General features: G+C 43.9%; 1 long non-coding RNA gene across 6 annotated transcripts; it reads left to right on the top strand.

Moving 5' to 3' along the window:
* Positions 1 to 29,095: 29,095 nt before the first annotated feature.
* LOC147452139 (uncharacterized) lies at positions 29,096 to 98,526 on the top strand. Of its 6 annotated transcripts, XR_015188870.1 has the most exons (5): positions 38,003 to 38,133; positions 47,298 to 47,381; positions 47,458 to 47,530; positions 57,068 to 57,183; positions 98,332 to 98,526. It is a non-coding gene; the product is annotated as an uncharacterized LOC147452139 (long non-coding RNA). The 6 variants fall into 6 exon arrangements; XR_015188871.1 differs by lacking the exon at positions 47,298 to 47,381 and having other exon boundaries at positions 37,980 to 38,133; positions 57,068 to 57,227; XR_015188869.1 differs by lacking the exon at positions 47,298 to 47,381 and having other exon boundaries at positions 37,982 to 38,133.
* The last annotated feature ends 45,653 nt before the right edge of the window (positions 98,527 to 144,179 follow it).

Here is a 144,179-nt window from a genome sequence, read left to right as displayed (position 1 = left end):
TATCAGAGTATTTGATTCTGTGTGCTCTCGTTTGTGACGTGACCACCAAGGTTATGGTGGTTGGTCCATTCTATGAAACGACAACCATAGAGATAAAAACAAGACTTATTCGTAGCATGGATGAAGGTCAACAATTACTTCCCCTATGTGAAATATCAAATTGTGCACATCCGTGAGTTTAAGACTCTGAGATGCTACATGTCCACCATCTCAATGAAGAATATTACTTATGGCAGTCTGTGGCATTAATTTCCACCACAAAAAGCATATTCAAATCTACTATTTGCGCCAATGTGACAAATTATTTCAATGTTTGAAAACATTGATCGAGTTGATTGGTCCTATCAATAGATGGACTAACAATTAATTAGATTCACGCTACGCTTTTTGCTTTGACACCCTTAAGCAAACACATGAAGCACTCAACAATCTTAGCATAATCCTTTATGAACTTTCAAAAGGATTCATTGAAACGTAGAGAAGATTTCACTTGTTGTATGGTTCTTAAAATGGGCCATTGTAGGACGACTTGTATTTTTTCCAAGATCAATCAAGATGCCATCGACGGAGATGGCATGGTTGAGATATAGCTCCGTGCAAAAGAATTCACACTTGGATTGCTTTGCATGTAACTTCTCTCGTCTTAAGGTACGTAATACTAGATGAAGGTGTTGCAAGCATTCCTCGAGTGTCCGAGTATAAATATGTATGTCATAAAAAAACACCACAAATATTTTTCCTAGATATGGATTAAATCATTAGGAAGTGAATGGGGTATAGGAGGGCCTCTTTATTTGGTAGTTTAAGGGAATGCTTAAAGTGTAATCCAAGTTTGACCAAGCCTAAAAGAGGCAAAAAGGCCTATGCTAAGATTTTTAAAAAAGCCATTTCCATATTTTGTATTTGAAAATAGTCTATTTAGTAACCCAAAAGAGAGGTAGGTAAATGAATTTTAAAGTGTCTTTTTTCCACCCCTCTTCTCTCTCTAACATATAAAACACTCTCTCACATAGATCTCATTAAAGAAGGCACTTTTCAGTTTCCTCCTACCAGAAAACAATTTTTTTACAGTCTCTCACTGTATTCTCTCTCTAAAATGTGAACCAACTCTCTCTCTCTCTCTCTCTCTCTCTCTCTTTCCCCTCTCAACCATTAAGGGGGCATTCTTTGTTGCCTACTTCTAACAGAAAGTGCAGATCCTCCAAGGTTGCAAAACTACTCTCTCTCTTTCTTTATTGTCTTTCTCTCTCCCACTCCCCCCCCCCCTTCTCTCTCTCTCTCTCTCTCTCTCTCTCTCTCTCTCTCTCTCTCTCTCTCTCTCCCCTCATGCTTCTTCCACTCCAGCTCCAAGTGAGAGCAAAGGAAAACTCCATTACCTCTGTGTGCAACAGTATTTCTCTCTTTACACTCATGATCAACAATTTGAATTCAAAATAGATTGAGATGCACTCCCTCTCTTTCTTCCCTCCACAACATAATTCTTTTCTCCTATCTTTAAGTACTCTCCACTGTTTCCCTCCATAGCCAGCTTCACCTGCTTGTAGCAGTCACCATTACACATTCTCTCTCTAGCTAACACAAATTTCATTCAATCCCCTACTATTGCAAGACCTTACTAACAAGACAAAACGATATCGATTAAACACTAATTTGAGGCATGAATACGATACTAAGCAACTTTGCACATCTAATCCCAATGTTGTAGATCAACTACAAAACATTGGGTGCAAGGCAATCAACTTATGGGTTGATGGCCATATTTATCATGGTAATCTAATGACCAATGCATCACCACCCTTTCGTAACGTCACTAAGCTACTGCGTTTTATTAGAGATGGGAGAGACAAATTATTTGCTACTGCTAGAGATTGTATTTAACTTTCGTCAATGAAAGGAAAGCAAGAAAACATCTCTTTGCTGCCTATTTGTCATTGCAAGAGAAGTACGTGAAAGACATTCATCAAGTCAGAGAGGAAGCCAAGAAAAAGACGAAGCAACTGAATGATGAGATGGCAAAGCTTAATAAAAACGTAGAGCATCAAAAAATTGGAGCAAGAGCGCCGGTTAGACAATTACATTCAGCTACAACACACTGTATATAATATAGGCCGACGAATCGATCATCTCACACACATTCCATTGGGCTACCACATTTACAAGTGCAAGGCATGCAATGTCTGTACTATCTTTAAGCGGTGAATTCGAAAGAAACGTATCCATCAAACTCGGTAGGGATACAAATGCAAGCTTTTAATTTCTTACACTTCATTATGCAGGAACTTGGCTTGGATGATGATGGGAATCAAATTCGATGCTCAAACGACTGGATATACTCTACTGCAACATATCGTCAAGCCAAAGGAGTTGGTGGAGCTATTGGATGATCCATCCAATGCTGGCATTGCTAATGTTTTGCACCAAAAGTATTTCAGTGAGCTAAAGAGCATTGTGTCGCCTCAAGAGATGATGGAGGTATGTGACAGCGCAGGAATAAGTTTCAAGGACTATGAAGCTTTGTATAGAATTGTCACACTAGGTCACAAGGCAAAAGGTTTGTTTATGTTGCTGCCAACACCTTACAGTGTCAACGTTGCGAAAAGGTGCACCAATAATGATGTTGCAAGCTTATCGAGCGGATTTCAATATGTGGAGGATTCCATGCCATTAGAAGAAAACAAATCCTTCTGTTACAATGAGTTTAATAATGTCTATGTTGACTTGTTGAAGCTCCAAGAGTCAATGATTCAGATTTTATGGATTGACACAAGAAGAGTGTGATGGCAAAGTTATATTTGTAATGAATCTTGATGAGTGCCAAATCTTCAAAGACACATGAGTCCCTGAAAATTTATTTCAATTACACCCCAATCGTTGATGTCATTTGGCAACAACAAGAAGGACAATGATTGCACGTTTCAGGTCTGGGTACGTTCCAAGTGGATTGGCATTTGGCAGGAGACTTGAAAACTCTCAAGAATATGTTAGGGTGCAAGCAAGGTGCAATGACCCTCTTTACATGCATTTATTGCTGCCACAGTAAAGTCTCATTGGGACCTGAGGGCAAGGGTGCATAGGCGAGCAAGTCAAAGAGTGGTGGCAAAGCTGCAATCAACTCTGCAAAAGGTGTGCCCACTACACAAACAGTGGGTAAAGCACTACAACAATGGTTTCAAGGTATCCTCAGTTGTAATTAAAGTGTACCCCCTAATCGAGACATGGAAGATCCAAATTGGGATCCTATTCTACCGATTTCACTGATAAATGTGCATGTGTGCACCCTTCATGTTCGTCTACAACTTTTTAACAAGTTGCTTATGCTCCATATTAAGTATGCTTGTAATATGGAGCCTGCAGAACAAGAGAAGAGTGTATAAGAGAACTCAAATCTATTCTATTGAGTGTTAGTCTACATGGGGGTGCAATTGAGTTATCAAAGGACAAGAAGGCATCTGTAAGTACACACGGGGGATTCACCATGGAAAACTTATCGGACCACATAAGTGCAAGGGAGGGGGTTCTTTTTACAAGTTACATAACCGTATAAGTTAGGGGAAGACCCCGAATAATTTATCTTCCAAGCTTAAAAACAAGGGAGGGGGGTATCATATTTAGAAGAGGGGGGGGGGGAGACTTGACCCGTGCTAATTACTTATAACGATTGGTCACCGATGTGCACTAGAATTTTGATGAATTTGGGGGAATTTTTTTATCAGGTCACACATTAAACTTTTGATCAAGCCGGTCATAGATAAGGGCTGATTTGGAGCAGATCAAGGGTTGATTTACACAGCTTTGGATGTAGCAGAATTGGACGAGTAGCCAGAGTGCAGGCTGATTGGACACATGTTTGAAATTCAAACTAAGAGACATTGATGATACATCTAGGTATCAATAGAAGTGGTTCCGTAGTGCACTTCCAGTCACTATGCTACACACTCTTTGACTAGTTTTACTTAGTTAGATCATGTGAGACCTAAATTTTATGTGTAAGATAGGGGTATGATAGTTTTCTTCGTTGATTGTCGTATAAGCATAGAAAGGGGGGGTCATATTTCCTAATATGGGTCATATATAAGGGTTTTATCAAAGTTGTCCGCTCGCAGGTGGCATCCCACTTTGTATATAGAGTGAATCCCCCGGGTAAGTACACAAGATCGTCCTAATAAAATATGTATGGGTGGTAGTAAAGCTAGGCATTTGCTTTCAGACTATTCTGACTCCCAAAGTCCCAATGAGTTTAAATTGTGGAAAAAGGTGTGTAACATTACCACCTACGAAACAGCCCTAGGAATTAAGTGTGCTCGTGTGTGGCGGTTTGTATATGATATTTTTCGTCTGCTTGAAAAGACAAAGCTAGTATGTGATGAGATATCCACCTTAAAGTTGTAAATAGTTTCACAACGCAAATGGTGGATGCCTGGGGGGAGACACACATAACACATTACATGGTGGGTTGAACACTTTGTATTTGCAATAAAAGAACATCAGTGATTGAACTAAAGTTTAATTGTTTTTTCAGCACATTCTTTTTGCACATAGCTCATTTTTTCTCGATACATACGGTTCATTGGGCATATGGAGTAGCCAAGGAATGGAGAGCTCACACTATCAAAAGCAGTGTATTTTAAAAATACACGGCATGGAGGTGGAAGGAAAAAGAGCAATGCCCTACACAAGATGTTTAATTGGTTCTACAGAGTTTTAGCGGGGAGAGAGAGGAAGAAGACTAGAGTGCAAAGAAGTTTAAAACGTAGAATAGAGAAAGTGGATAGCGTGAGGCGATCACAATCATATCATGCTTCAAGTGCAAAAGATCGATTTCGATGATGGTTGGAGATAATGTGACGTAATGGCAGGCGTTGGGTAGAAACCAATAAATTTCTGACACTAACCACTTCTATTGTAAATATGCATTGTAATGCCAAGTGATTTGTTGACACCCCAATTAGTGGTTGTGTGAGTCAAATTTTTTCTATTTCGGAGTTTTTTAAATTTTTATCAGTATAATTGAGTTTTTAAGTTTTTTTTAAAAAAATTAAGTGCTACATAAGTCAAAACTCACAACTTGAATTCATTTCTTGTTTGCATGTTCTAAAAGATACTCTCGAGCACAAACGAGCACACACTCATATCTTGCACCACATGGACAATTCACATGAGCAAACCACTACGCACATCGATACCACCAGAGCCACTCACACCACTGAAAATCCACAGTCAACACCGCATATAGAATCTACGCCTTCAAATCCACATCCTCAACCACTCATAAGTGGATAACCCAATGCCGCAACCCTGGGGAGGTCACCTAATAAAAATGTAACCTATGACGTGAGTTCAACAGAAGGGTATTTAAAGTTCCTGAAACTTACAGAAATATATATACAGAAGGGCATTATTTTTTTTAATTTGAAAAAAACTTACAGATTTTAAAAGAAAAGGGTACATTATATTCTTAACAAAATTCACAGATAAAGGGTATTACAAACATGTCTTGAACGCACGTGATATGGTAGCTTTACATATAGTGAACCCCCCGAGGCCACAACCCGCTCCAGATACCCAAGAGCCTCCCCAACCATCGAATCCAGGTGATCAAACCACCATATTTTTGGTGATCTCGCACCACTAAATCACGCCAACCGCACACCTCTGCTAGATCCCCCACCAATTTCATCTCTACACAGAGCCACGTAAGAAACAAGAGCAACCAAAGAGGAATATTGGGGTCCGCTACAAAATCCGGAGCCCTCGCCTGCTGTCACAACATTTGGTGCTCAGGCAACCACAAAAACCATGCCGCAAAGATTTGGACCGATATAAACAAAGGGTAATCAAAGTAATACCAAGCAACCCGGTTTCTGAAGCACAAGAGGCTAAGAGAAGGAATAAAATGAAAGAGATGGAAAAGAAACAGGCAGCTAAGAAGGAAGCACAAACAATGCAAGAAGAACAGAGAAGACATAGGGAGCAAGAGGAATGACAGAGAGCCGAGACCGAGAGATCTCACTTGGCAAAATTACAAGCAAGAACAGAGGCAGAGAGGAAGGCAGTAGAGGATAGAGCTCAAGCCACCCAACAAGCAAAGGCTGGGAGCTCTAGGCCTTCAAAAATTCCTCAAAGATCCAAGCAATGTGCAAAGAGGAAGAAGGACAAGGTGACGTCTGAAGAATAGCAAGTCTAAGAGGAGAGGAGGAAAAACAATAAAAATGATCCTCCATAATGGGAGGTGGCTCCTCCACCACCGCCAATAGCACATAAAAACCGGAGATGGAAGCTAGGCATAGTTGCTTTGCGGGAGATGAAAGTATCGAAAGAGCATTGAGCCAATCATATCCAACGTGGCCTTCTCTCGAGTGGTAAAAGAGATAACGGATGAATACAATGATTCCATTACACGCATACAATGCGCAGCTTTACTGGCCGTACAGGATGCCGCTGAAGACATTTTGGTGCAGTTGTTTTAGGATGGCATTTCTTGTATGGTGCATGCTAAGCACGTCACCTTGAAAAATACAGATTTAGCTCTAGCAATCAATTTGCAAAATGAAGGATGCCTTCATAAGAATTAGTTTATCCCATGTACTCTCTCTTGATAAGATTTGTAATCTTTTCATATAAAATCAAAGAGTCGAATTTCTACCATTCTGTGCAATTGTATAACGTGATTTTGTACATTGTGTTTTTTAAGTATTTAAATTGTTTAAATTTTTAAATTTAAACTGACCTCGACCACGCAAGCACCGATCGGCTGGGGGACAACTACCGAGTGACCGGGGGGGGGGGGGTATGGAGGCAACATGACCACCACGGCGCAAAAGACGGCGCAAAAAAAGGCATGTGCGCCACGGGCCTAGGGGGCAGATCTGACAATGTCCCCTGCACGCCGTGGTGCACGTGGCTTTTTTTGCACTGTCCAATCCCATTGGGCGCCTCCATGCATTGTGGTGGTTCTGTTGCCTCCGTAGCCCCCCCCCCCCCCCCCCTCCCCGCCCCCCCAGTCATCCGTTTTCGTTAAAAAAAATCCCCGAGAGGTGCCCTTGGCCGACGGGTGCTTGCATGGTAGAGGTTTTGTGCACGTGTTGCGGAAATAAAATTTATTAGACAATATGAATCAGAAAAAGAACAAGTACAAAATGTTGATAGAAATTGATAAATATGATTACGTATTGATTTGGATATTACATCATGGTTGATTAGTTTTTCTACAAATTACATATGTGGGTATGGGGCGAATGGCTGACTTGACACCAAGGGATTTTACAATTTACTCTGGGTTTGTCACCCCTTGACCTAAGCATAAGGTGCAGTGGGAGAGGACTGATCCAGGGTGCTTGCCTGTAAAGGCATACAATGCCACCTCTCTGTCCACTAATATAAATTTGTGAGTATTTAGGGTGAGGGAATCTTAAGCGAGTATGGCACTTAATGATTTGCACTTGAGCAGCTCCGCAGAACCATTCTTGGAGAACTTTGTGTGAGCAAATCGAAGAATTGATGGCCCCAAGTGGCTCAGGTAGTGCCAAAGCAAGCTATCCCTACCCAAGGACACGTTGCATGAACCTCCAGTACGCATTGCAAACTCATCAACATGGTATGCCGTTTGCAAAGCATTTAAACGGCCTTAACACTTGTTGTAAGGAACAATAGACAATTGACCAGGTTAAGAAATGTTTACCTCAGCTTCTTTATCCATCTCTTCAACATTTTTCTTTGTAAGATCAATGCTAGAGCGATCATCTCCACCCATAGCGTTCAGTTGTTTGTATGGATGGAAAGCGCTTTCCGGGATGCTTTCGTAAAATGATAGACATGATTTGATTTTCACAAGTGTACTTGCCACCATTTGCACCAACTTCTATTCGTTTTCATTGGGGAGGAAAGAGAGGCTTATTGGGAGACCTTGGTCTTTAAAGTCAATTTGAAATTTGACTTTCTCTTTCTTTCCACTAGGATCCTTCATGCTCGCATAGATAGCAAACACTACGAGAGACTCATCTTTTCTGAGTCCTAGTGTTTTGGCAATGTCATCAACGAGGAACAAAAATGAACGATCATCCACCACCCATCCCCACCACTGCATGCAAAGTGAGAATTTGGAGGTCTGGGACTTCCTCCAGCATCTCATCTCCCTATATCATTCGATCTTCCTCCTCAGTGGAGCTGGGCTCTTGCAAGAGGAAGAGTGCCATAGATGCTTTAGTCTGCTCATCAACCTCTTTGATAACTTCACTTGATTCCTCCACAATGGTCACAAGCGGTCTTTGACTCGCCTTCTCCTTTGATTTTCCTTTATCCATGCCCTCAAGCACAAGTAAGGCCAGAACGTCCATGTTCCAAGAAACAAATTGGGTGCCTATGCACCCCATGCCCAAGTCTATGAGATCCTCCTCATCCTCTGTCATGTAGTTCCGTTCCGTGAGGCCTTTAATAAACCTCAACAAGCAAAAGTGAAAGTTTTTATCAGCCGCATAAAGATGTTTGAGAAAATCCACTGGCAGCCACGCCATGTCGGATCCCTGAAAGACTATGGCATATTCTTCCATGTGTTGCACCATGTAGTCAAGAAAGCTTTCTAATGCCTCTGCATGAAGGTTGGCAGTGACCTGCATGTCAATTGTCCCCTCGAGCACACTGAGTAGTTCATGTGCTCGATCTGCAAGTCCTACCTTTTCTAGTTGTGTGAGAAGTGCATCAGAAGATGTTGCCATGGGTTCGTTCGCAAAGAAGATGCGAGAGCTTAGAGATAGAGTTTTGTGAATGTGAGAAATGAAGTTTAAAACCTAGAAAATCACTTATATACCCAAGGTCACTTTTTAAAAAGCACTTAAAATTAATGTCAAAATAAATTAAAACTATATTTTTAAACAAAATCATGTGACAAAGCATTGAAAGACACCAACATTGAAAACATTTGTGCTCCACATCAAAGAAATTGCACATTTTAATTGAAAACTTGAACAAGTTGAGAATAAACAAGTATGCGTAGAAATGAGATTCAAAACACTGTATGTATTAGTGGGAGCAAAATCCGTCTCAATTACAAGCTTTTACAGAAGTACATCGCAAAAACGAAATGTTCTCACACATAAAGATCTTCTCTTTTCTGGAGCGAACAACCTTTTCATTGATTACAAAGAGATATTGCTTGGGCAAGGTATACTGGAGATTAAGATACTCGCAAAGGTGACTGAGGTGTCAATCGTTATTCAATGCAATGTTGTGCACTGCATTATCGTGGAGGCATATTTGCAGGTAAATTTCTCTAGCAGTAACATCAGAGTCTAGTGCCTCCCATTCTCCCATCGTCAGCTTTCGTCTTCTATAGGGAGAGACCATTGACAAGCTTTGCTTCGCAATATGGTATATGAACACCACATTCTCAGCAACTACATAGCACTTGATTCTATCTCCCTAGTGGTTGACCACCTTATTCTCCCATCCAGCTGCAAGGAATCCGTTGATAGCACCTCCCCCCTTTGCAAGTCCACATTGTTGGTGTCCTATGAACACTCTGAAGTCAAAAGATAAACACAAACACATGAAGAGACATAAACCATGTTACCGTGGCTTTGTGGGAACCATAGGTGCACTTTATTTTTGCTTGCACATCCACCTCGATTCTCCTTTTGGTTGTTGCGATCAAGGCACTATCTGGCTTAGGCCATTCTAGACTCTCCAAGGTTGGCAAGTGAATCGGAGAAAGATTACCATACTCATTTCGCATAGGCTTGACATAAGTATAATTATAAACAAAAATGTCACGTGAAACCAGCATAGAGCAACTTGCCAAGGTCAGCGTGGATGGCCTCAAAAGTTCATATGAAGGACTCTATTGGCTCCTACTGTACAAAATCGAATGGAAAAACATCTGCAAACATGAACAAGCAATGGAAATCTTACAGTCATCAAACGCAACGTACACGGAAAAAATATGAAATAGACAATCTAAAACCTTGACAGAGAAGTAAAATTACAATTTGTAGAAAACCTCGATGGAGCCACTGCTGTCTCTAGCTTCAGTTGTGAAGCAACATACACATGCTGCACCTTCACAAGCCTCTTGCCATCTTCTGTTTGCTTGAACTCCATGATTCTTCCCTTCCAATGGTGTGCTCGAGAAGCCATGTATCTCCTTGAGACCTTGTGTGCACCTCTTGAGCTGAGCTACATTGTCACCCACATCATTCGTTTTGAACTCCATCATCACCCAACATCCACTATCGTCTTGTATATTGCTGCATGAAATGGAGTCAATGAAACTCCTAGGTCGTTGAGTACCTGATGATGCCATGGGAAATAGTGGCACAACCTGCAGACAAACACTTATGATTAGACATTGTACATCCATGTTCTCAGTTGTATAAAGAGCAAGATTCTTGATGGTACACAAAGATGATTGATGCCACTTACAGCTATACTGCTCCACCTGCTTGTTGGCTTAATGGGGAAGATAATGTTGCAAAGCTTGAGAGGGAAGTAGATCCTCTCTAGAGAGCTTAATGGAGAAGGAGCAGTAAACCTGTTTAGGAAAGAAAGTGTATGAGGGATGATCTAGCAGAAGGATATGGTGCAGATCTTAAGCTTTAGGTAGAGGTGTTTAGTGAGGCTCATGGAGAAATGGAGAACTTTAGCTTGAGGAGAATGCAGCAAGCTTGAGGAGAATACAGTAAGCTTGAGGAGGAAAATGAGGTTCAAACTTTTGCTACAGAGCTTTTGGGAGGGAGAGAAGCAACTTGCAAGGTGAAGTGAAGAGAAGTGAGAGATGGTACAATAGAGAGAGAGGGAGGGAATGATCAACACATTTTTGGAGGGACCCCCTTTTAGGAGAGAGAGGGGGGGAGAGAAACTGGCAGACACTAGAGAGAGAAAGAATTAGTTTTTACCCAACTATTTAGAGAAAAGTTCAATTTTTTGAATTTATAAGAGATTTTCTCTTTATATTTTATAAAAGAGTACAAGTTTGAGCACTTACTTTTAGGCCCTGCTATACCCACCATTTTATGTTGTGCGTGTAACGCGTGTACGGAGTGTGTGCAAGAGAGGGGAAGAAGAGAATGGGGAAGGGGATGATACACAGACAGCCTGTGTTTGGGTTAGTGGAGAAGAAAGAGAGAAGTCAACCCTCTCTCTTTTTCTCCCTATATTGATTAGGTGAAATCAAGTATACAAGGGTGGTTTCCCACGGCCACCTGGCCTACACCCCAACAGCCTCCCACTTGAAGGTCATGGTGGCCAATAGTGGCATTAGTATAGTTAGTCTATACAAAGTTGATGAATCATTGCCGAGGCTTCATCCTACACCCATAAGTTCTATACAATGTGTAAATCGCTCCGAAGCTAGGCTCTTTGTGAGAGCATTTGCGGGGTTGTCGTTAGTGTGAACCTTGACAAGCTCAATGCGCTGGCCAGCCAATGCATCTCGTATGACATGGTATCTGACCTCTATGTGTTTCGACTTTGAGTGAAACACCAGATTCTTTGCCAAAGCAATGGCACTTTGACTATCACAATGCAGTACTGGAACCTCGTGAATGCCCAAATCTCCCACTAGACGAGCCAACCATATGGCTTCCTTGCTGGCGTTGTGAGCGGGATGAAAACACAGACAGCGCCTCTATAACAACCCAACACACACTCTTGGGAAGATACACACACACACTATGGGGCACCACTCGGCTTACACAACACACCTGGCCGAGACAGGGAACACACCTCTGGAGTGAGAGGAGAGAGACTATCCACTTGCCCACTCCACACACACACACACACACACACAAAAACTCAGCTCAAAAGAGGAGAACTTTTGATGTTTAGATACAAATGAGCTTGGGCCAACACCAATGGGGCAAACAGCTCACACAATATGGGTAAAAGATACCAGATACAATCACAAATTGGAGAAGAAGCTTCACTCACCGGAGAAGATTACACAGAAAAACAGCAGAAAAAGAGTGAGGAATTTGGCAAAATGGACAGCGCCATCGCGTCCGGAACGGCCCAAAACCCCAGTCTACAATGTCAAAGTGCTCAAATCCGACCTCGGATGAGCAGTTTACGGCCAAAACAGGCTCCAAAAAACCCAAAAACACACCTGCGGCTGTTCCTCCTCTCTTCTCCACGTTTTTTCTGGTCTTCTCTCTGTTTTTTCAGTTCCCACACTTAGCTTTATTACTTGGGCACCCTTGGCCTTTTAGATGACCTCAAACGGACCCCGAACAGGCAAAAAACTGACCTCGCAGTGCATAGTTGTCACCTTTTTGCATCATCCGCACACCTGGCACTCAGCTTTTTTCCAATAATGCATCTCGCCACCACCTGAAGTGGCCCCAAAAAGTGGTCCTAATGATGACCTTTCTGCGTAACTCTCACAAGAAAACACCCACGTTGTGTCCGTCCTCATCTGCGTGCAAATATTGACCTCGTTCTCCCTCCTGACGCCACTAGATGCCATCTGACGCACCTGCTGACCTCATGTCGTCGGCCCGCGGATAGCTTCCTCGAAAAGTTTTACACGCTATAAACTCCTCATTATTGTAGAAAAACACAGTAGTACTGGTAATAACGAAAATCGATGCACTATGTACACCTTGTCATACCTGTACACATGTGGGCCCCACATAACCACCTGGCTAAGGAAAATGGGCAATTCTTTATTTGATGCACCATGCATGGGTATGTATAGATGCGCAATCCCTTGCTCCAAAAAACTCCTGACATAATTTGCCCACCCCCTAGCCTGCTAGAGCATTCATGCTCAGCAGCAGCACTAGTAGATGCTCATTCCACCTGGATCAAAAGGCCAAAGGCATATCGCCTGATTCACAAGAAGCATCATAACACCACACCTACATTTGTCAACAATCAACCAAAATGCACCATAGGCATATTCAACTAACACATACGCCCTGTCTGGAGTTCCAAAAGCATAAATATTGCATGCCACATTCAACCCAACCGATAGAGACAACTCAAGTGACTCATCACCTGGCATCTTGGCTTCACCAGCCATAGAAACAACCTGCAAATCATGCACCCAAGTAGCTAAAAGCATTGTGTGAAGGTAAAGTTGTTGATATCCAAAGCACAAAAGTATCCCCGTAGCACACATATCCCTAGCATAGGCATCCACATAGCTGAGATTGGACTCATATATGCCAAACCCCTTCTCATCATCATAAGCATACTCATCATCACACATAACTTTATCCACATCATAATCATGGCTAGCACCACTATCCATAGCTTCTAGCATGGGTTCATCAGTCTCCAAGAATACAGATCCCTGCTCTAAACCACAATCATGCTCACAAATTGGTTCAATCACTGCACATACATCAAAATATGGCTTCAAAACAGGCTCCACATCCAACAAATCCACAAAATGGCTCTCAACCTTGCCCTCTTCCCTAATTTCCAAGGAACTAGTATCTAAAGATACGTGCTCATCATCAATAACCTCAACCTCACACTCACACCCAGAATCACAAGGTACACAAGTAGCCAATGCATCCTCTTCAAGACTTTTCAATCCTATATCCAAAGCATTACTCACCTCTTTAGGCTCTTCCATAAACCTATCAACCTGCAAGACCTCTTTACGCTTCACAATAGACCTTGGGAAGAAACGAGAAACATCATAGGATAGGCTACTTTTCACCTGCTTAGGCTTAACTTCATCTTCCATGCCAAATCCATCTTGCACATGCATACCTGTACTGATACCATGTTCCTCAAGACGCTTAAACTTCCATTCCTTGTGCTTTGCAATGCATACTGCATCTTCAAAAGACTCGGGCCTCTTCAACTCAACCTTGAACCGCAACCAAGGTGACAAACCATCAACAAAAAAACTTTTCTTCAATGAACAAGGGGGGTTCTCATCCTTAAGAGCAACACACCAACGAGTCCATAAATCTGTAAAACCTTGTACATAGGCATCAACACCTTGACAAGAACCTTGCTTAAGAGCATTGAGCTCATTCCATACTTCATTTGCATCTTCAAAAACTTGGAAACGCTCTAAAAAAGCTTCTATAAACTTGTCAAGACTCAAACCATAAGGAGAAGCCACTGCTTCTTTAGCTTCCAAATCCATGAACCAAACACGGGCCTCATCTTTCAAAAGCAATCCAAATAGCCTCAAAATCTTGTCCTCATCACACATATTGTTGCTTATGCATGCCACCTCGACTTGCTCCAGAAAGTCTTCCGCATCTTCACCACTTCTTCCATGAAATTCCGGATAAGAGAAAGCCATGGTTACCCAAGTTACAATGCTTTGAGAATCCCTTTGAACACACGTGCAAGAACCCAAAACTTTTCACTTCCCAATACCCAGAAACTTCAATGGAGCTCAGCTTTAGATAAGGACAAACACATGCACATAAAATGAGTTTTCATAGTTAATCATCGGAATGACAACAGGCAAAGGACATTCCAGTATCTCCCTTAATCTTCTTGGCCCGAACATAAAGACTATGCGCTGCTGGAAAAAGATCTTCCTGGACACATGAACATTTATCTGGATTCTCTGTGTTAAATGAAAAGGAGTGAACTGAGGTCCATTTCGATCATCCATTAAAGCCAACCAAGTAGCTCCCAAGAAGGCACACCTGACTCAACCTCTGATTTTGACAAAATTTCAGCAGCATAACAGCATAAATGGCTCAAAATACCAAAAAACCAGCCATCATAACTTGGGAAAATTTCGACAGAGTTTCCCCAGAAGTAGAGCAGTAGGAACCCAAAATATAGACTGTCTATGTATGCATAAACTGTCAACAATAGAACCCGAGCATCAAGTAGGACTCACTAGTACATAGCCTATGGCGAGGTCACAAAAAGGGTGCTCCAGCTACCTGTATCACCGAAAGGATCTCCACATTTGAGAATCCCCCAGCTCAATAAAAACCTCACGCTATCGACCCTCACACGAAGGTTAATGCAAATCGCATATAGTCAAGTCTCAGAAATGACTATCTTCCAGACCAAGTCTCAGAAATGGCTGGGACTGCCAAATACAACCAAGTATGGCTCCACAAATGCGTACAATGGCAGTTTCCACAAGTAACGTACAATCTAGCAGACAATGCGCTCAAATAGGCGCCAAGTGATGCATACCCACAACAACTGCAAGTGACATCACTGCTAGTATATCACTGTACTCCAGCTACCTGTACTTGTGTTAATCACCTGTACCTGTACCTGTACCTGTACCTGTACCTGTACCTGTAACCTGTAGTCTGCAACCTGCAACCTGTAATCCCGAATCTCGAAGCTTGAAGCTCGAAGCTCGAAGCTCGAAGCTGAAGGTACTCGAAGAAGATCCTCAGTGGGGGCACCAAAAGAATGTGAGCGGGATGAAAACACACACAGCGCCTCTATAACAACCCAACACACACTCTTGGGAAGATACACACACACACACACTATGGGGCACCACTCGGCTTACACAACACACCTGGCCGAGACAGGGAACACACCTCTGGAGTGAGAGGAGAGAGACTATCCACTTGCCCACTCCACACACACACACACACAAACTCAGCTCAAAAGAGGAGAACTTTTGATGTTTAGATACAAATGAGCTTGGGCCAACACCAATGGGGCAAACAGCTCACACAATATGGGTAAAAGATACCAGATACAATCACAAATTGGAGAAGAAACTTCACTCACCGGAGAAGATTACACAGAAAAACAGCAGAAAAAGAGTGAGGAATTTGGCAAAATGGACAGCGCCATCGCGTCCGGAATGGCCCAAAACCCCAGTCTACAATGTCAAAGTGCTCAAATCCGACCTCGGATGAGCAGTTTACGGCCAAAACAGGCTCCAAAAAACCCAAAAACACACCTGCGGCTGTTCCTCCTCTCTTCTCCACGTTTTTTCTGGTCTTCTCTCTGTTTTTTCAGTTCCCACACTTAGCTTTATTACTTGGGCACCCTTGGCCTTTTAGATGACCTCAAACGGACCCCGAACAGGCAAAAAACTGACCTCACAGTGCATAGTTGTCACCTTTTTGCATCATCCGCACACCTGGCACTCAGCTTTTTTCCAATAATGCATCTCGCCACCACCTGAAGTGGCCCCAAAAAGTGGTCCTAATGATGAACTTTCTGCGTAACTCTCACAAGAAAACACCCACGTTGTGTCCGTCCTCATCTGCGTGCAAATATTGACCTCGTTCGCCCTCCTGACGCCACTAGATGCCATCTGACGCACCTGCTGACCTCATGTCGTCGGCCCGCGGATAGCTTCCTCGAAAATTTTTACACGCTATAAACTCCTCATTATTGTAGAAAAACACAGTAGTACTGGTAATAGCGAAAATCGATGCACTATGTACACCCTGTCCTACCTGTACACATGTGGGCCCCACATAACCACCTGGCTAAGGAAAATGGGCAATTCTTTATTTGATGCACCATGCATGGGTATGTACATATGCGCAATCCCTTGCTCCAAAAAACTCCTGACAGCGTCAAACGCAACAACATATTCTGCCTCAGTGGTAGAAGAAGACGTGCAATCCTGGAGACACGATCTCCAAGAGATAGGTGCTCCAGCAAACATGAACACATAGCCAGATGTGGATCTTCTACGATCCACGCAACCCGCATAATCCACATCTGTGTAACCTACAATAGATGCATCACTGTTTTCGAAGTGTAAACACTTGCTAGCTGTACCTTTCAAATATCTGAGGATTTTCTTCACTGCTTCCCAATGCTTCTTGCCAAGGTTTTCCATGTACCTACTAACCACTCCCACTGCATGTGCAATGTCTGGTCTTGTGGCTACCATAGCGTACATCAAACTGCCAGCTGCTTAAGAATATGGTACTTTCGCCATTTCCTCTTTCTCAGCCACTGTCTTGGGAGAGTCTTCCTTGCTAAGTTTGGAGTATGCTTGCATTGGGGTACTCAACGACTTCCCCCCCTGCATACTAAAACATTGCAAGACTTTGTGAATGTACTTTTCTTGAGATAATTCAAGAATTTCACGTTGTCTGTCTCTCTTGATGTGCATACCAAGAAAGTGATTGGAATCTCCCAAATCCTTCATGGAAAACTGAGTGCCTAGCATCTTTTTCAACTGATTGATCTCATCAATTGATTTGCCTGCGATAAGCATATCATCTACATACAAGATCAAGATGATTAAAGGACCATCATTCAATCTTTTTGTGTATAAGCAGTGATCCTCTTGACTTCTTATGCAACCCTGAGACTGCATGAATTTGTCGAATTTTTGATACCATTGCCTTGAACCTTGCTTGAGGCCATAGAGTGCCTTTTTAAATCTACAAACCAATTCTGTCCTCATTGGTTTTTGGGTTTCACATACGAATCCCTCTGGTTGTTTCATGTAGACATCTTCATCTAGATCCCCATGAAGAAATGCTGTGTTCACATCCATTTGGACAAGTTCCATGTCCTAGATAGCAACCAAGCCAAGCACGGTGCGAAGTGTAGTCATCTTGACTACTGGAGAGAAAATCTCATCAAAATCCACACCTTTTTGCTGCTTGAAACCCTTGGCAACTAGACGAGCCTTGTATCTAGGCTCGTGATCTTCCTCTGTATACTTCTTCTTGTATACCCACTTGCAAGGTAAAGCATTTTTGCCTTTTAGTAATTCAACCAAATCCCATGTCTCATTAGCCACAATCGAAGTATTCTGATTGCATAGCCTGCTCCCACTTAACGCTATCCTCTATTTGTATAGCTTCTTTGTAGCAGGTTGGCTCTCCACTGTCAGTGACCAAAATGTGGTGTATACCCGACTCAAACCTCTCGGGCGCACATGATACTCTCTCAGAGCGTCTCAATGCCTGACTGCTGGACTCTGCTCTCTCCGGAGCAATAGTAGTATCTTGCACTTGAGGAGTAGGTGCAACACTACTGAACTAAGTTGGTTCGGAGGCTACATCCTCAAAACGAACACATTTGTACTCAACATCTTTGATGGGCTTCTTGTGCATTTTTGATTCATTGAAAATCACGTGTGAGGTACGAATGAATTTGTTTGATTCTGGGTGCCAAAGACGATATCCCATCTCTCCGTTTGCACCATAGCCAATAAAAATGCATTTGACTGATCTGGGATCTAACTTTCGACGAAGTTCTTTGGGCACATGTGCATATGCCTCACATCCAAATACAGGTAAATGCTCATAGATTGGGCTTTTGCTAGTCCATAATTCCTCTGGAATTTTGAAATTCAAAGGAGAACTAGGTGACCTGTTGATGATGTGTAGTGCTGTCAGAACAGCTTCCCCCCAAAACTCTGGAGTAAGCTTTGCCATAGACATCATAGAGACAACTCGTTCTTGAATCATACGATTCATTCTTTCAGCTATCCCATTTTGTGCAGGTGTGTATGGAGCAGTAAACTGCCGCCGAATGCCTCTTCTATCGCAAAAATCCTTGAACTTTGTGGAGACGCATTCTCCACCATTGTCCGTGCGAAAAGCTTTGAGCTTTTTTCCTGATTGGTTCTCAACCATGGCGAGGAATTTTTGGAATGTCGAAAAGACTTCTTCCTTACGCTTAAGGAGATACACCCACACCTTTCTGGTAGAATCATCTATGAACGTCAGAAAGTAGTTCGCCCCCCCTAGAGTTTTATGTGGCATTGGACCACACAAATCACTGTGCACCAAGTCTAGAGGTTCACCTAGTTTCTTATTCAATGGCGAAGATGTTAATCTAGTCTGTTTGCCATATAGACAATGCTCACACAATGGAAAGTCCGTGTACTCTAACACATGTAAGTAGCCAAAACGCTGAAGTGTTTTCATTCCCTTTTGGCTAATATGCCATAGCCGGCTATGCCACAATTGAAGAGACTGCAGCTCGACAACATAGATAGAGTGTTCGTCGATACTCGAAACAAACAAAGAGTACAGGGATCCATTTTTATTACCTTTATCATGATAAGGTTGTTCTTGCGGATCATCCAAGAACGATTACCAAAAAGTGTAGTGTAGCCAAGATCATCCAATTGCCCTATAGAAAGCAAGCTTTTCGTAAGCTTGGGCACATGTCTGACATTCTGCAACACAAAAGTAGTGCCATTATGCATATGAAGTTTCACATCACCAATGCCAATAATGTCGAGCTCATAGGAATCACCAAGCTTGACTATTCCATGCATGGATGCATAAGAGGAAAACCACTCTCTATGCGGTGTGACATGAAAACTTGCACCAGAATCAAGAATCCAATTATGTGCATAACCCTCATCCTGTGCAACCAAAGCATCTGGAGTGAGATCTGAAGTGAAAATGAGAACATCTGAGGCATCTATTGTCACCTCGGCATGAATCTCTATGGGCATAATGAGCATCACTGGAGGAGGAGCATCCTCTACTGCAGTGGTAGGTATGGGAGACTCAACAATATTGAGCTCCTCAACCTTTACTGCACTTTTGTCTTTGCCAGAATTATCCTTTTGTATGTTTTTCTAATCTCTTAGGAAACTGCGATAATCCTTTTTGTAATGACCCTTCTTGTAGCAATAGTAACACTCGACATTTCTGGCATTGCGGTCTCTACTTTGGTTCCTATGTCTGCTAGGACTACGAGGATTTCGCTCTCTACTTTTGCTTTTGTATTTGTTCCTGTCACGGACTCTTGCCTTGGTTGAACTGCCAGCCATATATGCATCTCCATGACTAGCATTATCGAGAGATTTACGACAAATCACTTCAGTGAGCAACGCATCTGTGACAGCATTGAACTCTAACTTGCCATTCGGAGCTGAATTGCTAATGGTTGTGCAAAAGATATGCCATGAACTGGGTAGAGAGCATAACAAGAAGATAGACTTGAGTTCATCGTCAAACTCCTTAAAGCCCTGAGATGTCAGCTGACCGAACAAGGAGTTGAACTCATTTAAGTGACCGGAAACTGTGCTACCTTCTTTCATGTTGAGCTTCATAAGATTTTTCATGAGAAAAACTTTGTTGGATGCACTTTTGCTCTCCCATGTTGAACATAAGCTATCCCAAAGTTCCTTGGTTGTTTTCTTCCCCATGATAGTGAAGAAGACTGACTCGGCTAGATGTAGACGTATCGTAGCCATGGCTTTTGCATCCAAAAGCTCCCATTGAGCTTGTGTATAATCATCATCCTCTGCACGCTCTTTCAACGGTTCTGAGAGGCCTTTGTTTATCAAAACATCTTTCATGCGCTCTTTCCACATGGTGAAGTTTCTGCCATCGAACTTTCGAATGAAATACTCCTCCTTTTCTGAAGAAGAAGCCATCGCTGACAAGAGTGTTTGAGAGGTGCTAAACTATGGCGAGAAGCTGTAGAAATTTGGGCAAAGTAACCTTTGTATCGGGAGCAAAATCTCAACCGAAATAGACTCAAAAGTGCCAACAATGAAAGTCACGACTCGCGGGAAGGAAAACCGGTAGAGTCTCCTTTGTATGAGGAGTCAAAACTCAACTCAAAATGCATATAAATGTGCCAACTGCACTAACTGGGCATCTGCTACACAAAACCACTACTGTGTGACTGCCAACTCGGTGGCAAAAGCATAAATAACCATCCAGATACATATCCTATGGCTAGGGTATCGTAAAGGGGAACTCCAGCTACATGTATCACCGAAGGTGTCTCAACATTCGAGCACACCCCAGCTCAAAGAAAACCTCACGCTATCGACCCTCCAAAGGCTAATGCAGACACAAATGGACTAGCCACAGTCTCAAAAAGGGCTCTTCCGGTCCGAGTCTCAGAAACGGCCGGTAAAAACTACTAAAATAGCCAAAAAAGGCTCCACATGTAGTACAGTGGGCAGTGTCCACAACTCAACGTACATGAGTAAAACCGCGCTCAAACAGGCGCCAAGAACTACTGCATGCAGTGAAAGTGATCCCTGCGGGGATATCTGCTCTCAAAAGAGCTCAATAGCACTATGTGTGCTCACAACAAAATGCATATGTCAACGCATCTGTCCGTAGAGAATCTGCTGTCGAAATGACTGCTGAATCGCCTATGAAAGCGCTGTGTCTGGTAACCTAGAGAATCTGTGAGTGAATGGGCTGAAAAACCCCCTGTAACCTGTAACCTGCATGTCGGTGCCGCTATGTGCCGATTTCTGCCGCCGGGCAGAAATATGCTAGTCGAATAGCTGCCAAAGGTTTCGTATCCGTAAACTGTGTCGTACATTGCGATTCGTGCACTCGATGCGAATGCCAGGTGTCACTCCTCTATGATAGAGGTACCTCACCCGCACATGTCGCAAGCACGGTCGTCGATAGCGGGAACGCGCTCGTCTGGGGGAACGCTTGGTGTCTGGGTCGGATGTCGGAGATCCGCCGAATGAGCAGTGTCGTGCCGGTCCGCATGAGCGGTGTCGATGTCGATGTCGCCTTCCGCCGCTGGGCGGAAGTGGCTAGCCAAGTAGCCATAAAACGATAATGCTCGAAGCCGATATGTCAAGATCGCTCTCAAGCTCGTCAGACGCAGTGTGCGGACGTCGAAGTCGGGTGACAATGTCGAAGAAGTCGATGTCAAAATCAGAGAATCGCTGATGTCGATGATGAGACCCTGGTCTTTGTCTCTCAATCACTCACTCGCTCTGTGTGTTGCTTGGGCTCGCTGGCAAGCTCGGTGTCAAGCTTGCCTTTTTGTTTTTGTTCGAGAAAGTATCTTCCAATCTCTTAATCAAGCTGTCTCTCTCTCTCTCTCACACAACTGCAATTTCTGAAAAACTGTCTTTCTTTTCACGAGCTCGAGGAGAGGAGTCGGGGGATTTAGTCGCACGCTCGGTGGGAATGAGCCCTTGCACACACACTATGAAGTTTGAAATTAAAAAAAAAGATTTCGCTGCACTCTGTCGAAAGCTGACTCTGTTGGACGAGCGTGTAGAGAGGACGAGCGGTGTGTGTGTTAGCGAATGCAAGGACTGCCGGCCTGTGCCCTCGCGGCCTCTTTCCCCTGCTCGCTAATTCCAGCGCTGTCAGATAGCATGAGCTGCTCGGCAATCTCCACTTGCTGCCCGGATGATCCAAGCAATGCTTGTGATTGCCCGCTTATACACACACACACATTGTGTGTGTGTTTGCTTGCTTCAAGCCTCGCTGCAGCCCCGAATCTGCCCACTACCAAAATTGCATGCTGCCTAATTGGCTCAATGTCAAGCTTGGAAATGCTCTGGCCTCTCGAATTCCCTCCATATCACTGTTTGCTAATTCCCTCCAAGCTCCTATGGAGCCTCGATTCGACTTCCCCCAATTGCTCCTTGCTTGTCACATTGCTGCCCTCGACGCTGAGTGTGTGTGTACACACACTCGTAAGCTTTGCAATGCTCTCACACCAAGATCCACTCTCTGTGTTGACCTTGGTCTCGATTTGACCTGCAGCTTCTGCTTGGACTATCCCTTCTGAGAACCTTCTCTCGATTCTCTCAATTCCTTGAAGCACTATGGCCTCATCTTCTTTGGATGTGAAGAACCTCTTCGAGATTAGGAGGTTCGATGGAATAGGTTTGACCTTTGGAAAGACAGGATCCAGGGAATCCCATTTTTAAAGGATTGTGAAGGGGCACTTGAATAGGTAAAGCCACAGAATATATCGGATGAAGCATGGGTTAGCCTGAACAGGAAGGCAATTACATATATTAAAATGGCCATGACCGATGAGACATTCATTGATTTGAAAGGTCTCACAAATGCTTTTGATGTGTGGGAGAAGTTAAAGGCGATGTATGAGAATATAACGCTTGTCAACCAAGTGCATTTGATGTGAAAACTTGTTGGCATGCAGCTACATGAGTCCAAGAGCGCTGCAGAGAACCTGTCGTTGTTTACAGGTACTTTGTCGCAGTTACAAGATTCGGGTTTGCCTCCTTTTGATGATAAGCTGAAAGCTATCTTCTTGCTTATGACCTTACCCAATTCATGGGAAACATTGGTGGTTTCATTGTCGAATAACCCCAATTTGACCTTTGATGGTGTTAGGGGTTCTATCTTGAATGAGGAAATCAGGAGGAAAGCAGGTGGAGAGGGAGGTAGCTCTGTCAACATGGTTAGAGGCAGGACAGGGAAGAAGAATGTATATGCACAAAGGAGTAAGAGTAAGAGTAAGGAAAGGGGAAATTTCAGCAAAGGCAAGGGTGATGTGACTTGCTATCAGTGTGGCAGGAAAGGTCACAAGAAACCCGATTGGTACTACAAAGCCGAGTTAGAACGGAAAAAGAATGGTGGAGACAAAAAGAAAGAGAAGAAGGAAGTCAAGATAGATGCACATGATAGCTCAAAGGACAAAGAAAAGGCCAATGTGGCTTCTAGTGTTGTGATTGAGGAGATGTCAGATGTAGAGTACATTTTGTGTGTCACTTTGTCAGATGATGATGCTTATGATCTTGATGCCTCTCTTAATGTTCATACACAAGACATGCAAATCACCAAGAGTGATCTTATTGATGCTTTGTTGACTGTCAATGATGCATTATCCCAGACTTGGATAGTTGATTCCGGTGCTTCATTTCATGTGACTCCTATCAAGGAGCGTTTCTCTACTTTTGATGCAGGCAAGCATGGCCATGTGTACCTTGGAAACAATCATGCATGTTCCATTGAGGGCATTGGCACTGTGCATCTCTCCATAGATGGCACAAATGAGCTTGTCTTACATAATGTTAGATATGTGCCGGGAATCAAGAAGAGTCTGCTTTTCCGTTGGTCAGATCAATGTGCATGGTTACAACATCTTGTTTGAGAGAGGATCATGGAAAATGACTAAAGGCTCAAGGCTGATTGTAAAGGGCACAAAGAAAGGGACACTTTACTGTATGCATGGAAAGGGCGTGTTGGGCAAGTTTATTGCATTGGCTGAAATTAAGTCTCACATGGAGTTATGGCACAAGAGGCTTGGCCATATGAGCCAAAAGGGCCTTTCTAAACTTTGTACTTTGAACAAGCTTGATGCTAAAGGCACAAAGCTTGACTTCTGTAATCAATGTCAATATGGCAAGCAAGTAAAGCGTTCTTATTACTCTGGTGTCTCTCGTAAATATAGTGTGCTTGACCTTGTACATTTTGACATATGTAGCATGCCTACTAAGTCTATGGGAGGTGCATGCTATTTTGTCTTCTTTGTTGATGATCATTCTAGGAAAATTTGGGTTTATTTGCTTAAATCTAAGGATGAAGCCTTTGATGCGTTTAAGAAATTTCATGCATTTGTGACCACCCAAACATGTAGAAAGCTGAAATGCTTGCGTACGGACAATGGGGGGGAGTTCACAAGTGATGAATTTAATAAATTTTGTTAAAATTTGGGCATTAAGAGAGAGCTTACTATGCCATACAGCCCCTCTTCTAATGGTGTGGCTGAAAGATTTAATAGGACACTTTGTGAGAGGGTGAGATGCATGCTGTTCACAACTAATCTCTCTCATGGATTTTGGGGAGAAGCTTTGAAAACTGCAGTGCATATTTGCAATCGATCCCCTCACATGTCTTTGAAAGGTGATATCCCTGAAGAGGTTTGGTCTGGCAAGCCTGCTTCATATGATCACTTACGCATTTTTGGTTGCGAAGCTTTTGTGCATATTAGACCTGAGTTGAGAAGCAAACTAGATGCCAAGTCCATTAAAGGCCTTTTCATGGGATATGGTGAAGAAGGCGAAATGGGTTACAGGATTTGGTTACCTCAACTCAAAAGGGTTGTATGCAGCCGGGATGTTGTTTTTAATGAGCCAAGTTTGCTTCAAAACAATTGTGCCTCAAAGCATGACCATAAAAGGGTTAAATTTCAGCATGACCAACCACCTGTTAGGCCTATTCTTGACCCTCAGGATGCATCACATATGGCTAAAAATGTAGATGATCCAGTGGTGTTTGAGCCAGAAGATGTTGGGCAGCAAATTGAGGCTCCTGAAGGGTATTTGCAGCCACGAAAAAATGTTGAAAATGATGTTCAACAGCCCATTGTTGATGATTTTATCATGCCACCTGATGTAGACCCATTACCGGATAATGAGGATCATTGGGTGAGGCAATCTACTCGTCCAAGACGGATTGTGAGTAGATATGATCCCTCTTTGCATTACATTATGTTGACAGATGAGGGAGAGCCTCTTACGTATAAAGAGGCAAAGACGTGAGCACAGCGACAAGTGGGAGCTTGCTAAGCAGGAAGAGATTAAAGCTTTGCATGCTAATCATACTTGGGATTTGGTGGAATTGCCCAAAGGAAGGAAGGCTATTCCTAACAAATGGGTGTATAAAATCAAGACAGTTGATGCAAAACCCAAGTATAAGGCAAGGCTGGTTGCAAAGGGATATGTTCTAACCAAGGGCATAGACTTTCAGGAAGTGTTCTCTCCTGTAGTGAAGATGACCACTTTGCGTATATTGTTTGCCATACTGGCTGCCCTTGATTTGGAAATGGACCAAATGGATGTACATACCGCTTTCTTGCATGGTGATGTGGAGGAAGAGCTTTACATGAAGCAACCCGAGGGTTTTGTTATTCCTGGCAAGGAACATTTGGTATGTATGCTCAATAGAAGCTTATATGGGCTGAAACAATCATGTAGACAATGGTAAAAGAAGTTTGACCGCTTCATGCTCAAACATGGTTACAAAAGAAGCCATGCAGACCATTGTTTGTATACCAAACGTGACGAGGATGGTAGTCCTATCATTCTTGTTCTCTATGTGGATGATATGTTGATAGCTGCAAAGAAAAGAAGCACTGTTGATGCTCTTAAAGGGCAGCTGAAATCTGCATTTTCAATGAAAGACCTTGGGACATCTGAACACATACTTGGAGTAAGGGTTAGAAGGCAAAGGAACCAGCGCATATTGTATTTGTCGCAAGAAAAGTACATTGAAAAGGTGTTGGACAGATTTAACATGGCTGAAGCAAAGCCTCTTGGCGTGCCATTACAGCCATATGTCAAAATCTCCAAGGATGATTGCCCCAAGTCAAAGGAAGAAGCCAATGACATGCAAAGTGTGCCTTACGCTTCAGCTCGTGGTTCACTTATGTATGTTATAATCGCTACTAGGTCTGACATAGCCCATGCAGTGAGAGTTGTGATCTGGTTTATGGCTAATCCAGGCAGGTTGCATTGAGATGCAGTGAAGTCCATTATGAGGTACTTGAAAGGGACTAAAAACAAATGCCTATGCTATTGTAAAGGACCATTGGAGTTGAAGGGATTTTGTGACTCTGACATGGCAGGTGATGTGGATACACGGAAATCCACAAGTGGCTATGTGTTTACTCTTGCAGGAGGTGCTGTTTCATGGTATTCTAGATTGCAAAAGATCGTTGCATTGTCTACTACAAAGGTTGAATATATTTCAGCCACTGAGGCTTCCACAGAAGCCATTTGGTTAGCACGTCTATGCAGTGAGTTTGGTTTGCCTAACAAGGTACCTATGCTTGGTTGTGATAGCCAGAGTGCCATATGTCTAGCAAAGAATGCCATGTTTCATGCACGCACAAAGCATATCGATGTGCGGTATCACTTCATTCGCGAAGTGCTTGAGGATGGCCTTATCACATTGGTTAAGGTCCATACATCACAAAATCTAGCAAATGCTCTCACTAAGTGCTTACCCAAAGCACAACATCAGCTATGCATACAGATGGTGGGAGTCACGTAGTTAAAGGTGTCATTTATGCCTTTAAGTGGGATGTTGTTGGGTTAAAGGCCCAAATGACCCCTTTCATGTACATTTTTAAAGGTTACTAACCTTTGGCCAAGTTCAATGTAAGTTCACATTGAACTTGGCCACTAACTTAAAAATGGTCCTATACTTTAATAAAGAGAATGTGAGCCAATTTTCTCACTTACTTATTCTCCTCTACAAATCGAGTAGTGCTCTCTCTCTCTGCAACTTCGTTCCCTAGCGCCCCCTTCTCTGCTGGACATAACCACCTCTCCAAGCACAGCTCCTGCACATCTCCTCCTGCTCTATCACTTGCACACACTGCTACGTGCTCATCACCCACAAACAATAAGATTTCCATTAATGCTCTACTTTGATCAACTGGATCAATGATGCCCAATCCCCCCTTTGCCATTCAGCCTGTCTACCTGTCCGTCGACCGTTCTGGCCGTTCTAACCCCCACGTTCCGGTATGAGCTAACGTGCAGGAACGCCTGGCCGTTCCAAGATGTTCCCGACATGGCCATGTCTCGGACGCCGTTGTGGCGTTCCAGCCCCCTTAACCAGCGTTCCCCGGTAACTATGGTGAGAACTCTATTGCCTACGTAGGAAAAAACACTCTAAAGGAAGGTCCATAGTCCACTCCTTGTCGATAGAACCGTAGAAAGGAAAAGAGAAGGCTACCGATGCGTTTGGTGCCTCCCTCTTCGTGTTGGGAGTAGCACCACATGAACTAGTATGGGGGTCGGCTCATGAGGGCCCTTAATGTGAAACAGACGCGTGAGGGAATAGTCGAAGGCAGCTTAGCGTGGTTGTATATCAAAGCTTACCTCCCAATATACACAGCTCACGAGGTAGATGCTATGGTCATATGCACATTGAGGCCGGAGGATATTGTATTGAGAGAAACCCTCCTGAGAGACCTTTAAAGCTCCGTGTGTTGTGCGGTTGTCCCGTTGAGTTACGCGGACGATAAAGGCATAGTTATCATAAAGCATCGGGTTAGCTCTCATCAAACTTTCAGTTAGTTGCAAGATGATTGATTTTTTTTTTTTTTTTTGGTTGGTTGTATGGTTCATTGTTTTATAGGTGGATAGCTTGTACTCTGCGAATAACAGAAGGTTCAACATTTTGTTGTATAGAGCCATCGAAGATTCCTTCAGGATCTTATAGACTTTTCCAAAGGAAAAGTATGATAAATATTGTGCTTGCATAACACATTACAGGTATTCGAATGTGATTTATAGTTGGTATATTTTAAAATGCATTTTCTAATGCCTTTAATCTTTTGTTTGTGTTGTAGATATTTTCACTCTTAGTACATAGTAGATTGGAAGTCACAACGAACCCATGAGACATTGCCAGGAATCTCTTTAGTAATTGTCTTATCTTGAAAGTTTTGTGCGTCTTCTCCTCTATTGCCTGTAACTCGCTCATTCATGCTTCTAGGAACACTGGAGGAAAATTCTTGGCAGGCATGATGGACTGAAGTCATAACAGTTGGAAAAAGTTGGAATCCATCCAATCTGCTATATACTTAGAGTAAAAATATCTACAACACAAACAAAAGATTAAAAGCATTAAAAAAAGCATTCTAAAATAGACCAATTATAAACCACATTGGAGTGCCTGTAATATTCTATGCTGCAAGCCTAATATTTATCATAGTTTGTCTCTGGAAAAGTCCATAAGAGCCTGAAGGAATCTTCGGTGGCTTTATACAGCAAAACGTGGAACTCTCTGTTGTTTGCAGAGTACAAGCTATCCACCTACAAAACAATGGATCTTACAACTAACCAAAAACAAAAAAGTAGAATCAATGATATTGTAATTAATTAAAAGTTTGATGAAAGCTAACCTGATGTTTTATGATAACCATCCCTTTATCGTCCGCGTAACTCGATGGGACAACCACACAGTACACGGAGCTCTAAAGGTCTATGAGGAGGTTATCTCTCAATACAATATCTTCCGACCTCAATGTGCCTATGACCATAGCATCTAACTCCAATGAAGCTTGATGACTGGCCCTGAGGGAGCCCTCGTCGCCTTTAGTGCTCTCTTGCTGTTGGAATAGGTGTCCTTGTTGTAAGGATGTGTCATCCTAGATGGACTGTGTACGAGAAGGAGATACCTGGGGCATGAGGGGCTCAAAAGGATTGTGCCAGAACCACTTTTCCGGATCCCACTATAGCCGTGGGAGAGGTCGAGCTCAGTCTGTGTCTATTTTAGCTGGATCCGGATCAATGAGAGAAGCATCTGCAAACCACCTGAATTTGCTGATAAATGCATTTAGCAACTAGTGGCGACTCCTCTACCCTCTAAAACCTGTCCTTGTCTTGAACCTCAACGAAGAGACATCTGCCCTCCCCTCTACATGCTCTGATTGCAATCACAAGCTCTGGCCGAGTAAAAGCACCCATCCAGCCAGGGGTCTTATGCTCAAAATATATTACCACTCTTTAGAGAGTGCTGCTTGGATGCGCTCCCTCATGGTCTGGCCACCGCAAAAGTAGGTGGGCCTCTCAAGCTGAACCTCCTTTGGAAGCGTGCATCCCAACGTATGGCCATGCTTTGTGCGAAGCACGGGGTTCCTGATCAGTGGCTGTCGCTCTCTCCCCTCATGAGAAGTCGGCTGTCACTGAGAGAGGCCGGGGCGGAGAAGCTCCCAAGCTGGTAAGTTACCCAATGTATCCTCTCATCTTCTTCTCAGTCCTGATCCTCCTCATCCTTGTGAAGGTCCACCTAGTCTCAAGAGCCCAAGTGCCACCTATCGGGAGAGCTTTGGCCTGAATTTGCTGTAATAAGAGCTACTTCCAAGGCTTAGCGCATGGAAGGAACCCACAAACAATCAGATTCCCATTAATGCTCTACTCTGATCAGCTGGATCAATGATGCCCAATCCCCCCTTTGCCAAAGGGAGAGTGACAACTGACCAAGGCACGTTGGCTCGGGCTGGTTGACCATCCTGCCTTGATCATAGGAAGTTCGTGATCAGTTGTTGAACCTGGCTCTTGCAAGAACTCGAAAATATCTAGCACGAGGTAATGTACCACATAGTCCCCAAGCGAACCTGATTCGTGACCACTACCTGCCCTGACGGAGAGAGTTGTGCTTAGCTCCAGTACAGAAGCCTCTGAAGAAGCAGTGAAATCTGCTGCTCTAGTGACAAATGGAGCCTTACCTGGCATTCCAAGTATCTCAGTGCTACGCTAGGAGGGACTTAATGAAACCCTGTATCCGGAATTTAGGACAGTGGGAGAGTGGATGATCCAAAAAGCCACATTCTTGCACGAATCAATTAGCACTCTAGAGGCCCCACAAAAAACGTGTAAAGCTTGCTATGCCCTATGTTGATTGGCCTCTTGTCCATGCAAGTACAACCTAGTATCATCAACAAACCCCTGCACCCCACCTCCTCAGTTTTCAAGTACATGCTCAAAGTCTCTGCAAAGAAAAGAAAGAGGAAAGGGGTGAGGGGCATCCGTGCCGCATTGATCTCGTCAACTCAAAACTCGACTCGGCCCATGGCCTCATGCAATTAACACTTTTTTTTTCCGAGAAAAAGATTCTTCCATTGGTTAATAAAATTGCCCATAGGGCTACAAACCACCTCTACTGGAGAGGGCTACATCAAAACAAGGGGAGACTCTTCTAGTGAGTAACAAAATATGTACAATGGAGGCTAAATCACAAAATGGGAGGAGGAAATAGCCACACAAGTGGACAGTAGTTCTATCTGGGTGCACCCTAGTCCATGTGATGAAAGGCCTTGGGCACCAGAGTCGCAGGAAAGCCTCTCTGTGCTCTTGCATGCGGTCGGAGTTGCCCTAAAGTCTCTCGAACTGACCCTTGAGAACGTGAATGAGCTCCAAACAAAAGTCACGAATAGTCTCTACCGATAGAACATGGCGAGGCTCGAAGACACGGAAATAGCGGGCCCCCCAAATGAACCAGAGTGTCTGGCCACAGACGAGCTCCTAACACACCTCTCTCTCGCTGCACCACTCTTGGGGGGTAAGCTCTGTGGGAAGTTGAAGTGTAGGTCGACCCCTCTGGATCACTATCGTTGTGCTGGTAGAGGCTTGCTCAAAATGGAGCGCCGGGTCCGTGAGAGTGGACCAGGCTTAAACACCCCAAGTGTACTGTCACGCTGTGGAGAGAGGCATCAGTCGTAGAACTCGATGCCAAACGTGTTGTGCCATGGGGCAGTCCCACAGAGAGTGACGTTGACTCTCCAAAGGATAGCCATAGGCGGCACAGAGTGTCGAAAAGCCACTGTGTACTAGCGAGCTCCCAACTGCTGTAGCTCTGTGTGCAAGTAGCCACTGGAACAAAGTAACTCTCCTTGGCTGCCTGTAGTCCCACAATCGCTCCCAAAAACCCGACAAGAACTCAGTTGTGAGACTCTCCTCCTGTCAATGAATTGTTGCAGTAGGACGAGTCTCTCTCCATGCTGTCAGTATGTGGCGCCCCAGTCGAACTGTGTACAGGAAAAAGTGGATCCCAGGGTGATCTATTGAAGAGAAGGAGTCTCTCGAGAATCACTCTCTAGGGTTCCATTGTACTCGTGCCAGAGAGCAACTCTCCCAAGCCCAAAGCTGCCAGTGGCCTGTCTCAATATTTGTTGGGTCGTCAGGATCTATGATACAAGTCCCCCCACATATGCGCGCTACTGGTATCCTTTGAAAACAATACTCTTCAACCTGAGGAGTCTCTCTATAGAGACTCTGTGTAGGCGACCCTCTCCCTGAACCTCAAAGAACATGTGGGGTACGTACCCGGAGCAAGCACGAATTGCAATGAGGACCTCCAATCGCGTGAAGCCCCCCATCCATCTGGGAGTTGTTGTCTCTAGAGGGGTGAGCCACTCAGCTGGTAAAGCCTCTGTAATATCCTGGCACATGCTCTGCACCCCTCTCATGCCTCGTAGCTGGATGCTTTGAACCTCCTCGGGCAAATCTGAAAATTGAAGCCACTCGCTGAGATTGCGGGCTGGATCCTTTGCCATGGGACCCCAAGAAACATGAGGCCTACTACCAACTAGGTGGCCTCTCTAAGTGCTAACCATGAGGTTTTAAACAAGGAGATGTCTCAAGCGCTCCACCGTGCAAGTGGGCTGATGCTACTCTAGGCCACTTCTTAACTGCTCCCAAGACCTAAGCAAGCTCGCAGCAAACCGATACTCCAACCTCCTACTTAGACCAATTCTACGCATCTCTGTACAAATCCACTTGATCGAAATGATCCAAGGGCCTTCTGCATGAGGGGCTCAAGCTCGAAGCTTTTGAAGCAGCAACGCCTTCTAGGGCTCCTCCCCTGGAAGCAGTCCTCTGACCACAAACTTCTTAAGAAGGGCTTTTCTCTCTGTGTTGGGTCAATGATCCCCAGCCCCTCTTGAGAACCTGGTAATGTGATGACTTGCCAGGTTACTTTGGCTCGGGCTAACTGCATGTCGCGTCCTGACCAAAGAAAATTCTTGATCAGCCTCTCTAGCTGGCTGATAGAGCTTGAGAAGATCAAGCAAGACATGATGTACCAAATAGTAGCCAACAACACCTAGTTGGCCACTATAACTCTGCCTGCCAAGAGAGCCATGCCAAACTCCAACGAAGCAGTTTCCTCCTAATGGACGGGAGGAGGGGAGCAATTTGCTGCTCAGGGGATAAGTCCGAGCCAACCTGACAAACTAGATTACAGACTTGAGTCCTTGGGGAATCCACTTCAAACCTTCACCTGGCGACCAATCAGGCGTAGGAGCACTGTCAACCCAGAAAGCCACTGTCTTCCTCTAGTTGATCAGTGTTTTTGATGCGCAACAAAACACCTCAAGAGCCTGCTCACACCTGTGCAAATTGGCCTCCTGGCCCTCCAAGTGCAAGGTTGAGTTGTTATCAAACTTAGCGTCAAGTAGCTCGTCTCCCCTAAAAGGGAGCTCTAAACTACGCAAGCCAACCTGTTGTGAAGTAAAAAATCAACTCATTGCCTTTGTACAGAATAGGTGTCATTGCAGCAAGGCTGCGAGGGCCGAGGGTAAGTTGAAGGTGTTGGGGAGCGTTATTGGTTGGAGGAAAGTGGAGGAGGAAGGGGGCAACCCTGTTAAACTTACACCACTCTGTTACTTCACATAGGTCTAGGGCATACTTGTACAGCTAGTGTGTCTCTGGACTGGCCACCTTGTGCATATGCATTTTCTCTACATTGTCCGGGCACCCACCTTGTCTGGGCGCCCTCATATTTTTTTCATTTCTTGTTGGGTTGTGGGGGATTTTATCAGGCATTGCCCTACCTCTCCTTGGGCACCTATTTATGGGGCCAAGGGGGTACCCACTGCCATCATTTGATCATTGGACGGGTCTTCTGCTCTGGTAGTCGATCGCCCCCTCTTCCACATCTAGCGTTTGCGTTCTCTCTCTCTCTCTCTCTCTCTCTCTCTCTCTCTCTCTTTCGCGCACGCGCACTCTCACATGGTACCAGGCTCCAGCAGCTTCAGACTCTCTATGGGATCAACGCTTCTGCAAAGGTTCTTCTCCCAAGGGCTAGATCAGCTTGCGTTTTTGCAATAGCCAAAAAAACAGCCAGGGCTTTTGCAAATCTGCCTGCAAGAGGGGGTGGCGCCATCTTGTGGACAGCTTCCATCGTGAAGGAATGCTTTGCCACCTGCATTTTTGCAAGCAACCATCAGATCTGCTGTTTCTTCTGCCAGCGTGTCCCGTGCGCACTTCACTTACGCCACGTGGACACGCTTCTGCCATGGTTTAGCATCAGCCATAGCCTAGCTTAGGACTAAGCCTGGCACCTTGTGAGCCTCTAGCAGGACGTGCATGCCTAGGCGGTCGCAGCTGCATACCCTCTCTTGCACAGTCAGTTAGCACAAGCATTTTTCAGAGCATTGAACCCTTTTTGCCAAAGTACACATTTTTCACTTATTTATTAATAAGTGACTTCTGTTGGAAAAGTAGGTAGGGCAACTTGCTAAAGAGCTATAAAAGAAACCATTGGGCACTTAGTAGAGGCAGAAGAAGCAGGACACAGAAGGGCAGGCACCCATAGGTCCCAACGTTTTCTCAAGGATCAGCCCAACGTTTTCAGCCTCAGGCAATCAGCATTTTCAGCCACTACCACCAGCATTTTCAGTTTAGAGCCTTAGTCTCGCGAGAACCTGCATCCTCTCATTGCAGATCCTTGCCAGATACCCCATCTAGTACCATATCAGCCTAGCGTTTTCAGATTTAGCAGACCTCAGCCAACGTTTTGCAATTTCAGCCCAGATTAGCTAGCGTTATTGCATTTCAGCCCTAGCCCAGTGAAGTGGTTGCAGATTCAGGCTGTGGTATCGCCACAGTAGGAGATCCCAACAGAGCATCTAGCGTTTTCAATTTTCAGCCTTAACACTATCGTCGTCGACGCCATTGTCGTCATTGACGTAGAGCCCTATATTGCCGACGAGACTTTCGTCATCGTCATCGCAGATCCCTATCTTGACGACGACACCTCGTCATCGTCATCGCAGTCCCGGACTTAACGACGACACCATCGTCATCGTCGCCATCGTCATAGTTACCATCGTCATCGTCGTCGACATAGACCAGCAGTACCCGTCGACGACATCACCGTCTTCGACACAAAACCGTCATTGACTTCACCGTCGTCGACTTCATCGTCGTCGACAAAGACCCTTAGTACCTCGTCGTTGACCTTCCCGTCTTTGACATTGAACCCGCAGTTGCCGTCGTCAACATCATCGTCATCGAAATAGACCCATCAGTAACTCGTCATCGACATCATCGTCATTGACATAGAACCTCAGTACCTTAGTACCCCTTCAATACCTCAGTACGCAGTCCCCAACCTCAGTAGCATCAGTATCCATTAACATCAGCATCATTGTAGTAGCATTTGTTCAAGAATAAAGACAGTACTTGCTCTGGCAACAGAGCAAGGGGGCCCTTGAGGGTTTGGACCCGACTTCCTTGTGTTGTCTCTTTTCTCTCCCTTGTCCTGTCTTTTTTTTAGTTTGATTCAGTTCTTTCAAGTGAAGTAAAGAGACCCTTGTGTTTGTGCGCGGAGTACTAGATCTGAGCAAAATCCTTATTCTCTTCCGCTGCACCTGACACAACACTACACTTTCTGGGCAATTTTGTCCCCTAAAAACCCCTCCACATCAGCGTTTTTGCTGCCTCCTGCGTTTCGGGGGAGCACTTGCGTTTTTTGGGATCTGCTCCGTTTTCAGCATGGAGGGGTAGCGCTCAGCTTCTCACTTACTGGATCTTGCTTTCCACACCGGCTTGGCATCTGGTGCCTTGCCGGCCCTTATCCTCTCTGTTTCCTTCAAATCTCAACCATATACACATGCTGTTTTTTCTTTGTTTTCAGCCCTCCGATGGCTGTGCTCTGTCACATGCACATCTAACCCTATGTGCATGTGGACAAACTACTTGAGGTCTAGGGTTCAGGTCAACTTAGGAAGTGTTCTGGCACCTTTGTGAGCCTGTGTGCAGGCCGTGCATGTCTAGGCACTTAGAGTAGTTGCATATCCTGTGGTTGCACACAACATGATCATCAGCAGGACATTCATTACCCATCATGAGCAAAATAGAACCCATTTTCCCCAATTATTCATTTTTCACTTATTATTTAATAAATGACTTTTTGTTGGAAAACTGGGTAGGGCAAATTTGCTAAGTATCTATAAAAGAAACCTAGCGCTAGCACTTTCTTGCAAAAGAGGCAGCAGAAGTTCCAGCAACTTGCAGTGCACCTTCTGAGCAAGATCGGCAAGAGACCTAGCGTTTCCAGCCTGCAGAGCAGATAGCGTTTTTGGCTACAGATCAGCCTAGCGTTTTCTGCTACAGATCAGCCCTGTGTTTTCTGCTACAGATTCAGCCTAGCGTTTTCAGCAGATAGCAATCAACCTTGGTGTTTTTGCTATAGATCACCTGTTGTTTTTCAGTTGCATACCTTGCCTAGCGTTTTGCAGTTTCAGGCGTCATATCAGTCCCAATGCATCAGCGTTTTCAGTTTCAGTACTTGAGACATTTTCAGCGTTTTCAGTTTTTAGTACATTGAAGCATTCATTTGTATGTTGTGAAGGGAAGGGGTGAGGGGGTTTGCATTATATAGGCCCTTGAGGCTTGCTCACTTTGAAACAAAATCCAACGTCTAGAAATCTGCTCGTTTTTAACTGTTTGGCCGAAAAAATGACAGTTGCCTTGAATTTGGGTGTTCAGCTTGCCTGCCTATTCGTCGACCGTTCTGGCCATTCAAGCCTCCACGTTCCGGTATGAGCTAACGTGCCGGAACGCCTAGCCGTTCCAAGACGTTCCCCGCAATGGCCATGTCTCGGAATGCCGTTCTGGCGTTCCAACCCCCTTAACCAGCGTTCCCCGGTAACCATGGTGAGAACTCTATTGCCTACGTAGGGAAAAACACTCTAAAGGAAGGTCCATAGTCCACTCCTTGTCGCTAGAGCCCGTAGAAAGGAAAAGAGAAGGCTATTGATTCGTTTGGTGCCTCCCTCCTCGTGTTGGGAGTAGCACCACATGAACTTGTATGGGGGCCGGCTCATGAGGGCCTTCAATGTAAAACAGTCGCGTGAGGGAATAGTCAGGCAGCTTAGCGTGGTTGTATATCAAAGCTTACCTCCCAATATACACAGCTCACGAACTAGATGCTATGGTCATATTCACATTGAGGTCGGAGGATATTGTATTGAGAGAAACCTTCGTGAGAGACCTTCAAAGCTTCGTGTATATTGTGCGGTTGTCTCGTTGAGTTAGGCGGACGATAAAGGCATAGTTATCATTAAGCATCGGGTTAGCTCTCATCAAACTTTCAGTTAGTTGTAAGATGATTGATTTTTCTTTTTGTTTTTGGTTGGTTGTATGGTTCATTGTTTTATGGGTGGATAGCTTGTACTCTGTGAATAACGGAAAGTTCAGCATTTTGTTGTATAGAGTCATCGAGGATTCCTTCAGGATCTTATAGACTTTTCCAAAGGAAGAGTATGATAAATATTGTGCTTGCATAACACATTAGAGGTACTCGAGTGTGATTTATAGTTGGTATATTTTAAAATGCATTTTTTAATGTTTTTAATCTTTTGTTTGTGTTGCAGATATTTTTACTCTTAGTACATAGCAGATTGGAAGTTACAAGGAACCCATGAGACATTGCCAATAATGTCTTTAGTAATTGTCTTATCTTGAAAGTTTTGTACGTCTTCTCCTCTACTGCCTGTAACTCGCTCATTTACGCTTCTAGGAACGTTGGAGGAAAATTCTTGCCAGGCACGATGAACTGAAGCCATAACAGTTGGAAAAAGTTGGAACCCATCCAATCTGCTATATACTTAGAGTAAAAATATCTACAACACAAACAAAAGATTAAAGGCATTAAAAAAAGAATTCTAAACTAGACCAATTATAAACCACATTGGAGTGCCTGTAATGTTCTATGCTGCAAGCACAATATTTATCATAGTCTGCCTCTGGAAAAGTCCATAAGAGCTTGAAGGAATCTTCGGTGGCTTTATACAGCAAAACGTGGAACTTTCTGTTGTTTGCAAAGTACAAGCAATCCACCTACAAAACAATGGATCGTACAACTAACCAAAAACAAAAAAGTAGAATCAATGATATTGTAATTAATTAAAAGTTTGATGAAAGCTAACCTGACGTTTTATGATAACTATCCCTTTATCGCCCGCGTAACTCGATGGGACAACCACACAGTACACGGAGCTCTAAGGTCTATGAGGAGGGTATCTCTCAGTACAATATCCTCCGAACTCAATGTGCCTATGACCATAGCATCTAACTCCAATGAAGCTTGATGACTGGCCCTGAGGGAGCCCCTGTCGCCTTTAGTGCTCTTTTGCTGTTGGAATGGGTGTCCTTGTAAGGATGTGTCATCTGAGATGGATTGTCTACGGGAAGGAGATACCTGGGGCATGAGGGGCTCAAAAGGATTTTGCCACAACCACTTTCCCAGATCCCGCTATAGCCGTGGGAGAGGTCGAGCTCAGTCTGTGTCTATTTTAGCTGGATCCGGATCAATGAGAGAAGCATCTGCAACCACCTGAATGTGCTGATAAATGCATTTAGCAACCAGTGGCGACTACTCTACTCTCTAAAACCTGCCCTCGTCTTGAACCTCAACGAAGAGACATCGGCCCTCCCCTCTACATGCTCTGATTGCAATCACAAGCTCTGGCCGAGTAAAAGCACCCATCCAGCCAGGGGTCTCATGCTCAAAATATATTACCACTCTATAGAGAGTGCTCCTTGGATGCGCTCCCTCATGGTCTGGCCACCGCAAAAGTAGCTGGGCCTCTCAAGCTGAACCTCCCTTGGAAGAGTGCATCCTAACGTATGGCCATGCTTTGTGCGAAGAACGGGGTTCTTGATCAGTGGCTGTCGCTCTCTCACCTCGTGAGAAGTTGGCTGTCACTGAGAGAGGCCGGGGCGGAGAAGCTCCCAAGCTGGTAAGATACTCAATGTATCCTCTCATCTTCTTCCCAGTCTTGATCCTCCTCATCTTTGTGAAGATCCACCTAGTCTCAAGAGCCCAAGTGCCACCTGTCGGGAGAGCTTTGGCCTGAATTTGCTGTAATCAGAGCTACTTCCAAGTCTTAGCGCATGGAAGGAACCCACAAACAATAAGATTCCCATTAATGCTCTACTCTGATCAGCTGGATCAATGATGCCCAATCCCCCCTTTGCCAAAGGGAGATTGACAACTGACCAAGGCACGTTGGCTCGGGCTGGTTGACCATCCTGCCTTGACCATAGCAAGTTCGTGATCAGTTGTTGAACCTGGCTCTTGCAAGAACTCGAAAAGATCTAGCACGAGGTAATGTACCACATAGACCCCAAGCGAACCTGATTCGTGACCACTTCCTGCCCTGATGGAGAGAGTTGTGCTTAGCTCCAGTACAGAAGCTTCTGAAGAAGCAGTGAAATCTGCTGCTCTAGTGACAAATGGAGCCTTACCTGGCATTCCAAGTATCTCTGTGCTACGCTAGGAGGGACTTAATGAAACCCTGTATCTGGAATTTAGGACAATGGGAGAGTGGATGATCCAAAAAGCCACATTCTTGCACCAATCAATTAGCACTCTAGAGGCCCGACGAAAAACCTGTAAATCTTGCTATGGCCTATGTCAATTGGCCTCTTGTCCATGCAAGTACAACCTAGTATCATCAACAAATTCAGAATCTAGTAGATCCTCTCCCTGCACTCCACCTCCTCAGTTTTCAAGTACATGCTCAGAGTCTGTGCAAAGAAAAGAAAGAGGAAAGGAGTGAGGGGCATCCGTGCCGCATTGATGTCGTCAACTCAAAACTCGACTCGGCCCATGGCCTCATGCAATTAACACTTTTTTTTTTCGAGAAAAAGATCCTTCCATTGGTTAATAAAATTGCCCATACGGCTACAAACCACCTCTACTGGAGAGGGCTACGTCAAAACAAGGGGAAACTCTTCTAGTGATTAACAAAATATGTACAATGGAGGCTAAATCGCAAAATGGGAGGAGGTAAGAGGCACACAAGTGGACGGTAGTGCTATCTGGGTGCACCCTAGTCCATGTGATGAAAGGCCTTGGGCACCAGAGTCGCAGGAAAGCCTCTCTGTGCTTTTGCATGCGGTCGGGGCTTCCCTAAAGTCTCTCGAACTGACCCTTGAGAGTGTGAATGAGCTCCAACCAAAAGTCACGAATAGTCGCTACTGATGGAACATGGTGAGCCTCGAAGACACGAAAATGGCGGGGCCGCCACATGAACCAGAGTGTCTGGCCACAAACGAGCTCCTAACATACCTCTCTCTCGCTGCACCACTCCTGGAGGGAAGCTGAAGTGTAGGGCGATCCCTCTGGATCATTATCGTTGTGCTGGTGGAGGCTTGCTCAAAATGGAGCGCCGGGCCCATGAGAGTGGACGAGACTGCAACACCCCAAGTGTACTGTCGCGCTGTGGAGAGAGGCATTAGTCGTAGAACTCGATGCCAAACCTGCTGTGCCATGGGGCAGTCCCACAGAGAGTGACGCTGACTCTCCAAAAGATGGCCACAGGCGACACAGAATGTCGAAAAGCCACTGTGTACTAGCGAGCTCCCAACTGTTGTAGCTCTGTGTGCAACTAGCCACTGGATCAAAGTAACAATCGCTCCCAAAAACCTGATAAGAACTCAGCTGTGAGACTCTCCTCCTGCCAATGAAGTGTTGCAGTAGGACCAGTGTCTCTCCATGCTGTCAGTATGTGGCGCCCCATTCGAACTGTGTACAGGAAAAAGGGGATCCCAGGGTGATTGATTGAAGAGAAGGGGTCTCTCCAGAATCACTCTCTAGGGTTCCACTGTACTCGTGCCAGAGAGCAACTCTCCCAAGCCCAAAGCCGCTAGTGGCTTGTCTCAAGATTTGTTGGGTCGTCAGGATTTATGATACAAGCCCCCCCACATATGCGCGCTACTGGTATCCTCTGAAAACAACACTCTGCAACCAACTTGAGGAGTCTCTATAGAGACTCTGTGTAGGCGACCCTCTCCTTGAACCTCAAAGAACATGTGGGGTACAAACGCGGAGCAAGCACAAATTGCAATGAGGACCTCCAATCGCGTGAAGGCCCCCATCCATCTGGGAGTTGTTGTCTCTAGAGGGGTGAGCCACTCAGCTGGTAAAGCCTCTGTAATATCCTGGCACATGCTCTGCACCCCTCTCATGCCTCGTAGCTGGAGCCTCTCTAAGTGCTAACCATGAGGTTTCAAACAAGGAGCTGTCTCAAGCGCTCCTCCGTGCAAGTGGGCTGATGCTGCTCTAGGCCACTTCTTAATTGCTCCCAAGACCTAAGCAAGCTCGCAGCAAACCGATACTCCAACCTCCTACTTAGACCAATTCTATGCATCTCTGTACAAATCCACTTGATCCAAGGGATCCAAGGGCCTTCTGCATGAGGGGCTCAAGCTCGAAGCTTTTGAAGCAGCAACGCCTTCTAGGGCTCCTCCCCTGGAAGCGGTTCTCTGACCACAAACTTCCCAAGAAGGGCTTTTCTCTCTTTGCTGGGTTAATGATCCCTAGCCCCTCTTGAGAACCTGGTAATGTGATGACTTGCCACGTTACTTTGGCCTGGGCTAACTGCGTGTCGCGTCCTGACCAAAGAAGATTCTTGATCAGCCTCTCTAGCTGGCTGATAGAGGAGCTCGAGAAGATCAAGCAAGACATGATGTACCAAATAGTAGCCAACAACACCTAGTTGGCCACTACAACTCTGCCTGCCAACAGAGCCATGCCAAACTCCAACGAAGCAGTTTCCTCCTAATGGACGGGAGGAGGGGAGCAATTTGCTGCTCAGGGGACAAGTCCAAGCCAACCTGACAAACCAGATTACAGACTTAAGTCCCTGGGGGAATCCACTTCAAACCTTCACCTGGCGACCAAACAGGCATAGGAGCACTGTCAACCCAGAAAGCCACTGTCTTCCTCTAGTTGATCAATGCTTCTGATGCACAACAAAACACCTCAAGAGCCTGCTCACACCTGTGCAAATGGGCCACCTGGCCCTCCAAGTACAAGGTTGAGTTGTTATCAAACTCAGCGTCAAGTAGCTCGTCTCCCCTAAAAGGGAGCTCTAAACTACACAAGCCAACCTGTTGTGAAGGCAAAAATCAACTCATCGCCTCTGCATAGGAGGAAGTGGGAAACCCTGTTAGACTTACACCACTCTGTTGCTTCACATAGGTCAAGGGAATACTTGTACGGCTAGTGTGTGCTGGGCTGGCCACCTTGTGCATATGCATTTTCTCTGCATTGTCCGGGCACCCACCTTGTCTGGGCGCCCTCATATTTCATTTATTTCTTGTTGGGTTGTGGGGGATTTTATCAGGCATTGCCCTACCTCCCCTAGGGCACCTATTTATGGGGCCAAGGGGGTACCCACTTCCATCATCTGATCATTGTACGGGTCTTCTGCTATGGTAGTCATGGGGGGTTGATCACCCCCTCTTCCACATCTAGCGTTTGCGTTCTCTCTCTCTCTCTCTCTGTGTCTCTCTCTCTCTCTCTCTGTCTCTCTCCCCCCACGCACGTGCACTCTCACATGGTACCAGCAGCTTCAGACTCTCCATGGGATCAACGCTTATGCAAAGGTTCTTCTCCCAAGGGCTGGATCAGCTAGCGTTTTTGCAATAGCCAAGAAAACAGCCAGGGTTTTTGCAAATCTGTTTGCAAGAGGGGGTGGCTCCATCTTGTGGACAGCTTCCATCGTGAAGGAATGCTTTGCCACCTGCGTTTTTGCAAGCAACCATCAGATTTGCTGTTTTTTTTGCCAGCGTGTCACGTGCGCATTTCACTTACGCCATGTGGACACGCTTCTGCCATGGTTTAGCATCAGTCATAGCCTAGCTTAGGATTGAGCGTGGCACCTTGTGAGCCTCTAGCAGGACATGCATGCCCAGGCCGGTCGCAGCTGCATACCCTCTCTTGCACAGTCAGTTAGCAAGAGCATTTTTCAGAGCATTGAACCCTTTTTGCCAAAGTACACATTTTCCACTTATTTATTAATAAGTGACTTCTGTTGGAAAAGTATGTAGGGAAAATTGCTAAAGAGCTATAAAAGAAACCATTCGGCACTCAGTAGAAGTAGAAGGAGGACACAGAAGGGCAGGCACCCGCAGTAGAGCAGGTAGGCACCCATAGGTCCCAACGTTTTCTCAAGGATCAGCCCAACGTTTTCAGCCTCAAGCAATCAGCATTTTCAGCCACTACCACCAGCATTTTCAGTTTCAAGCCTTAGCCTCGCGAGAACCCGCATCCTCTCATTGCAGATCCTCGCCAGATACCCCATCTAGTACCAGATCAGCCTAGCGATTTCAGATTTAGCAGACCTCAGCCAACGTTTTGCAATTTCAGCCCAGATTAGCTAGCGTTATTGCATTTCAGCACTATCCTGGTGAAGCGGTTGCAGATCCAGGCCGCGGTACCGCCACAGTAGTAGATCCCAATAGAGCATCTAGCGTTTTCAATTTTCAGCCTTGACGTTGTCGTCGCCGACACCATCATCGTCCTCGACGTAGATTCCTATCTTGCCGATGACAATTTCGTCATCGTCATCGCAGATCCCTATCTTGACGACGACACCTTCGTCATCGTCATCGCAGTCCCGGACTTAACGACGACACCATCGTCATCGTCACAGTTACCATCGTTGTCATCGTCAACATCATCGTGGTCGACATAGACCAGCAGTACCTGTTGAGTCATCACCGTCTTCGACACAAAACCGTCGTTGACTTTACCATCGTCGACTTTACCATCGTCGACTTCATCGTCGTCGATAAAGACCCTTAGTACCTCGTCGTTGACTTCATCGTCTTCGACATAGACCTGGTCGTCGACCTCCCCGTCTTTGACATTGAACTCGCAGTTGCCGTCGTCGACATCATCGTCATTGAAATAGACCCATCAGTAACTCGTCATCGACATCATCGTCAATGACATAGAACCTCAGTACCTTAGTACCCCTTCAATACCTCAGTACCCAGTCCCCAACATCAGTAGCATCAATACCCATTAGCATCAACATCATTGTAGTAGCATTTGTTCAAGAATAAAGAAAGTACTTGCTCTCGCAACAGAGCAAGGGGGCCCTTGAGGGTTTGGACCCGACTTCCTTGTGTCGTCTCTTTTCTCTCTCTTGTCCTGTCTTTTTTTAGTTTGATTCAGTTCTTTCAAGTGAAGTAAAGAGACCCTTGTGTTTGTGTGCGGAGTACTAGATCCGACCAACATCCTTATTCTCTGCCGTTGCACCTGACACAACACTACACTTTCTGGGCAATTTCATTGCCTGAAAACCCCTCCACATCAGCGTTTTTGCTGCCTCGTGCGTTTTGGGGGAGCAATTGTGTGTTTTGGGATCTGCTCCGTTTTCAGCATGGAGGGGCAGCGCTCAACTTCTCACTTACTGGATCTTGCTTTCCACACCGGCTTGGCATCTGGTGCCTTGTCGGCTCGTATCCTCTCCGTTTCCTTCAAATCTCAACCAAATACACATGCTGTTTTTTCTTTGTTTTCAGCCCTCCGACGGCTGTGCTCTGTCACATGCACATCTAACCCTATGTGCATGTGGACAAGCTACTTCATGTCTAGGGTTCAGGTCAACTTAGGAAGTGTTCTGGCACCTTTGTGAGCTTGTGCGCAGGTCCTTCATGTCTAGGCACTTAGAGTAGTTGCATATCCTGTGGTTGCACGCAGCATGATCATCAGCAAGACATTCATTACCCATCATGAGCAAAATAGAACCCGTTTTCCCCAATTATTCATTTTTCACTTATTATTTAATAAATGACTTTTTGTTGGAAAATTGGGTAGGGCAAATTTGCTAAGTATCTATAAAAGAAACCTAGCGCTAGCACTTTCTGGCATAAGAGGCAGCAGAAGTTCCAACAACTTGCAATGCATCTTCTCAGCAAGATCGGCAAGAGACCTAGCGTTTCCAGCTAGCAGAGCAGATAGCGTTTTTGGCTACAGATCAGCCTAGCGTTTTCTGCTACAGATCAGCCCTGTGTTTTCTGCTACAGATTCAGCCTAGCATTTTCAGCAGATAGCAATCAACCTTGGCGTTTTTGCTATAGATCACCTGGTGTTTTTCAGTTGCATACCTTGCCTAGTGTTTTGCAGTTTCAGGCGTCATATCAGTCCCAGTGCATCAACGTTTTCAGTTTTCAATACTTGAGACACAGCAGATCAGCCCCTAGCCTCGCAGATCTCACCTACCCGCAGCAGATCCTCGCCGTACCGTCAAGTCAACCGGCATTTTCAGATACAGCCCGCTGTTCACAGATTTCAGCTTCTACGTTTTCAGTGCATCGTCGTTGCGTCGTCGCCATCGCCGTCCTCACCGACGCAGTGTCAGTATTCAGCAGAAAGTCAGAAGATTGCAGATTTCAGATTTTCAGCCCTAGCATTTTCAGAATTCAGCCCGTCCTCGTCGTCGTAGTCATCATTGTCGTCGACATCGTCGGCAAGTCCATTGCATCTAGACCATTGTACTCGATTTGTGCAATCGACCTCTCGCCATAGAGAGGGGGGACCCTTGGAGGAGGGTTTGAGAACTGTCAGGTGTCGTATTCTTCTCTCTCTCTCTCTCTCTCATAGTCTCAACACCTTCATTCACAATAGCATTCACTTTGTTTGTGATCATTTCACTCTCTCACTAAAGAAACGGAAGGCTCTCCCTTCCGTAAGTAAAAGGAACCCTTTAGCATAGTTCGGAGCACTCATCTTGAGCAAGATCAACATTCACTTCCGCTGCACCTTACATTGGTATTAGAGCTTTGACAGTGTTCTGTATCACTCAAGGAAAGAGCCACAAGAAATTTTTTGCTTGTTGCGGTCACGCGTAACCCAAGTCCACTTGGGCGTGTCAATTCCTTATCGTGTTTTTGAAGAGTGACAGGTAACCCAAGAAAGAAGCGCTTGTCCAGCCTCCCCTAGTTCCTCTTTTTACTCATTAAGAGCGGACCGTGCACTTAGCGGCCGGCCAATCGACGTGAGGTGGGAAAAAAACAACTTTGGTGTGAGCGCACAAAGTACATCTCTCTACTCGAGTATGTGACGAGGCCATGGATAGATCTCTTCCTTGTATCGCTCTACCCGTCCGCAATGAGGGAATCGCCATGTTTTGCCAAAAGCCGTTGAATATTGAGTGTTGCTTTCTCCACGATCTCCTTCTCTGAATCAAGCAAAACAGTTAGGAGAGCCTGTGAAGATGGCACATAGCCGGTGCCGTACTCTTCTATTCGTTGCATCATAACTTTCCAGTACTCCAACCTATTTCGATCACGCATAGAAGAGATTAGTATGATTATTCATTGTTTAAACTTTAGAGAGCATAGTGGTGGAAACGGCGATAACGGAAGAAATGAGAGAGAAGATCGATAAAATATACCTCGCTGCAACAAATGGGATATGGCTGTGATAGAAAACTCGGGCCACGGCGGCATCCACCTCTTCCTTCTTCTTTGGGTCCCAAGAGGTGGCAAGGGTCCTTTGGCGACGAATCGGACCTGATGAAGATCCACCGGCACCGACACCGACACGTGGTAGAGAAGGAGGAGGGAAAATGAGGGTCTTCGGGTCTATACCTTTGCGTGCGGGCTTTGATTTATGATTGAATTGCGGATCCTTTTCCTCAAGCTTCTTCTTCTCGACGCTGATGTTAGTGCAAAATTTCACCTCATGTCCCTGCATTCGAAGAAAGTGTGCCCTCACTTTGTCACGCCCCCCTTTCCACGTGTAACAGCATAACTTGCATTCCCATGGACGAGAACCTCCCGCTGCCGACAAGGTGCCCTCCGAGGTCACTTCATCCCACCACGACCATTCCTTCGCCTTTTGAGTGTTGCCTGCTTGAACGGAAGGGGTTGACCGAGAAGAAGAGGCCATGGATGATGTGTGTGTGTGAGAGAGAGAGAGAGAGAGAGAGAGAGAGAGAGAGAGAGAGAGAGAGAGAGAGAGAGAGAGAGAGAGCTTGAGCTTGAGCGGCGAGCCATGTAGCAATGAGAGCTTCTTGAAACTTCTAGGCGAATGTGTATCATGTAGGCTTGAGCCCTGAGAGCTCGAGACTCGAGAGAGATAGAGGTAGGAAGAGTTAAGACTCAAGAGGGAGAGAGAGAGAGAGCTTGAGCATTGAGGGAGAGAGGGGGAGAGAGGGAGAGAGACTTGAGAGAGAGGGTAGAGGTTAGAAGTGTAGAACAATGCAATGGTACATTGAAGCATTCATTCGTATGTTGTGAAGGGAAGGGGTGAGGGGGTTTGCATTATATAGGCCCTTGAGACTTGCTCACTTTGAAACAAAATCCAACGTCTAGAAATCTGCTCGTTTTTGACTGTTGGCCAAAAAAATGACAGTTGACTTGAATCTGGCCGTTGAGCCTGCCTGCCTGTCTCCCGACCGTTCCGGCGGTTCCAGCCCCTGCGTTTCGGTATGAGCTAACGTGCCGGAACACCTGGCCGTTCCAAGACGTTCCCCACCATGGCCATGCCCCGGAACGCTGTTCTGGGGTTCCAGCCTCGTTAACCAGCGTTCCCCGGTGAGAACTCTATTGCCTACGTAGAGAAAAACACTCTAAAGGAAGGTCCATAGTCCACTCCTTGTTGCTAGAGCCGTAGAAAGGAAAAGAGAAGGCTACTAATGCGTTTGGTGCCTCCCTCCTCGTGTTGAGAGTAGCAAGCACCACATCAACTTGTATGGGGGTACGGCTTATGAGGGCCCTCAATGTAAAACAGACGCGTGAGGGAATACTCGAAAGGCAGCTTAGCGTGGTTGTATATCAAAGCTTACCTCCCAATATACACAGCTCACGAGCTAGATGCTATGGTCATATGCACATTGAGGTCGGAGGATATTGTATTGAGAGAAACCCTCCTGAGAGACCTTCAAAGCTCCGTGTATTGTGCGGTTGTCCCGTTGAGTTACGCGGGCGATAAAGGCATAGTTATCATAAAGCATCGGGTTAGCTCTCATCAAACTTTCAGTTAGTTGCAAGATGATTGATTCTATTTTTTTTGTTTTTGGTTGGTTGTATGGTTCATTGTTTTATAGGTGGATAGCTTGTACTCTGTGAATAACGGAAAGTTCAACATTTTGTTGTATAGAGTCATCGAGGATTCCTTCAAGATCTTATAGACTTTTCCAAAGGAAAAGTATGATAAATATTGTGCTTGCATAACACATTAGAGGTACTCGAGTGTGATTTATAGTTGGTATATTCTAAAATGAATTTTTAATGCCTTTAATCTTTGGTTTGTGTTGCAGATATTTTTACTCTTAGTACATAGCAGATTGGAAGTCACAAGGAACCCATGAGACATTGCCTGGAATGCCTTTGGTAATTGTCTTATCTTGAAAGTTTTGTGCGTCTTCTTCTCTACTGCTTGTAACTCGCTCATTCATGCTTCTAGGAACGTTTGAGGAAAATTCTTGGCAGGCACGATAGACTTAAGTCATAACAGTTGGAAAAAGTTGGAACCCATTCAATCTGCTATATACTTAGAGTAAAAATATCTACAACATAAACAAAAGATTAAAGGCATTAAAAAAAGCATTCTAAAATACACCAATTATAAACCACATTGGAGTGCCTGTAATGTCCTATGCTGCAAGCATAATATTTATCATAGTCTGCCTCTGGAAAAGTCCATAAGAGCTTGAAGGAATCTTCAGTGGCTTTATACAGCAAAACATGGAACTTTCCGTTGTTTGCAGAGTACAAGCTATCCACCTACAAAACAACGGATTTTACAACTAACTGAAAACAAAAAATTAGAATCAATGATATTGTAATTAATTAAAAGTTTGATGAAAGCTAACCTGATGTTTTATGATAACTACCCCTTTATTGTCCGCGTAACTCGATGGGACAACCACAGCGTACACGGAGCTCTAAAGGTCTATGAGGAGGGTATCTCTCAATACAATATCCTCCGACCTCAATGTGCGTATGACCATAGCATCTAGCTCGTGAGCTGTGTATATTGGGAGGTCTAACAAGGTTCTCTCTTTCCGCATAGGATGGCTAGAAAAAGCTTTCATGTCAAATATATACATGTTTCATAAAATTGAAAGTACACTTTTCGGCCTTAAAATTTACACAATAAGACACCCTAACACAAACAACAAACTCGCAATTCCTCTACAAAGAAAGACTCCATACAAGAAAATAATGAGAGAGAGAGAGAGAGAGAGAGAGAGAGAGAGAGAGAGAGAGAGAGAGAGAGAGAGTACGTTCTACCTTGCGCACCTGCTCACACCATCTCTTGATTCGACAGCTCAGCTAAACCCCCCTCCCCAACCACCACCTTGTGTTCTGCATTGTTTGGCTGTCTTTGAGCAATGATTTCGCTAGAGAATCACTTGAAAGAGTGGCCATGCCAAGTTGAGCTTTACGTGGATCGATTATTTTTCATAGTCGATAGGTAAGCTTTAGCATATAACAACGCTAAGCTTCGTTCGACTATTCCTTCGTGGGCTTGTTTTACGTTGAGGGCCCTCATGAGCCAACCCCCATACAAGTTCATGTGGTGCTACTCCCAACACAAGGAGAGGAGGGACTAGACGCATAGGTGGCCTTCTCTTTTCCTTTCTACAGCTCTAGCAATATCGAGTGGACTATGGACCTTCCCATATAGTAGAACGTGCAGGGCATGAGAGGCTCGTAGTATTTAAGATGTTATGGTCCCCTTTGGCAGGAGCTACAAAGGTGTCTAGAGGGAGGCAGTATTGACATTTTGATGCTTCAAGAGCACCACCTGAGTGAACATGATTCGCAGATATGGCCCAGTGATGCAAGGTAGATACCTTTTGGTCTACAGGCTTTGGCCCTATGAGTGGGCGAGGAGGGGCATGTATGGCTAATGCAGAGTCATGGCGGCAGGCCATTGTGGATCGTGATGTTATTTTTCCATAGAGAGCTCAGTTTATTACCTTGAGGATGCATGGGGAGCCAATAGGGGTGCTCAATGTTTATGCTCCCAAGCATGCAAGTGCTCTGGTAGAGTTTTAGTTGGATATTGCAGATGCACTGCCAACTGTGGATCATTGGTGTGTTGGAGGAGACTTCAACATGCTAGAGGATCCGCATTGATCGGATTGGGGATAGCCATGTGACAATTCAAGCCATCTAGCTGGTCGCTTAGGACATGTTATACATGGCTTTGAGAAATCGGATGTATGGCAGCATGAGGCTCTCTCTCATTCCCATGGCAACTTGAGTTTCTCTCGTTCATATCACTTGCAGGGAAGTTCTAGCCTCTCACAGATAGCTCAATTTATGTGGGAGATCTTCTGGAAAGCGTCGGGATCATACGGATCTTAGCCGGCACTTCTTTCTCACATCATGCACCAATGATTCTGACTATAGAGGAGTAGGGGCAAGAGGTCAGCTTCTAGCTACAGATTCCACGGAGGGTGCTTGCAGATGACAGCTTGGTTGACAAGGTAGAGGATATTTGGCAAGTGAACCAGAGCACAAACAAAGATGTAGTAGAGTATTACCAGTTGTGGATCAATGGTATGTTGGAGGGGACTTCAACATGTGAAAGGATCCCCAGGATTAGATTGGGGGTGGTCATGTGAGAGTCCACGCCATCTAACTGGTCGCTTAGAAAAGGTTAAATATGGCTTTGAAAAATTCGGATGTATGGTAGGATGGGGCTCTCTCATATCCATGGCAGCTTGAGTTTCTCTCGTTTTGATCACCGGAAGGGAGGTTCTAACCTCTCACGAGTCAATCGGTTTTATGTGGGAGATCGTCTTGGGGAGAGGGGCGAGATCATATGAATCTTAGCTAGCACTTCCTTCTCAAATCATTCACCAATGACTCTGACTATAGATGGGCAGACACAAGAAATCAGCGTGCAGGTGCAGATTCTAGAGAGAGTGCTTGTAGATGACAACTTGGCTGGCGAGGTAGAGCGTATTTGTTAGAGCAGTCTCATGAAAGCGCTGAGCTCCAAAATTCCTTGAACACACTACTCTACTCCATCTCTGTCTGTGCTTTGGATCACTTGCCAGATACGCTCTACCTCGCCAGCCAAGTTGTCATTTGCAAGCGCTTTCTCTAGAATCTTTAGCTACAGGCTGACCTCCCTTGCTTGCTCATCTATAGTCAGAGTCATTGGTGAATGATTTGAGAAGGAAGTGCTGGCTAAGATCCGTATGATCTCGCAGCTCTCTCCAAGACGATCTCCCACATAAACGGTGAGAGGTAAGAACCTCCCTTCCGGTGATTTGAACGAGAGAAACTCAAGATGCCATGGGTATGAGAGAAAGCCTCATGCTGCCATACATCCCAATTTCTCAAAGCCATATTTAACCTCTCCTAAGCGACCAGCTGGATGTTGTGGACTGTCACATGACTGCGCCCAATCTGATCCTAGGAATCTTCTAGCATGTTGAAGTCCCCTCCAACACACCATTGATCCACAACTAGCAATACTCTACTGCCTCTCTTTTTGTGCTCTGGTTCATCTGCCAAATACCTATCTTGTAAGCCAAGCTGTCATCTGCAAGCACCCTTTGTGGAGTCTGTAGGTTGACCTCTTGAGCCTACTTCTCTATAGTCAAAATCATTGGTGCATGATGTGAGAAGGAAGTGCCAGCTAAGATTCGTATGATCCTGAGGCTTTTCACATAAATTGATCTATGTGTGAGAGGTTAGAACCTCCCTTCTGGTGATATGAACGAGAGAAACTCAAGCTACCATGGGAATGAGAGAAAGCCTCATGCTGCCATACATCCGATTTTGCAAAGCCATGAATCTCTCCTAAGAGACTAGCTGGATGGCTTGAATTGTCACATGACTCTCCCCGATCCGATCAATGCGGATCCTTTAGCATGTTGAAGTCCTCTCCAACACACTAATGATCCACAACTGGCAGTGCATTTGCAATGTTCAACCCGAGCACTTGTATGCTTGGGAGCATAAACATTGAGCACCCCTATTGGCTCCCCATGCATCCTCAAGGTAATAAATTGAGCTCTCTGTGGCAAAATAACATCACGATCCACAATGGCCTGCCGCCATGACTCTGCATTAGCCATACATACCCTTCCTCGCCCACTCATGGGGCCAAAGCCCGTAGACCAAAAGGTATCTACCTTGCAGCATTGGGCCATATCTGTGAATCCTGTTCACTTAGGTGGTGCTTTTGAAGCATCAAAATGTCAATACCTCTCACTAGGCACCTTTGTAGCTCCTGCCACAGAGGCGACCATAACATCTCAAATACTGCGAGCCTCTTATACCCTATACGTTCCACGAGATAATCCTCATGGCCGACCTGCTAATGAAGAAGCTAACTCAGCCATGCACCGAGTCTCTCCATGCGGCTTGGGGTGACTGGGAATCTGGCCCCCTTGGGTCCTACAGGCGATACGAAACATGTTTCAATGCCTGTGGGTTATCGTCATTACATCACTCTACCATATGATCCCTATGTATGCATACATAGGTAGGGGCTTGCGAAAGGTTTTCCATTATGTGAATCACTAAGTCACAAATTGTGAACCTCGACCGTATCCACAGTTCCTATGAGAAAAACGTGTGCCAGCTTTGATAACCATGCCAGCACATCTGTGACATCAAGTCTTTCACATGGTGTGAGAACTCCACTGCCTACATAGGGAGACACTCTATAGGAAGATCCATAGTCCACTCCTTGTCGCTAGAGCCGTAGAAAGGAAAAGAGAAGGCCACCGGTGCATCTAGTGCCTCCTCTCCTCGTGCTGGGAGTAGCACCACATGAACTTATATAGAGGCTGGCTCATGAGGGCCCTTGACGCAAAACAAGCGCGCGAAGGGACGATCGAAGGCAGCTTAGCTTGTTGTATGTCAAAGCTTATGTATCAATTGTGAATGGTCGATAGACGTGAAGCTCGAATTGGCATGGCTACTCTTTCAAGTGGTCCTCGAGAGAAATCTCTACTTAAAGATGGCCAAACTGGGCAGAGAGAGGGGGGGTAGCTGAGCTGTCGCATTAGTCGATGGTGCGAGTAGATGGGCAAGGTAGAGCTTCAACTAGTATACACCCTCTCTCTCTCTCTCATCAATTATTTTCTTGTATGGAGCCTTTCTTTATAGGGGATTGTGAGTTTGTTGTTTGTGTTAGGATGTCTTATCATGTAGTTTTTAAGGCCCAGAGGTGTAATTTTCATTTTTATGCAACATGTAAATATTTGACATGGAAGCTTTTTTGTAGGCATCCTATGCGGAGGGAGAGGACATTGTTGAACCTCCCAGTATACGCTGCTCAAGAGCTAGATGGTACGGTCATAGGCACATTGAGGTCGGAGGATATTGTATTGAGAGATATCCTTCCCAGAGACCTTCAGAGCTCCTTTCAAGTTACGCGGGCGATAAAGGCATAGTTATCGTAGAGCATCATGTTAGCTCTCATCAAACTTTCAGTTAGTTGCAAGATGATTGAGTCTACTTTTTTGTTTTTGGTTAGTTGGAAGGTCCGTTGTTTTGTAGGTGGATAGCTTGTACTTTGCGAATAATAGAAAGTTGAAGGTTTTGCTGTATATAGAGCCACCGAGGATCCCTTCAGGATCTTATAGACTTTTCTAGAGGCAGAGTATGATAAATATAGTGCTTTAGTGCTTGCATAGCACATTACAGAGACTCTAGTGTGGTTTATAGTTAGTATATTTTAGAATGCTTTTTTTAATGTCTTTAATCTTTTGTTTATGTTGTAAATATTTCTACTTTTAAGTACATAGCAAATTGGAAGTCACAAGGAACCCATGTGACATTGTCAAGAGTGTCTTTGGTAATTGTCTTATCTGTAAGAGTACATAGCAAATTGGGAGTCACAAGGAACCCATGTGACATTGTCAGGAGTGTCTTTGGTAATTGTCATATCTGTGAGAGTGAGCAATGGAGAGGGCGAGAGCCACGTGCGCCGAAAATGCTGGAGAGAGAGAGAAAAAACGCTAGAAGCACAAATGCGCTCAAAGCACTCCTTTTATAGGATGTTGGGTTGAAGTAGGGCAAAAATGTGTAACTAGTGCAAAAAACATAAAAGCCCGAAAATGGCTAAAAATATGTGTGCACCCAGCCAGGCTAAAAAATGAGTGGTTGGACACGTGCTAAAGTGTCCGCCCGTGAAACCTATGTGGTGTGCAATGGGTGGGCAGCCTGGGACAATCACTAGCCGTACAAAATGGCGAAGCAACAGTTGTGTAACTCTTAACACCCCCTCTCAGCACCGGATGCTGAGACGACACAGATGAGTCGAAGGTGAGAAGCCAAAGTCTGCTGAGGTACAACCTTCGTGAAGATGTCTGCTGTATTGTCCGCGGTACGGACATACTCCAAACGAAGATCTCCAGCCAAAACCCGCTTCTAAACATAGTGGGACTGCACCTCGATGTGCTTTTTCTGAGCATGGAAGATAGGGTTCTTGGCAATAGCTATGCAACTTTGATTGTCGCTCAAAAAGACGTGTAGTAGCAGTCTGAGCCCAGTAATCTCTGTAGCCATATGGCCTCACAAGCAGCAAATAAGCTGCTTTGTACTCCGCCTCTATGGAAGATAGCGCAACGGTGGGTTGCCGCTTACTGCTCCATGAAATGGGTCTCGAATCGAGTGTGAAAACTACTCTTGTAGTAGCGCACTGAGTATCTGGATTTCCTGCCCAATGTGAATCGCACCAACCCAGTAGGGTGTAGCCCTTCGAGCGACCATAGAACACACCATGGTCCAAGGTGCCATTGATGTTCGGCAAAGTATGCTGGGCACACTGCCAATGTCACTGACGAGGTCGGGTGTTGAAGGAACTAAGGACAGAAACTGTGTAACAGATGTCTGGTCGGGAATAAATTAGCCATACAAGGCAGCCAACAACATTCCGATACTGCTCCAGGTCAGCTCGTGGGGAAGAATCGTGAAGCGATATGTTCTTGCCAGGCTCAAGAGGAGTACCAATCGGTCTGCAGCATGTCATCTGGAACCTCTCCAGGATAGTCTTTGCATACTTCCGTTGAGAAATGAAGATGCCAACTTTGAACTGGTGTCTGATAGATCTCGAATTCAAGAAAATAGCGAAGAAGCCCAAGATCATTCATCTGGAAACGTGTCTCCTTAGCTTGCATGATTGATTTGATCTTGCTGGTCCATGAGCGTGTGAAAATGAGATCGTCCACATAGACAATCACTATCGCAACCAAAGAGCCGTTAGAGTTAACATAACAATTGGAATCTGATGAGGTACGCAGTAACCCCAGTTTCACAAGAAATTGGTCAATTGTGAGGTACCATTGTCGTCCAGCCTTCTTCCGTCCATACGATGCTTTCCACAACTGATAAACCTAGTCCTACTTGCCTTGTATACGAAACCCAGGAGGTTGCTCCACATAAACTTCTTTATCCAAATCTCCATTCAGAAAAGCACTTTTGACATCCATCTGGAAGATAGGCCAACCAACGTTGGCTGCGAGAGCAAACAGTGTGTGTATGGTAGTTATGCGAGCGGTGGGAGAAAAGGTCTTATCAAAGTCCACGCCTGGTCGTTGTGTAAAACCCCGAGCAACAAGTCTCCCTTGTGTTTGTCGAGGGAACCATTGGCCTTGTACTTTGTCTTGAAAATCCATTTCGTAGAAACTGGGAACCAATGTCCAGGTTTTATGCTGCTCAATAGTGTCCAGCTCTATCTGCATGGCACGCTTTCAACAATCATGTTGGACAGCTTCCTCCATCGAGGAAATCTCAAATGGTGAAGCCTAAATCTGGGACATGAGCACAAAGTTCACGAACTCTGAGCCGTCATAAACCTTCCTCTCCTTGAGGCGTGCAAAACGTCGAGGCTATCTAGGTTTTGGCAAGTCTGGTAACTTCGTGACTCCAGAGGAAGAAACCGTAGACTAGAGCCAACCAAGTACTAACTTCTCCTTGCGAGGTGGGACCGCCTCCACCGGAGGAGAACCATCATCCACATCAGAATCCGAATCTGACATGGCATGATCGGGTGAAGTAACTGGCTGCGGTGTAGAGGGTACAGGGACAGGTGTAGGGTTAGGATCATGTGAGGGAGGTGGAGGAGGAGGAGGTAAGGAAGGTATAGGCTTGGATGCTGCCCCCTCTGCAGGTGTGCTGAAAGACTCCATGAAAGTTACATCACGGCTAACTGTGGTGGTCTTGGCGTGAAGATCAGAGATTCGTTAGACTTTCGTGAATAGCCTAGGAAGATGAGCTTCTTTGACTTGAAGTCTAACTTCTGTCGCTTCTCCTTTGGCACATGGACAAAAATGGGTGAAATCATTCAACCATTCCTAGAGTCAATGGTAGGCAATGATTGTGCGGACTCGTGTCCTCCACACAACATAGTTGTGTAAATCCAACTTCTTCTCCTCAACAAATTGGGTGAGGGCATAAATGTTGGATGTTGCGTTGGCGATGACGATGTAGTCGCAGAAGTGGAAGTGGCCGTTGTCACAGTGGACGTGGTGGCCCCCTTCTGGGATTGTTGTTGTCCCTTCTAGATTGGAGTCGACATGTCACGTGCTCAGAGAGTGGTCACAAGGATCAAGGGATAAGATCTCATGTCACCAAAGGTACCGTTTCCAATGCTGTAGCAATTCAAGATAACCGCTTAGACAACCACCAGATGGTGTCATGATGAGCAAGGGAGGAACAACCTCACAAGAGGCAAAAAATCAGCCTGCTATCCGCCCTAAAGACACTGCAAAGGGGGTTGAAAACGCTGCTGTAACAGATATTTCAGCGTGCTTGTATGCCACCGATTAGTATGGGAGAGTCGCAGAGGCTCAGATGAAGGGGTTCTCGCAGTTTGCAGCCGTCAGAGGGCTGAAAACAGAGAAAAACAGCAAGTAATAAGTGTCAGAAAAGCGTCAGTTTGGTGTAGATACCTGACTGTGGGTGTGGATCTGCAGGTGCCAGGTAGTGTAGGAGACTCCCGGGGAGGTCTTGGCCGCTTTGTTTGGTGCAAGTGGCTTAGCGTTTGCTGAAATTGCAGCACTCACATAAAACGCAGGGCTGATCTGATGCCGAACTGCTGCGTTTTGTTGCAGGGAGGGGACGCCAATAGAGGGGAAGGCTGATCATTGCCTTCAGATGCAAAAACGCAAGGCTGATCTAAAAACGTTGAAGGCTTCAAAAAACGCTAGGCAGCTTTTCGCGATGTAGTGATGCAGATACCCTAGCACTGGCCTTCAGTAGAGAGATCGCAGATGCTCCCAAGTGTTGATGACCGATACTAAGTGAGAGTAAGCAGCGGAAAGGGTGAGAGCCATGCGTGCCGAAATCGTTGGAGGGAGAGCTGGAGAGAGAGAGAGAGAGAGAGAGAGAGAGAGAGAGAGAGAGAGAGAGAGAGAGAGAGAGAGAGAGAGAGAGAGAAGCACAAATGCTCTCATTAACACAATGCTTTAATACAAAACCCCAAGCACTCCTTTTATAGGATGTTGGGTTGAGGTAGGGCAAAAATGTGTAATTGGTGCAAAAAACATAAAAACCCAAAAATGGCTAAAAATGTGTGTGCACCTAGCCAGGCTAAAAAATGACCGTCCGGACACGTGCTAAAGTGTCCGCTTGTGCAACCTACGTAGTGTGCAATGGGTGGCTAGCCCGGGGCAATCACTAGCCGTACAAAATGGCGAACAATGGTGGTGTAACTCTTAACATTATCTTGAAAGTTTTGTGCGTCTCCTCCTCTTCAGCCTGTAACACGCTCATTCATGCTTGCAAGAGCGTTGGGAGGGAAATTGTTGGCAGGCAAGATCGGCTGAAGTCATAACAGTTGGCAAAAGTTGCCTTTTGTTGGTTCCTTGTGAGGCTGCAATTTGTGCGTGGTGGTGTTTTCTCTCTTTTCGAATTCATGCTGCTTACTGGGGCTCGTGCTTTGTGCAGGTTAGTTTTCTGCTCATGTTTACACAGGAGTGGGCAGTTACTGAGTGTTGTCTCTCTTTTTGAATTCGTGCTGCTTTGTACTGAGTCCTGGGTCTTGGTGGTCGTGCTTTTTGCAGGTTAGTTTTTTGCTCATGTTTACACAGAAGCGGGCAGTTACAAGGTGTTGTTTGATTTCACATTTCAATTGTTATGCCTATTGTTTTGTTTTTGTCAGATATGCACAGATAGACATGGACACACACGTGTACACGCGCGCACACACACACTTTTTTTGTAAATCGATTGATTAATTTACTAGTGGTAAACCTCAAAGCGAGGAAAACCCACTGAAAAGATCATATACAAGGGGAAGAGCACAGTGTGCATCTGTAGAGCGTAGCTAAACACATTCATATGAAAGCTGATGCATCTCTAAGTTGATATCACCAACTTTCAAAGCAAACCGTAACGATTGCCTAAGAGAAAGCCTGAAGAGAGGGAATGGATCCGCATGAGTACGATGAAACATGTAAGCATTACGCTGACTCCACACGGTCCAGAAAGCCTAGTATCTGACCCACATGAAGAAGACCGCAAACATGAAGAAGACCGCAAAACGCTGTAACGTCGGTGAGAAAATGCCTAATGCCCATAACCTTTTGTGAAAGACAACCCCAGGAAAACGGAGCCGCAAACATGCCGATACATGGCGAAGGAAGTCTCTAGTAACGCAGCAATCCCACAACAAGTGACAAATATCCTCTTCTGCAGTCGAGCAACGAATGCAAGAAGAAGGACGGATATGACGCGCCCGAAGAAAAGTGCCAACGGGAAGCACTCCAAGCAAACAGCGCCAAAGAAAGAGACGCTCCTTCAAAGGCAGATAGCTTTTCCACAAGGCAAAGAGGAGCCTCCTCCACTAGAGGTCAGATTTGTGCATGCGCCAAATGGCATTACTATGACCATCAAGCCATGCTCGTGGTAGAAGAATAGCATAAATTCGACCTGCAGAAATAGCTCGAAAAGGCGTTTCCCGAAAGGCCCAATCAAACATGCTATCACCATCAGGCAAAGGTGAAACAGGCAAAAAGTCGAGCAACATGCTTTGAAGCTCTCTCCAAAACTGACGGTAATGCATGCCCAACCCAAAACGAGGAGCAGCAAAGGAAAACTCAAAAGTATATCCAGCCTCATCGACCACATCCTCAACCACACGAATGCCACGACCAGAGAGAAAGTAAGCCTGACGAGGTGAGCGGTCGACCAAAGTAAGAGAGAATGCCCGGCTCCAATGGAGACTTTCCAATCGGATCGAATCACCTTCCTGCCGAGGATTCCACGATAAAAGCATTGTAACCTCTTTCCAAGCAGATACTAAAGAGGAAGCAAGTGGACATCCAGGAATGTGCCCTTCCATCTTGCCAAAAACCACCTCCCAGAGAGAGGGTTGCCAATGGCCAAAAGCAGAAGTAACAACGTGCTGACCGAGGAATGCAAACATCAAAGTCCAAGGCTGAATTTGTTGCATAAGAGTGGGCAACAACATAGCTTTCCGCGCAAACACATGCCTGCGCAAATCCAAGATATTAAGTCCACCAAAACGTTTAGGAGTGCAAAGCTTCTCCATCGACATCAGCGTAAGCCTTTTTTCGTAGCATGAGTCCGCCACAAATGAGACATAATGTCCGACATAAGAGAATCAAGACATCGGCGAGGCCAATGCATCAGTGGCAAAAAGAACTGAACATATGCCAACAGGAACTCTGAACAATTCGCAGACGAACATGCAAGGGCCAAGTAGAAAGCCTCCAGTAATGCAATTTGACATTCAAGCGTTGCATGACCCAATCGACTTTCTGAGAGTGAGTGACATTCCATCCAATTGGATAACCCAAATGCCCAGTGATCACATTTGAAGACACAATCTCACCTGGCTACAACATACTATGCCAATCACAAGAACGGAGAGGCAGAAGCTTCGATTTACAAAAGTTGACTTTAAGCCAGCCGTAATTCCAAACAGTTCCAAGGCTTCCATAATCACCTTGACATCCGCCTGCTGATTACGAGGCATAAACAATGAATCATCAGCGTAAGCTTGGCCAACGAATGTACGACCTGAAGGTAACCGCAGACCATGCAGACTCTGAATAGAGGTCAAGTGATCAAGATAAGTCAACATCGGGTGAGTAGCAACTGCATACAACAGAGCACTAAGGGGGCAGCCCTGCCTGACCGAACAACCAAGAGGCCAAGATTCAGTTAATTCGCCTTCTAATATCCCTGAAGACGTTCTACATGCATACAAAAAATAAACCACATTGGCGAATTTAGGACCAAACCCTAAACACGTCATGGTGGCGGCAATGAAGTCCCACTGTACAGTGTCAAAGGCCTTTTCAATGTCAACTTGCATAACCAACACATCTTGTTGAGTGTACTTAGCGTACTCCATGCCAATCAAAACATTAGCCAGATTATCCATAATCTGGCGACGTGGAATGAAACCATATTGAGCTTCATTGAGTCCTGCAAAAAGATGGTCCTTAATGCGGTGCACCAGCATCTTAGCCAATATCTTATAAACCACCGGCATCAAAGTAATCGGACGCCAATGAGAGAATCGCTCACAAAGTGCTTGCTTAGGCAGCAATTTAAGTAAACCTTCTTTCCAAGATATCGGCAAATCTTGTTTCTCCCATGCCGCATTAATCATGTAAAGCAATGGATGCTCAAGATCCTCCCAGAAGGAGAGGAAAAATTCCACAGTAAGCCCATCCCAGCCAGGAGACCGCCAACGGCCCAAAGCAAGCAACGCACTATGCAATTCTGAAGCAGTGACGGGGTCCTCAAGACCACATGCATCTTGTGGGGATATAATCGGAGTAACAAAGGAAAGCATCAATTGACGCGCATGGCAAGCAGCCAAAGATGTCTGAGAAGGAGCAGCAAACACCCGTCGATAATGCAAAACCATGGCATCCGCAAGTTCCTGCTTTGAAGAAGACCAAACACTCGAGGAAAGCATAATGTGCTTGATTGCACATGAGATTCTCGAATGATGTAAATGCTTAAAAAATTGCTTTGAAGCACAGCCTTTGTCCATGAAAGCTTGCTGACGAGCACGCCGTCTGCCATTTAGCAAGCTTTCGCTTGTCATTACGCTGAATACGCACAGAGGCTTCACATAGCTCCGACATCTCAGAATTAGACAGAGGCCGCAAATCAGCCAACTCTTGCAGTTGTTGACAAGCATGCTTCGCATCTTTGACTTCCCCTCGAGTGCACTGCATGTAATGTTTGCCATAGTCACAAACAACACTTTGCACCCTCATAACAAAGCAATACCAAGCGGCATCAAGATCAAGATGCGTATGAACCAGCAGAGGGGGAATAACCTCAGAGATCATTTTCCGAAAAACCTCATGTGTGAGATAAGCATTATTGACAAGTAGCAGACGTTTCCTAGGAAGAGCCCGATCACAACGAGTCTGCCCAAAACTCACATTCAACAAAACAGGGTAATGATCCAATAATTGCAAGGTGTAATCGATGTTGACCTCACATACAAATTCCTCATATTGTTGCAAATTAAGCAAATACCATCTGTCCAACCGCGCTCGATAAGAAGAATGGGCAACATGCTGAAAAGTAAAACCAGTCATCTAAGTAACAGCAAAGAGATTATCCCATTCTTGCCGTTCTGCAAACAATATATGTGAATTGCCGGTGGTACTATCATCCATCTCAGGGGTATTATTAAAATCACCTCAAAGGAATGCACTTGAGGTCCATGAGCAAGAAGAGATGTCTCGCCATAGAGCAGCCCTTTGTCCAGATGATGTATACGCATAAACACCCCCCAATTCATACACCTGACCGTTCAACAAGCATTGAATCACCATCCAACGGCGGTTCGGATCATTATACAAGAGAATTGACTGAAGCTCATGCCGAACCAACATCAATAAACCTGAGTAATCATGCAAACCAGCATATACAATCCAGTAACCTGCGAAATAAGAACACTGACCAACAAAGTCATGCTGGTTGTGTTCTTGCAAAACCACGATATTTGTCTTACATGTATGTACATAGTGCCAGGTCAGTCGCCATTTGTCTAGGTTACATAACCCATGCCCATTATATGAAATGCATTTAATGCGACTGTGCATTAAAACCATATTTACAACGGCACGAAACAGAAGGATCAAGTCGAGATGCCCATATGGACATCTCCATCCACCACATCCATGCCAGAACCCATCCGCTGAGTCAAAGCAGGAAACTTGTGTCACGAGGACGTGGCAACTGCTAACTTTAGTTGTTGGTTTCTTTGCAATGATTTTTGTTTTATTTTTGAGACCCTCTTTTTGAAGTAGCAAACGGTTGGACATTGTATGGACAATGTGAATGGTAGTTTCACCCGCAGATGGATAGTGGTCGGCACTGGAATTCGTATAGTAAGAGGATGTCTACATTGCACTTTTGGATGCGGTCCCAATGAGGATAGATGGTCAGATGACCAGTGGGAGCCCAACGGAAGCATCTCCTAAAAATTAGGGAATTGCTATTTTGGGTCGTGAAATGTGTTCGCGTCATTCATTATCTTCGGTATGACCAGGAGACATTTTATTACTCTGCTACAAAGTCAATTGATGCACGAGTTGAGAGATTTTTAAGCAGGAAGCCCAATGCGGGGAAATTGCATGCATGAGTGCTAAGTGGCACTTTTTGGTCAATTTACCAAGTTTGGGAGAAGAGAACTCGTAACTGACTTTTTGGAGCAGTTTTGGAGCCTGTTAACTATGATTTCAACCATTTCTCTCCATTTTTGAGCTTCCCATGACTTCACCTAGGTCCAAGAAGCTCATTTTCAGCATTGGAAGGCATCAGATGCGTGTTTACAAGGTTGTTTTGCTGCGTTTTCAGTGATACGCAGGTTTTCACAGCCATGGAAATCTTCTCCTTTTTGCATCTATTTGTTCATAGATGCATTACAGGGCAAGCGCAGAAGAGGGGGCGCTCGATTTATGTTGGGGGGATGCCTAATTGAGAAGCTGTCACAGGTTAAGAGCTTTGGAGTGCTTTCTTTCCCTCTCATGTACAGTGTGGTGCTAGGAGTGATGCCCTGCACACTACACACTGCTCTCTTTCCCCTACATGCAATTATGTGATGCCCCACAAGAGGGCTCTTCATTTGACTGATGTACAGCTGTGTGGTTTCATGCTTTTGTGTTGAGGCAAGAGCCTCCTTGAGCAGGAACAGGGGTAGCTAACTACTACTCCAAAGTAGGCATCGGTGAGGGTCATAACCTCACCTTACAGGTGCGTATTCAGCGTTGTGTATGCGCTGTAAATTGACCGTGTTTTAACCATACGGACCGTAGAACCATTGGGAATCGTGCCCCACTGGTAGAGGACAGTTAGGGGACTGTTTGGGGCTGAAAACAGGGCAAAAACCAGTAAATACAACGTGCTGAATTTACTATTTTTGGGCAGGAATCAGAGGGCTTATGCCAGTGCAAGTGAGATCCAGCAGGGGAATTGATTTCGCGCAAGTTTTGGGGTTGTTATGCTGCCGAAATTTGGCCAAATCAGGTAGTATCTAGTGTGATATAGGTAAAGGATTCCCAGGACCTTACTTTGTAATTTACCCTCTCAAAGAATAAAGAAATACCAAAACGGGTGCCAATTTCGGGGCCTATAGGTTGTCCGCGTCTGCTCGGAGCATTCTAGCTTCCGAGCCGTGTGTGTGATTAAGTGTTAATTTCCGTCGCAGGTTCTTTTTGCAAAGTGCTCTGTGTGTGTGTCTAAAGTAAAGAATTTCGGGTGAAAGCGAACGCCTACCGCCCAACTCGCCGGTTTCTCAAGGTTCTATTGCCGGGACAGAATCACTTTTTCCTCAAGAAATTGTTTTGGGTAAAGAGACAGAGTATAGGAACGCGCCAACAAAGGGAAGGGCATTATGGAAGAGGGTTCCTCTTCGCAAGACAAACAGGAAATTCCGCATATACACCCTGCTAAAAAGTGGTCAAATTAGGGATGATTTTTTGCTGCGTTTTTAGGGTTTGCAAGTATGAACGAAGATGAGATAGGGAGAGGTCTCACGGTGGTAGATTGGCCACTAGATCTCCTGCGGGAGTGATGTGGGTCTGCCAGGTGACACGCTGCTTGCCGATTCTCTGAGGCGATTGCTTGGATTCTATGACGCATTGGTAAATCATCTTGAAATTTGAGCTTGCTTGGTCGTGGGTGGTACGTCAGTGTTGTGGAATTATGCTCGTTTGCAGAGGCAAGAGCCTCTTGCACAGGTAAAAAGTTAAGGGACAGGTTGCAAGATGCTATGTGGTGAAGTTTAAGAACTATCCACCTATGGATGCAAAGTGGATGGAAGAGCATGAATTGTTAGAGTCACCAAATGTATTGCAGCTTTACCTTGAGGCCTTTGGGTTACAACCTATGTATGCCCCAACCCAATGTCTGCAAAGGAGGGGTAATGATAGAGCTAGCACATCAAATGTACTCATGGATTCAGTGCAATAGCAGTGTACAGTTTGACAAAAGTATGAAGGTCTCATTAAGTCATTTGTACACATGTTTTGATAGTCTTTCTTGTGGATACATGCGATGATAAAAAAGTGCTAACAACAGAAGATCATCAGTGGCATGTATTTATGGTATGCAATCGAGGACGTTTGCGATTTCAAGAGGGGGGTATGTCATGAGGACGTGGCAACTGCTAACTTTAGTTGTTGGTTTCTTTGCAATGATTTTTGTTTTATTTTTTAGACCCTCTTTTTGAAGTAGCAAACGGTCGGACATTGTATGGCCAATGTGAATGGTAGTTTCACCCGCAGATGGATAGTGGTCGTCACTGGAATTTGTATAGTAAGAGGATGTCTAGCTCAGAGCAAGATCATGTAGGTCCCCCTGTCGCACTTAGCAAGTTGGTGGATACTAGGAAGTGAACTTAATAAAGGCATAAAGTAAAGGTGGGATCACCAACAGAAAGTATCCGACAGTTGGGCCACATTGCACTTTTGGATGCGGTCCCAATGAGGATAGATGGTCAGATGACCAGTGGGAGCCCAACAGAAGCATCTCCTAAAAATTAGGGAACTACTATTTTGGGTCGTGAAATGTGTTCGCGTCATTCATTACCTTCGGTATGACCAGGGGACATTTTATTACTCTGCTACAAAGTCAATTGATGCACCAGTTGAGAGATTTTTAAGCAGGAAGCCCAATGTGGGGAAATTGCATGCATGAGTGCTAAATGGCACTTTTTGGTCAATTTACCAAGTTTGGGAGAAGAGAACTCGTAACTGACTTTTTGGAGCAGTTTTGGAGCCTGTTAACTATGATTTTCAGCCATTTCTCTCCATTTTTGAGCTTCCCATGACTTCACCTAGGTCCAAGGAGCTCATTTTCAGCATTGGAAGGCATCAGATGCGTGTTTACAAGGTTGTTTTGCTGCGTTTTCAGCGATACGCAGGTTTTGGCAGCCATGGAAATCTTCTCCTTTTTGCATCTATTTGTTCACAGATGTATTACAGGGCAAGCGCAAAAGAGGGGGCGCTCGATTTATGTTGGGGAGATGCCTAATTGAGAAGCTGTCATCACAGGTTAAGAGCTTTGGAGTGCTTTCTTTCCCTCTCATGTACAGTGTGGTGCTAGGAGTGATGCCCTGCACACTACACACTGCTCTCTCTCCCCTACGTGCAATTATGTGATGCCCCACAAGAGGGCTCTTCATTTGACTGATGTACAACTGTGTGGTTTCATGCTTTTGTGTTGAGGCAAGAGTCTCCTTGAGCAGGAACAGGGGTAGCTAACTACTACTCCAAAGCAGGCACCGGTGAGGATCATAACCTCACCTTACAGGTGCGTATTCAGTGCTGTGTATGCGCTGTAAATTGACTGTTTTTTAGCCATACGGACGCTAGAACCATTGGGAATCGTGCCCCACTGGCAGAGGACAGTTAGGGGACTGTTTGGGGCTGAAAATAGGGCAAAAACCAGTAAATACAGCGTGCTGAATTTACTGTTTTTGGGCAGGAATCAGAGGGTTTATGCCAGTGCAAGTAAGATCCAGCAGGGGAATTGATATCGCGCAAGTTTTGGGGTTGTTATACTGTCGAAATTTGGCCAAATCAGGTAGTATCTAGTGTGATACAAGTAAAGGATTCCCAGGACCTTACTTTGTAATTTACCCTCTCAAAGAATAAAGAAATACCGAAAGGGACACCAATTTTGGGGCCTACAGGTTGTCGGCGTCTGCTCGGAGCATTCTAGCTTCCGAGCTATGTGTGTGATTAAGTGTTAATTCCCGTCGCAGGTTCTTTTTGCAAAGTGCTCTGTGTGTGTGTCTAAAGTAAAGAATTTCGGGTGAAAGCGAATGCCTACCGCCCCACGGGCCGGTTTCAACTTGTCCATAGAGATTGTTTGAGAAGTGGAAGCCTCGCCCAAAAGTACATCCTTATAAGAGTGCATCGCTTTTTCCCAAGCGTCAATCAGCGTGCGATTGTCATTGCAGGGAAGCTGCTTAAATGATACATTCTTATTGGCGTTAACCAGAGGAACATAATTACGGGATGAAGGTGGAGTACGAATTTTTACTGGTGGAGTACGAATTTTCACTGTCTTTTTAGGCATCGCCCACGAGCTAACATCAGTCGACGCAACATTTTTTCCTTTCCCTGCATTTACATTCCCAACATCCGCAGACGGCGGATTTTTGTTTTTCCCTTTATCTGCATTAGAAGCCACCTTCATTGCAGGGATTCCATTCGATTTAGCTTCACCAACAGATTTGCCTATAGGGGTAGGGGCAGAGGAAGGAACATCCGAAAGAAGGGGCTTCAAAACAGGTTCAGGACATTCAGATTGCATGTGACCGAATTTACCGCATCGAAAACAGGAGTTAGCAAATTTGCCCCATTGAAGTTTAAAAGGGCGCTTGCCCACCCAAGGATCCCCTGAATCCACCATAATTCCATATGGGGTTTGCTTATCCGTATCCCACAGAATGCAAAACCTGTTAGTGTTCGCGTCCAATTTCGGCCGGCAAATGACCTTGCCAAGTTGAGCAGCCAACAAAGGAAGAAAATGCCTCCACGTGCGGGGAAAATCAACAATTTTCACCCACACAGGACATTTGTGACGAATAAGACTTTGATAGTCCTTCGTAAGTGCCCAAGGCAGAACATGAGTTATCTGCGTGCCAAAAAAGAGAGGAGACATCTCCAGCAAGAGGTTTCTAGCCTGAGTATGTGCCAATAATACTCATAGAAACCCCGAGCACCAAAATAAACGCCTCGGACAGCTTGACGTTTGGGTAGGAAATCAACCCACTGTCCGACATCCTACGCAATAGGCATTTTGCCAGGGAAAAACAAAATAACCGCATTCGTGGCATATTGCGCTACCGGATCCATTAGGTCCTGTACTGGAACTCGCACCTCAAGGGCAGGTGCCTGACCATTCCAGGCTTTTCGGGCCTCTTCGAAGTCTTCAAACAGACAAGTTTTGATTTCAGAAGCACTCTCCGAAACACTCTCCATGGCTCTACGACGCTTGAAGACGAACGGGAACTCTGACTGCATAAACTGGACCACGACCGAGAACTAAAGCAAATACTGGTTTTCCCTTTTTTTGGTAATTTGACACTTTATCTATTTACGAAGACCTCAGAGATATGTACATCTCCCACAGAACTCATACATCTGCTAAAAACTTTGCCTGTAATACTGTTATTTAAACTTTGCGGTAATAGTGTAATTTGTGCGTAATTGTAAATTGTCTAACACTGATACTGCAACAGTTCGAACTAAATTCTGATAGCAACAAGCAGGTACAGGTAGGCCAAATTTGCAGAACACAATTTGTAGCAGGCTTTCTCCACTTACTGTCTGCGCGCAGTATACAGAATCATGCAGAGAACCTGTTCACTGCCAGGATTAGAATGGTGCAGCCTTGTTACTCACGCTGCCGCTGACTGCAACACGCACACTCACACGCTATCAGACCCACACACACGCGAACACACAGGCCCTCACAGGCTGGGCAGAGTGGCGCACGAGCAGGCTTTCGCGAAGGGCACACACACATGCACACACACACTCACAGAACGCGCGCACCGTACACACACACACACACACACACACACTGATATACTTACATAGACACCATATACTTTTCATCTTGTTTTTGTCACACAATCGCACAGATACACACACACACACACATGAGGTGAGATGAGGGTGCAACACGAGGAATCTTTAGAGTGAGATGAGGATGCAACACAAGGAATCTTCAGAAGAGACCCTCCTATTTGTTGATCTAGCATGAGGTGTATGTAGCTGAGTCACAAATGGCTCTCTCTCTCTCTCTCTCTCTCGTGAGCCAGGATAGTCCCTCTTTCTCTTTTTGTCTAGTGAATTAAGACAACCTGCCCTAGAGCTGACATGTGGGTGAGATTGAGGGCAGAGATTGGCAAATACCTCTACATTGCTATTTGCTACTTTCCTCTGAGTACATTTGTATATGCACCACCTAGAGGATAGTCCCCCTTTTCTATTTTGGATGATGAGATATGGGAGTTCTCTAGGGAGGGTGACATTATCATCCTGGGGGACGTCAATGCTAGGACTGCCCATCACCAGACAATATTTTATGATACTTTAGAGGTGATGCTGAGGGAGCTGGATGTTGCATAGATGGGCCTATCTAGATTATCATAGGATGTGGAACATACTGAGTATGGACGACACTTGATAGACATGGGGATTACACAAAGATTGGCCATTTTGAATGGCCTACAGAGATTTCCCGTTGCGGGAGGTTCTACATGCTTTCCAAACAGACATAGCGAGCACAATGGATTATGTCATGGCATAGCCGAGCTTTATCTCTAGTATCTAGGACCTCACTGCTCTAGTATCTAGGACCTCACTGCTGGACCGAGACTTGTTGGTGTGGCAGTAGATCATGCTGTTGTGTCGATGACCATCTCTTTCCAGTTTAGTGTAGCATACATACCACGGGTAGCAGCCCCTACTCACTACACCTTTACACGTGAGAGGGACTGTGTCTACATAGATGGGATCTACAGATGCCTGTGCACTTGGGAGCTTGGACGACCTCTGTTAGGGAATAAAGGCCTAAGTGCCTTGTACTTATAACTTATAAGTTAAAAAGACTTATAAGTGAGGGGGCCCAAGTGTGAATGGCCCCCTAGTCACTTACTCATATACTCAAATGTGAAGCCCAAAAAGAAGCTAGCGTGGCTTTTCCCAAAATCCAACGAGCTCTCTCTCTCTCTCTCTCACGTTTTTCCCTGCGTGTGCTTCTTCAGCGCCTCTCTTCCCTTCTCCTTCACTCTCATTGCATAGGACAGCAAGTGGGCTCTCTCTCCTGCTCCCCCACACATGGTATCAGAGCTTTAGGGTTTCCAAGAGAGCCATCTTCGCAACACAGATCAGAATTCTGTTTTTGCTCGCTGCGGGAAGGATATTCAACCGTTTTCGATCAACTCTGTCGCGAAGGGATCCTCTCACCGTGTAGAATCGACCTCCGGTGACAGTTTCCCCAAAATTAGGGTTTCAAAAACTGGCGAACAGCAGCCTATTTCTGCTGAAATTGACCAATTTCGGGGTCAATTTGATGCAATTTCATTAGGGCAAGTCTCACAGGTCAATCTTACAGGTGTTTCCACCAACGAAGTTCTGAAAATTCAGCAAAACAGGTGTTTACAGGTCTGATTTTTGCCCTAAAACAGGGAATTTCAGCAAGCAAATGATGTATACACCTTGTGGAAACCTTTGGTAAGGGTTTGGCAGTGAATGTACGCCGTTTTGGGGTGATTTCGCGTGAAATTTGCTCGCTGTTTTTCTGTAACAGCAAGCTGTTTTTTGCCCGATTGCGCACATTTGGGCGTGTTTAGGTCGGCAAAACAGGGTTTCAGTGTTTGCAATCACTCAGAATGGCTTCTAGCAGTGAAAGTGGCAATTTGTTGCACATTCGCAAGCTTGAAGGTGCCCATAACTTTGCTATATGGAAGAAGCAATGTTATAATGTGATGTTGCAGAAGAAACAGGCGAAACCTATTAAGTTACAGGGTGTGAAACCGGTTGATATGGAGGTTGAAGAATGGGAAGAAGTGGACGAGTTGGCTCGCTCCACGATCATGCTTTCGGTGTCTGACAATTTACTCTTCAATGTAGAGAATGAGCAGACAGCATGGGGCATGTGGAAGCGTTTAGACGAGTTGTATGCACAGCAGAGTGCTGCCAGTAAAGTGTATTGGCTTAAGAAGCTTATGGATCTCCGCATGAAGGAGGGCACGCACATGTCAGTGCACCTCAATGAATTCAATTCTATTTTCAGCCAACTGATAGAGCTGAAATTCACGATTGATGAGGAGTTCAAAGCTACTTTTCTGCTATGCACATTGCCCGAGAGTTGGGATGTATTCCGGACAGCTCTTAGTAACTCAAGTGCGTCACTTAAGTATGCAGATGTAGAGAGTTCTCTCTTGATGGAAGAGATGAACAGGAAGAACACCACAGGTGGGTCTTCTAATGCATTGCACTTGAGAGGCAGGTCTCAACAGAGGGAGAAATCTGACAGTAAGGACAGGGCACGCAGCAAATCTCGTAGGAAAGATGTTGTGTGTCATCATTGTGGAAAGAAAGGGCATTATAAACGGGAATGCTATGAGTGGAAGAAAGAGAAGAACAAGGGTGCTGAAACTAATGCAAAGGACAAGGGAAATGCCAAGAAGAGCACTGTGTTGATTGAGGAAATCAATGTTGCTAGTAGTTGTGACAGTGACAGCAGCACTGATGTACTCAATGCCTCTTCTGTGGATGCACATACCCTTGCTATGGGTTCTGATGTGGACATGCATACTTGGATTCTTGATTCAGGTGCCTCCTTTCATGTAACACCTCATAGGGATTGGTTTACACAGTACTCAGGTGAGGTGCAGGGCACTGTTTATTTGGGAGATAACTATGCATGTGACATTGCAGGTATTGGCTGTGTCCAGTTTTCCTTTGCTGATGGTATGACTTTTGTTTTGCACAAAGTGCGTCATGTGCCACAACTCAAGAAGAGTTTGATTAGTACAGGACAGCTAGATGATGCAGACTATCACACCACTTTTGGTGATAGCAAGTGGAAAATTTGTAAAGGGGCCTGGATTGTAGCCAAGGGTTGTAAATCGGACACTTTGTATCCTTTGCATGTATCTAGTGTGCGTGACCATGTTGTCGCCGTAACCGAGCAGCCAAGTGTTTCTTTGTGGCATGGCCGGTTGGGACACATGAGTAAAAGAGGAATGGAAACTCTGTCTCGTTGTGGTTATTTGCCGTGTTTGAGGTATGCTGATTTTTCTCATTGTGAGCACTGTATTTATGGTAAGCACAATCAAACACCGCACAAAAGGTCTATTTCTTTGAAGTCTGACAGGTTAGACTTAGTGCATTCCGATGTATGTGAAATGCCACAGTTGTCCTTAGGGGGAAAGAAATATTTTGTCTCGTTTATCGATGATGCTACACGTAAGGTGTGGGTGTATCCAATACGTGCTAAAAGCGATGTTTTGGATACTTTCAAGAAGTTTCTTGCGTTTGTTGAGAATCAAACTGACAAGAAGCTTAGGTCTTTGCGCTCAGACAATGGGGGGAGTATGTATCAAAAGCATTTATTGACTTTTGTGCTACTAAAGGTATTAAAAGAGAGCTCACGGCTCCTTTTAATCCCTCTCAGAATGGAGTTGCAGAGAGGTTGAACCGGACTATCCAAGAGAAAGTTCGGAGTATGCTGTCACATGCTGCATTACCTCATGGTTTTTGGGCAGAAGCTGTACAAACATCTATTCACTTGATTAATCGCTCACCTAGCAAGGCTTTGGGTGGAAAGGTGCCTGAGGAGGTGTGGTCTGGCAAGCCACCCTCATATGCACATTTAAGAGTGTTTGGTTGTGAGGCCTATGTTCACATCCGGAGTGAACTGCGCACCAAACTAGAACCAAAGTCTCATAAATGCATTTTCCTAGGATATGGTGAGGATGGTGAAATGGGGTATAGATTATGGGATCCCGCATTACGGAAAATCATACGCAGCAATGATGTCATCTTCAATGAGAATTGCATGCACAAACAGCCCACAAAGGTCGAGGAAGTGCGCCGGGTTGTTTTTCGTGAAGATGTTACATATGGACAGCCACGAAGGCCCAATGTTCAGCAGCCTTTACATGCTGAAAATGGTGCTGAAAATCAGCCATTAGCTGCTGAAAATCAGCCCCAACAAGTTGCCATTGATGCACCACAGGTAGAGGAACAGATGGATGCTCCTAGACCGCCCGTTGTTGCGATGCAACCGGCTGAACAACCTGCTGTTTTTAATGGTTTACAGGCTGAAAATCCACCTGTTATGGATCATTGGGTGCGTAGGTCTACTCGGGTGACAAGGCCCCCCGATAGATATGAACCGTCTTTGGACTATGTCATGCTTACTGATTGTGGTGAGCCGTCTTTCTATAAAGAGGCTATGCAACGGGAAGACAGTAAGAAATGGTTCAAAGCAATGGTTTCGGAAATGCAGTCTTTGGAGAAAAACCATACATGGGACTTGGTTGATTTGCCTAAAGGGCATAAGGCTCTGCCATGTAAATGGGTTTACAAGACCAAGGTCACATCTGATGCTTCTTCTAAGTACAAGGCACGTTTGGTTGCTAAAGGGTACAAGCAAAAGCATGGTGTTGATTTTGATGAGATTTTTTCTCCTGTTGTAAAGCTTGCCACATTACGCCTTGTTTTAGGCCTGGTTGCTTCTGAAGATATGGAGTTAAAGCAAATGGATGTCAAAACAGCGTTTTTGCATGGCGATTTGCTTGAGATGATCTATATGATGTAGCCAGAAGGTTTTGTGTCAAAGGGGCAAGAGAAGAAAGTATGTAGACTCTTAAAGAGCTTGTATGGTTTGAAACAGTCTCCCCGTGCATGGTATCACAAGTTTGATACATTCATGAGGTCTCAAGGATACAAAATAAGTAATTTTGATCACTGTTTGTATATCAAAACGGCAAGTGATGGATCTCTTCTATTGCTGATTTTGTACGTTGATGACATGCTTATTGCGGGTAAAAATGTCACGGAGTTGGATGCATTACAGCAAAGCTTAAAGACTCGCTTTGACATGAAGGATCTTGGTGATGCTAATCATATTTTGGGCATGCGTATCTCTCGAGATAGACCCAACAGGCGTCTGTATCTATCTCAACGAGATTATGTTAATAAGGTGCTACATCGTTTTCATATGGATGGGGGAAAGGCACTTGGTACTCCGCTGCCTCCATATGTAAAACTGACTGCACATGACTGCCCAAACACAGATGATATGCGGGCTGAAATGGCCAAGATTCCTTATGCATCAGCCGTTGGCAGTTTGATGTATGCTATGGTTGCTACACGTCCGGACATTGCATTTGCGGTGGGAGTGGTAAGCAGGTACATGAGCAATCCTGGCAAAAAGCATTGGGAAGCAGTGAAGTGTATCTTGAGATACTTGAAAGGCACTAAAGACTTGTGCATTTGTTTTGGGAAGAGTGAGACATCTGTGCATGGCTTTACAGATGCAGATTTTGCTGGACATCCAGATTGCAGGAAGTCTACCTCTGGATATGTGTTTACATTCACAGGAGGTGCAGTTTCTTGGATTTCTAGACTGCAAAAATGTGTTGCTTTGTCCACCACTGAGGCTGAGTATGTGGCTGCCACTGAGGCATGCAAAGAAGCTTTGTGGCTCATGCGTTTGGTAGAAGAGCTTGGCATTAAGTCACCGGTTCCTGTGCTACACTGTGATAGTCAGAGTGCTATTATGCTTGCAAGGAATCCTGTTTTTCATGCCAAGACAAAGCACATAGAGGTGAAGTATCATTTTATCAGGAGTGTGCTTGATGACAAGAGCATTACACTTGTCAAGGTGCACACAGATGACAATCCTGCAGATCTTTTGACCAAGAGTCTTCTAGCAGAGCGGTTTGCGTATTGCCGTCAGATGATGGGTGTTGGATGAGTAAGTGCATGATCAGCTGTTGTATCATAGTTAGCTGATTCTTTGATCTCCCAAGGTACATTGCCTTTAGGTGGGAGGTTGTTAGGGAATAAAGGCCTAAGTGCCTTGTACTTATAACTTATAAGTTAAAAAGACTTATAAGTGAGGGGGCCCAAGTGTGAATGGCCCCCTAGTCACTTACTCATATACTCAAATGTGAAGCCCAAAAAGAAGCTAGCGTGGCTTTTCCCAAAATCCAACGAGCTCTCTCTCTCTCTCTCACGTTTTTCCCTGCGTGTGCTTCTTCAGCGCCTCTCTTCCCTTCTCCTTCACTCTCATTGCATAGGACAGCAAGTGGGCTCTCTCTCCTGCTCCCCCACAACCTCTGGAGGAGCTTACTACTATACCGACACAGACATTGCATGATGCAACAGCAGAGGCATACCCACACACCCAGCCTGAGCAGAGATGACGTTATGGGAGCATGCCCTAGAACAGCTGGTATGATGAGGAGTGCCGCGAGATGAGAGCCAGGCTTCAGAGGGAGGTGCTTTAGGGGAACGTCACTCATAGACAGTCACAATGTAACACTTCACAATACTATACTATAGTTGTGAAAGTTGAAGCACTAACCGAGCTTCTTGCTACACCAAAATGTGAGATTTGCAGAAACCTGAACTTGTGTGATTCTTCACGCGAATGCACTCTAACTCCAAAACGAGGGTCAAAACATGCATGAAGTGGAAATCTGGCTGCAAAAGTTTTGTCCAAATGACTGAACAAGATCCAGAGCTACATGTTCTCCCACAAAAATTGCCAAAACTAGAGATTGTTATCGATGCCTCTTGAAAATCTCAGGGGTGGGTGTACTACCAACACACGAGGGAGGATAATGGAGAAACCCTTACCCTCAACCGCTTCTTCCACTACTCTTGCTTGCCTTCCAACGCCTAGCGGCGCTAGAGAAGAGGGCATTTTTGGCTCGACTAGAGTAGGATCTATATCAACTATTCTCGAGTCAGGACTCATGTGAGGGATGGAAACTCTTTCATGAGCACTCCCCCCTCTTGCCATTATTTCTACAGAGGCCTGCATCATCTCTGTACAGTTCCTGGACAGCCGCCTCTTCCCGACCCCCCCCCCCCGAGTCATGCCCACACACATGTGCTTTTTTCACCGCTGAGATGGTGAAGAAGACCATTGATAAGATGAGGACTGAGAGAGCATATGATCATGATGGCTCAGTGGCTGAGCACTTTATACATGCCAGGGATCTGCTCGTAGAGCTTCTAGCAGTGATGTTCAACTGTGCCATGTGTGAGGGCCGCCTGAGACTTGGAGTTTATCTACTATTGTACCTATCTTTAAGTTAGGAGACCCTATGGAGCTTGGGAATCGAGGTATCATGATTGGAAACATTGGCACGGTTGTATGCATCCATTCTTGAGCAGCTACTGAGTAGACAGGCAAAGAGGGAGGGTATACGCCCAGCCCGGCAGACAGGAGTACTCAATAGCTGATTCGGGAGATCATGGCATTATACAGGTCAGTAGTGGGGCATGTACGCACTCTGGAGGGGTTATCTACATTAGTTCACTCCATGATTGGGGTGAAGCAAGGCTGCCCACTCTCTCCTACTCTATTTGGTATGTATGTTGCCCATGACAGTGGTTTGTCTGTGAACTTTGGTAAAACCAAGGTTATGGTGTAAAACACCACCCCACAGTGGACCAGGAGATCAGCACCCGCATTCACATACGTCCATCAGAGAATGGAGTATACAGATGCTTATACCTACCTTGGGGTGGTCTTTAGTGGACCATCATTTTCATTGAGAAGAGCAGCAGAGACTAGACTGACCAAAGCAGTGGGCAATGGCGAAGAGCTCGAGAAATGTGAGAAATCATGGACATTGAGGCTGCAGGAGATTGAGGGGGGGGGGGGGGGGGGGGGGGGGGGGGGGGGGGGGGGGGGGGGGGGGGGGGTTGCAAGGGTGCAAGAAGATTGCGAAGGCTGCAGGAGAGTTAGACTATTGACATAAGGTTCATACCTTAGACTTTCCATTGAATGAAAGGGCATTTGGCCCTTTTAGACCTGGATGGTGTGATTAGTGATGAATAATTTTTTGTACTTCTTGTCATGTTCACTGCGGTGTGGCTATCCCTGCCTACTTACTGGTGGTACCCTTTGTCTCCTCCTCTGTGATTTGTTGCTACTAGTACAACGGTGCCGCCTTCGGCACTGCCCAGCACCCAATGTGGATTTTCGTAACTTAGGCATGCTTACACTATCTAGATAAGCGAATGGCCTCACTCAAGTGAAAGAGAGAGATTAATTTAACATGTTAAACAAAATGCATCAATTGCAACTTGTCACTGCACCAAACAGTGCAAGTGAAACACATTGCAATTTCTTCACTTCTCATTTGCACATAAGCCAACTTATGCTTTGTTATAAATTCAACCCCACATCTTATAATTTTTGAGTTAGTTGGTGCATACCATGTGACACGCTCCCTCTCCCTCTCGGGTGAGTTGGTAGGTGCCGCTCTAAAGCATAGTACGCCAACCACTCTCTATCTCTTTGTGCCTCACTTGCACCCCACACAATACACAAATCTCTCTCTCTCTCTCTCTCTCTCTCTCTCTCTCTGGGGTGAGTTGGTAGGTGTTGTCTCTCTCATGCACATATACGCAGGCGATTATTAATGACCTCAAGCCACTATTGAAGATGTGGGTGAGGGTTTATGCACCTTAAGACTCGAGCAACTCGGCCAGAGCAAAAAGAGAGAGAGAGAGAGAGAGAGAGAGAGAGAGAGAGAGAGAGAGAGAGAGAGGGTGGGGGGGGGGGGGTGGAAGTATATGGAAGTATGCACCCTTGTAGGAAGGGAGAGAGAGAGAGAGAGAGAGAGAGAGAGAGAGAGAGAGAGAGAGAGAGAGAGAGAGAGAGAAGGGGGGGGGGGCGAGGGGTGGAAGTATATGGAAGCATGCACCCTTGTAGGAAGGGGAATCTGACGGAGCCAGAGCCTGTATTTTCAGAAACTATATCATGACTTATAGAGAGGCTATAGTGCGTATGCCGCGTGTGGTATGCGGTTGTTGCTAGCCTCTCTCCATGGCTAAATAACGTCCTCAAACATTGTAAGATTACCAAGAACTTGAAGGAATCAAGAGACGTTGGCCCATATGTTACTAGGATTTGCCTCATCCGTCTCCTCCCCATATGCACACACAATGGAGGTTTATGATTTTGCTTCAATTGCGAAAAGCGAGAGAGTCAAAGGAGGATGGGTGTGGAGTAGAGGGCAACAAGATGGGAAGAGAGCTAAGAGAAGCACGGTGCGGAAGGAGTGGATTAACCTTGAGACGAACCCCTCCCGTAATTCACAGAGGTATAAGATGCAGCTAGGTCATGCAAGTGCTCCCACAGTTCAAACAGGCTGGCTGCTGTGGATATAAGAAAAAGGTACTCGCTCTCTCATGATCGTTTCGTCGGAACAAAAGCCCATTGCTTCCTGGTTTTCATACACCTTCTATGTCTTCCCCTCAGCTACAAATAATATGCATGGCAAGGATGAAGTCCAATGCTGCATACAATGCACATGGAGGGGATGAGGGCAAAGGTTCATCCGACCAGTGGAGATGTTGAGAGGAGGAGATGGGGGAGCAAGAGGGCGAGACCAGTGAGGTTAGGAGGAGAATGTGGATTCCATCCTCTTCACCTGGACGAGAGAGGAGAGAAGCGAGCCCAAATAATGGACTTTAAAGATAAGAGGCTAGCAGCTAGTGCAATCCTCTCTCTCTCTCTCTCTCTCTCTCTCTCTCTCTCTCAGCATGTTGGTATGGACATATGACATCATGGTTTCAGTCACATGGCTTCAGCATGGATAAATTGCCTCCATTCGAGTACTCCTTGGATGCACCCTCCCTTTCTCTCACACGACAGAGACCACTAGACTTATACGTTAGGATTTGATTCAACTAGATACTAGAAGCACATGGATACAACCGGTATAAGAGTTGGGCAGGAAGATGGCTTTCTATAGAGAGCATCTCCTCCAACTAACAGAGGATAAATATGTGATCAGACCGGGTCTGATCACATATGGACACTCATTTATCCTATGGGATACGATGTGCTATTGGTCAGATGCGCACATCATCGCATTAGCTAGAGATTGAGACTGACAGATATAGGAGAGTACCAACAGAAGCCAGGATATGCCAGTTATGTCATATAGAGCCAGAGATAGAGTTACATCACATTTGTCATTGTTCGGTATACTATGAGATACGAGGGCGCTTTCACTGTCTATTCAGAGAGGGCTTTGGACCGTTGGCTAGAGTCATTAGATATCAGGATCAGAGATGCCTCGGGTTGTTTTTGCTAGAGTTGCAGAGACACAGGGAAAGTCTCTTGAGGAGACCAGATAGTGGGAGGGAGATCACTGACTTCTTTAGAGCAGGGACTCAACAGCCGGATGAGCATGCTTCACAGCAGACTTCAGAGGCCACTTCTACCAAAGGTATATTAGTGAACAGAGCCACTGAGCTTGGGATAGCTAGACACCCACGTCTATGGGGGCGACCATGACATCGACGGAGGCTCCACCAGAGAATCAGTTCTATTCTAGCACGACATGGGAGACACCCAGTACGACTATTTACAGAGGCGGACATTGACGAAGCTCTTCAGCGACCGATGCAATACTTTCTCGGACAACGCCCGATGCTGGGCATCCTCGGGCATGGATGATGATGATGTTGATTTTCATTTCCTCTCTCTCTCTCTCTCTCTCTCTCTCTCTCTCTCTCTCTCTCTCTCTCTCTCTCTCTCCGTGTGTGTCATTGTCTTGACATGCTGGCAGCCAAGTTCCAACTCCAACTCTGGCAGGATTCTGTCTTGCTCAACAAAGTAACCTATTAAGAATCTGTAAACTTTTGGTCTATACCATCTCTCTCTCTCTCTCTCTCTCTCTCTCTCTCTCTCTCTCTCTCTCTCTCTCTCTCTCGTATCCAAGATCTCACGGTTGGACCCAGGCCTGTTGGTATGGCAGCGGATCATGCTCTTGTGTCGCTGGCCATCTCTTTCCAGTTTAGTGTAGCACACAGGCCACATGTAGCAGCTCCTACTCGCTGCACCTTCATGCGGGAGACGGACTGTGTGGGATCTACAGATGTCTGTGCACAGAAGAGCCAACGACCTCTGGAGGAGCTTACTACTATACTGACACAGACATTGCATGATGCAGCAGCAGAGGCATACCCACACACCCAGCCTGAGCAGAGGCTCCGTTCTGGGAGCATGCCCCAGAACAATTGGTATGATGAGGAATGCCGCGAGACTAGAGCTAGACTTCAGAGGGACTCACAGACAGTCACAGATTGACTTCTCGCGCCTAGTGCGGCGGAGGAAGAGGGCATTTTTGGCTTGCCTAGAGCAGGACCTATACCAGCTATTCTTGAGTCAGGACTCACGTGAGGCATGGTTGCTCTTTCATGAGCACTCCCCCCCCCCCGACGCCATTACCTCTACAGAGGCCTGGGGCCAGTACGTATCATCTCTGTACACAGTTCCTGAACAACCGCCCCTTCCTGACCCCCCCGATCCATGCCCCCACACACATGCTTTCTTCACTGCTGAGATGGTGAGAAGGCCATTGACAGGATGAGGACTGGGATAGTATATGATCATGATGGCTTAGTGGCTGAGCACTTCATGCATGCCAGAGATCTACTAGCAGAGCTTCTAGCAGTTATGTTTAACCGTGCCATGTGTGAGGGCTTGCCTGATATTTGGAGCCTATCTACTATTGTACCTATCTTCAAGTCAAGAGACCCTATGGAGCCTGGGAATTATCGCACCATCATGATCGGACACACATTGGCATGGTTGTATGCATCCATTCTTGAGCAGCAGATGGGCAGAGAGAGAGAGAGAGAGAGAGAGAGAGAGAGAGAGAGAGAGAGAGAGGATACATGCAGCCGGACAGATAGGGTTCAGGAGAGGTTTTTCTACTCTTGACCATATCTTGACACTCAGAGCCATCATTGAGGAGGGTAGATCACATGGGAGACGGATCTATTGTAGCTTTGTGGACTTCCGCAAAGCATTTGACACATTACCTAGAGCTAGATTGATGTGCAAATTACAGGAGATGGGAGTACCCATAGAGCTCATTTGGGGGGTCATGGCATTATATAGGTCAGTAGTGGGGCATATACGCACCTCAGAGGGCCTATGTACAACGGTTCACTCCACTATTGGGGTGAAGCAAGGTTGCTCGCTCTCTCCTACTCTATTTGTTATGTATGTGGATGAGGTTTCTGACTACATTGAGAGAGATGGTGATAGAGGTGCACAGCTGGAGGGACATGGTTTCCACTATTGTTATATGCTGATGATATTGTGTTGATCTCCGACTCTCCGGAGGGGATGCAATGTCACTTGGATGCTTTGCATAGGTTCGCCCATGAAAGTGGTTTGTCTGTCAACCTTGGTAAAACCAAGGTCATGGTATTTAATACCACCCCACAGTGGATCAGGAGGTCAGCGCCCCCATTCACATACGGCCAGGGGATGGTGGAGTATACAGATGCTTACACTCATCTTGGAGCGGTTTTCAGTGGACCAACATTTTCATCGAGGATAGCAGCAGAGACTAGACTGACCAGAGCCCATGCAACATTGGGTAGATTGGAGAGGATGTGTTCACATGTTTAGTTTCAGGAGCCTTAGACGAAGCTATGGCTCTTTGACACTTTGGTGGCTTTTGCATTGCTCTATGGAGCTGAGATATGGGGACCTTCATTGGACCATCACAGGAGGACAGGTCGCACTGATGGATGGGGGAACATGGAGAAGCCACTAGTCTCTATGATCTCGCGGCTCATTAGAGCCAAGGCTTCAGTACCACATGCCATTATCCAGGTAGAGCTAGCTGCCCCCCCACTAGTGGTGGAGGCACTCACCATATCTGTCTCCTTTATACACCGCATGTGGGAACTTCCTAGAGACAGATATGCCCGCCTTGCACTTGAGTCCTCTCGACAGTTAGCCATGCAGGGAGATACAACATACTGGTAACATCATGTTTCAGGCGCATGGGTTCAGCATAGACAGATTGCCCCCCTTCCAGTACTCACTAGATGCACCCTCTCTGACTCTTACACAGTCCGAGATCACCAGGCTCATCCGCCAGGACCTGACTCAGCTAGACACCAGGAGGACATGGATACAGCCAGCACAAGAGTTGGGCATGAAGATGGCTTTCTACAGAGAGCATCTTCTCCAGCTTACGGAGGACGGTTTTGTGAAGAGGCCTAGATACATGGATACCCACTTGTCTCATGGGATACGATGTGCTATTGGCTAGATACACACATCTTCACACCAGCTGCTGCGAATCGAGACTGGGAGATACAGTGGAGTACTGGCAGAGGCCAAGACGTGCCTCCTGTGTGACATGGAGCCTGAGACAGAGTTGCACTACACATGCCACTGCCTCGTCTACTACCAGATACGTGGCCGCTTCCTGCTTGTTCAGAGAGGGCTTCGGACCACTCTCCAGAGTCATGCAGTATGAGGATCAGAGATGCTTGGGTGTGTTTTTGCTCGAGCTGCGCAGACACAGAGAGAGCCTGATGAGGGGAGAGGCCAGCCAATTTCAGAGACAGATCACAAACTTCTTTAGAGCAGACATTGGACACCCGGATGAGCTACTACCACAGGAGAGCTCGTCGCCTCACACCAGAGGCACACTGATCGACCGAGCGACCGAGCTAGGGAGATCCAGATGCCCACGACTACGGAGGACTACACAGCATCGACGGAGGCTGCATCAGAGGATTCGGATCACTTTGGCCCGACATGCACGACGCCCAGTTAGGCTATTGACCATGGAGGAGATTGATGAGATCCGCCAGCAACCGATGCTAGATCTTTTGTGATTGAGCTATCCACCTAGCTGCTTAGCTCACACCTAGCAGTTTAGGATTCCATAGTATTTTATTTTGTCATTTTTTGTTACTCCGACTTTGTATCAAATCCACTACATTGTAACTTTCTGGTCTCATAGGTCACTTTGGCCTTTTGAAGACGTTAATATAACATTTCAATTCATTTTGTCTCTCTCTCTCTCTCTCTCTCTCTCTCTCTCTCATGGGAGACACCTAGTCGGAGTACTCACTGAGGACGTTGATGAGCTTCGCCAAAGACCGATGCTGGATATCATAAGATAGGATCTTGATTCCAGCATCTCAGCCTTTCATTTCATTTCATTTCATCCGATCTCCTTTTGCTTTTTGTTCCATTTCGCTTTAGCTCAGTTCAGTTTCAATTTTCTGTTTGTCAGTCTTTTACATAGACATTGTATCAGATTCACCATTCGTAAACTTTGCCTCATAGGTCAATTTGGCCTTTTGAAGACGTTAATTTATCATATCATTTCATTTCATTCTCTCTCTCTCTCTCTCTCTCTCTCTCTCTCTCTCTCTCTCTCTCTCTCGTCTTGTATTGTATGTTTCTCTTTCTTCATGTAGCGGTTCACAAAGCACTCAAGAGCCTCCATGTGAGTTTTTGATATGATATATTTTGTAAACAATTATCGCTGAGGAAGCAAACTGCCATTTAATAGTAACACTTGTACATCATTTGCATTGTTATACGTCAATCAAACAAAATACTAAAAGCAAACCTCAATACTTAGGAGTTTGCAAATATAGGCTCACTATTTTTGTAGCTCAAGGCACTTTCATACCAATAAGATTGTATCATTTGAAGCTGTCTATCAGCCACAACCTATTCCAAATAACTCCTACCGAAAGAAAGAAGACATGCTTGAAACTTAAATACAAGGTTCTAGGATCCTTGACAGAGTTCTCTCAGAACAGGATCTTATTGAACAGATCAGACAGCTTTGGTCAAAGGAGAGTAGCATCAGCCCACATTCATTGAGGAGCGGTTGAGACATCCGCTTGTTTGGAACCTCTTGATCAGTACACAGTGAGGCCATTTGGTTGGTAGCAGGCCTCACATCTCTTGGGGGTCCATGGCAGAGGGTCCAGTCCATTCTCTTGGAGACTGGCTGCAGTTTTCATCTCTTCCCGAGGAGATGCAGGGCACTCAGCTGCATGGCATGAGGGGGCCTCAGAGCATGTGTCAAGACATTACAGAGGCTATACGTGCAGAGTGGCACACCCCTTTAGAGCCGACACCTCGTTGTTGGATGGGGCCCTTCACGCAACTGGAGGTTCTCTTCTCAGTCAGGGCTTGTACAATTACAGGTTCCTGCAGGTTCTTTGAGGTACAGAGGGAGGGATGCCTTTACAGCTTCCCTGCCGAGGCACCAGAGGTGGCCGAGTGCTGCTTCCAGAGGATCAGAGTTGTGGGCATCAGTGGAAGGACATATGTCATAGACCCAGACCCAGCTAAGCTGGAGTCAGCAGGCCATTGGCGTCTCTTAGCGTGGGAGAGCCGACTCTTGGCTCGAGTGCAGTGGGACCCACAAGAGTGGTTTTGGCAGGACCCCTTCACATCAGCCAATCACCCACGGACCCCTTTCTTCCGATACACAGCTTTGGCTTTGCTGGTAGGCCACATACTGACAACTAGGAGAGAGGCTCGCCCTGTTGCAGCGGCTCACTGGTAGGAGGAGGGTCTCATAGCCCGCTGGACAGTCAACAGCCGAGGAGAACCACCATGTTCCAGTGGCTAGTTGCACATTGAGCTACTGCAATTGGGAGCTAGTTGGTACATAGCGGCTTCTCACCGGCATGCGCGGCTTGTGATCACCCTCTAGAGACTCAATGACATTGTCTCTGGGACTGCCCCATGGCACAACAGGTTTTGCTTCGGATCTTGTGAATGATGCCTGTGCTTGCTTCAGCCAGACAGTACACTTGGGGTGTTGCTGCCAGCTTTTCGTTTTGAGATGGCTTCGGTCAGCAAGATGATTGTGATACAGGAGGGCCGGCCTACACTTCAGCTTGCCACAGAGCTCATCCCTCAGAAGTAGAGTAGTGATAGAGAGTATGTTGGGAGCTCATCTGCGGCCTGACATTGTGATTCATTTGGAAAGCTCGCTGCTTTCATATCTTTGAGGCTCGACCTGTCCCACCAGTGGAGACTGTTCGTGACATCTGGCTGGAGCTGTTCCACACTCTCAAGGGCCAGTTCGAGCACGTCTGACCGCATGCGGGAGCATCGTGAGGCTTTCTTGAGACTGTGGCGGCCTGGACCCTTCTTCACCATGGTTCATGGCGCGCCTCGATGGAATTACTGACCACCAGTGTGGTTATTTCCCGCTCCTATCTCCCGATTTAGCCATCTTGTATGTATCTTGTTTTTTCATTGGGAGAGTCTCCCCCCATTCTGATGCAGTCCTCTCTTGTAGGGACAGTTTGGCCCATTGGGTAGTTCTATGAACTAATGGAAAGAAGAAGACAATCTCATGAACAATGTTGTTGCGTCTCTAAATGATGCTCACAGCATATGCAGGTTTTGGTGGGGGGGGGGTATGGATTAGCCAGCTGCCCAGTCCCTTGTGAGCGAGCAGCCAATGGAAAGTAGAGATTCTGTGAGGTTGATGACTGGCCCAAAATCAAACCCAAAAGTCTTCTAGAAACTCCTGAGAGAGCCTCTGTCGCCTTTAGTGCTCTCTTGCTATTGGAATAGGTGTCCTTGTTGTAAGGATGTGTCATTCCAGGCGGAATGTGTACCGGCAGGAGATACTTGGGGCATGAGGGGCTCAAAAGGATTGCACCACAACCACTTTCACGAATCCCACTATAGCCGTGCAAGAGGGCGAACTCTGTACACAGTCCCCAGTCTGTGTCTATCTCAGCTGGATCCGGATCGATGAGAGAAGCATCCACAACCATCTGAAGCTTCTGAAAAATGCATTTAGCAACTATTCGAGACCACTCCACTCTCTAAACCCTGCCCTCATCCTGAACCTCAAAATAGAGACATTGGAATTTGGCCCTCCCCTCTACATGCTCTGAGTGTAATCACAAGCTCTAGTTGAGTAAAAGCACCCATCTAGCCAGGGGTCTCATGCTGAAAATATATCCACCACTCCTTAGTGAGTCCCTGGATACACTCCCTCATGGTCTAGCCACCGCAAAAATAGGTGAACCTCCTTTGGAAGACTGCATCCCAACATATGGCTATGCTTTGTCCGAAGCATGGGATTCCAGATAATGGCTGCCGTTCCCTCTCCTTGTGACAAGTTGGCTGTCAATAAGAGAGGCCGGGGCGGAGAAGCTTCCAAGTTGATAAGATACTCAATGCATCTTCTCATCTTCTGCTCAGTCCTGATCCTCCTCATCTCTGTGAAGATCCACCCAGTCTCAAGAGCCCAAGTGCCACCCGTCAAGAGAGCTTTGATCTGAATTTACTGTAATAAGAGCTCCTTCCAAGGCTTAGCGCATGGAAGGAACCCACAAACACTAAGCTTCCCCATAAATACTCTACTCTGATCAGCTGGATCAATGATGCCCAATCCCCCCTTTGCCAAAGAGAGAGTGATAGAGCTGATTAAGGCACCTTGGCTCGAGTTGGTTGACCATTCCGCCTTGACCATAGGAAGTTCCTGATCAGTTGTTGAACCTGGCTCTTGCAAGAACTCGAAAAGATCCAGCACGAGGTAATGTACCACATAGTCCCCAAGCGAACCTGATTCGTCACAACTACCTGCCATGCCGGAGAGAGTTGTGTTGAGCTTCAATACAGAAGCTTCAGAATAAGCAGGGCAAAGTGGGATCCGGACTCCAAGACAAAGTGGGAGAGTGGATGATCCAAAAAGCCACATTCTTACACCAATCAATTAGCACTTCCGAGGCCCCACAAAAAACTTGTAAAGCTTGCATTTGTTGATTGGCCTCCTAGCCATGCAAGTACAATGCAATATCATCAAGATACTCAGAATCTAGTAGATTCTCTCCCCGTGTTGAAAGCTGTGAACCCCGCAACGGTGACGCAACCCCACTTCCTCAGTTGTCAAGTACATGCTCAGAGCCTCTGCAAAGAAAAGAAAGAGGAAAGGGGTGAGGGGCATCCGTGCCGCATTGATCTCATCAACTCAAAACTGGACATGGCTCATGGCCTCTTGCAATCAACACTTGATTGCGAGCTGTGGAGTAATGAGAAACCAGTCCCAGAATCCACGCAGCCTCAAAACCCATACGCAACATGGTGCCCGCTAGAAATTCGGAGTCCAGTCCACCCGATCATGGGGCTTCACAAAGTCGAGAAGCAGAACAATCAAATCCTCTTCAAGGAGCCGAGCGAAAGTAACGGCTTCCCAAAAAGTGAAGATATTGTCAAGGCTATTGCGTTCCTTGATAAATCTAGTCTATGTAGCATGAATAACTCCCCAAGGAAGAGCTGAATCCTCAAACTCAAAGCTTTGGTTAAATCTTTGTAAACTGTGTTGAGGACCGTGATAGGCCTTCACTGCCGAACATCATCTCACACACCTTCCCCTTTTTGGGACAAGAAAAATCATCCCCTCCGAGAGGCATAACTCATGTATTCAACATATTCTGAAGGCTCGGCCCCAAAATACTTCAATATTGCATAAAGACAACATGTGTCAATCCATCCTCCTCAGAGCAACTACTATGCTGAAGCTCTTGCAAGGCACCACCAACTCCTCATTTCACAGAGGCTACGCTAAAGCTACCCACATGTGGTCTGTGACGACTCCTCCGTGTAACTCCTGCTTTCTTCCCCTCTCTTCCCTCAATGGTAAAAAAAGGTCTAAATATTGGTTTTCCCTCACCAACCCACATCTCTACAAAAATCTTGGCCTTAGGTAAGTAAACAATTTTCACTCTTGAACATAAGATAACCAACCTCTCTTTTCACAATTTGGCTAGTCGCTCTCTCTCCACCGAGGAACGTAAACTTTTAGGCCTTGGATTTAACTACATTCCCCCCTCTCCTCCTCCACCGCCTTCTTCTATCATTGTGGCTTATTCCAATCTTGAAAGGAGCCTACAACTCAAGTTTTTTTTCAAAAATTCTCTCCCTCCTTCTTCTTCCTTTTCTCTCCTCAATCCCTCTTGGAATCCTCCTTTTCTCTCCACCTCCCTCAACCTTATTTTTGATGTTGTTTTCTCACACTTAAAACCCCTCCCTAATCTCTCTACCCCGTTCCTTTCCAAAACCTTTTTGATAAATTCCATTGCTTCCCTTAAGAATGATCATAACATTTTAATCAAACCAACGGATAAAAACCTTGGCCCCGTCATCCTCTCCAAAACTTGGTACACTAAAGAAGCGCTACACCATCTCTTCGACCCTCTCACCTACTCTCCTATCTCTACACCACCTTTGCCTTTTGTCCAATCCATTCTTTTCTCCATTGTTACTCATTATCATCTCCTCCCCTCCAAAGAAAGATCTTTCATCCTCTCCTCCTCTCAATCCATCCCTAACGCCCGTCCCTTATTTCTCCTTCCAAAAATTCTTAAACATATCGTGGTGGTCCGTCCCATTTGTTCCTATGAGGGTTATATTTTGGAAAATGCCTCTAAGTGCCTTCATGTGCACCTCTATCCCATACGCTTGACTAAAAAGCAACACCTCCAGGATTCTCATTCTCTTATCTTAAACCTATCCACCTTACCCCTCTCCCCCCTTGTTACTCTCTTTACCTTTGACATGGAGTCCCTTTACCCTAGCATTCCTATCCGGGAGGGGCTTTGCGCTCTTAAAAATGCTATCCAAGGCTTCTTCCCTTCTCCTAAGATCAATTTCATCCTAGCACTTGCTTCACTCATTCTCAACAATCATTACATCTCTTTCAAAGGTAAATCTGGCATCAGGTTAAGGGCAATGCCATGGGGTCTAATTTTGCGGTGGTGTATGCGTGTCTCTTTCTTTGCTCTTTGGAAGAAAGCAGTGGCCTCGTCTCTTCCCCGTCTCTCCTATACTGTAAGAGGTTCATGAATGATGCTTTTGGAGTATGGGAGGGTCCTCCTTCTGGTTTAGAAAAGCTTCTCCTTTTGTACGGTCATCCTCTCCAGGAACATATCAAGATCTCTCCCTCCATCTCTTCACATGAAGCTTTTATTTTGGACGTACAATTTTTCAAGGCCCCTCTTTTTGTTCTAGGGTTATTTTGGATACACATTGCCACCAAAAATCTCTTAACTCCTGCAACTATATCCCTTGGCAGTCTTGGCACCCTACCCACCAAAAAATAGCCTTTATTTTGTCAGAGCTCAAGAGGTATATAATTAGGGAAAGCTCTCTTGAGGGCTTTATCTCTATTCGTAACCTCTTTTTCTCTAGGCTTAGAGCCAAGGGCTATCCTTCATCCTTTCTAAAGGCTTGCTTTCTCTACATTTCCTATGCCTCTAGGCCTTCTCTCCTTCTAAAAAAGCACAACAAAAAGTCCCCGCCATCCATTGTCAAAATCCCCTTCACACCCTTTATCCGCAAACTCAACCTTGCCTATTCCATTAACCAATGTCTCTCAAAACTTTTAGAGAAAAACTCCGAACTCTCCCTTGTTTCCAAACTGGTCATTTGTTGGCTTAATGCACCTAATCTTGGCAACCTTCTTTGTAAGGAGCCACCCTCCCCCTCCCCCTCCCCCCATCTCCTTGCCTCCCTCCCATAACTTGGAGACATCTACCCCTTCATATCCCCTTCCCTTTACCTTAACCATGGACCCTTGCCCTTGACCATGGTTATTTTGTAATGTCCTTTTCCTCCTAAAATTGTGTCAAATCCTTTTCCCTCCTATGTCAAAACCTCTTCTTTTTGTGCCCTCTTTATTCCACTCTGTAAGCCTTCCTTTTCCCCTCCTTTTCCTAAAAAAAGTATCTCATTAAAAGATAAAATTCCTCCTTCTTGAAGAGGTCTCCTTCTCTTAAAAATTTTGTACTTTTTTGGGAACTTCTCCACCCTTAGTGGACACCTATTTAAACCCTCCTACACCTCTTGTATGGTTTATACCACTGAAGAGCTAATTGCGAAACGCGTTTGGTGTAAACCCCTTTTGCAAAATTTCCCCTATCCCTCCCCCCTCCCTTCCATCCCTTCCCTCCCCCCTTCCACCCCTTGGTAAAATTTTTTTCCCCTCTCTCTCACCTCTTCTTTGTTGGCAAAAGTTATGTCGCTCGCTAAGTTTATTGCTAGTTTGTTTTGCTATCAAGATATTGCGTTCCTTGATAAATCTAGTCTATGTAGCATGAATAACTCCCCAAGGAAGAGCTGAATCCTCAAACTCAAAGCTTTGGCTAAAACTTTGTAAATTGTGTTGAGGACCGTAATAGTCCGTCATTGCCGAACATCATCTCACACACCTTCTCCCTTTTGGGATAAGAAAATCATCCCCTCCGAGAGCCTCCGAGAGGCATAACTCATGTATTCAACATATTCTAAAGGCTCGGCCCCAAAATATTTCAATATTGCATAAAGACAACATGTGTCAATTCATCCTCCTCAGAACAATTACTATGCTGAAGCTCCTGCAAGACACTACCAACTCCTCATTTTACAGAGGCTCAATTCCTCATTTGATAGAGGCTACGCTAAAGCTACCTACATGCGGTCTGTAACTCTCCTCTGTAGATGTGCCCAGGTAGTCTATCTACATGCGTCTCTCATCTCCGTGGAAGGCTCTGTGGACAAAAGCTCTCTATATAAATAGTGGCTATGGATCGAATCTCCTTAGGCTCAAAAGCTAGGGTGCCCTCTTGGAGTCTAAGCTGTCTAACTCTTGTCCTGGCATGCCGAGGGCCACCGATCTTAAAAAACTCCCCCGGCATTGTCAACAAGCTGAGTCCATTGAGGGGACTATATTGATGATCGTAAAACTCATGTCTTCGCTCCTTGATCTCAGTGACCTCCTTCTTGGCTTGGCTCTGTTGTGCCTCTGTACCAGGGCTACAGTGGACAGTGACAGGTGGCAGATATACGGGTGGTGTTCTATCGGACGCGGGGCCAGACCTCCACGACCACAATTTTGAGATAGTCTTAGCTGGTTTAGATATTTGTGAGCCGTTGGTGGCTCTTTATGGTTGTATATATCCGCAACTGTTTGGATTTTGATTATCCACTTTGTACGGTTTAGCGTTCAGTCTCGAGTCCCGAGTCTAGAGTTCTGTATGCCACTGGCACTCTCCCTGCACATTGGAGCCTCGACACCCCCATTGTACCTTGAGTCATGAGCTTGGAGTTGTGTGTGTTGCCAGCGAGAGTTGTATGGTTCTTTGAGCTTGTCGAGTTCCATTGAGTTGAGTCTGCAGTTGTGTTTTGAGTCGTGTCGTGTCTTGAGTCATATTCCACTTATGTGTTTGAGTCATGTTCATGTGTGATGTTTCTTCTGTTGGAGTGAGGTTTCATGCATACTGCACTGAGGAGCATCCACTCTAGAGAGCACGACACCTTTTCCTCCCTACAGGTGCTCATAAATTGACACCTTTTCCTCGCTACAGGTGCTCATAAATATGAGCACCTGTAGCGAGGAAAAGGTGTGGTGCTCTCTAGAGTGGATGCTCCTCAGTGCAGTATGCATGAAACCTCACTCCAACAGAAGAAACATCACACAGGAACATGACTCAAACACATAAGTGGAATATGACTCAAGACACGACACGACTCAAAACACAACTGCAGACTCAACTCAATGGAACTCGACAAGCTCAAAGAACCATACAACTCTCGCTGGCAACACACACAACTCCAAGCTCAGGACTCAAGGTACAATGGGGGTGTCGAGGCTTCAATGTGCAGGGAGAGTGCCAGTGGCCTGTAGAACTCTAGACTCGGGACTTGAAACTAGACGCTAAACCATACAAAGTGGATAATCAAAACCCACACAGCTACAGATATATACAACCATAAAGAGCCACCAACGGCTCACAAATATCTAAACCAACTAAGACTATCTCAAAATTGTGGTCATGGTGGTTTGGCCCCGCGTCCGATAGAACACCACCCGTATGCCTGCCACGTATCACTGTCCAGGCAAAAGTCCATCTAGTGTGGACTCAGCCCCCAGCCCAACTTCACTTAACTGTCTGTCCAGTGCCTGCGACACTGTAGCCCTGCTCCACTCACCGTCTTGGTGAAAATAACACTATGCTATAAAGAGAACTGAGAAGTCACTATATGTACAAAAGAAGACTGAGCAGTGCAGTGCAATCATGTTACCTGAGAGAAACACTCATCTTGCCATTGCTGCACCTAAGTATCTGTCCGTGGGGGAGGAGCCATCAAATCGATGGTGGGAGGCTGCACCTGAGGTATCTATCTCTGGGGGAGGAGCTATCAAATCAATGGTGGGAGGCTGCTACAGATGAGCTTTGCTACTCTGGACGAAGTGGCTCCTGGTGACTAGAGCTTCCACCTGTTGCATAGCTGATGGGAGCATCGGGCCTGAAGTGTACTTAGGGCGTCGAAAGCTCCACCTGTTGCATAGCTGATGGGAGCATCGGGCCTGAAGTGTACTTAGGGCGTCGACTAACACAGCCATGTCGGTGTGCATCAGCAAGGCCATCGCAAGAAATGCTCTGTGTTGACTGCATATGTGGTAAGGAAGCGGACGGTTGAAACCTCGACGGATAGTAGATAAAGTGCTGAGGTTGGTCGTATCTGAGAGAAGTGTGTGTAGAGGCTCCCATGAAATGAGCAGAGCTACCTGACTGGACATACCCGAGAGGAGCCTGTACCTGTATCCCCTTCCCTGTCCAGTTATATCTCCTACTCACTAGAGCCGGAAATCCCATATCGCTGTGAAGTAGCACTTCCCAAAGTCCCTGCATTTGAGCTTGGAGGTCGTCAACGATTTTAGACTTTTCTTGCAATGTGTGTCGCAAAGCAAAAATAGTAGTGTCTCTATCTGCAATCGCGCTCTTTGCGACACGTAGAGAGCACTCCATAGCTGCGTATGTAGCGGAGTGGCGCTGATGAGTAGTAGCCAACCGCTATGCCCCAAGCTTAATGGTAGCAATGGCTTGTCTGGACTCTTGCAATTTGTCTTGAGATAGCCGAAAAAGTGATGTAGAGTCCGAAGCTGTGGAATAACCCGCAATAGTGTCAAGTGAGAGAGGGCTCACAAGTGGCACTGGTGATGATGAATTGGGAGCATGCCTCTCTGGTGTAGTAGAGACGGGTGGAGTTGCTGCAGACATCGATAAAGAAGAATAAGCAACTGTAAGCGGTACGCGAGAGTGTGGTAGGAGTGAAAATGACAGAAGTAGAGAGAGGAACACACATTGTAGAAGCCACAGTGGTAACAGGCATAGTGTGTTTCGAAACACCCGAGCATACCATAGAACAAGTAGCGAAAGTAGATGATGAGCGTCGGATAAGGTGCTTCACTCGAAGCTGCTGACTTTCTGATACTGGCAAGGATATTAGGGATTCTCTGTATCCTTTAGCACTTTAGCCCTTTTCTTGATTTTCTTCTCAAGTAGACTGGGCAATAGATTTCCCTTTTTCTTTGGGGTGTGTACTTTGCATCTCGACATCCACATCCACAGGGCTTATATGTATGTTAATAACCCAAGCCAACATAGGAGCTGCAAAGCACTGAAAGCTAGACTGTATCGAGTGCATCTGGATTCGAAACCTCTTAGCCCGGGACTGCAAAGACGTGTAAAGAATTTGGTGAAATCCACAAGGTATTGTGTGGATCAGATTGTAGCGTCCTTCACAGTGGGAAAACATTGTGGACAAACTTTTGTCCGATTCTCTGGCATCTCTGAGTAAAAACTAATACTTAAAGACATTACACAACTCTTTATTCCGCGCATAGTCTGGGTGATCAGAGTGTAGCAACTCCTGACACGCTTGAACTATGGCATCTTTGGGCCGGTTTCAAAGATGGGAAGGTGGCCATTCCCAGTGCATGACCAATCCTGGTAGGGGTAAGGTTGTGGATCCGCACTTTGGGAAAACAATTCATAAGCTCGTGTACCATATCTCCAGGCACATCTGTGGGTAGTTTTGCAGTGGCTAATGCACTCAAACCTAGTTGTTGCAATTGATCCTTAGAAAAGATATCCTTCAGAGAAGAATGAGGTAGCTACAGGTGAAAGTTTAATGTGAAAGGTGCTTGACTTTTGGACTTAGGAGATCTGCTGATTGCACGACGTAACTCATTTTGTACCCCCTTTCTGATGTTTTTGGAATCCACCTGTGGGCTACTAGAAGGCCTTGATTCTGACTGTAGGAGGTCTGCTGATTGCATGACGTAACTCATTTTGTACCCCCTTTCTGATGTTTTTGGGATCCACCTCTGGGCTGCTAGAAGGCCCTGATTCTGATTGTGAGCTGGAATCTGGATCCACCGTGTGAGGGGGTACTCTGTAACAATCGTCATTGGCTTCACTGGAAGTCATCTTAGTAACACCATGGCTGCTATGATCAGACTCCGCTTCCTCTACATAACTACTTTGTCTTTCCCTATGCGTAGGCTTTTTGCGCAAAACTTCCTGTTGTATTTGCCGACTACTACTTGCCATATTATCTCAGTAACCACTCTGTGATGGACGCAGGAAAAGTACACTCACCCAGCTGAATATTGTTCTGTACCACAAGAGTTTACATTCCGGTTGCAATCCAGAGATGCATACATACATAACCTTGCTGATCATGATGAGAGCAGATGATATATCATATTGTGTGAGTGTCCAGACTGTGCAGACTGAAAGGAAGTAGATTGTCCGGGGTTGCAATGTCTGTTGGAGAACTAATGTGTAGGTACTTTTGCTGGCGATGGCGCTAAATCTGCTTTTGCGATAGCTGAGAGGAGAGGGGAGTACGACCAGGGTGTTCAGGTAGGGCCTTAATCGAAAAGGAAAAGATAGAGGGACCGAGTGCGTAGATACGGGCGCAGAGGACAGAGAGGAGGAGGGTTGCAAAGCGAGAGAAGCTATGGGCGAGTTAGGGAAGAGAGAGCCGAGTGCTTGTGGGTAGGGGTGAGTGAAGGTAGAGAGGGCCGAGGGCTAGTGGGTAGGGGCGAGTTAAGTTAGGTAGGGGTGAGGGAAGGTAGAGAGGGGCGAGGGCAAGTGGGTAGGGGTGAGTGAAGTTAGAGAGGCAAGGGTTAGCGGGTAGGTGCAATTACCCGTAGGTAGAGGCAAACATTAGTGGGTAGGGGCAAGGGTTGAGAGGAACTTGCAGTTTAAGGGGTGACGTAGGAGAGAGAAACACAATTAATTCTTAGCAATCTGAAGTACTACACAGAGAGAGCAGAGAGAGTGGGTATGAATTTTACCAAAGAGAAGGGTTATTGAGGGACCCAATATCACACTCAGAAAATGATGGGAAGAAGAAGACGAAGGAACTCCATGCTGCTGGAAAAAGCCTTCTACTGACACATAGTGTTTTACACTCAGAGCCCAATTTGATGAGAAAGTTTGATGAGAGAGAACCCATTTTGAATGCCAAAAGTGAGAAGATGAGGCCAACACAAGGAAATACAACAAGGTAGTCCAATCACATGGAAAGGATGAGGCGATTACAAGAAGTTTAGGAAATGCGGGGACATCGATAGGCATGGCAGAGACTGAGAGTTTGCAAGGACATTATCATGACACATACTCTGGTGAGAAGATAAGTGAAAGAATAGAGAAATGAGATGCTAGTACTTATACTAGAGGTCGAAACAACTACACATGGCGAAACAACTATAGATGGATTACTAAGAGGGATAATAGCATTTGATTTGGGAGCCATTTACCAGCGACAAGGGGACACCTTCCAAAGTCACTAACTGGACCGCTCCTTGTGGCAAAATCTCTTGTACCATGAATGGTCCTTGCTAAGCTGGGACCAACTTCTTTGCTTTTTTCTGATATTTAGCTTGATACAATAGCACTAGTGATCTTGTCATTATTTTTGGCTTACAAAGATGGCGATCATGCCATGCTTTGGGAGACGAATTTACTTTGCTTGCAGCGTGGACTTAGCTAACCTGCGGCTTTCATCCACAATGGAGAGACGAGACAGATTGACAGACTCAATATCTGCTGTGACACGGAGACTACCCACCCTAGCGGTGCCGGAGTTGAATTCAAAAGGGGCGATTGCTTCTAACCCAAAAGCCAGTTGAAAAGGAGTGTAGTTTGTAGTCGCTTTGTAGGAAGTGCGATACGCCCAAATAGTGCCGAGGATTGCTTGAGCCCAAGAAGCTGGATGTAGATGACAAGCCTTGCGAAGTAGAGCAATGAGAACTTTGTTGGTGCTCTATGCCTGCCCATTTGATCTGGGACATTAAGAGCACGACTTGTGATGGAAGATTTTGTGGTTGTCTACCAGTGTGGTGATTAGATCATTGACAAAATGGTTGTCACCCAAACCTACAAAATATATTCTCATACAAGAACTTCGCTACTGTAGAGCTAGTGCAATCAATCGGAGCTAAAACCTCTGCCCATTTAGTGAAATAATATGTAGCCACAAGAAAATACTTCCGATTACCTAATTGGGCCGGCGGAGAAATTGGACCCACAAAGTCCAAACCCCATGTTTCAAATGGCAACCATGCCATGGATACCTGTAAGGGTTGGTTTGATTGCTTACCAGGTTTAGGTGCACAACGCTGGCATATTCATAAACCATCATATGAGCAATGTCATCCCGGCCACCATAAGCCACTCTGTAGAATTTTCTGAGCTATAATATGACCAAGATAATGGCCACCATTGGGACCTATGTGGGCATCCTCTAAAATAGACTCCACTTCATGGGGAGAGATATAATGACTTAGAACACCATCAGGTCCAACATTATAGATCTAATGGCCAATCAAAGTGAATGGTTGAGATTTGAACAATAACATGCGTTTCCGCAATGGAGAAGCATTCTTTGGGAACATGCCAGTGGATAATAAGTATAGAACATCGTCGTACCACTCTGGAGTTTTACGATCTGAAATAGACTGCTATCTGGAAATTCATCCTCAAAACCTGTAGCTTCCTCAACTGAGTGGACGCGAGAGAGATGATCGGCCATGACACGTCGTTTGGCAAGACGAAGTACCATTTCAAAATCGAACTCTTGGAATAGAAGGAGCCATTGCCAGACCCGGCCTGCAACTTGTGTGAAGTGAATCCCTAATAAATAGTCCCGAAATTTTTGAAGAGCATAAATAAGGGCCAAACCTTCCCTCTCGGTAGTGTTGTAATTGCGCTCAGCTTTCATGAGCAATCTGCTTGCATAATGAACAGGATGATTGAGATTAAATTCCTTGCTAGGCTGAGTGAGGACACCACCAAAGCTGTCTGACTAGCATCAATATGTACATGGAAAGTTAGAGACCAATCCGGGGCTACAATCGGATTTTCAGTCAAGCGCTTTTTCCAGGAAGCAAAGGCTTGAGCTTCAGCTGTGGACCATTGAAATGGTACAACAACACTAGTCAGGCAGGTCAGAGGTTGGGCAACATCGGCATACATCCTAATGAATCGGCGATGATACCTTGTATGGCCTACAAAGCTTTGAACACCTTTATGATTGATGGGAGGAGGCAACCTCAATATAGCTACTATCTTCTCTGGGTCTGGCGTTAAGCCTTTGACAGATACCACATGGCCCATCAATGTACCTTCAGTGACCAAAAAGTGACATTTTTTCAGATTGAGCTTCAAACGTGCCTCCCTGTACCTGAGGAAGACGGCGGAGAGCTGGGCGAGATGTTCCTCTAGATTCTCCACTGCGGTCAAACATTGAGCACCCGAGAAGGTTAAAAGATCGTCCATGAAGATGGGAAGATGATCTGTAAGCAAAGGACAAAAGATGAGGTATAATGTGCGATTGAAAGAGGGTGGAGCATTTTTTTGCCCAAAAGACATTCTGGTGTAAATGAAAATGTAGTCACAAAAGTTGTTTTGATTTGATCACCCATGCCTAACTGATTGTAACCACTGAAGCCATCCATGAAACTGTACAGTACGTGCCCTGCCACATCTTCAAGCACACACGCTTAGTGAAGGGGGTGGGGAAACCATCTGGGATAGTGACCTTGTTCAACGCGCGATAGTCGTCACACACCCGGAGTTTATTTGATTGCTTTTTAGGTGCGATGACCATGGGTGATAGCCACTCAGAGTGCTCCACTGGCACAATGACCCCTACTTCTTGCATCTTTTCTAAATCTTTCTTGACAGCTTCGACATACTTAGGGTTGAGCTTGTAAGCCCGGCCTTTGACTGGCTTTAACCCCTTCAACAAGAGGGATAGTATGGACACCCAGTTTTGGTGGGATTCCTTCCAAAATACAGGATAAGCAGTTATGATTTAGGTTTTTTGCATTGGGTTTTTTATACTGTCCCTTGCAACATTATAAACAACTTGCTATTGTCGACTTAATTGTACTGTTTAAAAAAAGGGGAAAGAGCGAGTAGGATGACATTGGAATTGTACTTGGCTTTCCCTTGGCACTATGGAGATTATTTTGGGATTACTTCTGCTCACAGGTTACATATTTTACTCAAAATCTTAATGCTTAGATAATCTCTTGCTCTGTTGGGTGATTATAACAGGTTTTTCTTGTCTTAAGAATATTGAAAGCGATATTTTCTGTCTCTATTAATTATTGAAAAAAATTTGAATTTTCCCATTGACTTTGCTTTGAAATTTGAGATGTTTTTGCTTGCCTCATGAATAAAGATACCTAGCCCATGCTGTTTGTTGACACATGCCAAGTAATGGTCTAAAAATCCTACAGTCCTGCTCTTTGAATTTGTTACATGCCTATAATTAGACTGATGAGATTGATTCCTAATATTGGTTGAACTCTGGCCCTATTTTGTGTGAGAGGCCTTTTTTAAGAAAAGTTGTTAACTAATTTAAAGCTTGGACACAAAACAAGAAGCATTTGAATTTTTGTTGGTCTTTTTGACTTGAAAATGCTAATACTTTTTTGGTCTTCAATCCTGCTCACTTTACTTGAGAATTTATTCTATGCAATCTCTGTAGTAGTTGCATATCATAAAAACTTATGTAAAATTGGTGTTTTGCATAACATGCTACCTGAGGTGGGTATGGTGTTGTAACATGGGGAAGCTTGATGGCCTTGACTTGCTAACTGTGATTTGATATCTGGCTTGGATGATTGGCTTAGATCTGGTTTTATTAACCATATTGATACATACATATTCCACTATAGCTACTTCTTGGTGGTGATACTGCCATAAAATATATGTATAAACTTATACATATTTTGTCTTTGTTACTGATTTGGTTTTGATACTTAAATGTATGGTATTGGTCTAGTTTTTTGGTGCTTTACTACCTGAGTATGGTATGGTACTCAGGTACTGATTTGATATTTTGGCTTTTTTAAACCATATTCACTACATCTGGTTCTTGGTAGGTGGTGCTACCTTAAAATATATGTAAACTGTATATATACATACATATTTTGGTTTTTTATGGTTTTCTACCTAAGATTTGGCATAACCTATGATTCTAACTAGCATATGGTTACTAATCAGGTTTTGATGCTTTTAACACCTGAACATATTATGATGTTGTGATATAAGGGAGTTTGTTTATCTGCAAAAAAGCTGACCTTCTGCTTGTTGCTGTATACCGCATTATTATTTGGCTTCTGGTTCTTTTGACTGGCTCAATTCTTGGATCACAGGCTGTGCCCTGCAGTAATTCAAGTATGGTATTTTAGAAATTTGGTTCTTGACAGGTGTCTGTCGAGCTTGCTAAAGTAGAATTAGGTTGACCCTGATCTTGATCTCTCTTTTCATTGTTACTAGGATATAGCACTACTAAAATGTTCAACTTGGGATCCATACAACATAATTGTAGTAACAACAGAAAGCATTGCTAATAACTTTGAAGCTATAATTACATACTCAAGTTTTAATTATGGAAGATTTTTTGACAGGTTGGTACACTTCGATACTATAAAAGATTGTTTTAAAGGATATAACATTTGGTACTACTTTGAGAATGCAAATCTAAATGAGGATTAAGGAAGGTACTAGGGTTTTTTATAAAGGAATACTTGCAAAAGTATGTATACACTACTTTGAATTAGCAAATCCTTGCTTGGACATTATAGTTTTGGAAAAAAAGGTTGAAGTACGTAAGTATTTTTTTTAAATCTATATTTAAGGACAGTAGCCAATCTAATAATTTTTAAGTTGGGCATGGATAACAACTGATAGGTTCTTTGAAGCCTGCTGCCATACGTAGCCAAGTTTAATATATCTGTTGTCTTGACTATATGGATGCAGGTGAGAATTCTATCTTGGCTTAAAAAGGTTTAGCATGCTGCAGTCCTTGATAACACTTGATGATTCGATTGGGATGGTTATGATACATTTGTATAAACTCATTTAGAATGATACCTCATTCTTATTATGTTGTACAGTTATGAATCTAAGACTGAGTAGTTTCTGTACAAATCTTTGTCTAGACATCTTTAGCCAGTCGTCTTTTGAATGTCTTGTTCCTTGGTGTGTATTTATTAAATTTAAAACATCTACACACACATGAGCATACATCAACACAAAGTTTAGTGTACTGATTTTCTGTCATGACTCTCGAGATATAAGGCATACTCAGCCATAATGAATCCTAGCACTAAACTAAGCATTAAATTGGAAAGATTAGCACAAAATTGAGGTAGTTGATAGGGCATATGCACCATAAAAGATGGAAAGAATTAGCACAATGTCAATTGGTCGTAACTTGGATGTAAACTTCACAATGTGAAGTCTGCATGTCCGCTATACAACTTAAAAATATACCTAGATAATTGCAAGATAATCCCAGATTCACCCTTTAAAGAAAAGTGCAAGGTATGGACCCATGGTAGTCACCCACAAGACAATATAACCAACAATTCAATCATGCATAGTATTGACTAAATACCATAACATCCCCACTAATGTCGTTAGTGCTCAATAGTGGGTGTAGAACTAGGTACTAACATATGCTCCCAAACACACCACGCACGTGCACACTCTCTCTCTCTCTCTCTCTCTCTCTCTCTCTCTCTCTCACACACACACACACACACACACACACACACACACACACACACACACACACGAGCATACATCAACACAAAGTTCAACGTACTGAGTTTCTATCATGACTCCCAACATCAAGGGCAGACTCAGCCATAATGAATCCTAGCACTAAAACAAGCATTAAATCAAAAAGATTAGCACAAAATTGAGGTACGTGATCGGATATATGCACCACAAAAGATGGAAAGAATTAGCACAATATCAACTAGTCGTAACTCAGACAAACCTTCACATTGGGAAGTCTGCATGTCCGTTATACGACTAAAAAATTTACCTAGATGAATCCATGATAAGCCTAGATTCACCCTTAAAGGAAAGTGCAAGGTATAGACCCATGGTAGTGACCCACAAGACAATATAACCATCAGCCTCATCGTGCATAGTATTGACTAAATACCACGACATCCCCACTAACGTCGTCAGTGTCCAATGGGGGTGTAGAACTAGGTACGAACATATGCTCCCAAACACAACACACACACACACACACACACACACACACACACACACACACACACACACACACGAGCATACATCAACACAAAGTTCAGCGTGCTGAGTTTCTTCCATGACTCTAGAGATCAAGAGAAGACTCAACCATAACGAAGCCTAGCACTAAAATAAGCATTAAATAAAAAATATTAGCACAAAAATGAGGTATTTGATAGGGCATATGCACCACAAAAAATGGAAAGAATCAGCAAAACATCAAGTGATCATAATTCGGATGAAAACTTCACGATGTGAAGTGTGCATGTCCGCTATACGACTAAAAAATATACCTAGATGAATCCTCGATAAGCCCAGATTCACCCTTAAAGGAAAGTGCAAGGTAGTCACCCACAATACAATATAACCATCAACTCCATCATTCATAATATTGAATAAGTACCACGACATCCCCACTAACTTCGTCAGCGTCCAATAGTAGGTGTAGAACTAGGTACTAACATATGCTCCCAAACACCACACACACACACACACACACACACACACACATAAGCATACATCAACACGACAGACTCAACATAATGAAGCTTAGCACTAAAACAAGCATTAAATAGGAAATATTAACACAAGAATGAGGTAGTTGATGGGGCATATGCACCACAAAAGATGGAAAGAATTAGCACAATATCAACTGGTCGACTCGGACGAAAACTTCACAATGTGAAGTCTGCATGTTCGTTATACGACTAAAAAATATACCTAGATGAATCCAAGATAAACCCAAATTCACCCTTAAAGGAAACTGCAAGGCCTGGACCCATGGTAGTCACACATAAGACAATATAACCATCAACTCCATCATGCATAGTATTGACTAAATACCACGACCTCCCTACTAACGTCGTCAGTGCCCAGTAGTGGGTGTAGAACTAGGTACTAACATATGCTCCCAAACACAAGACACACACACGCACACACACACACACGCACACACACGCACGCACGCATGAGCATACATGAACACAAAGTTCAACGTAGTGAGTTCCTATGTAATGGAATTGGCGTATTTACTTGAGAGTAGTGAAAATTAGAGAGAGTACTTTTGTGAAATTACTTTGTGAGCATAGCGGGTGAACATAATTGAATGCAACAACATAAACATAGCATTTAGTTAACTTGGCATGCAAAATTCTTTTGCAAGAGAGAGAATTTAGAGAACATGACAGCAGTTGAGGACCGGATTTATGTGGAGCTGGTCCCTCGTGCAATAGGCATTTGTATTATAGTTTCTCCTATCAGAAGAGACTTGTTACAATAAAATCTTTGTGTTCCTTGTGACCTAAGTGAAGCAATGAATATGGAAAGCTTCATGCATCATGAGCATAACATAAACTTTGTGGAAAGCATTAACTATCCCAAGACCTCAAACACCTTCGAAGGTGGAGAGAGCTAGCAGGGAATGAGGGTAGGGAAGAGGAAGAAGAAACATTTCATAGAAGAAAGAACTAGTTCCTCACTTATCATCACTCTTCTTGCTAGCATACATAATAGCATAGTGATGAAGATGGAGAAGGTGGCAAGATTAAGCATTGAAGCATGGCTCTTGGTTGGATTTCTATTCCATAGCCAAGAGTGTTGGTGTAGGCTCTCAACCTCTCTACTTTCTTGGAGAAGGAGAGGGAGCTCCTACACTTTGCACTTCATACAATCGGTGTGTGTGTGTGTGTGTGTGGGAGAGTATACTCCTTAACAAGCCCCCTACTTGCTTTGGTCGACCCCCCTTTGTAGCTCATTCTTGAAGCTCATTGGACCCCTCGAGGCCTAACCAATCACAAGCAAGAGTCATACCAAGAAACAAGGGTAGCCTTGGGACAAGTGTCTCCCTTTCCTCTTTGAGAGAGAGGGCTTGATAAATGCTAAAATAATTAATTAAATCCACTATATTATCATTGGACCCTTTTGATGGCCAACCAATAGGCTTTAGGCACACCATGAGGGTAACCTAGCTAGGGGTTTGACAAGTGTCCTACTTGCCTCTTGGGCAACGGGTGCCCTTTGGGAGAGAGAGTGGTCAAGCAACCACCCCCCCCATTCTTGCATGGCTCGCCCCCTCCTTGTAGATATTTTCTTTGACTTTTGTGCCACTTGAAGCCCCTCAAACTTGGGCCTAGTTCTCACCACAAGCTTGGTCCTTAAGCCCCTCAAGATTAGGCCGGGTTCTCATCTCAAGTACAACCCTAGCATCTCAAGGATAACAAGCATCTCAATCATCAAGCACTTCAAGCATCTCAAGCATCTCAGTCATCAGGCATGACAAGCACCTCAAGCTTGGGCCGGGTTCCCACCTCAAGCACAACCCTAGCTTACCTAAGGTCAAAGTACTTTTAACACTAATTATTGGAGGTCTTCAATAAAGCTAACCCTAAGGTCTTTATGCTCCATTGATTAGCCTTACTCTTTGATAGACCATCTCTCATTTGGGCCCCTTTACCATTGGCCCCGTATTGATACAGATCTATAAGCACATCTATATCCTAACCCTTGTTCCCGTTTATTCTCCCACATTAAATGATTAGTTTAATATGAAAAAATCATTTGGCTTGGTTAGATATTAGATTTTATGACATTACCTCTCTCTTGAAATCATAGTCGTCCTCGACTATGAGATAGAAGAGATAAAGCCTTAGTAATTAGTCAATCTTGCCTAGCGGGTAGAGGATCCCTTTTTACCCTACGATATCTTTCCAAGATGGATGAATAATCCATTTGGTGCTTGGGAGACATAGTTGCCATAAGCATGTATGCTTTTTAGTCCATTTCATTTCCCAAAGTAGAGTGACAAATTCTACTTGGTGTTTGAGAGACGTCGTCATCACAAACATGATTTTAAGCATGCATACTATTTAAATGTGTGCACAATGAAAAAGAGAACTAGTCTTATAAGACAAGAACATTGGTCATTTAAAAGAAATTTGTACATTTGCTTACTCTAATGAAGTATTGTAAGCCACTGACAAGGTTCATACTATCCTTAAGCTGTATTCCTTGCATCCATGTATCATCTTCAAAAGGATAACTTTTGAACTTAATAAGATACTGTCGGATAATCTTACCATGTCGTAGTACCTTGTCTTCATGCCGAAGAATAGCTTCAGGTTGTAACACCTCTTCTTGGTCTTCAACTTCGGGAGGGTCTTAATTAATTGGTTCACTTGGTGGATCTCCTTTGTAGGGCTTGAGTAGGCTCACATGAAAAGCATTGTGTATGAGCCAATGGTTGGGCAACTTGAGTTGGTAAGCCGTCTCATTGATAGGCTTCAAGATTTGGAAAGGACCATAGTATCTTTTTGCTATCTTAGCATAGTACTTTTAATGGCCAGTGGGATTTTTGCCCGTCGTTTGCCTTAATCGAGCCTTAGGAAACTTAAGTAAGACCCAATTATTTTCTTTGAACGTTAAGGCTCTTCAGTGCTTGTCAACATTAGATTTTTGCCTTTGTTGAGAGATGGATATAGCCTCCTTAATCTTTTGAAAAGATTCTTGTAGGTAATGGCTATACTCATCGGCAGCGAAGATCTTCCCATGTACTTTGAGTAGCAAGGGACTTTTAGGTCTTCGCTCAATGATCTCAAAAGGTTCTTTTCTCGTAGAAGTATGTACAGTATTATTGTAGGCATACTCTACAAGAGGTAAGTACTTTTCCATATTCCCGTATTTCCATGGATAGACTTGGGTTATCCAAAGATGAAATCCATGGATATACTCTCCCATGGTGAATTTGGGATAGGCAATGGCTGGAGTAATCCAGGTTGCTTCCCTCTATCATACTTGGTCTTTTGGCATACTACACATTTTGAAACATACTCTTGTATGTCCACTTTCATGGTAGGCCAATAGAAATACGTCTCTACTCCTCAGAGAGTAGGTTGAATACCTCTATGCCCCGCATAGGGAGGAGCATGGGATTCATACATAACTTTCTCACAAAGGGAATGGGTAACACACAGCCTATTGCCGTGGAGAAGAAAACCATCCTGCAAGGTGAATGGTTCCTCTTTCTTTCCCAAATCAAGGGCTGAGATATGTCTCTAAAGTCAGGGTCAATAGCATACTCATCTATCATAGAAGCATCTCGATGCGATGGTCATCATCTCCTCGTTTTGGAGGTAAGTCCATAGTGATATCATTCATCACTGAACACATCTTGGAATCCTTTTAGAAAATTAGACAAGTCTAAGTCTTCTTGATTCCTACCATTTACATTTGATGAAACATTAGGATCTTTTGGAGACTCTTTGACAAAAATCATGCACGCAGAAACAAAGCTCTTCATTGATTTATCAAAAGCAGGAGGATTTACAAGTGGTATAGTATGACCTCAGTAGAATCTATATACATGTTATTTCCCCTGTAGGTGAAGTAGATTCTCCTTTCAGGGAACTTCATGTTGGTAGCCATGCGATCAAACCATGGTGCCCTAGGATAGAATCCTCATGTTGGAGAGGAGAGATGAAAATGTCTTCTTTGTCGATATAGCTTTGGACATGAAGCCTCAACTTTCCAATCAAGGGAGTAACGGAGGCTTGTTGTCCCTTGAAAGCTGTGTCAGCCGTTACAATATCTCCCATGTCGAAAGCTTGAATGCCCAACTTGGTGGCCAACTCCATTTGTATGAAGTTGTGAGTAGAGCTAGGGTCAAACAAGATGAAGGTATCATGCTCCCTTACCTTTCCCCAATCATAGGAGAGAGATGATCCTTTGCAATGAGCATCCTGTTTTGGAGCTTCAACGGTGGAAGCCCTAGGAGTCTCATTGTAAACATTTTTCTTGGGGCAAGAACAATAGCCATGTCCTTGCTCCCTACACTTAAAATAACTTTGGACCTTGCGAAAGGCTTCAAGCTCTTCAGGAGAGAGTTTTTTTTTGCCATTGTAAACTCCATTCTCCTTGGACCGATTGTTGTTGTTGTTGTTGGAAGTGCCTTGGGAAGAATTTTGGGCATTGGTTTTCCCCTTTGCATTACTTTTATCTTTGTTTTCCATGGGCTTGACATTCCGTCTAGCCCCTTGTTGGAAATTGATGCATGATGCAACCATGGTGTGATGGATTACTTCGGTGATAGAACCAGGCCGTTGAGAGTTGACGTATTTAGCCATCTCTGTAGGTAATCCCACACAAAATTGTTCCTTTTGCTTGACGAAGTCTATCTTTTGGAAGACAGTAGCTTTGAGATGTAAATCCCAAAACCTGTCTACATATTTGTGGATAGACTCATGAGAGAGAAGCTTCAAACTGCACCATTTGGTGAGCACTTTGTCCTTTGCTTCATGATGAAAACTCGTAGAGTTTTCCAAGTCTTTGGGGCTTTGCCATTGCCACGAAGGCTAGCCCACCATTGACGAGTCGATTTTTGGAAATGCATAGCTACATGGTGTAGCTTGGAGGACTCTGTGAAGCCCTCGTCTCCCGGAAGGTCGCATCAAATTTCTAGATGAAAGCCAATACTTTGTCAGTGGCACCAAAGGTGCCATCATAGGTGAGAAAAGAGATACTCTTTCCTCACTCTTTGAAATTCTTGAGCTTTTGTGACCTTCACCATGCAGGGTATGATTTACGATGTCCTCCCCTCTTCTATTCTCTAGGAGAATAGCCATAGCTTTCGTTGGAAGAGGAGGAAGGTGAAGAAGAAGGAGAAGAGGGAGACCTCTTTCTTGCCGTTTTCTTCCTTTGTTTCCTCTCTTCCCTTTTGGAATGACAAGGAGAAGGACTGCGTGTTGATCTTTTCTTCTTGGGAGGAGTTGGCAATCGTCTAGACTGTCATTTTTGTGGAGCCACATCTTCAGAGGAACTTAAAGGAGAAGGTGAAGAAGAAGGAGAAGAGGGAGACCTATTTTTTGCCCTTTTCTTCCTTTGTTTCCTCTCTTCCCTTTTGGAATGACAAGGAGAAGGAATGTGTGTTGATGTTTTCCTCTTGGGAGGAGTTGGCAATCGTCTAGACCGTCGTCTTCGTGGAGACACATCTTCAGAGGAACTTAAAGTTTCATTGCTTTCTTGCTCTTTGGATTCCCCCTCTTGTATGAGAGAGAGTCTTCTTTTGGGGGTCTCTTCAAGAGGTCTCCTAAGCTCTCTCTCCTCTTGGAGAGGAAGGGAAATCTCATAAGCACGAAGTGATTAACTTCGGTTTGCAAAGCAGGGTTGCCCATAGCTTGCTGCAACCTAGTAATGAGGTAATTGACAAACATGGGGGCGTCATCATTAGCACCTTCATGTGCAAAATCAAATCTATCAATGTTCATTCTACTCTCTTGGTTATTGTCAGCCATGTTAACAAAATTTTTGTACGTACTTAGTGTATGCTTTGGCAATTCAAAACCTTAGTTGCCAATCCTCTTAGCCTTTGAAAATTGGCTCTTAAGTATCTACACCCATGGCTCGAAGTGGTTAATTATAGAGAGTAGTGGAGTGGGTCTAATATTGCAAAATTGCCAAGGGCTAGCTCCTTTTGAACTTTTTATGGCTCAATAATGGTAAAGCCGTAGGTAGGTCTAAAAAGACCCCATTATTAAGTCCAAAGCTCTCGAGGTGTGCACAATATCCACATAGTGGGCTCAACAAGACCGATAATAGATCCCAGTCCCACTTACCCTAATATAATTAACAAAATTAATCATTTATAGGCTACTTAAGGACCTCTCTTCTTAAGAAAAAAAAGAGAAACCAAATACTCTAATACCAATGTAATTGGCCTATTTACTTGAGAGTAGCAAAAATTAGAGAGAGTACTTTTGTGAAATTACTTTGTGAGCATAGTGGGTGAACATAATTGAAGGTGGCAACATAAACATAACATTTAGTTAACTTGGAATGAACAATACTTTTGCAAGAGAGAGAATTTAGAGAACATGACAACAGCTCAGGACCGGATTTATGTGGAGCCGGTCCCCCCTCCAATAGGTATTTGTATTATAGTTCTCCCATCAAGGGAGACTTGTTACAATACAATATTTGTGTTCCTTGTGACCTAGGTGATGCAATGAAGATGGAAAGATTCATGCATCAGGAGCATAACATAAACTTTGTGGAAAGCATTAACTATCCCAAGACCTCAAACACCTTTGAAGGTGGAGAGAGCTAGCAGGGAATGAGGGTAGGGAAGAGGAAGAAGAAACATTTCATAGAAGAAAGAACTAGTTCCTCACTTATCATTAGTCTTGTTGCTAGCATACATAATAGCATAGTGATGAAAGATGGCAAGCTTAAGCATTGAAGCATGGCTCTTGGTTGGATTTGTATTCCATAGCCAAGAGTGTTGATGTAGGCTCTCAACCTCTCTACTTTCTTGGAGAAGGAGAGGGAGCTCTTGCACTTTAGACTTCACACAATCGGTATGTGTGTGTGTGTGTGTGTGTGTGGGAGAGTATACCCCTTAAGTAGGCCCCCTACTTGCTTTGGTTGACCCCCCCTTGTAGCTCATGCTTGAAGCTCATTGGACCCCTCCAGGTGTAACCAATCACAAGCAAGAGTCATACCAAGCAACAAGGGTAGCCTTGGGACAAGTGTCCCCCTTTCCCCTTTGAGAGAGAGGGCTTGATGAATGTTTAAATAATTAATTAAATCCACTAAATTATCATTGGACCCCTTGGAAGGCCAACCAATTTAGGCACACCATGAGGGTAACCTGTCTAGGGGCTTGACAAGTGTCCTACTTGCCTCTTGGGCAACGGGTGCCCTTTGGGAGAGACAGTGGTCAAGCAACCACCCCCCCTTCTTGCATGGCTTTCCCCCTCCTTGTAGGGATATTATTTGACTTTTGTGCCACCTCAAGCCCCTCAAACTTGGGCCTGGTTCTCACCATAATCTTGGTCCTTTAGCCCCTCAAGCTTGAGCTGGGTTCTCACCTCAAGTATAGCCCTAGCATCTCAAGCATGACAAGCACCTCAAGCATCTCAATCATCAAGCACTTCAAGCATCTCAAGCATCTCAGTCATCAAGCATGACAAGCACCTCAAGCTTGGGCTGGGTTCCCACCTCAAGCACAACCCTAGCTTACCTAAGGTCAAAGGACTTTTAACACTAACTATTGGAGGTCTTCAATGAAGATAACCCTAAGGTCTTTATGCTCCATTGGTTAGCCTTAATCTTTGATAGACCATCTCTCATTTGGGCCCCTTTACTATTGTCCCTGTGTTTGAATAGAGTTATAAGCAAAATCCTATCCTTGTTTTCGTTTATTCTCCCACATTCAATGATCACTTTAATATGAGAAAATCATTTGGGTTGGTTAGATAGTAGATTTTATCACATTCTGTCATGACTTCGGAGATCAAGGGTAGACTCAGCCATAATGAGTCCTAGCTTTAAAACAATTATTACATCGAAAAGATTAGCACAAAAATGAGGTAGTCGATAGGGCATACACACCACAAAAGATAGAAAGAACTAGCACAATATCAGCTGGTCGGAACTTGGAAAACTTCACAATGTGATGTTTGCATGTCTGCTATACAACTAAAAAATATAACTAGATGAATCCAGGATAAGCCCAAATTCACCCTTAAAGAAAAGTGCAAGGTATAGACCCATGTTAGTCACCCACAAGACAATATAACCATCAGCTCCATCACGCATAGTATAGACTAAATACCATGACATCCCTACTAATGTCGTCAATGCCCAATGGTGGGTATCGAACTACGTACTAACATATGCTCCCAAACACAATGCACACGCACACGCACACACATACACATGCATACATTAACACAAATTTCAGCGTACCGAGTTTCTATCATGACTCTAGATATCAAGGGCATACTCAACCATAATGAATCCTAGCATTAAAACAAGCATTGAATCAAAAAGATTATCACAAAAAGGAGGTATTTGATAGGGCATATGCACCACAAAAGATGGAAAGAATAAGCACAATATCAACTGGTTGTAACTCGGATGAAAACTTCACAATGTGAAGTCTGCATGTTCGCAATACGACTAAAAAATATACCTAGATTAATCCAAGATAAGCCGAGATTCACCCTTAAAGGAAAGCGCAAGGTATAGACCTATGGTAGTCACCCACAAGAAAATATAACCATCAGCTGTATCATGCCTAGTATAGACTAAATACCACGACATCCTAACGTCATCAGTGCCCAATTGTGGGTGTAGAACTAGGTACTAACATATGCTCCCAAACACACTAGACACAGACACACACACCTAAGTACTTTTATAGCTAGTATTTAAACCCAGTACAGAAACCGACTCTTTACCAGGTTGGGATTATGATATTTTTACCCCCTCAACCCCTCAAATATATATTAAAAATCCCCCCCCCCCCTGCGTTCTTTTGTGGGAGTGGCCCCGTACAGCATAACTTTGTTAAGCCTCTCAAAGGCGCATAGAATATGGGACAATACCCCATAATAATGGTAACTGGCGGGCAATTTTGGGTATTGAGTTAAATGGCCTTGTGCATTTCAAGTTGTTCACGCCTTTCACTTACAGTATCTACCTCACCACCTTACTATCATATGAGCCCTGTGCACCCGCATGTTGCCTGATGATGTTCTTTCTCTCTTCTCTCCCACTCAGTCGCCCTATGGGGCCATGGCGGTTGTCGCTTGTAGCCAGACACTGTGAAAACTAAGCAAAATTCAAAAACACAGGTCTGCATTATCATCAAAGCACTGAGGATGGCCCTGAGCCCCTCACTTACTCTCTTTTGTGTGGTGTTTGTGTTGGTATAAAGAGAGATTGAGGGATTTTTTTGGAAGCTTGACTATGCATGATGGAGCTGATGGTTATATTGTCTTGTGGGTGACTACCATGGGTCTATACCTTGCACTTTCCTTCAAGGGTGAATTGTGGCTTATCTTGGATTCATCTAGGTATATTTTTTTAGTCGTATAGTGGATATGCAAACTTCACATTGTGAAGTTTTCATCCGAGTTACGACCAATTGACATTGTGCTAATTTTTTCCATCTTTTGTGGTGCGTAAGCCCTATCAACTACCTCATTTTTGTGCTAATCTTTTTGATTAAATGCTTGTTTTAGTGCTAAGCTTCATTATGGCTAAGTCTTCCCTTGATCTCTGGAGTCATGACAAAAATCTTAGTACATTGAACTTTGTGTTGATGTATGCTCATGTGTGTGTGTGTGTGGTGTGTGTGTTGTGTTTGGGAGCATATGTTAGTACCTAGTTCTACACCCACCATTGGGCATTCATGACGTTAGTGGGGATGTCATGGTATTTAGTCTATAATATGCATGATGGAGCTGATGGTTATATTGTCTTGTGGGTTACAACCATGGGTCTATATCTTGGACTTTTCTTTAAGGGTGAATCTAGGCTTATCCTCGATTCATTTAGGTATATTTTTTAGTTGTATAGCGGACATGAAAACTTCACATTGTGAAGTTTTTGTCCGAGTTACGACCAATTGATATTGTGCTAATTCTTTCTATCTTTTGTGGTGCGTATGCCCTATCAACTACCTCATTTTTGTGCTAATCTTTCCAATTTAATGCTTGTCTTAGTGCTAGGCTTCATTTTTGCTGAGTCTGCTCTTGATCTCCAGAATCATGACAATAACTCAGGACGCTGAACTTTATGTTGGTGTATGCTCATGTGTGTGTGTGTGTGTGTGTGTGTGCACGCGTGGTGTGTGTGTTGTGCTTGGGAACATATGTTAGTACCTAATTCTACATCCACTATTGGGCACTGCCGACGTTAGTAGGGATATCCTGGTATTTTAGTCTATACTATGCATGATGGAGCTGTTGGTTATATTATCATGTGGGTGACTACCATTCGTCTATACCTTGCACTTTCCTTTAAGGGTGAATCTGGGTTTATTGTGGATTCATCTAGGTAAATTTTATAGTCATATAGCGAACATCCATACTTAACATTGTCAAGATTTCGTCCAAGTTATGACCAGTTGATATTGTGCTAATTCTTTCTATCTTTTGTGGTGCATATGCCCAATCAACTACCTTATTTTTGTGCTTATATTTTTGATATAATGCTTGTTTTAGTGCTAGGATTCATTATGGTTGAGTCCGCCCTTGATCTTGGGAGTCATGACAAAAACTCAGTACGTTGAACTCTATGTTGATGTATGCTTGTGTGTGTGTGTGTGTGTGTGTGTGTGGTGTATGTGTTGTGTTGTGTTTGGGAACATATGTTAGTACCTAGTTCTACACCCACTATTGGGCACTGACGTTAGTGAGGACGTTGTGGTATTAGTCCATACTATGCATGATGGAGTTGGTGGTTATATTGTATTGTGGGTGACTACCATGGGTCTATATCTTGCACTTTTCTTTAAGGGTGAATTGGGCTTATCGTGGATTCATGTAGGTATAATTTTTAGTCATATAGCACACATGGAGACTTCACATTCTAATGTTTTCATTTGAGCTACGACCAGTTTGTATTGTGCTACGTATGCCCTATGAACTACTTAATTTTTGTGCTAATATTTTTTATTTAATTCTCATTTTAGTGCTAGGCTTCATTATGATTGAGTCTGCCCTTGATCTCCTGAGTCATGACAGAACCTCAGTATGTTGAACTTATGTTGATGTATTCTCATGTGTGTGTGTGTGTGTGTGTGTGTGTGTGTTGTGTTTGGGAGCATATGTTAGTACCTAAACACCTCTAACTAAAGCTGAAGTCTACAGCATATCCTTCTGCTACATCATCCCTCTTTCTTTCCTCAATAGGTTTCTTTCTCCTTCTCCAATAAGCTCTCTAGAGAGGATCTACTTCCCTCTCAAGCTTTGCAACATTATCTTCCACATTAAGCTAACAAGCAGGTGGAGCAGTATAGCAGTAATTCACATACCCTTCACCTTTGTGTACCATCAAGATTCTTGCTCTTTATACAGCTGAGAACATGGATGTGCAATGTCTAGTCATAAGTGTTTGTGTGCAGGTTGTGCCACTATTTTCCATGGCATCATAAGGTACTCCACAACCTAGGAGTGTCATTGAGTCCATTTCATGCAGCAATGTACAAGACGACAATCGATATTGGGTGACGATGGAGTTAAAACAAATGATGTGGGTGACAATACAACCCATCTCAAGAGGTGGACACAAAGTCGCAAGGAGACACATGGCTTCTCAAGCACACCATTAGAAGGGAAGAATCATGGAGTTCAAGCAAACACAAGACAACAAGAGGCTTGCGAAGGTGCAACATGCGTATGTTGCTTCACAACTGAAGCTAGAGACAGCAGTGGCTCCATCGAGGTTTCCTGCAAATTGTAATTTTTACTCCTCTTGCAAGTTTTTCAGTTATCTATTTAGTATTTGCTTTTGATGATTGTAAGATTTCCATTGCTTTTTGTTCATGTTTATAGATGTTTTTTCATTCGGTTTTGTAGAGTGGGAGCCAATAGAGTCCTTCATAGGAACTTTTGAAGCCATCCACACTGAGCTTGGCAAGTTGGTCTATGCTGGTTGTGAGTCCTCTGAGATTTCCTCACGAGACATTTTTTTTAATGATCATACTTATGTCACACCTAGGCAAAATGGATATGGTAATCTATCTCTGGTTCACTCGCCAACCTTGGAGAGTTTGAAATGGCCTAAGCCAGACAGTGCCTTGATCGCAACAACCAAAAGGAGAATCGAGGTAGATGTGCAAGCAACAATGAAGTGCACCTATGGTTCCCATAAAGCCACGGTAACATGGTTTATGTCTCTTCATGTGTTTGTGTTTATATTTTGACTTCAGAGTGTTCACATTGTTGGTGTTCACAGAACACCAACAATGTGGACTTGAAAAGGGGGAAGTGCAATCAACGGGTTTCTTGCAGCTAGATGGGAAACTAAGGTGGTCAACCACCAGGGAGATAAACTCAAGTGCTTTGTAGTTGCTGACAAGGTGGAGTTCAGATACCATATTGCAAAGCAAAGCTTGTTGATGGTCTTTCCCTATAGAAGATGGAAGCTGACGATGGGAGAATGGGAGGCACTAGACTCTAAGGTTGCTGCTAGAGAATCAGTTGACTTGCAAATACATCTCCACGACGATGCAGTGCGCCACATTATAGTGAACAATGACTGGCACCTTAGTCACCTTCGCGAGTATCTTAATCTTGGATATACATTGCCCAAGCAATATCTCTCTGTAATCAATGAAAAGATTGTTTGCTCCAAGAAAGAGGAGCTTTTTGTGTGAGAACGTTCCGTTTCCGCGATATTTTTTTGTAAAAGCTTGTAAACTGACATGGATTTTGTCCACATTAATACATACGGTGTTTTGAATTTCATTTCTGCGCATACTTGTTTATTCTCAGCTTGTTCAAGTTTTTGATTGAAACATGCAATTTATTTGTTGTGAAGCACAAATGTTTTCAATGTTGGTGTCTTTCAATGCTTTGTCGCGTGATTTTGTTTAAAATTCGAGTTTTAAGTTATTTTGACATTAATTTAAGTGCCTTTAAAAAGTGACTTTGGTATATAAGTGACTTTCTAGTTTTTAAACTTCATTTCTCACATTCACAAAACTCTAGCTCTAAGCTCTCTTCACATCTTCTTTGCAAACGAATCTAAACGTCTACTGATGCACTTCTCACATAATTAGAAAAGGTGAGATTTGCAGATCGAGCACATGAACTACTTAGTGTGTTCGAAGGGACAATTGACATGCAGGCCACTGCCAGCCTTCATGCAGAGGCATTCAAAAGCTTTCTTGACTACATGACGTAGCACATGGAGGAATATGCCATGTAATCTTTGAGGGATCCGGCATGGCATGGTTGCCAGTGGATTTCTTGAAGCATCTCTATGCGACTGACAAAAAAATTTGGTTTTGCTTGTTGAGGTTTATAAAGGCCTCACGGGACGGGACTCAAGATAGAGGATGAGGATGATCTCATGGATTTGGGCATGGGGTGCATAGACACCCAATTTATTTCATGGGACATGGTTCTCGAATTACTTGTGCTTGAGGGCATGGACAAGGGAAAATCAAAGGAAAAAAAGTTCAACCAAAGATCTTCTGTGATCATTGTGGAAGAATCAATGAAGTTATCAAAGAGATAGATGAGCAGGCCGAAGCACCTATGGCACTCAAACTCTTGCAAGATCCCAGCGCCATCGAGGAGGAAGATCAAATGATAGAGGGAGATGAGGTGCTGGAAGAGGTCCCGGACCTCCAAATTCTCACTTTGCATCCAGTGGTGGTGGATGATCGTCAATTTCTGTTCCTTGACGACATTGCCAAAATGTTAGGACTCAGAGAAGATGAGTCGCTTGCAGTGCTTGCTATCTATGCGGGCATGAAGGATCCCAATGGAAAGGAAGAGAAAGTCAATTCTCAAATTGATTTCATAGACCAAGATCTTACAGCAAGCCTCTCTTTCCTCCCCAGTGAAAACGAACAACAGTTGGTGCAAACAGTAGCAAGTACACTAGTGGAAATAAAATCATGTACCTCTTTCTATGAAATCGTACCGGAGAGCGCATTTCATCCACACAAACCACTGATTGTGATTGGTACAGATGATCGATCTAACATCGATCTTACAAAGAAAAATCTTGAAGAGAAGGATGAAGAAACTGAGGTAAATAAATCTTAATCTAGTAGAATTTCTAGAATTTCTTACTACAAGTGTTAATATCAATAAAAATGCTTTGCAAACGGCTTATGATGTTGATAAGTTCGCAATGAGTATTGGAGGTTCGCGCAACGTCTCCACGGATAGGGATAGCTCTCTTTGGCACTACCTGAGCCATCTGGGGCCATCGATTCTTAGAGTTGCTCACACAAAGTTCTCCAAGAATGGTTTTGCGGAACTGCTAAAGTGTAAAGCATTAAGTGGAATATTCGTTGAAGATTCTCTCATCTTAAATGCTCACAAATGTATATTGGTGGACCGAGAGGCAGCATTTTATGCCTTTATAGGCAAACACCCATGCTCGGCCCTCTCCCACTGTGCCTTGAGCCTAGGTCAAGGGTTGACAGACCCAGAGGAAATTGTAAAATCCCTTGGCGTCAAGTCAACCATTTGCCCAATACCCAAAGATGTAATTTGTAGAAAAACCAATAGACCATGATGTAATATCCTAATCAATAAAGAACAAATATTTTTGGCAATGATTTTTGTCACCATTCAGTACTTGTTTTTTTATTCATATTGTTTAATAATTTCCATTTTCGCCCGCCGAGACACACACGTGCACAAAACCTCAAACATGCAGCCACACTGGGTGGCCGAGGGAGCGTCTCGGAGATAATTTTGTGAAACGAGGGGACGGGGGTGCGCCACGACGTGCAAAGAGCAATTATGTCTGACAGAATTGCTCCTTGCACGCTGTGGGACACAGGGACTTTTTTTGCCCCGTCCGACCCCGCTCGGCGCCACCGATGCGTCACATGCCTTCTTGACTCCATACGCCTCCCCCGTCGCCTCATTTTGCAAAATTATCACCGAGGCGCTCCCCCCCGGCTGCCCGGTGGCTGCATGTTCGAGGTTCTATGCACGTGTGTGCTTCGACAGGCAAAAATCGAGCCATGGTGGTGAACTTAAATTTAACATATCCAACAATTCAAATACTTATAAAAAACAATGTACGAATTAAAATTAAACAATTGCACGGAATGGTAGAAATTCGCCATTTGATAGTATAGAAAAATATTACAAATCTCATGAAGAGAGAGTACATGGGATAAACTACATTTTATGAAGGCATCCTTCATTTTTTAAATTTATTGCTAAGGCTAAATCCATATTTTTTAATATTACACGCTCTGCATGCGCCATACAGGAGACGCCATCTTAAAAAGTTGTACCAAAATGTCTTTGGCGACATCCTGTATAGGGTCAGTAAAGCTGCGCGTTGTATTCTTGTAACGGAGTCACTATATTCATTGATCATCTCTCTCACCATCCGAGAGAAATCCGCTTTGGGTACAATTGGCTCAGTGCACTTTTGATATTTCCTGATCTCACGCAGAGCCATTGTGCGCCTGGCCTCCATCTCCGCTTTTTATTGTGTAGTTGGTGGTGGTGGAGGAACCGCCTGCCTAGCCCATTGAGGAGGATCATCTTTGTATTTTTTCCTCCTCTCCTCTTGGGTTTGCTGCTCTTCTGATGTCACCTTGTCCCTTTTTCGTTTTTCACATTGCTTGGCTCTCTGAGGGATTTTTGAAGGCTTTGAGCTCCCAGCCTTTGTTTGTTGGGTGGCTTGAGCTCTATCTTGTGCCGCCTTCATCTCTGCCTCTGCTCGTGCTTGTAAGTTGGCCAAATGATCTCTCTAGGTCTCAGCTCTCTTCCTTTCCTCTTGCTCTCTCTGTCTTCTGTGCCCTTCTTGTACTCTAAGGGTTTCCTTCTCAGCTACCTCTTTCTTTTCCCTCTCCCTTTGTCTTTTTCTCCTCTTGGCCTCTTTTGCTGTAGATATCGGGTCGCCTGGTATTACCTTGATTACTCTTTCTTTGATTCGTGGGGGAAAATTTCACGGCGTAGTATGTGGGGTGGCATGAGCACCAGTGGTTGTGGCAGGAGGCGATTGTAGTGGATTTTCAAGCAGACCTCGATATTCCTCTTCTGTTTCTCTAGTTTCTTGCGTTGCTCTGTGAAGCGGTGAAATCGGTGGGGGGTCTGGAAGAGATGTGTGAGTGGAATGGGTTATATCACTGAGACCTTCAAATATGTGTCGCATGTTGATTAGATCATCTGGATTTGATGGTTGGGGAGGCATTTGGGTGTTTGGAGCGGACTGGGGCACTAGGTTATCCACTTGTGGTTGGGGATGTAGATTTGAAGATGTAGATTCTACATGGGGTTCGGCTGCGGATTTTCTACGGCGTGAGTGGTTGTGGTGGTATTGTTGTGCATAGTACCAGTCTGCTCGTGTGAATCGTCCATGTGGTGCAAGATGTGAGTGCATATGCGTTTGTGCTTGAGTGGATCTTTTAGAATGTGCAAACAAGAAATGAACTTCAAGTTGTGAGTTTTGAATTATAAAATACTAATTTTTAAAAAAAAACTTAAAAACTCAATAATACCATTAAAAATCCAAAAAAACTCTAAAATTGTTGAAATTTTACATGAAACCATTGATTTGGGCGTCAACAAATCATGTGGCATTATAATGTATGCTTAATATGGGAATGGTTAGTGTCAGAAATTTATTGGTTTTCCACCCAACATCTGCCATTTCATCGCCTTGTCACCAACCATCATCAAAATCAATCTTTTGCACTAGAAGCATGATATAATTGCAATTGCCTCACGCTAACCACTTTCTCTATTCTGCAGTTCAAGCTTCTTTGCACTCTAGCCTTCTTCCTTTCTCTTCTCCCTAAAACTCTATAGAACCAATTGAACATTTCGTGCAGGGCATTGCTCTTTTTCCTCCCACCTCCATGCCTTGTATAGATTTAAAATACACTGCTTTTGATTGATAGTGTGAGCGCTCCATTCCTTGGCTACTCCAAATGCCCAATGAGCCGAATGTGTTGAGAAAAAATGAGCTATGAGCAAAAAAGTATTGCAAAAATATAAGCCTTTAGTTCAAACACTGATGTTTTTTTACTACAAAGACAAAGTGTTCAACCCACCATGTAATGTATTATGTGTGTCTCCCCCCAGGCGTCCACCATTTGCGCTGTGAAACTATTGATTACATATTTTAAAGTGGATATATCAGTAGAAGTTAGATTTGCCTTTTCAAGCAAACAAAAATATCATCTACAGACTGCCACACACGAGCACGCTTAATTCCTAGGGCTGCTTTGTTACCTATGTAGGTGGTAATGTCACACACCTTTTTCCACAATTGAAAATCATTGGGACTTTGGGAGTTAGAACAGTCTGAAAGCATATGCCTAGCTTTACTACCACCCATACATATTTTATTAGGATGATCCTGTGTACTGCCAAATGCCTTCCTATCCTTTGATAGCTCTACTGTACCGCCATGCAGGCCAACGCTTGATAGAATAGATTCAAGTTCTCTGATACACTCTTCCCTTTTTTCTGCAGGCTCCATATTCCAAGCATAATTAATATAGAGCATAATCAACTTGTCAAGAATTCATAGACGGGCATGAAGAGTGCACATATGCTCATTTATCAGAGGAATCGGTAGAATAGGATCCCAATTTGGATCGTCCATGTCTCGAGTAGGGGGTACACTCTGGTTACAACTGAGGATACCTTGAAACCGTTGTTGGAATGCTTTATCCACTATTTGGGTAGTAGTCACACCTTTTGCAGAATTGATTGCAGCTTTGTCACCCTTACCCTTACCCTTACCTTTTGCAGAATTGGCTGTAGCTTTGCCACCCTTACCCTTACCCTTGCCCTCAGTTCCTAATGAGACTTTACTGTGGCAGCAATAAATGCATGGAAAGAGGGTCATTGCATCTTGCTTGCATCCTAACATACATTTGAGAGTTTTCAATGTCCTGCCAAATGCCACTCCACTTGGAACGTACCCAAACCTGAAACCTGCAATCGTTGTCTTTCTTGTTGTTGTCGAATGACGTCAACGATTGGGGTGTGATTATAATACCATTTGAGAGACTCGTGTGTCTCATGTGGGAAATAAAAAGCTGCCAGCCACCAAATATTCTTCCCGGACTGAACACCTAAACAGGTGTTTCACTTCTCGGTGGCATTTAGCTCAACATCAATGCCCACCAAGGCTCTGTTCATAAGCATAACGCTTACCCTTTCGAGCCGTTGAACTTTGGCAATCTGGCACTCATCAAGCTTCATCACAAATATAACTTTGCCATCACACTCTTCTTGTGTCAACCCATAAAATTTGATCATTGACTCTTGGAGATTCAACAAGTCAACATAGACATTATTGAACTAGTTGTAACGAAAATATTTGCTTTCTTCTAATGGCAAGACATCCTGCACATATTGAAATCCACCCAACAAGCTTGCAACATCATTATTGATGCACTTTTTTGCGACGCTAACACTATAAGGCGTTGGCAACAACCTAAACAAACCTTTTGCTCTATGACCTAGTGTGACAAGTCTATACAAAGCTTTGTAGGCCTTGAAACTTATTCCTGTGCTGTGACACACCTCCATCATCTCTTGAGGTGAAATAATGCTCTTTAGCTCACTGAAATACTTATGGCGCAAAACTTTAGGAATGCCAGCATTGGATGGATCATCCAATAGCTCCACCAACTCCTTTGGTTCGATGATATGCTACAGTAGAGTATGTCCGATCGTTTCAGCATTGGAATCGATTCCCATCATCGTCCAAGCCAAGTTCCTACATATTGAAATAATATTACAACAAACTACAAAAAATGTATTAAATTAGAAGCTTGCATTTGTATTCCTACCGAGTTTGACGGATACGTTTCTTTCGAGCTCCACCGCTTGAAGATAGCATAGACATCGCATGTCGCTTGCGCTTGCGAATGTGATAGCCCAATGGAATGTGTGAGATGATCAATTCACCGATGCATATTACGTACACCGTGTTGTAGCTGAAGATAATTGTCTAGACGATGCTCTTGCTCCATTTTTTGATGCTCTATCTTTTTAATAAGCTTTGACATCTCGTCATTTAGTTGCTTCGTCTTCTCGTTGGCTTCCTCTCTGACTTGCTGAATGTCTTTCACATACTTGTCTTACAATGATGAATAGGAAGCACATAGATGTTTTTTTGCTTACCTTTCATTGAAAAAAGTTGAATGTAATCTCCAGCAGTAGCCAAACATTCCATCTCTCCCATCTCCAATAAAATGCAGTAGCTCAGTGACATCACAGAAAGGCGATGATGCATTGGTCATTGGATCGCCAGGGTAAATATGGCCACCCACCCATAAGTTGATTGCCTTGCATCCATGGTTCCGTAGCTGGTCTCCAACATTGGGATTAGATGTTCCAAGTCGCACAGTTGCATACTCCTTCTCTAAATCAGCATTTAATCGATATCGTTTTGATTTGTTAGTAATGTTTTGCAATGGGTAACGGCTTGAATGACATTTTTGTTAGTTAATCAAGAAAATTAGTGAGACAATAAAGGAAGAGAGAGTGGGAGAGATGACAGCCTGCAACCTTGGAATATCTGTACTTTTTTAGAAAGAGGCAGCCAAGAATGTTCCTTAATGATTGGAAGAGGAAATGACATGAGAGAAAAGGGGGGAAAGAAAGAGAGAGAGTTGGCTCACGTTTTAGAGAGAGAATGCAATGAGAGAATGTGAAAAATTTGCTTTTCTAGTCAAGGGGCTAAAAAGTGCCTCCTTTAATGAGTTCTAAGTGAGAGAGTGGTTTATATGTTAGAGAGAGAAGAGGGATGGGAAAAGGACATTTAAAATTTCATTTATCCCCCTCTCTTTTGGGTTACTAAATAAACTATTTTCAAATTCAAAATATGGAAATGGCTTTTTTAAAAATCTCAACATAGGCCTTTTTGCCCTCTCTTTTAGGCTTGGTCAAACTTGGCTTAAGCTTTAAGCATTCCCTTAAACTGCCAAATAAAGAGGCCCTCCTATATCCCATTCACTTCTTAATGTAAGTAACACAATTTTTGGCTTTTCTAGCCAGGAAGGGTCTATTGGAATTAGGGTTGCAGAGAAACGCACACAGCTTGGAGAAGACGAAGGAAGCTAAAGGCACACAATAGAGAGTATGTTACTTAGTGTGCAATGGAAAGATAGATAGCCCTAGAGTGATGGGTGTATATACAAAGCACAGGGGGAAAAGCCTCCTAAAGATGGAAAAAAGGCCCCCATCACTACCACATGTATATGGTAACAAATCCCCTCTGGAGTGATGCGGTGAACAAGAGATGGCACATGAGTAAAGGGAAGTGCCATGCCCTGAGGACATGGTCAGTCCACAAAGGGGAGTAAGCCCAAAGCTTTGCGGAAAGCTTCGATTTTCTCAGGAGACAATGCCTTTGTGAAAAGATCTACAAGGTTGACTTGTGCTGGCACATAAGCCAAGCTGAACTCTCCTGCTGAGAGCCTCTCCCTGACATAGTGTAATGCACCTCAATGTGCTTTGTGCGAGCATGAAAAACTGAGTTCCTTTCAACTGCCAATGCGCTCTGACTGTCAGTGTAAATAGTATTGTCGGTGTCTTGTCCAACACCCAAATCAGCCATAAGGCGTCTGAGCCATACACACTCAACCATAGTAGTTAAGACTGCCCTATACTCAGCCTCACAACTCCAAGTGGCCACAGTAGGTTGCTTCTTGCTCAACCATGATATACATGAACTGCCAAGCGTGAAACAAAAACCACTTGTGGACACTCGTGTGCCAAAACAACCAGCCCAGTCTAAGTCCGAAAAAGCATGGAAGTCTGGTGGCAATGATTCCCCCTTGGGAGAAAACAAGCCAAGATGTAAAGTGCCACTAAGGTAGTGGAAAATCCTCTTGACAGCCTGCCAATGCTTAGACCCTGGGCTATGCATAAATCTGCTGACCTGTGAGACTGCAAACTGAATATCCGGCCTCGTGTTGCATACATAAATGAGGCATCCAACAACATTTTGGTAAAGAGTGACATCTTCAAGATCACTAGCATCATCAAGACTCAATTTTAAACCTGTTTCCATGGGAGTGGCAATAGGTTTGCAATCCTCAAGTCCAAACTTACATAGCAATATCTCTATGTAACTTTTCTGACACAAGGCAATACCACCATCACACTGCTTAAACTATATGCCCAAGTAATGATGCAACAGTCGAAAATCTTTCATCTTGAAAGTAGCATTCAAATCAGCCTTAAATTCATCAATATGTCTCTCATTTGGTCCAGTGATAAGCAAATCATCTACCCAAAGAACCACAATGAGAAGTACATCACGCTAACACTTTACATACAACGTGCTTCCTGTTGGACTGTTACAAAAGCCTCGTTTGACCAAATGAGTGTCAACTTTCTCATACCAAGCACGATGAGATTTTTTCAACCCATACAAAGCCTCCTTAGATTTGCACACTTTGTCCTCTTGTCCTTTCTTAACAAAATCGCGAGGCTGCGTTACATAAACTTCCTCAAATATGTCACCATTCAAGAAAGCAGTAACAATGTCTGATTGATGTACATCTCAACCAAAATGAGCTGCCAATGCACATAGAAAACACACAGTAGTCATACGACAAGTGGGAGCAAAAGTCTGTTCATAATCTATGCCTTTTTGCTGTGCATAACCCTTTGCAACAAGTCGAGCCTTATGGCGATTGATCTCACCATCCGGCTTGCGTTTCAACTTGTAAACCCACTTTGTACCAATGGCCTTTTTGCTAGGAGGCAAATCACATAAAGTCCATGTGTCATTTTCTATAAGTGCATCATATTCTGATTGCATGGTACCCATCCAATTTTTTGAATTCTATGCTTCATCAAAAGATAGAGGTTCCTCAACATCATGTAAGCTAGACACAACCAAAGCATAACAATCTCACACATAAGATGCATGGCCAGAACCATAACGAGTACGACTAGACAAAGGTGCATCCAATTTACTGTCACACAATGTATGCACCAACCATTTTGGCATATCTCTAGCCTGCTCATTTTCAGCCCTTTCCTCATCAAGTGCATCATGTACTGTAACATTTTCAGAAACCCCCATAGGCTATACATTTGCCTCATTGGAATTTACATTCGAACTTCCACCATTGAAAAGAAGCAACAAAGTGTCATAAATGTCATGTGAGCTTACATTACCGTCTCTAGTACATGACAACAAGGGCTGAACAGAATCTTCCACAAACAATATATCCCGTGAAACCAAAATACGCTTTGTTTGCGGATGATACAATTTGTAACCTTTGCTTTCATCACTATAACCAACAAAATAACATTTGACAGTCTCATCATCCAATTTTCTGCGTTGTGTTTGTGGCAGCAAAGCATATGCCAAATAGCCAAAACCACGCATGTGCTCAATAGAAGGCTTTCTATCATGCCATGCTTCATATGGAGTAATAGATGCAAAACTTTCTTAGGACACCTGTTAAGTACATAAGTGGCACACATGATGGCCTCAAGCCAAAAAGAATGCAGGAAAGCTTGACTTTTGACCATATGTCGTTCCATTTTCGTAAGTGACATGTCTTTCCTGTCAGCAAGACCATTTTGCTGAGGTGTATAACGCATTGTACATTGGTGTTTTATCCCACGGCTAGCCAGAAATGCATTAAATTCATGAGACATATACTCCCCCCCTCGATCAGAACGGAGGGTGCACATAGTACATTTCGATACATTTTGAGGCATAGCCAGAAATTGTTTCAAGCACATAAAAACTTTGGACTTCGCTTTCAGTGAAAACACCCATGCATTCCTGGAGTAATCATCAATGAAAGTCACGAAGTAAAGGTAATCTCCCAAGGACGGACTTTGCATGGGCCCACCAACATCACTATGCACAATCTCCAACCTGCATGTGGCCCTAACTGAACCATCCTTTAAAAACTTCGAACGCTGCATCTTACCCAAAATATAGCCTTCACAAACATGTTTGGCAAGTGCTTCAAGAGGCGGCAAAGAAGCAACCATATCAGATATCTGCAAACACAACAAACTAGCAAAATTCAGATGCCCAAAACATGCATACCATAGTTTTGCATCTGAAACAGCCCTTGAATTTGCAACTGCATTTGCAAAATTGTGTCGACACTGTGAGGTCCCCACCCCACTGTATCAAACGGCAGATCTGATGGTGAACCTGGTGGCCACTAGATCTATAGCGGAAGCAAACAAAGTGGTTCAGGGTTCAACTAGCGGACAATCTCTCATCACAAAGTGAGTCGAGTTCGAGCCTACTAGTAATGAGATCTAGCTCCACCTCGGTGGGGAAGCATACTTAATCTAACTAGCGATCCTAAGACCCACCTTCCAAGAGGAGAGAAACCTCGAGCGCCTTTTTCCCCATGTTTCAGAGGCACGTACACTTGAGACTTCGCCGCTCTAGGGGCAATGAGTATTACTAGTATCGATTTAAGCACTATGGGGACAGAGAGTTCCCGACCAATCGGGACCACCCTTCTACTTTAAATGATAAACTTGAAGAAAAGAGCGTGATTAGGGGCTGAGAATCCTCTTGATTTTTTGATCCAATGAATCCTCAAGATGAGAATTTTGACAGCACCTTCCTCCTTGCTTCTCCTTCAAAAACTGTGTGTGTACCGGCAACACCTCCCTAAGGTGTGTGCAGCTGTGTGTGTGTGTGTGTACTGGGTGTCTGTGTGAGCATGTGTGTGTGTGTGTGTGTGTGTGTGTGTGTGTGTGTGTGTTTGTGAGAACACCTTTAAATAGGCCTCTTCAAGATGAAAATTGACCCTGCTTGCTATTTGCATCTGGGAGCTACTCCAGTTAAGCATGGCAAGTCCAGTCTCCTATCCACCAAGTGTCCAATTGGCTTGGTTAACTGGCTCTCACACTTAGTTGCAAGCTTGGAAACTCTCCGAAGACTCCCACAAGGACAAAAGGCACCCCCTAGCTGCTAAAGCTGACCCGGAGTGGCCTGGAGCCTGCTCCCACACAGCCTTGGGCTCCGGTGCCTCCCCGCTCAATTTTTGGAAAAATTGATTTTAGGCTAAAACGGGTCATACGAGTTGGAATTTGGTGCCGGAAATTGCTATACCAAGCTCTAACTAAGGCGTACTGGTCTGAGTACCTGCCATATTTAGTAGCCCCCGGGGTTCGAAAATGCATTTGTTCAAATTCGGGGTACGGGTGTAGTTTTTCGAGACGATCAAAACTAGATGGGTCGGGTGACCAAAAACTTACTATTTTTGGAATTTCTTTACAAAAATTATTTTAATTCACATTTCAAAGCTTTAAAACATTCTAAACATCATGGCACTGACAGAATTCAGAAAACTGCTAAAAATAGTAACTTTTTTCATTATGTTCATTTCATGGTACAAGGGTGCTCTTTTTGATCGGGGTCGAAGACCTTACAGAAACTTGTCATACAAAGTGATCTTATATAGCCCACGGCACAAAAAGCCATATGCAACAATTTCATCACCAAAACTGAGATCATGAATTGTACATCTGTCATCCACAAATTTGAAAGTCTAGCAAGTGTGGATACAGACAAAAGATTCTTCTTGATCCCAGGTACATAAAGTGCATCAACAAGTGTGAAAGAACTTCCATTTGCAGTAGTAAGCACAATATTTCCAACCCCCTGAACCGAATAAGAGGCATTGTTGGCACACGTGACTGAATTCCCATGACGGACAGACTCGAGAGAGGTGAACAATTCACGATGTGAGGTAATGTGATTTATAGCACCGTTATCGAAATACCACACATGTGAATCTGTAGCAACTGACATGCATGCATCATGGACATCAGGATTGTAATACACTCTGCACTAAAAGCCCATTCTGTATCAACATCAGCATCAGAGAAGACTCAACAATGGCTGCATTTGTAGTGGAGCCAGCATTTGCAGTGGAACCACCCTCTTTTGTCTTAGCCTCTTTGTCCTTCAACTTAGGACACTGCTTGATCAAGTTATCATTAGCTTTAATAATGGCAACACATCTTCTTTTTGACCTTATCATCAGAATTTCCAGACGAATTACTGCCAGCAAAAGCATTAGGAACAGAAGTTTTGACACTCGCAGCATAACCATAAGAAGTGGCTGCATTTTTATTACCACCCTTTCTTTGAGAAGCAATAAAAGCCTGTTCAATTGCACACTGCCTAGTCCTGTTTTTTTGGAAAGCGACTCTTGCAACAACAATGTGCATAATGCATCAACTTGACAACTTCAGGATTTCCTTGGGTCATAAGTCTCCATGCTACAAACGAAGAACGTAGTGGCCTTGCAAAATAGAGAAAATAGCATATTGCAAGCCATAAATCGACAAAGATGAATACCTAACAGCCATCCTTGCACATATTCCATGCCATACGCAACATAGAGAGACATAGAGCAAGAGAGAGTAGAAGAGCACGTGTGCAGTTGCACCTCCTAGAGCGGAGTGCTACACTGGCACGACAAGAGAGAAGAGAAGAGAGGAGAGAAGAATACACAGCCACTGGGTGCAATCTCCCCCCGTGCAAGAGTGAGCATTTTCCTCTTGCATGTATTTATTTATAGATTAGTGAATGCTCAAATAAATACATATTGACTGGCCGGGCAATAATTGGCCATGGCTCATAAAGAGCACTTAAATGATAAAAATATATTATCCTTTTGCATAACTCTTGGCCTTTTCCATCTGTTAGCTGCATAAAATATCAAAATAGCAATTCCATAACTCCAAGTACTAGCAAAATTCTGGTAAGAATCTCGTAAGGAATCAAGAACAATCTGCACAAGGGAATTGTCTGAAATGACTTCACCTACAGAAATAAGTTTCTCATTGATATCCTTGACACCAGCAAGGAAAGTGTCCATAGCATCTTCCTCATGCATAATCTTCGATTCTAGCTCTTTACGCAGCAAAGCAATTTTAGCCCCATTGCGGCTTGCATAAAGACCTGCTAGAATATCCCAAGCATGTTTTGTAGATTTTTTTGAATGAATGTGAGGATTAATGGTGCACTTCACAAACAACACAATCAATGCATGAGCATGCGCATCCTTTACATCTCAAAGAGTTTGTTCTGCCGTAGGCAAAACAACTCTAATAGCATCAATCCTTGTAGCAAGACCTGCAACATCCTCAACATCGCCTACATCCTCAGAACCAGGACATACATCAATGCCTTGCACAATATTCCAGATGCCCTTTGACACAAGAACATCTTGCATCATGTAAGCCCACATACATAGGGTAATTGTCCCCATCCAATATGTCCTCAGTGGCAAACATCTTGAACACATCCATGTTTTTGTCAGCCATGGAAAATGCATGCACTTGATGTGAAAACTGCTCGAAATGAGGAGAAACTAAGTGAGACCAGCACGTGCTATATAGCACAACCCGCAATAGACTGTATGGGGCATGTTATGCAGTATTTGGCATTGACAAAAAATCCACACAAAATGAAAAAATTGTCTACACAAACCTGGTTGTATTGGAAACGGAGGTAGAAATGAGCCCGAATCAAAAATCTGAGCAGACCTACGAATGCTCACCAAAACTCACAAAAAGCGGAGAAAGTGAGCAGGCGTGCGTTGGAGCTGCTGGCGACTAGGCCTGGGAGGACATAACCTGCTCTGGTGCCAATTGTTGGAATTAGGATTGCAGAGAAATGCACACAGCTTGGAGAAGATGAAGGCCTCACAAAAAGTAGGTAAGTGTAAAGTAGAGAGACCCACGTTCTTTTATTTACCAGTTAATACAGCTTAAGTGGCAAGTAATAGCCTATAAGGGATCTACCCCATGGTAGATTTCAAACTTAGTGTAAAATTGAAGCTATCTACCCAAGGTAACATTATTAGGGTTTAGTAGAGTTCTTTCCAACATGCTGAAAGCTAAAAAAAGCAAGTAACAAAGTGCGCGCGCGCATGTGTGTGTGTTGTGTTTGGGAGCATATGTTATTACCTAGTTCTACACCCACTATTGGGCACTCACAATGTTCGTAGGGATGTTGTGGTATTTAGCCTATACTCTGAATGATAGAGCTAATGGTTATATTTTCTTGTGGTGGGTGACTATCATGGGTCTATACCTTGCGCTTTCCTTTAAGGGTGAATCTGGGTTTATCATGGATTCATGTAGGTAGATTCTATAGTTGTATAGCAGACATGCAAACTTCACATGTGATGTTTTTGTCTGAGTTATGACCAGTTGATATTGTGCTAATTCTTTCCATTGTTGTAGTGTGTGTGCTCTATCAACTACCTTATTTTTGTGCTAATCTTTCCGATTTAATGCTTGTTTTAGGTGCTAGGCTTCATTATGGCTGAGTCTACCCTTGATCTTCGAAGTCATGACAAAAACTCAGTATGATGAACTTTGTGTTTATGTATGCCCATGTGTGTGTGTGTGTTGTGTTTGGGAGCATATGTTAGTACCTAGTTCTACACCCACTATTGGGCACTGATGTTATACCTTGCACTTTTCTTTAAGGGTAAATCTGGGCTTATTCTGGATTCATCTAAGTATATTTTTTAGTCTTATCGCAAACATGCAGACCACATTGTGAAGTTTTCGTCCGAGCTACGACAAGTTGATATTGTGTTAATTCTTTCTATCTTTTGTGGTGCGTATGCCCTATCCACTACATCATTTTTGTGCTAATTTTTCCGATTTAATGCTTGTTTTAGTGCTAGGCTTCATTATGGTTGAGTCTGCCCTTGATTTCTGGAGTCATGCCAGAAACTAAGTTTTGGCTGAGTTATGACCAGTTGATATTGTGTTGATTCTTTCCATCTTTTGTGGTGTATATGTCCTATAAACTACCACATTTTTGTGCTAATCTTTTCGATTTAATGCTTGTTTTAGTGCTAGGCTCCATTATGGTTGAGTCTACCCTTGATCTTGGGAGTCATGATAGAAACTAAGTACGTTGAACTATGTGTTGATGTATGCTCATGTGTGTGTGTGTGTGTGTGTGTGTGTGTAGCTATTCTATCCTAGATAATAAGACATAATTTAACTTTCTACATTCAAGAGACAACAGGCTTTAGAAGAAGGAAATAATAAGTACAAAACAATTATGTCTTACAATTAATTTTTTACAATGACTGTAAGAATGAAGCCCCATTCCAGTATACAATTTAACAAAAGAACCTCCCAGGCAGTAGGTGAATGTGTAATCCAGTGTTGGACAGCTTGCTACAGCCAAAAAACTTTCCAAGACAAGATAGAGTCCTTAGCTGCATCCATCCAAACAAGACAACAACTACGTTAGCCTTGGATGTGTTTTATAGGTATTGTTGGACTATACCAGTTGTTATCCATGTCTTTACAAACTTTTTTTAACTTACAAGCTAAGTCCATAGTATTTTTGTAAAAAAAATGTTTTTCTCTCATTATTTTTAAAAGAATCCCAAAGTTTCAAGTAAAAGAGTATCATTTTGATTGAAAGACCATCCCCCCTTCTAATCCAAGTGTCTGGATCCCCCCTTTTTAATATTTTCAATAGTTTTATCAGTTTATGAAAGATCCACCAAATGAAGTTTATAAAAAGTTCCATTTACAGTTCTTATAAAGTATCAAGCTCGTTTAAATTTTCTTTTAGGTTAGATAATCATCATGGTGATTGGACTCCAAATTATCCCTCAATTTTTACATCATTTACCATATACTTCTCTTAAGCAATCAAAGTAACAAGGAGCGCTGCTAAAAGCCAGTCCTTAATCCGAACCATGAAGTTTTAAGGAAAAAGATATACCATGTTTAAAGTGCTAGTACCATATCAATATCCAAAGCTATAACAGGAGCAACATCTGCTTGAGTGAATGAAGAAACTATAAAGCACATCCTAACCTTACTAAAGTAAAGACCAAGAACTGCCAAGTGTGCAACCGGGTACAACATCCTAATGCATCGTGTGTGTTTTTATATATATAAAAAACAATGCGCAGTAGGATACAAAAACACTACCACCCATGTATGTAAACACCCAATCAATATCAGTGTGCAGTAAGGTAGAAAAAACACCTCCAACCCATGTAGGTACCCATAGCCATCCAATATACAAGGCCAATCCAGGCTTCTCATTGATGGTGCTAAAAAAATTATGTAAAAAGTGACAGTATCAAGTAAATCACACGGCATATTGATGCTTAGTAAGCCACCAAAGCAGGCTCGGTTACTGCCAACAGAGTATTGCCAAGCTCAGTAAAGCGGCATCAAAAATCCCTTTCAAAAGCCAATGTTGACGTAGAGCAGCCCCCAAAAAATAGTTTTAACAGAGATTTTAGATGGCAACATTTGGTACCACATACCCAAAAACCTTTTTGAGCAGAGACTACGAAGTTTTAACAGTAACCCAAAAACCCAGTGGAAGGGTAAAAAGCCATGCCAAAATACCCGGTTATCATATATACTCTCCGACCATCAAGGACCATAACCAGGTTCAGAGAAAAAATCACATAAAGAACCACAATCAAAACCTTAGCTACATTATCATTATCATAGTGAAATTGCCCTTTTGAAATAGGTGTGCAAAGAAATATGCATGGGCAGAGTGGCAAACCTGAGTGACTTGTGTTGCGAGCTCCATGCAACATTCTAAAAAAGACACACACTAACACCATACTAGAGAGTTTGAGATTTTAAAGTCAATTTGGGAATCGCCAATTTCTTGAAGATTTGGCCATATGGACAAATCTCAAACTGTTTTTAAAGACCAAAGCCTTCCATAAACTAGTACTTGAAAAGATCTTCCAAGCCATACTCTCAGAACTTTGGCTAAGATTTGATTGACCATGTGGTCAAATCTTAAGCTCTTGTTTAAAATGGAAATTGGGAAATTCCCAAATTCACTAATATGGTGTTCACTTCTACTTAAGCAGAATGGCAACTAAAGCTAAGTGAGGGGCAGAGTTGCACCCTCACCTCTTTAAGTATAGGAAGGAGGAAGGCCGCCAGTCCGGAATAATGAGCAGAGCACCATGAGTGGAGAGACACCCTCCAACAACAGTGAGGCCACCTATGAGCAGTATGAGAGAACTGCACTAGCGCCTTCACGACAAGTTTTATATAAGGCAGTAAACCGCCCCTCCTTTTGTCAAAACCTACTTATACCACAGAAGGTCCAAGTCACACGGTGGAGACCTAATAAAGTGAAGCTTAAGTGTTCGATAAGCTATGGTTCCTTTAATAATACAATGTGTGTGTGTGTGTGTGTACCTGCCCTATCCCACGCACCAAACACAATGAGCCGATAGTGAAGGGGATCGGGGAGCACCACAGACGGAGAGTGAGAGAGAGAGAAGGAGACACACGATGCAGATATGGGTGGGGAGACTCAAAAGAGTGAGCAGCCCCCTATACACTTATGCTATGTATAAGGTATACAAGTCAGTGGGCGCCCAGACTCTGGGCGGCCGGGCAAGGCACAGATGCCTATACCCCAACAACCTCCCACTTAAAGGCGACTGTGCCTTTAAGCAAGGGAACCTAGTCTAAAGACTACAAAAGGTGAGAGAAAACCGCTCTCAACCGATGCCCACTGGCTGGCTGTGATCGGGTGCATCCGGTTGTCCTGCTCCCGTGTAAGTCCATTCACCACCAGACGTACCGCACACGTACTGCAAGTATGTACACAATACCTGCATATCTCCCTCGTGCACTATGCCATCATCAGTCAACAAACGACTGACAATCCCAACTACATATGCTCCCACTGCAGCTGCGATATCCGGTCTCAAGATCAGCATCTCATACATGAGACCACCGAATGCCGATGCAATGCTAGCGGGCCCTGCTAGCTCTACGGAGCATGCATCAACATATATATCCCTGGCAATAGGCATCTCTGACTGACAAGGCGTGTCAGCCACATGCATCTCCTGACTGTCCGCAAAAGACGCATCAACCTGTCGTGCAACCTCAGAGCAAACCAGTTGCTCTAGGTGTCTGCTGGAAGACATATCCTGCACAACTATATCCCCATGCTCACTGTCGATCATAGAAAGGAATGACTGCATAATCGCTGACATCTCAGCCTCCTCTGCAATCATCCACTGCAAACATGACCACTCAATCTGCTGTGACTCACTAGAGCTCTCATGCTCTAACTCCGTATGTATAGACTCTTGCACAATGTCCTCCTGTCGTGACTCACTAGAGCAAGACCGCTCTACCTGTCTATCCTGCATAGAAGTATCTCGCACAACTGACTCTCTGCTTTGCTCAGTCACTAGCAAAGCATGCATGTCTGACTCTGTCACCTCTATGTGTGACTGCTCAAGTCATGCCCCAACTGTGTGCACAACGAGCTCAGTACTCTGCACTCCATGCAAAGCATCCTGCAACCCACAAGCAAAAGAGACTCGCCTTCTCTCTCGCTGTCTACCTGGCTGCATGATCACAGAGACAACACCGTCTCTCGCGTGATCCACATGCAATGGGTAACCTGTACCACTCCTGGCACCTCTCGCAATCACTAGCGAACCCAAATGCATCACAAAATCTCGCTCTCGTAGCGAAATCTGACATCCACAATCTCTAAGCTGACCAATCGAGATCAAACTCACTGTCAAATATGGTACATAGCGCACATGTCGTAACAAGTAAGATGCACCACTCGGTAATGACAGTCTCACATCTCCTGCACCTGCTATCGCATGCACCGATCCATCGGTCAAACGTACATTGCCAAGCATCCCGCTAGAATAGCTACAAAACCATGCACGATGCGGCGTGACATGAAACATAGCATCTGCGTCTAGCAACCACTGCGAAGGGAGTGCACTATCCACATGTATAGCATCTCGTGCATAGCTCGAGGTAAAAGTGACATCCCCGTCACTAGTATACTCCGACACTACATGTGCCTCAACTGTCAAAGCAACTGAGTCCATGGCATCACTACATACATCTCTGAGACTACCATGTCTCCTACGATGTTGCATACGACGAAAACAGCGCCGTCTAACGTGTCCAGAATGACCACAATACCAACATGTCACCTGTCGGCGTGCTCGTGAATGTACATGTCTCACACGAGTCCGTGATGACTCAGATCTATCATACATATCATGTAATCTGCGCCAAAGTGCTCTCGAAGTAGTCTCATACATAACAAGAGCATATACAGATTCCGCAAGGTGCAAAGAGAGCATAGATAGTGCCATCTCCTCTAGCTCCTGCCACTGATCATCAGACATGTTTGAAGGTCTACCTGCATCACCACTCAATGGTCGATGCAACCCTCGCTGTGTCAATGCATCAAGCATACACTCTCTCCATGCCGCAAAGTCTGACCCATCAAACACACGCATCTGTGAGAGGTCACAATCTGATCGATCACCTGTCTCTGCCATGAGCACAATGTAGAAAACTAGAAAGCAAAACCACCTCACCAACAACACCTAAAAACTGTCTACCAATATGGCCAGAAACACAATGTAAAACCTGTGAGACACACTCCAAAATAGAGCTCCCGCAATGTCAATACAAGCCTCGCCTGCTCTAGTATCACACTGCAATCTGTGAGCTAATCACCAAGCCCACACTGTGCGGTATCGATGCATACACACGCACAAATCTCCCACCTGCAGAGAACACCGCACACAAATGCTGAGTGCAACCCGCAATCTCTACCTAGATCGCATAAATGATGCGCATAAAACTCCTGGGAAAATTTCGCCAGAGTTTCGTCAGTAAAACGGCCACAGAACCAATAACCAAACTGACTGTACGCTCAAAACCATGAGCAACCAAAGCGCATCAAACCGCACTCCAAATGCATGCACCAATCTCCACACTTTGCATACATCATTGCAAACACCTGCAAATCTAGTACACAAATATCTGCTCTACCTGTGACTGCCAAAAAACATGCTCGAGGCATACATTGCCGAGCTCAAAATGCAATCACATTAGTCTCCCTGAGCATCAAACCACATAAGGCATACATCGTATCCTCCCACCTGTGAGGAAACTTGCAGCAAATATCACTCTCATCTGAGAGCAAACCATGTGTGGAATCCTCGACACACAATTAACAACTGCTGCTGCAGAAAATTCAGCGTTCAGAATTTTAAAATTTTGATATGACGAGCGCGTCCGGAGCATGCCAAAACCCCAAGGTAGACTCCTGGATCATATGTATCCGAGTCCGGGTGTGAAAGCTATGCCAAAAACAATGTTTTTGGGACCCGAAAGTGCACAAATAAACTTGCTGCTGTACCTGCTGTAATTCAAAGCATAATTTCAGCAAATAGACATCACCATTGCGTCCGGAGCGTGCCAAAACCCTGACCTAGACTCTTGGATCATGTAGATCTGACTCTGTATGACGGAGCTACGCAAAAAACTGTGTTTTAGAGCCCGAAAATGGCAAAAACGAGCTGCACACAATCTTGAACCTGCTCCTGCTCCACTTTGCGTGATGCAATGTCCTCTCAATGCAAGCTCCAACACAAGAGCTCTGCCACAACAACATCCAAGCACTCGAATGTCAAGCTCTCCTCCGCCGAGCACTTCTCTAACGAGCTCCACTGAGCTCAAAAGCTCCTCTCACCAAGGAAGCCGCAACCGCCTCCTCGACCAAGCTTGACCACACCAAGCTCCTAAGCTCCAAAGACAATGCTCCTCAAGCTAAAATCGCTCTCCGTGAAACTCCGCGATCGAACTCCACCATCGAGAACGAGCGAGCTATCGCCTCGAAGCTCTCAAAGCCGTCGTGCTCTCCGCGGTCACCATAGCTCTGATACCAATTGAAGGGGATCGGGGAGCACCACAGACGGAGAGTGAGAGAGAGAGAAGGAGACACACGATGCAGATATGGGTGGGGAGACTCAAAAGAGTGAGCAGCCCCCTATACACTTATGCTATGTATAAGGTATACAAGTCAGTGGGCGCCCAGACTCTGGGCGGCCGGGCAAGGCACAGACGCCTATACCCCAACAGATAGTAGGCCCATTGTGAATGGGCCTACTACTTTATTAGAGAAATGAGATTTTCATGTTTAAAGTGTGACCCAAGCCAGTCATGCTAAGTAAGAGATTGTATAATTTTATTGACTATTAGGCTTCTATTGAAACTGTTATGGCAATATTTACTTATTAGTAATCTTATATCCTCCCAGGCAAAGAGAAAGTTGGAGGAAGAGTAGATGATCAAATATAGTAGGCTAATACGAGTGCTAAGTGCTGCTTTGTGAGGCCTGTTACTATTCCTCTTAATGAACTCCAAAGGTGGCAGTTTAAGAAGATTCCTTTTCCACACAAATCTTAGGTCATATCCTCCGACACAAGGAATATGAAGGGAGATAGAAAGGTTAAGGAACTGTACCGAAGTACAAAAAGCTCCATTGGGTGTTACAAACTCGTGTAAAGAAGTAGGTTCATTTTTTAGGCAGTGAGGATATATAAGGAAGATTTCCTCAAGGAAAGACTTATTGTTGATGCTTAGTATGTCATCCATGTATCTGTATGTATGTCTGAACAGTGAAAGACTACTACTCCTACATTCCATGGCTTTGAGAAATCATTTGTATTCAAAGAAGGCGAGGCATATATTACACATAAGTGGAGAATAGGAGAACCCCATGGGGATACCCAGGCATTGGTTAAAACAATGTCCTCCAGAAAGGATAATATTGTTATCAAGCAACCATGAGATGTAAATACAAAGCTTCTCTTCATTGAAGTGTAAGGGGTGTATGGAATACCTCTTTTTTAACCACCTCTTTTTTTGGGAAAGTGATATGTAGAAAAGACTCTTCTTTCTTGCATTGGAGAAAGCCATTTTAATAACCTTGGCTAGAACATTCTTAAGGCCGAGATCCCCATCAAGGGCAATGTTTTCATAGCATTGCGTGATATCTGCTGAAAAAATATGGAAGATTTGTTTAGGGAGGTTAAGAGAGACCTCAGTAGAGTCTTTTGTTATCTAGAAGGGGTTGTAATGTATTTGTAGAAAGTCGTGGCAGATTTTTTGTTTAGAGGCATAGATAAGCTCAAATTCAGCTAATACTAGGTCAAGGCATAGAGTGATAACCTTGGTGATATTAGTAAAGATACCATTAGAAGCTTTAGATATCCATCTGAATTTGTGTTTATGTATCTTATAGGTGGAAAAAAGTACTAGTAGTTTAGTGTCCTGCAAAATATAGCCTAAATTCTCCAAGTGATTTGAGATGCTATTGGTGACTGTTTGTAAGAAAGAGTTAATTCTAATGAATTCTTTCCCAGAAACCCGATCGTGGGCAGCATTCCAAGCAAGGTTTTTGCAGATAAGAGTGGGACAATTAGAGCTTTTATCCAGCCCGGCGACTATGAACCAATTATTATATTTTTTTGGAAATCAAGAGCAAGTTGTGGTGTTAACATGAGTTATTAGTGGATAACCATTTTCTAGGGATTTGTGAAATTTTTTGAAAGAAGCATTCCTTCACAATTCTTGTTAAGTCTAGAAGGATTGTCTTCTTCAGTTGGAGAGAATTGACAAGGTCAATTAGGCAGCTAAGTACAACTCATAAAGCGAGGTAAGGATTTTTGGAGGAGTTAGTTATGTGATTGAGCCCATTGGCCAAGATTCTTCATATTTTGATATTTTCAATGATGCTAAGATCATAAGTACAAACATGCAAACCATATGTATCAAAGTTTTTGCAATATGAGGTAAATTGACTGCATTTACATTTGGGAACAGATTCATGCCGAAGAAAATCATTATTGTAAACCTTTTTCACGGGTTGTTGATACATCCAACCAATGAGTACATTATCGAGCAGATTGTGATTGCCAAAAAGAAGGCCAAAGCACTAAACAAAAAGAGCTTTAGGTTGTATCCAATCGAGCAGTGCATTATGGAAGAGACAATGTACATAGATATAGCCTTGGTTTGGAGCTACTTTGTTTAGAAACCTTCGTCCGCAAGGGCTCGTAGTAACCTGCAATATCACCAAGGATTACATTTCAAGAAAATTCCTGATGGGGGAGTTTTCTGCCTCTTTCCCTAGTGTAGCTACAAGATTTCTCCCGGTTAGAGGAAGAGCTAGGTGTTAAAAAAGAAGTGAAAGAGCTAGGGGTGGTCAGAGAATTGGGTCTTTTCAGAGCAAGGGAATCGTCCTCATCAATACATGGTTTGAGTAAACTAGTGATGATCTTTACACCTTTGTAATTAGCATAAGTGGTTAGGTAGATTCCAAGTTCATCAGATTTTAGTTCCTTCAAGATATCCAACATTAATCCACGAAAGATGTTAAAGGCAATCTGAGCAATTACTATCTGTTTAGCTTGCCACCCAACCAGGAGAAAATAAGGGAGATGTGAAAATCTACTGGTTTTTCTAGGAAGAGTAGGTCAAGATGGTTGAGAATAAACCAAATGGCATGATCAAACCACATGATTCTAGATTCGCAAGAGGCTTTAGGGTCAACAAATCTGCAATCACGTTTAACATAGGGCCGAAACACATTCCAAATGGATTCTGTGTAGAAGTCCGGGTTGCTTTTAGCAAACTCCATGTTCCCTTTTGTACGGATGTAGAGGCCAGTATTGGAAGGGAATTTAGAATGGTCAATGAGATTGAGGTTGAAGGGTGCTTTGATGAGCTTTCCTTTGTCAAGAAACTATCCACCTTTTAAGACCTTGAGTCTGCAGTCTTCGATGGTAGAAGTAGGGAGGTTGGCAAGGTAAACCCACGTTTCACTTAAAATAGGTGCTAAGAAAGCCTTGCTGAGCAGGATCCAAAGTTGATGGTCTACCCCAAAAGACTCGATGTCAATATGTCTAACATTTAAGAAAGGATTTTTTTTTGAGATTTTTGGCACCAATTCCAAAAGGTTAGAGTCATTGAGGGAACAAAGATTACTCTGAAATTATTCGACGGCTTCAAGAGTTGCACTATCCCTACAAAAGGTACCGCCAGTTTGAGGGATAGTAGGGGTAGCCGGGGTACTAACAAAATATGGATTGAGGCCGCACAACTTTCTCAAAAAGTTAGATAGATCAGCCCTAGAAAAAGAGAATAGGGCAATCTCCCGTTGATATTGTAAAGAGAGTATGGGAAGTTGGGCTATGTACTAGGAAATTAAATTCACACCATCCTTGGAGTCCTTTTCTAAGGTAGCCAAAACTTTAACCCAATCATTAAAAGATAACATGTGCAAGATAGACATTTTCTTGTCTGTGGTAAAAGCCGAGTCATATATTAGTTAGATGCATCAAGTTGCTAATACATCTGAGGACAAGAGACGTGGCCACACAGAGGGGCTCAAAGGTTAATTCCAATCCTTGTGAGAGAGCAAGGGTCTACAATATATCAATAAAGTTTAGTGAGGTTACAATTACTTACTGTAGTAAGTAATACAATTTTTGGCCTTTGTAGCAAGGAAAGGTCTGGTTCTAACTGCCAAAGCATTTTTTGGTCTATGGTCTTTAAGGTACAACTTAATCTGCTCGATAATTTTTGCATGACTCTCAGGGCTGTGTTTTACACTCATGCGGGCCGTCATTCTAAAAGGTTTGTGGTCCTAAAAGGAAATAAAAAAGGTCAGTTACTATAGATTGGACCTGCAAATCTTAAACCGACAAAGTCAAAGACTATAATAGCCGTGAGCAGGAGACCAGAAAAATAGTCTAAGAAGGACCACCTAACACCAGTCAACCAATTAAAGGATTATAGACTTTGGGTCTATCTTAGAGCTAAGTTTCAAATTTAGTTTCCAAAGCCAGCATCCCGGTTTTTTCAAACAAGGAAAAACCTTATGTTTAGGATGTGTGTGTAGCTGTTCTATCATAGATAATAAGACATAATTGAACTTTTTACATTCAAGAGACAGCTGGCTTTAGAAGAAGGAAATGATAAGTACAAAACAATTTAGTCTTAGAATTAATTTTGTACAAGGATTGTAAGAATGAAGCCCCATTCTAGTATAACAAAAGACCTCCCAGGCAGTACGTGAATGTGTAATGCAATGTTGGACAACTTGCTACAGCCAAACGAACTTTCCAAGACAAGATAGAGTCCTTACCTGCATCCATCCAAACAAGACAACAAATACGTTAGCCTTGGATGTGTTTTATAGGTATTATTGAACTATACCAGTTGTTATCCATGTCCATCTTACAAACTTTTTTTAACTTACAAGCTAAGTCCATAGTTATTTTGTAAAAAAATGTTTTTCTCTCAATATCTTTAAAAGAATCCCAAAGTTTCAAGTAAAAGAGTATCATTTTGATTTGAAGGCCTTCACCCCTTCTAATCCAAGTGTCTAAATCCCCCCTTTTTAATATTTTCAACACTTTTATCAGTTTATGAAAGCTCCACCAAATGAAGTTTATAAAAAGTTCCATTTACAGTTCTTATAAAGTATCACGCTCGTTTAAATTTGCTTTTAGGTTAGATAACCATCATGGTGAATGGACTCCAAATTATCCCTCAATTTGTACATCATTTATCATATACTTCTCTTAAGCAATCAAACAAGGAGTGCTGCTAAAAGCCAAGCCTTAATCCGAACTATGAAGTTTTAAGGGAAAAGATATACCATGTTTAAAGTCCTAGTACCATATCAATATCTAAAGCTATAATAGGAGCAACATTTGCCCAAGTGAATGCAGAAATTGTAAAGCATATCCTAACCTTACTAAAGTAAAGACCAAGAACTTGCATAGTGTGCAACCGAGTACAACACCCTAATGCCCTGTGTGTGTTTTTATATATATTAAAAACAGTGTGCAGTAGGACACAAAAACACTATTACCCATGTATGTAACAACCCAATCAATATCAATGTGCAGTAACGTAGAAAAAACATGTCCAACCCATGTAGGTACCCATAGCCATCCAATATACAAGGACAATCAAGGCTTCTCATTGATGGTGCTACAAAACTTATGTAAAAAGCGACAATATCAAGTAAATCACACGGCATATTGATGCTCAATAAGCCACCAAAGTAGGCCCGGTTACTGCCAACAGAGTATTGCCAAGCTCAGTAAAGCGGCAACAAAAATCCTTTTCAAAAGCCAATGTTGAAGAGCAACCCCGAAAAAATAGTTTTAACAGAGATTTTAGATGGCAACATTTGGTACCACATACCCAAAAACCTTTTGAATCAATAACCACGAAGTCTTAATAGTAACCCAAAAACCCAGTGGAATGGTAAAAAGCCATGCCAAAATACCATTATCATATATACTCATCACCGACCATCAAGGACCATAACCAAGTTCAGAGAAAAAATCACATAAAGAACCACAATATCAAAAACCTAGCTACTGCATCATTATCATAGTGAAATTGCCTTTTTGAAATAGGTATGCAAAGAAATATGCATGGGCAAAGTGGAAACCTGAGTGACTTGTGTTGTGAGCTCCATACTTCAGTGTAAAAAAGACACACACTTCTACTTAAGCAGAATGGCAACCAAAGCTAGGTGAGGGGCAGAGTTGCACCCTCACCTCTTTAAGTAGAGGAAGGAGGAAGGCCATCAATCCAGAATAAGGAGCAGAGCACCATGAGTGGAGAGACACCCTCCAACGACAGCGAGGCCGCCTATGAGCAGTATGAGAGAACTACACTAGCACCTTCATGGCAAGTTTTATATACGGCAATAAACCGCCCCTCCTTTTTGTCAAAACCTACTCATACCACAGAAGGGCCAGGTCACACGGTGGAGACCTGATAAAGTGAAGATTAAGTGTTCGATAAGCTTTGGGTCCTTCAGTAATACAATGTGTGTGTGTGTAGATGTTTTAAATTTAATAAATACACACCAAGAAAAAAATATTCAAAAGACGATAGGATATAGATGTCTAGGCAATGATTTGTACAGAAACAACTCAATTTTAGATTCCTAACTGTACAACATAATAAGAATGAGGTATCATTCCAAATGAGTTTATACAAAGGTATCATAAGTATCCCAGTTGAATCATCAAGTGTTATCAAGGTCGGACTGTAGCATGCTAAACCTTTTCGAGACAAGATAGAATTCTCACCTGCATCCATATAGTCAAGACAACAAATATGTTAGACTTGGCTATGTATGGCAGGCTTCAAAGAATCTATCGGTTGTTATCCATGTAAAACTTTAAAATTATTAGACTAGCTACTCTCCTTCATTCAGAATCTCAAGGATATTTTTAGCATCATATTCCTTCCATAGTTGCTCCATATGTTCTAACTTCTTTTTAATAACTATTTATTGTAAAAAATGTCGAACAATCCATATCATTCTAAGTACTGCTTTAGCTAAAAAATGTATGGAAAAAACTTGCATGCAATGCTAAGTTTTGTAACTTCATCTTAAGCTCCGAGATCGAGCCCTTCAAATAAATCAACTACCCATAGTAGAACAGAATGGTTAGAGATCCTACTGTATCCAGATGTTTTTAGTGCAACAATGGTTAGTATTAAGGTTTTTAAGCAAGTTCTCAAATCAAGGTATGTTAGCCTTATACAAGATTAATAAAAAAGGACCATTTTTCCACCATATGTCAGGGAGTTTGTAAAGAGTCCAAAAGTTCAACCATCAGAACAGAAACTATTTCGGCTTAGTAGCCAAAAAAAAGCTTAGAAGATTTCTCAGATCAGAACCTAGAAGTGAAAGCTTCTGTTCCTACTAAGTTAGTAAGACAGTGATTTAAAAAGCTAGGAATATCACAAGACCAGATATAGGCCATGTATCAAATCCAAAAATATCTGAGTACTCCAAATTTTTTATCATATGTATGCAAATTTATCATCATTACACAAAATACCAAAAAGGTTCTCCTTTTGAATTTAAAATAATAGCTGAGCTATCAGCCCAAAGAAGTACTAGCCAGGGTTTAGAGAAGCCAAAGCCAAAGCCAGAACCAGGGCCAGAGCCAGCCATAAAGTAGGCCACTTCAGACCATTCCAATATATAGCCATTGTATGAGAGTAGGATCAAGTCCTAGAGATATGACTAGCCATATCCAGAGACCAGTCTTTTTTTATAAAAAAGCTAGAAAAATTTGTGGTAGACCAGAATGTGTATCAAAACCAGATCAGTAACAAGGCCAAAATATGTATAAGTTTATACATATATTTTATGGCAGTATCACCACCAAGAACTAGCTGTATGTATGAATATGGTTAATAAAACAAGATCTAAACCAGAAGAATTCCAGCTTGTTTTGTGCTTAAGCCAAAATTCAGTTTTTTTATTTTATTCCTGCTAAACCATACTAGAGACCAAGTGAGCAGATCTGCCTAGATCATAAAAGAGGGTTTTTTAGAAATTTCAAGTGAAACTTCAACTCCTCGGTGCTAAAGATCACAGATATAGATCCAGTAAAACTCCTCAGTGCTAAAGAGCCATAATTTCTAGTAAAACCACAATTCCTCAAGTCAAAATTTTTGCAAGTCAAAGGAAACAGTCCCCCCCATATCACAATACCATAACATACTCAAGTAGTAAATCACCAAAAACCCAGATCGGTACCCATATGTCGATCAAAATTTATGTAGATTTAAAGTATCAAAACCAGATTTTGTATAAAGTTTTCATTTATTTTTTAGACAGTATCACCACCAAGAACTAGATGTAGTGGAAAATGTAAGTATAAAAAAAACCAGACCTAAGCCAGACATCCAAGTAACAGGCTGAAGGTCCGATTTTATGTAAGTCAGAACAGTCTCCCCCTTATCACAATAATATAACACCCTTAGGTAGTACAGAAACCAGATCAGTGTCCATTTGTCTGTCAAAATTATCTGTGAGATGTATGTAAGTATTTCTAGTAAAACCATTACTCCTTAGAACTAGATTAGCAAGTGAATAGTAGCAAGAGCAAAAGATCAAAGTTTATCTTTGAAGACACAAATCACCCAAGAGGTAAGCAAATCACTTTCTTATGGTTTTGTAAATCAAAACTTGTAGCTAAAATCATTTCTCTAAAAAATCCCCATCCAATCTAAAGAGCAAGAGATTATCTAAAACTGAGATTTTCAGTAGCATATAGAACCTGTGAGCGGAAGTAATCCCAAAACAATCTCCAAAGTGGCAAGGGAAAGCCAAGCACAATTCAAATGTCTTCATATTCTCTCTTTTCCCCTTTTTTTAATAAAAAAATCAGTACAACCAATCGGCCATATTAAGTTTGTTTTTAATGTAGTAAGGGACAATATAAAAAACCTAATGCCCAAAACCAAATTCATAACTACTTTTCTTGTATGCTTAAAAGAAAAAAGACAAATAAACACCCGAGTCTAAGTGAAGGGAGAAGAGTCCCTCACCTTAATATAGGGGCAATGTGTTAGGAATTGGATCGTGCTAGCTATGGTGGATGAAAGAGAAACATAGATTCAATGTGTGAGCGTGTGTGTAAGCAAAGTTATCACTCAAGTGAATTAGGTTCCAAGATAGAATTAGCTTGGACTCATTAACACAATCTTGAATATTGACTTAGCTTGGCACAAGCTCACCATAGACAAGCATGTAGTGCAAAATGGAGTTGTTGTTTATTCATTCAAGAAATGAGCTTTAAGTAGCTCTACAGCCTTGCTCCACAGTATGTGGGATAAATCCACTCTCGAGTCTCCTTGACTCACACCTTAGGACAAAGCTCACACTTTACAATCCTCCCCTTGAGGTTTGGACTATGACAAGATACTGAAGATGCATAATCCACACAGGCTAACAAAATCCACATAGGATGGTGATATCCACACAGGAAAATAAAGTCCACAAAGGATGGTGATATCCACAGAGGATGGTAAAATCCACATAAGAAAAATCCACAAAGGATGGTGATGTCCACACCGGATGATAAGCTGGTATCCACACAGGAAAAAGTCCTCCCCTACAAGTAGAGAGTCTGCATCTTTAAAATGGGTCTTCATACAAGACAATGTTGCTCTTGTCGTCATCCTTTTTGTCTTCTACTATGTGAGCTGATCCTCTGTCAAGTCTCTTGCCTTCGTTGCTTCTGCCGTTGCTTCTACTGCTGCTGCTTTCTCCACTGCTATACCTCCATTTGAGTAGCACCAAGAAGGAGGGTGTCCCTTCCTACCACATTTGTTGCAAGGTTTGTTTGTGTAGCAGTATTTCGCTACGTGTCCCATTCTTCCACATTCATAATATTTTCTTCCGTCTATCGATGTTGATGGTGAATTCCTTCCCCTTGAAGATGTTGCGATAAAAACTCCTCCTGATGAGGTGAGAGAACCTCTTTCCTTTCTTTCTTCTGCTTGGACTGAGTTGATGACATCTTGGAGTGGTGGTGCTGGTTCTTTTTCTTCAAGAATTATGACTAAGTGGTCATAAGAAGGTGGAAGTGCACTTAATAGTATGGCCACTTTGTCATCTTCTGGTACTTCAACCTGGATGTAAGTGAGCTGTGTGACAATGCTCTTAAGCCTATTCACTAGGCTAGCAATGTCCTCTCCTTCAATCATAGTAACTTTGTAAAGCTGTCTTTTAAGACTAACTTTGCTTCTTTTGGCCCTAGCTCCAAAATTACTTTCTAGGACATGCCAGGCTTCATGTGCATGCTTACATTCATCTATGAAATGCACGTAGTTGTCATGCAAGGAGGTGATGATGATTCCTAATGCTTGTTCGTCTTTGGCCAAATTCTGTGCACTTGCTATGAGTGTAGATGCCCTAGTGTGCACTCCATCGGGTTCGGCTTGTTGCTCTAAGGCAGTGCTAATGACAGACCACAAACATTTTTTCATAAGGTAGCCTCTTAACTTTGTTTTCCAAGTGTGAAATCCCTCCCCATTGAATTTTTATATTCCCTTGTCCCCCATTTGTGTTGATAGAGGGGTCTTAGCTTAGGAGACTCTCCTAGCCAATGTCTGCCTCTTTACACGGCGCACAAATAAAGAAAGAAGATATTTATTTGCAAGTTATTGTGCTCGGCTGCAAGATTTCAATTTTAATGTCATCTTAAAAAAATTTCTTAATGTGAAGTACCTCTTCACTCGATGTGAAGTCACCCTTCACACACACCTTTGAGTTCTTTTTTGATGCCTGGGATGAGCCTTTGAAGATTCGATAGTTGGCTTGGAGTGAGAAGCTTTGCAAAATTTTTTGTTGTTTCCACCTCAGACTCGACA

The sequence above is a fragment of the Adiantum capillus-veneris genome, chromosome 8 (genome assembly GCF_014529385.1).
Source record: "Adiantum capillus-veneris isolate H3 chromosome 8, ASM1452938v2, whole genome shotgun sequence".
NCBI lineage: Eukaryota > Viridiplantae > Streptophyta > Polypodiopsida > Polypodiales > Pteridaceae > Adiantum > Adiantum capillus-veneris.
The sequence above is the reverse complement of the archived record's forward strand: the minus strand, read 5'-3'. Positions and strand labels throughout refer to the sequence as shown.